The sequence below is a fragment of the Dreissena polymorpha genome, chromosome 1 (assembly GCF_020536995.1).
Source record: "Dreissena polymorpha isolate Duluth1 chromosome 1, UMN_Dpol_1.0, whole genome shotgun sequence".
Taxonomy (NCBI): Eukaryota; Metazoa; Mollusca; class Bivalvia; order Myida; family Dreissenidae; genus Dreissena; species Dreissena polymorpha.
The window spans coordinates 75,251,978-75,373,873 of NC_068355.1; the positions used below are offsets into that span (position 1 = coordinate 75,251,978).

The 121,896-nt window shown below is 35.1% G+C and overlaps 2 protein-coding genes and 1 long non-coding RNA gene across 3 annotated transcripts; 1 reads left to right on the forward strand and 2 right to left on the reverse strand.

The window, feature by feature from the left end:
- Window positions 1-38,026: 38,026 nt before the first annotated feature.
- LOC127835576 (soluble guanylate cyclase gcy-33-like) lies at window positions 38,027-112,153 on the forward strand. Its single transcript, XM_052362015.1, has 12 exons — window positions 38,027-38,151; window positions 39,650-40,200; window positions 65,383-65,538; window positions 72,900-73,108; window positions 75,266-75,395; window positions 81,562-81,708; window positions 84,317-84,463; window positions 88,019-88,181; window positions 90,216-90,325; window positions 92,291-92,380; window positions 109,391-109,503; window positions 110,252-112,153. The coding sequence occupies exons 1-12, from the start codon at window positions 38,064-38,066 to the stop codon at window positions 112,122-112,124; spliced, it is 3,777 nt and encodes a 1,258-aa protein (XP_052217975.1). The 5' UTR covers window positions 38,027-38,063; the 3' UTR covers window positions 112,125-112,153.
- Window positions 69,003-71,591, reverse strand: LOC127835802 (uncharacterized). The gene is made up of 3 exons (XR_008028553.1): window positions 71,347-71,591; window positions 70,850-71,030; window positions 69,003-70,492 (listed from the first exon to the last, which is right to left on the reverse strand). It is a non-coding gene; the product is annotated as an uncharacterized LOC127835802 (long non-coding RNA).
- Window positions 105,066-109,723, reverse strand: LOC127835703 (microfibril-associated glycoprotein 4-like). The gene is made up of 4 exons (XM_052362144.1): window positions 108,685-109,723; window positions 108,197-108,416; window positions 107,210-107,322; window positions 105,066-106,469 (listed from the first exon to the last, which is right to left on the reverse strand). Exons 1-4 carry the CDS (start codon window positions 108,743-108,745, stop codon window positions 105,622-105,624), a joined length of 1,242 nt encoding a protein of 413 aa, XP_052218104.1. The 5' UTR covers window positions 108,746-109,723; the 3' UTR covers window positions 105,066-105,621.
- Window positions 112,154-121,896: the final 9,743 nt, after the last annotated feature.

Genomic DNA, 121,896 nt, shown 5'->3' on the forward strand with positions numbered 1-121,896 from the left:
GTTTCATTGTGAACCCCACAAAGTGATGTGATCTTGCGCCCTGAGACATACAGACGCACATTTCAACATTCAGTAAAGGTTCAGTACTTTTTTAGTCACAGTATGTATGTTTCCCGGAAAAAGCAACTTTTTGGAAAAAAACACTAATTTGCTGGTACAAATAAACATGACCCCTTTATAATCCTTTAAAAATCACACACCGTATCAACCGTTATAATTTAAAGTAAGCTATCATTGGTTGATTTAATGGACCAGCGTTGTTTGTACCGGGTGATTAGTGGGGTTTTGATCTTTGGTAGGCTGATATTTGCTGCATTATCTATCTATCAGGATAATAGTTCTTATTGCAAACATAAACACTGGGGCATCTAATTGAAATGCAACATAATTGAGAGTACAGATTGATTTTTCAACAGTATGATCTCATTGGATGACAATAGTGGAATAGAAGTGTGTGCACTAGTGCAGATCAGTACATTTAAAATGAATGGTTACTACTTTATATACCTCAGGATAACTCAATGTTGAAATAGTGTGGTGTTTAAATGTTCTTTAATAGCTTCAGTTGGTTACATATACGGTAAAATTATGAATGGTGATTCAGCTGAAAATCACAAATAAAATGGTGAATTTTGTGAAGAAATTTGAATTACAAATAGGTTATGTTTTAGAATAACATTTTGTGAGTACGAGATGTCAGGTGGATTCTGCAGCTATGACGGAGAACTCTGCCTTTCATGTAAATCTGGTAGGACATAATATAAACATCTTAATCCCATGATAACTTTCCTTGGACATGGAGGCAGTATTCCTCTCTAAAATAGTGTATTGAATGCACATTTAATTTACTGAACTATTGTTTATGAACTTTTTCTGCATTTTGAAAGTGTAATAATGCACTAAAATATATTAAACACACACACTTTGCATACACATATATTAAGTTTTTTTCAAAAGGAGAGTAATAAACGCAGAAAAAGTATGGTGCTCAGCTAATAACTTTAATTTTAAATTAAATTTGACTTTCTCGCTATATGTCACTCGTTGTTTCATCTACACATGTACACCATTTTGATTTTATAACGTGTCATCTGGTTGGCTGTTCTCATTGTGTTGGCCAATGATATGGCGTTTTAGAACCGAACATTCGATCGACAAAATATGACATCAAATCACAGACATGTAGCGAGATAGTCGAATTTAATTGAATATTAAAGTTATTAGCCGAGCATGAGATCAGTTAGTAGTGTAATCTCGTTGCTTTTACTGTCTTTTAACGAATCCAGTTGGATTTTGTCGGCAACTGCATGGGAACATGTATGTTTTCGATGAAAAAGGTCACGTCTAGTGTTCCACAATCTTTCAGCAATAGGCCTATAGTGCGTTTCATACCTTGTGTATATATAATACCTATACGAGGGTTATTTTTTCAAACTGTGTATTTTTGTCCATATTCGTTGTTGAAAAGACAAACCATACACAATAGGTGTACATTTAACAATCTGGAACCTCAGGGTAAGCTCGGGGGGAGGGGGGGGATAGGGTCCCGGGGGGGGGGGGGGGGCAAATTTATGATACTGCTGCCTGTGGAAGTTCATGACTGTTGATCAATATTTGCTGTTATTTGTTATATCACATTGCAAAATTATTTATCACATGCCAGTAATATCTAAGTTAACTATTTTAACGTTTAAGACTATACTATTATATTTTATGCATTAATATATATATATGCTTGCTTGTTTTACCCCGGAATTAAGGGATAAAAACATTATCAGAGAGCATTCTGTTGTGGTGGTGTCATAGTTAATGAATCACATCGCAAGGGTGTAACAACCCTATATTTAAATTGCCTTTTATATTTTCTCAATAATAGTTCTAAGAACGTGGAAATGGTGAAACGCAATATAATTCTAATTTATTTTAATTTCATCATTAGGTAAAAGCCCACCAGGAAAACGTAAAAAAATTTTTTTTAAAGCCTCTTATGAAAATGCAGGAGCGCAAAAGGAATGTTGCAGGCCGGTACGTCATTAAAAGGTTTCGCCATTTCCACGTGCAAAAGATAAAACAACACCTATCCCACATGATTAAGTGTCCCAATATCACAGATGAATTATTTTATCGTGAGTTTGCACAGAATGTAGACAAAATCTTTAGTATTTTTAAATGAAATATTTAAGTTTGAAGTGTTGCATTTGAATAGTTTCCCAAGTGTACATGTTGAATTGAAGCTAACAATTTCGGATTGTTTTGTTTTTGTCCATGCATTCAAGCAGAATGATCAGTAACATATTTTTCAGATGCGCAAAAGTTCGGGCATTCTAATCTCGCGAAACAAATTATGCAGATCAATTTTTTTTTTATATAATTCAAAGACAATTTTGAAGGAGTCTGACGGACTTCCTTGACACAAAAACAAGGAGTCCGAGTCTCATTTTTAGGAGTCTCAGGCTCCCGGACTCTCGTTAGTGTCGAACGCTGGTTCTATGACGTTTTAACAATATAATGTGAAGTTGGAATAAGACATCAATCTGGGAAGAAAATGTGTTGTTCAACAGTGCATTATATGAAGTTTTGCCTGTAGTATTTATTCATTACACAAATTATAAGTAAAATAGCAATTGCATATAAAAATGCATTATACAAATTGATTTGATATAAAAACTTGATGTTTAATTGTATGTTTTTATAATTGTTCAAACAAATGAAACCTTGTCCAAGGAAAGTGCTAATTTTTTTTAAAGTAAACACATAACATGAAATTGCAGTTTTTGATGAAAAAAATCACCGAAATTATATCCATTTTAGTTCGAGGACTTGGTATTTTGAAATTTTCAATTATAGATGTTTTTTTTGTTTGATATCTTGAACACATCAAATTATTGTAATTCATGTGTAAAAAAATTCTAACATTAACCTCGAAAAATTCAATGAAAAACATATTTACAATAATTTTTTATTAACAATATTATCAAATTATCTTTCATTCATGTTAATATGTTGTTAGAGAAAGGATATGAACCCTAAAACTGAAAACTGCAGTTAAAAAACAAGAGCACCGCCTTGGGGGTGCAGACCGCTCATCTATTTTTCTTTTTAAAGGTGTAGGTACCTATCTCAATTTCAATCACAAAGGATGGAGTGGTGGAGTGGAGAGGGGTGTATAGTGTGGGGGTGTGGTCATTTATTACATTATCTTCAAAAATGCAAAAAAATGCAAAAAAATTAAATATTTTTTTTTGGGGGGGGGGGATTCTTGGGTGGGATGGTTGGACAGTTTCAAAAATAAAATAATAAAAATAAATGTTTGTGTTTTTTTAACCATGATTGAATAAAACCAGTGATGTGTTTGTGAGAAACACAATGCCCCCTATTGTGCCGCTTTGAAATTATTATTATTTTTTATTTTTTTACCTTTGACCTTGAAGAATTACCTTGACCTTGAACTTCCACCACTCAAAATGTGCAGCTTTATGAGAATGCCGCTTTGAAATATTATTTTTTTGACCTTTGACCTTGAAGGATGACCTTGACCTTGAAGGATGACCTTGAACTTCCATCACTCAAAATGTGCAGCTTCATGATAACGCCGCTTTGAAATTATTATTTTTTTAACCTTTGACCTTGAAGGATGACCTTGACCTTGAAGAATGACCTTGACTTTGAACTTCAACCACTCAAAATGTGCAGCTTCATGAGAACGCCACTTTGATTTTTTTTTTTATTGACCGTGAAGGATGACCTTGACCTTGAAGGATGACCTTGACCTTGAACTTCCACCACTCAAAATGTGCAGCTTCATGAGAACGCCGCTTTGAATTTTATCATTATTTTTTTTGACCTTGAAAGATGACCATGACCTTGAACTTCCACCACTCAAAATGTGCAGCTTCATGATAATGCCGCTTTGATTTTTTTCAAAATTTTGTTAGACATTTGACCTTGAAGGATGACAGTGACCTTGAAGGATGACCTTGACCCTGAACCTACACCACTCAAAATGTGCAGCTTCAAGATAACGCGGCTTTGAGTAATTTTTTTTTACCTTTGACCTTGAAGGATGACCTTGACCTTGAAGAATGACCTTGACCTTGAACTTCCACCACTCAAAATGTGCAGCTTCACGATAATGCCGCTTTAATTTTTTTATATTTGTTTTTTGATCTTTGACCTTAAAGGATGACTTTGACCTTAAAGGATGACCTTGAACTTCCACCACTCAAAATGTGCAGCTCATGAAAACGCCGCTTTGAATTTTTTATTTTTTTTACCTTGAAGGATGACCTTGACCTTGAACTTCCACCACTCAAAATGTGCAGCTTGATGAGATACACATGCATGCCAAATATCAAGTTGCTATCTTCAATATTATAAAAGTGATGGCCAATGTTAAAGTTTTCGGACGGACAGACGCCATATATTTGACATTTGACCTTGAAGGATGACCTTCACCTTCATCTTTCACCACTCAAAATATTCAGCTCCATGAGATACACATGCATGCCAAATATCAAGTTGCTATCTTCAATATTGAAAAAGTTATGGCTGATGTTAAAGTTTTCGGACGGACAGACACCATAAATTTGACATTTGACCATGAAGGGTGAATTTGACCTTGACCTTTCACCACTCAAAATGTGCAGCTCCATGAAATACACATGCATGCCAAATATCAAGTTGCTATCTTAAAAAGTGAAAAAGTTATGACCAATGTTAAAGATTTTTTCGAACTGACAGACAGACTGACTGACATACTGACGGACAGTTCAACTGCTATATGCCACCCTACCGGGGGCATAAAGAATATTTTTTTGGGGTGGGGGTGGGGGGGGGGGGGTATAGTGTGCGGGTGTGGTGGTCATTTATTAGATAAGATTAAGGGGGGATTCGGGGAGAGATTTGGAGGGGGCGTGGGGGATGGTTTGGACGGAGTCAATTGTGGTATGTCAGGTACAGGTAAGAGTTGTTTTGTCAAAGTATCAATAGAATCTAATCATAAATAAAGAAGTTATGGCAATTTTAGCAAAATTTAATAATTTGACCTTGAGAGTCAAGGTCATTCAAAGGTCAAGGTAAAATTCAACTTGCCAGGTTCACCCTCATGATAGCATGAAAGTATTTGAAGTTTAAAAGCAATAGCCTTGATACTTTAGAAGTAAAGTGGATCTTAACACAAAATGCAACCATATATTCAAAGTAACTAAGTCAAAAAAGGGCCATAATTCCGTAAAAATGACAACCATAGTTATGCAACTTGTCCTTTACTGTCCCCTTATGATAGTTTGCTAGTGTTCCAAGTATGAAAGCAATATCTATGATACTTTAGGGGTAAAGTGGACCAAACCACAAAACTTAAATCAATTATTAAATTTTGCTGAAAACAACTCTAACCTGACATACCACAATCAATAGACTCCACCCAAACCATCCCCCCACGCCCCCCCCCCCGCTCCGAATCATCCCCCCTCAATCCCCCCCCATTATTTTTTTTAATTAAAGATCATCTAATAAATGACCACCACACCCTAACACTATACCAACCCCCCCCCCCAAAAAAAAAATATTTGTGTATGCCCCGGGTAGGGTGGCACATAGTAGTTGAACTGTCCGTCAGTATGTCAGTCAGTCTGTCCGTCTGTCCGAAAAAAAATTAACATTGGCCATAATTTTTTCACTTTTGAAGATAGCAACTTGATATTTGGCATGCATGTGTATCTCATGAAGCTGCAAATTTTGAGTGGTGGAAGTTCAAGGTCAAGGTCATCCTTCAAGGTAAAAAAAAAATAAAAAAATTCAAAGTGGCGTTCTCATGAAGCTGCACATTTTGAGTGGTGGAAGTTCAGGGTCAAGGTCATCCTTCAAGGTCAAGGTCATCCTTCAAGGTCAAAGGTCAAAAATAATAATTTCAAAGTGGCGTTATCATGAAGCTGCACATTTTGAGTGGTGGAAGTTCAAGGTCAAGGTCATTCTTCAAGGTCAAGGTCATCCTTCAAGGTCAAAGGTAAAAATAAAAAAAATTTCAAAATGGCGTTCTCATGAAGCTGCACATTTTGAGTGGTGTAAGTTCAAGGTCAAGGTCATCCTTCAAGGTAAAAGAAAAATATATAATTTCAAAGCGGCGTTCTCATGAAGCTGCACATTTTGAGTGGTGGAAGTTCAAGGTCAAAGTCATCCTTCAAGGTCAAGGTCATCCTTCAAGGTTAAAGGTAAAAAAATTAATAATTTCAAAGCGGCGTTCTCATGAAGCTGCACATTTTGAGTGGTGGAAGTTCAAGGTCAAGGTCATCCTTTAAGGTCAAAGGTAAAAAAAAAAAAAAAAATCAAAACGGTGCAATAGGTGGCATTGTGTTTCTGACAAACATATCTCTTGTTTTTTTCAAACATGGTTAAAAAACACAAATATTTATTTTTATTATTTTATTTTTTAAATACCGTCCAACCATCCCACGCAAGAATCCTCCCCCCTCCCCCGCGCAAATTTTTTTTTTTTTCATTTTTGGAAGATAATGTAATAAATTACCACACCCCCACACTATACACCCCTCTCCACTCCACCCCTCCCTCCTTTGTGATTGAAATTGAGAAAGGTCCATACACCTTTAAAAAGAAAATAGATGAGCGGTCTGCACCTGCAAGGCGGTGCTCTTGTTTTTACTATTGCATTAACTCTATCTATAATGCCCTCTAGCAGTATTATTTTTTTTAGAAAATTTAGTTGGAACAAAATAAGATAGACCTACAGGTATGAAAGAAACATCTATGAAAACAAAAGCTTATTCTGACGATATATTTATCCGTCATGACCAGTAAATTTCAAAATAATCCTCATTTCTTACTTTGTGCGGCTGCATTACAACTAGGGCAGTAACGATACATTCAAATATTCGAATTACTCGATTACGGCTGTGGGCGAATGGTATTCGTTATTCACCACCTCCCGAACGGAATATTTGGCGAATACAAACAACGTGGTTTTGAGTTTGAAAGTTTAATCATCTTATCTTTCCTTTCAAATGAAGGTTCATAAATAAACCCCTAGATTTAAATGTTCTTCTCCTAATTCAAGCGTTTTTCATCATGTTTACCCCACCCACTATGTTACACAGTGAGATTATCAACAATAATGGCGGGCACCGGTTGAATATTTACTACATTGAATTGAAAAATCTTTTAATGATTGTTTAATGTTTATTTAGGCAAATAGGAGTGCTTTGATGCTTAAACATACACACAAAAGATTGGCAGATGGAATTTCTTTTTTGTTTATCTTTACGCCAATGATTGTGCAACTTTTCAACGAACATGGAGCATTATAAGTAGCAAAGGGAATGCTATTGATATCGTTGACCTGCCTGCCAAATACACGTCGTTTGTCTGGTGCTGTGTTCAAAGTTTAAGCAGTTCTAGTCAGTGTCTTGTTATTTCAAAGTGTTATATTTCATATTTTCAGCATGCAATGATACTCAATTAATCAAATTGACAAATACCCATAGTTTCATGTCAAGTTTTCAGTATTACTTTTGATTATTGAAATTAATATTCATGAATAAATATTCATATTCGCCACCCTGTATTCGTGATACGTATCGTATTCGTTACCAAGTGTATTTGTTACAGCCCTAATTACATCTTTGCATTAATCCACTGTTTAAACACATTTTAAATCGAAAACTGCTTATCCAAAGGTATACTATAAAGCCTCGTCATTTCTGATGATTACCGAGTGAGGCATATGTAAACACAACAATGAACTGTATGACGTCATATGAAATCGAAATATTTTGTCGATGTCGAATGAACAAGAAATATTGTTTTCAATGTTATTTTAATTAATTTTGGTATGAGTGATTTGTTTATGCAATAAGAGCGAACATACACATTTTCACTATGTGTGATTTGTTTATGCAAAAATAGCGAACATACACATTTTCACACTTAGTCATGATCATCTGCGGGCGTTTTCAAAATCCATTCCTGGATTTTTCGAGCACCTGCAGATGATCATGCCCTCGAAAACGTGTGTTATCCCTACTGGTATATTGATACAGTAGATCTTCGTTATTTGGAACATGGTCAATCAAAATTCCTATTTAATTCAAATAGTTTTTAGTCCAAAATTTAGACCTTAATTTGATTAAAATTGTAATGTTAATTCTAGAACTGCTATTTTTTATTAAAACATGAACTATTTCAAGCTAATGTATCCATTCCCATCAGAAGAGTTTGTGCTTATTTATCAGTTGATAATTCTAAGTGCTAATCAGGAACTTTAAGTTCTATTTTTGCAACTATTGTTACCAACAATCATAGTCTATAAACAAGAGCCTTTTTGCAAGATACAGGGAAGTTTCTGCTGAAGTAAATGTTAAAGGATTAGTTGTCTGAATGAAAATGTAAAAGGCTATAAAAAAGACTTTTTATGAACAACAAGACTATTGCCAAGCAATTAAAGTCCCCTTCCTCTCATGAAGCAGTTATATCATTGTCTCCCTTTGTTTTCAAGGGAGGTAATTCTTTTAAGTTTGACTTTAAGATGGTAATTTACTAAAAATTAAAATAATGGAATCCCAATTTCTAGTCACTCGCTTTTGCCAATAACAGAATTGTTTTACGAACGAAATTTGTATTAGTTTCTAAGAACGTTTTTTCATGTAATACGGTCTTAGAAAAATTCACTAAAAATGGTGTAAGCAATTTTCTTGGAAGAAAATGTTAGAAAAAAGTTTCTAAATGAAAAATTGTAAGAATTACGAAATACTATATTACATATCTATTACGTCTGCCCAAATTAAATCAGAGAAGGTTTGGAAAACCTTTACCCCTGTGATTTTGAAATTCTGTATAACAAAGGCTATTTGCGTTGCAAATAGACTAAAAATTGTGTTTAATTCAAAGAGAATCCCATGCATGTCATCAGTTTATGCTTACTGTACAGCAAAAGTGTATTCCTGAATTATTAAATGAAAATAATACTATCTTCTCTACCATTATTATATGTATTATGGTTTTGTTTTAGATAATTTATCTGTAAATAAAATGTGTTCCTTGCTGTAATTTTATTTTGTAACATGAAACAAATAGTGATGTTAAATTATTTTATCGGTAATGAAAATTGTGTTGTGGTTCAATATAAATATCTTAAGGCATATATATATTAACTCAATTTTTTACTAGGCTACCCTTTTTACAATCATTAGTGAACAATTGGCAACTTTTTTTTGTGCAACCTAACCATATTCAAAGGGGTGGAATAAATCGTCTACTGAATGTAATAACTAGGGTAACTGACATTTTGTGAATTGTTCAGGAAAGCATATTTTCAGACATTTTCAAAAATACAGTAAGAGCACTTACGTTATTTTTTGCGCTCAAAATATTTCAGTGTTGAAAATTATGGTAACTGCTCCTTTCTTAATTTTTTATTGTTTTAAAAAAGACAAATCAATTTGGAGTTTTGTTTCGTTTTTCAAGTGTTATTATAATACTAATCAGAAAATTTGAATACGGAAACATGTTTATTATTTTAATAGAACATTTTTTTGCTTCTCCTGAAAATTTAACAAAATGTCAGTTACGCTACTTTTTGCATTCAGAAAATGACATGTGTTTGTTATGTCAATTTCAAAAATTTGATAAAAACATTATTTTTACCAAAAAGGTTGACTTAATATTTTAACTGTTGAACTATGTCACCTTAATAAACACAAAAATGGAAAAAAAGTAAAAATTTATAAAAATGTCAGTTACATAACTTATTACATTAAGTAGGCGAAATGGATATTTTCAATTAAAAACGAAAAATAACACACCACCTAAACAAAGTGTACCCCCCCCCCACCCCCCTCAATAAAAAAGAACCCACCAGAGATTAAAGAACTCACCTGAGATTTATCTTTCAATATAATGTAGATCCCAGTACAAATGCCTATTCAATTTAAAGACTTATTTTCTCATCAAGAGTCATAATATTTTTTGGGTGAAATTAAATATTTATTTAGGCCAGCCAGTACTTTTTTTAATTAAAATGATTTTTGTACCCGCAGACTAATAATTTTTTATGAAACCAACAAAAAATAATTGGAATCTCAACATTTTTTTGTATGCAAAAAAAATAAAAAATTAAAGCCAACTTTAAAGGGATCTTTTCACGCTTTGGTAAATTGACAAAATTGAAAAAAGTTGTTTCAGATTCGCAAATTTTCGTTTTAGTTATGATATTTGTGAGGAAACAGTAATACTGAACATTTACCATGGTCTAATATAGCCATTATATGCATCTTTTGACGATTTTAAAACCTAAAAATTATAAAGCGTTGCAACGCGAAACGATTGAATAATTTGGAGAGTTCTGTTTTTGTCGTTAAATTTTGTGGAACTACGAAGATTGCTTATATAAGGTATAAAATACGACAGGTATGTGTACTTGGCGGAATAGCTCAGTAGGCTAAAGCGTTTTTACTTCAGGACTCCAGGGGTCACTGGTTCGAAACCTGCTCCGGGCAATGTTCTTTTCCTTTTTTTAATTTTATTCTTGATTTTTTACTGGAGCTTTTACGATCCAATGTTTACATTTATCAATATAAAGCATTTAATGAATAAGTTAAAAAATGCCAAAATCTGTGAAAAGGCCCCTTTAAGACTTGAAACCGGTGCCACTGGTTTTAGAATAATTAAAAATGAGGTATGAACCATTATAATAAACCCAGTTTTAATCACTTGTATTGAAATGTCAGCATCCTAAGAGTACAAGTGCTTGAATATACCAAAAGCGACACAATCAGTTTGTTTAAGAATGCTACAATGCTATCACCAGTGAAATCGACTTATTTCCCAATAATTATGCAAGTGTCAAACTACATCTTGATTGGAATCAATTTGTAAGTAAATAGTTTATTATTTCTTTATGATTTTTTTTAATTGATTGTATTAAAATGACTTAAAAAAAAGGAAATTTAGGTACAAGCAATATATGAAAAAATGCTTTTAACAGGTGCCCAAAATACAAAACCCATTTACACCTATCAACTGTTAACCTTCAAATATGCAGTTGTATCTAAATTGAAATTCTCTTGTTCAATATCTCAGGCTCTTGGCATCTGTTGTGAGAAAAAGAACATTTAAAAAACATGGCTCTTTGAACAATTGGTTAGTGATGGAAATAAATGAATTTTGCGAGAAAGAAAAGCAGGAGTATATTAATGGCCTATCAGGAGGATACACAGACTGTAGAAAGTTCATTTTCGATCTTTGCGTCCTGCAAGAGTGCATTTACTCAGGATGGCAGTGTTTTTTATGCCCCGAAGGAGGGCATATAGTGATCGGACCATCCGTCCGTCTGTCCATCCATCTGTCTGTCCGTCCGTCTGTCCTTCCGTCACACTTAGCGTTTAGGTTTCCAAAAATGCTCATAACTTCTATGTCCCTGCACATAGCAACTTGATATTTGAAATGCATGTGTATCTCATGGAGCTGCACATTTTGAGTGGTGAAAGGTCAAGGTCATCCTTCAAGGTCAAAGGTAAAAAAAAAGCGATGCAGTAGGGGGCATTGTGTTTCTGACAAACACATCTCTTGTTCCAAATTATGAACGTTATGACAATTGTTTAATCTCTGGAATAAAATGTTCTTTTAAATGAAGAATGTACTACAAGTAACATTATTGTTGTTTAATACATTTTAGAGCAAAAGCATTTTATTGTGTTGTTGTATTTTGTCTGCGGTATTATTTTTACTGAACTATTAAATTGGTCTTTTAAACCTCAATAGCTAATTTTTTGTTTGTTAAGATAAATTATTTGTTTATTAAAAAAAAAAGATTCCTTGTGTTTCAACCAAATTAAACAATTAAAACAAAAATGATAGCAAAAAAAGTTATTTTGTTCTACACACAAAGACTGACAAATGCACTCGTATGACCCAGCATAAAAAAGAGTTAATTTTGGGCAAATTAAAAAATTGCATAATTTTTTAACCAGTTACAATATTTTAAATATTCAAACTAATTTAAAAACCTGCAATTAAGACCTGTAATCTGATAATGACAATTGTCGGTTGACACGTGACACTGGTCTATGTCCCAAGAAGAGGTTGGACCTTACTGGAAGATAGATAGATGTGTCATCTTTTAATTATCCCCCAACTATAAAATTCATATAAGATTATGATAATCTATAAGACAAGTTTTGTCAGGAAAATGTGGACTGCCAGTTTCTACAAAAGAAGACTAGTCTAAACAGCTTTGTTTGCATGTTAAATGAAGCTGTACAATTGCAGGCCGTTTTAAGAGCTATAGAACTGCACATTGTGTGCCTTGCTTTGGATTCATCTATAAATAATCATGGGCTGTGATCATCTCCTATATTCTTAATTTGAAACTCTTCTATTGACTTTTAATTGACTCTTGTGGGGTTTTGCTTGATTTGATTTTTTAATAGGATAAACCTCAGATTACATCATTCCATTATATTGCTAATCAGAATAATACCTCGTGGTAAGGATTCTTTCTTGTATCTTATTGTTTGAAGAACCAACATAATTTGCAATTCAGTCCATCTTAGGAATATAAAATATACCATTGTATTTATTCAGCATTTAAATTAAATGCCCAGGCTTTTCTATAAGAAGGATGACATGAAGTATATGAAGTTTTATTTTTGCATGATATTAATCAATACAAAAAAGAATTTACTCAAATACATAAAGGCTGTTTATTTGTTGCTTGAAAATTACAACATTGTCAAGAGTCAGAAAAGATATACTTATTATACAACCCATGCTCTTTATAATAATTACACTTCCTCTGTTGAAACCAAAATTAAACTTTCCAATGCTCTGGATTATTTATTGCACAGTAGTAAAATTGCAATCATTTTTTCATGCAATTAGTTTTCTTGGCTTGAATGTGTTTTCATTTTGGCAATAAAAAACAGGGTGCATGCTATGCATGGGAAAATTTGGTACAAATCAAAGACAAGCTCCATTATTTTCTATTCTTGAACCACATTTTTGTCAAGCCCACTTGCATTAGGCTAAACTTATTATCACAATGTTGAGTAAATTAAAAAATTAAGTCCTTGTGCAGGGGTGTGTTTTTTCCGCAGATTTGCATGAATGAGGTTATCCGGTTGTCATTTTTGCAATTCACGTAAATTCTTTTTAAAAAATGGGGGAGGGGGGTACAACAGATTCCGTGGGTGTATTTCTTAAGCCGCCTGAAAAATCCACAGACTGCAAACCATCTCCTCATATATATCAATAGTATATATTTTAACGTAATTTGTCATGATTTCAGATGAAAATTTTCGGACACTTTGCCCCATTTTAATCCAGACCGATTGATGTTACGGGAAAATATGATCCCTGAGCTCAAGCCCAGTCCGCGCAAAAGCTGAGTCTGGAGCTAAACTAGCCGCTACTAAAACTATAATTGTACGTGGTCTCATAAGTGGACAGGGTAGTTCCTGATTAGACTACCAATGGCCTGGCTTGTCTTGATAATATACACTGGTTGCAAATGGCTAAACCCATTTCTGCAATGTGTTTGAAGGGGCTTAACTCTTCCCCGGCGAAATGTTGTTCATGATTTCATGAACACTTCAAGCCAATCAAGAACTGTTCATGAACAGTTCTGAAAAAGTTCCTGAGCTTGGTTCATGAACTTTTGGACATGAACTGTTCTTAAGACATGTTCATGAACTGTTTATGAATTATTGTTGAACATTTCAAAGTTCATGAACAGTTCTTCATCTAACCATAAATACTTAGTGATGAACATTTCATGCACAAGTATTTCTAATGACTTTTCTGAGACAGACTTTAAGGATCCATCATGAATAATTCATGAATTCCTTTGTGCTAGATGTTTCATACATATTTTTGAAAGTAATATTGAAATGTCTAGCATACAAATCTTGTAGATTTGTGAAACCTGTGAAGTTAGTATGAATATGCATAGTACTTTCACCACTGTAATTTAGAGTTCTTGACCTGTTCTAGAGAATTTTAAGAACATTTGTACAAGAACTGTTCAAGAACTGCCTTCAGGAACACTTCAATAACTTTTTAAGGACCTTTCCTGTTCTTGAATTATTCTTAAACTATTCTTGAACACTTTAAGAACTTTTTTGAACAACATGTTTCCTTCTGATGTTCTTAAACAGGTCTACACAATGTTTTTGAACGTATGATGGACTTTTTAAGAATCCAATATGTTATTAAAAGGATCTGTCATTGTTCTTGGAAGACTTAAAAGACAAGTTTAAGAACGTTTTAAGGACATCTTATTTCAAGAACAGTTTAAGATGATATGAAGAACTCAATGTACACTGCATTGCTGTTTTTACAAAGAAAGAATATTGTGTGCACAGGAAGTTGAAACGGAAGGCACATGGTTTATGTTATATTTGAAAATGTAAGTCTTTAATAAATTACCGGCTGAACTGATCAGCCATTGGTTCCATTTCAAGTTCTTTGGCACTGTAAGTGTAACCATTTCAGGGAAACCATTGATTAGTAAATGATTCTTGAACTTAAAATGAGACTATTCATAATCTTTTCAATACATGAATCATGAACATATAGTGCAAAGTTGCATTATGAAATATAAAAAGAGTATTATAAAACCACTTGTATCTCAGTTATTAGTGTAATATTTAAATTATTGTTATATGTTGCTATCAATATGTTAATTAAGTGCTAATACAAGACTTGTTTCTTCTTACCCTGACCTGTTTGTTGAGCTTTAGTAACACTTATGATAACCTTTGCATAAATTGACAAATTCTTGTTCATGAATAGTTCATGAACACTTCATGCCACCTCAGTTCATGAACTCTTGAAGAACTATGGTTCATGAACTATTCACTTACAGTTCGTGAACAGAAAATGAGCCATTGAAAAAAAGAAGGAAAATGTTCATGAACTGTTCATGAACAGCAAAACCCTGAAGAATTTTTCAAGAATTGTGTTGTTCATGAACTGTTCAAGAACACTTCATGCCATTGATGTTCATGATTAGTTCATGAACATTTCATGCCATAATGGTTCAAGAATAGTTCATGAACACTTCATGCCACACGGGTTCAAGAATAGTTCATGAACACTTCATGCCATAAGGGTTCAAGAATAGTTCATGAACACTTCATGCCATTAGGTTTCAAGAATATTTCATGAACACTTCATGCCATTAGTGTTCATGAACAGTTCATGAACTAAAATTTCAAGAACTTTTCACAGACGTGGCTCATTTTCTGTTCACGAACTATTCATGAACAATTCATGAACTCAGTTCATGAACAGTTCATGAACTGTTCACGAATTATTCTTGAACTGCAGAACAACATTTCGCAGGGGTTTCACTGCTGGAACCGAATTTTGAAGGCCTTTGCAAACAGTTTGGATCCAGATGAGACGCCACAGAACGTGGCGTCTCATCAGGATCCAAACTGTTTGCTATTATGATAGTATTCTTTAAAAAAATCGAAGAAAATGCTAATTTGAGAAATTCTGCAGACGACATTTTAGCAGACGACAAATTTCCCAGCATGCAAAGGCTTAAAAGAAATATGATGCTTATCAAGTACTGTCTAGGCCAGTCATGCCTTATCATGTTTTTACATGCCAACTTAGAGCATATGCAGCCGTTGGTCAATTGTTATGGATGTCTGGTATCTTGGGAGCTTAGGTTCAGAGACTAAATGGTTTCATAGCAAATAGGTTAGGAAGCATCAGACAGAAGAAGTGGTTATTGGAGTCTTTGGGTATAGTTATCATCTTCTGTGATAAGAACATGATAATTACATTTATTCTAAAGTAAGAAAATTAAGAAAATGAATGACATGGATGCTGATAAATAAAATGATGCTATGGATACAGATTAAACTGTGTTGCATTCTGAGAAAACAGGACTTAATGCATGTGCGTCAAGTGTCATCCCAGATTTTCCTGTGCAGTCCGCTCAGGCTAATCAGGGACAACACTTTCCGTCTAAATTTGATTTTTGCTACGAAGAGCGGAAAGTGTTGTCCCTAATTAGCCTTTGCAGACTGCACAGGCTAATCTGGGATGACACTTTACGCACATGCATTATGCCCAGTTTTCTCAGAACACGACTCAACTTATTTTCAATAATAAATCTTCAAAGAATATTATTAAAGTTACAACACGTAAGCTAGTAGAGCATGGGGCCCATATTTGCAAACCTTTGCATTGGCAATTTTGGCCAATGGTAACTGGTAGCCATGTAATAACCTTTAATTAACAGTGCAATATTATAAGTTGAATAATTTTCAACATTATGACAATTATGTTTGGCTTATTGTTTATGCCTCTTAACATTAGGAAACACTTGTGAACTGCAGTCCAGACTCTTATTTATATGTCCCCCACCACTACACTTGGGGACTTTTCTAACGCATCACTTTTCAAACTTGAATATCTCAGTTATGAGTATGGATATTGATTTAAAATTTTTACGACCATTTGAATACATTCTATGCAAGCTCACAATAAAATTATTCATCCGTGAGTGACGATTTGATGCTTTAGCATATGTGGGGTAGGTGTGGTTCCATATTTGTGCACGTGAAAATGGTTAATCACGATATAATTTAAGTTTTGAATAACAGATGGACAGACAGACGGACGGACAGTCCGATCACTTTATGCCCTCGTTCTGGGGCATAAAAATATGTTACAATAACACAAACTAGGCATGAACAATTATACATTGAAGACAAATTTAATAAAAAATAGCAAAGACAAATTAGCACTTCGAGCCGATTGTCTTTTTATTAGGATCGGACTAAGTGTTCGTGTGTCGTATGAATAGATATCGGTTTTTACACATTTTATATAATTTCATAAATATTTGACAAAATCGTGCATGCTCTCCATAAACACTCAAAATTACTTTCTTATTCTTACTTGAATCCCTAAAAACGGCATAGTGGAAGAAACCACCTTTCACATTTTGCATACACATCATTTCATTATGGAAGGGGGTTTGTTCCGCTATGGAAGGAGGTTCTTTCCGCATATGCAAAACTAGCGAGGGTGTTTCTTCCGCGTATACAAAATGTGAAAGGGGGTTTCTTCCGCTATGCCATTTTTAGGGAAGAGTGTTTCTTCTGGAGGGGGTTTCTTCCGTACATCCATATGAATATTCAGGAGCGCTATGGTTCAATCGGCATGTTGCAAGCTGGTCAGTTATTAAGACGTGTAAGTCTTTTCTTTTCACATTGTTATTATTTTAGGTTGTTAGAGTTTGTGAATATGACTTTTGAAGTGACGTTTTAAATTTGTTAAGTTTGATATAATTGTTTTGTTTTTCAATTTCAATTAAATTTTCAGGAATCATCAGATATGTGTTCAATTATTCTTGGTCCAAATTTCAACACAATCCATTCAAAAATAAGGGAGCTATATATTGATATGATTAAGAGATGCGTTAGAAAAGTCTCCAAGTGTATAGTGGGGGACATATTCTTTTTGCCCTAGCTAGCCATCTGTTGGTTGGTTGGTTGGTTTGTTTGTTTGTTTGTTTGTTTGCTCAACTTTAACATTTCGCCATAACTTTTGCAATACATGTGTATTGAAGATAGCAACTTGATATTTTGCATGCATGTGTATCTCATGGAGCTTCACATTTTGAGTGGTGAAAGGTCAAGGTCATCCTTCAAGGTCAAATGTCAAATACATAGCTTCAAAGCGGCACAGTAGGGGACATAGTGTTTCTGACAAACACATATCTTGTTTATTATGCAGTTTTAACAATTACTCGCCACAAATAATTATTGTGTTGGACTTTGTATACCACGCACACCGGTTTTGCTAGGTCAAAGGTTAAGGTTACACTAACAGGTCAAAAAATAAATGAGGGCATAATACAATTTGTTATTGCCTAAGCTTAGCACAATATTCAAATTGAAGACAATCTTAACACTTACAGTCACATTAAATGTTAAATTTTCATTCCTTATGGAACTTACCAAATTGAGAAAAAGCTTGATCAGAGTTCGTTTAAATATAATTTTGTTGTTGTAAATATTTGATGATGGTAATATCACAGACTCAGGGCACGCTGGTTTTAATATGACAATGACATTTGTTGCGACCTGTGTTTATCCAAGGGAAACAGTTTATGTTATCATAATAATGGAAATGAATACAATTTCTTCAATTATCTTTTTTCAACATTTTCCATTTTTGTCACCATGATAATTCAGAAATACTTGAACAAAATAAAGTTACAGGCTTCTTGATTTTTATAGATTAAATAGCTAAACATCATACTAGTAATTACCGTAAAATGTTTAGTGATTTTATAAGCACATGTTTAATAGACAGCTGACTTACATTGGGAAAAGGTTCATGATAAACAATCTAGCTGATCTGAAACCCGATACTCATCAAGGTCGGTGATCCAAGGCATTCATTCAGTGTTAAATAGTTATTATTGGAACATTAGAACATAGTAATACAAGTTGTTAATTGCTTTCTATAAGTTTCTTCCCATACAAACTTGTGGAGCTGTCTGTTTTGTTTTATGCAATTTCAGATATTGAGAAATGCTGGCTTACAAGTTATTTGAAATTTGCTGTGAGATTAACGTAAGATTACAAGATATGCAAACTGTTTCACCTCACTTGAATTTAATGATTTCCTCAGTAAGCTATTATAAAACAGCCTGAGCAAGGCTTAGAAGATTGTTTTATTCCATCATGTTGGTTATTGAAATCCAAGCATTATTCTAACAGATTGTTGTGAAAAGATGGAAAAATTACAGGTGAGACATTTCATTGCTTTCATTGCTGTACAATTATGTTCATAATACTGAAATATTAAGGGACTCCATAAGGAGAAACTCTTCTAGTAGTGCTATGCTGCTACAGTCCCAACTTATTTTGCGGTCACCTAAGTTAAGTGGTCACCTCTCATCAGTTTAGATTCTCCAGGACAAAAATCAGTATTTATTTCACCTGATGTTCACTGTCACCTTCCATTAGCACCCACTGGGCAAGTATATTTCATCTGTGTTAAGGGTTGTAAGGAAATAATTGCCAAGTACAAAAAGATTTTATGTCAAAATGTCTATTGTGCTGTTACAGAATCTGTTTGCAGTAAACATCCTTTGATATAATTAATGTGGCCTACTGTGAGAAAACAATTAACAGAGTTTTGATAAGGTATACAGTGTGAACAAGAAAACTTAGTAATTAAAGCTAGTGAGTGTTGTTATGAGCAGGCAATGTTTTGTTATGAGCAGGCAGTAAAACGATTAGTGACCATACATTTTAGTAATGTTTGAAAGTGACAAAGAACTTGAAATTAAATCTTATCAAAAGAAATAGATTTAACTCCTGCATTCTTAGCTATTTGTATGGGACAGAATCCACATATTAACTATCAACCAATATAGACAAGAAAAAACATCATTAAAAGTCAATGTTCAAAAATATATTCAAATATCAAACTTAATGTTAATAAGAATATCAAATAGGAATGTTTTAAATATATTTAATTTATGCAATTCTACACACATTCGTTCAAAATATTTCCGTATTTAAATTTTCGGACAGGGAAAGAATTTATTATTTTTAAGTGTCCGAAAACTTAGACATATTATCGCTACTAACCAGATCTCTTTAAAGCCACACACCTTAAAGCGAAATACATGTTAATTAATACGTATAGATGCAATTTGAAAGTGTGCAAAATTGTCATTAAATCTATAGCCTAGTTAGCAAGTTATTTTTTTATTTTTTTTTATTTTAAAACCGAAAGTAGGATTTCTATACGTAAACGTCCATTTCGACAAACGCAATTATTTTTAAGTTTTAAAGCGCAAAAAAGACGAATTTCTATCTTGTAACCACTCAAAGCATTCTCATTGGCATTGATAAAATTAAATCTATAGCCTAGTTAGCAAGTAATTTTTTTTTTCAAACGGTAACGCTTTTTAAACGAAAGTAGGATTTCTAGACGTATACGTCTATTTCGACAAACGCGATTATTTTTAAGTTTTAAAGCTAAAAAATGATTGATTTCTACCTTGTAACCACCAGATATATTCTAATTGGCATAGATAAAATATGTTTCTTATTTATACTTTAATTTACTATACCAAATAGGGTGTGTGGCTTTAATATGTCACAATAATTCTCTGGTAAATTATTATAGCACTATTATTCCTTGTCTTTCTTTTATCTTAAATGGTCTGTTTGACTGCTTTCATAATCTATACAAAGCTTTGTAATTATAGGTCCTATCGTTCACATTCCCAGTTCACAACTGCATGGGTAAAACAATTTGTTGTCAAAACTGTAACTATTAGCAATTACTCCTAAAAGATATTATTTACATTACAATATAACTCTTTTATTTTCATTAATAAACACTGGATTTCTATCCACAATTAATACCCCCGTCACACTAGGCCACGTTCCCACTACCTTCTAAAAAATAAGACGCAGTGCGAACGTGTACAACGTAGCGAGGACGCAGTAGACACGGCTTTACGCGTGGAATGGTCTTCATGGACATGAAGGATGTGGGTGAACTTTGAACATGTTCAAAACTTACGTGGCGAGGACATGGTCAAATCAGGACGTGGTAAGAACTTGGTAAGGTCGTAGTTATGACGTAGCTCAAACCTTGTAAGAACCTCATTGACGCAATACACGCATAATGAGGACGTGGACGAGTGTGAGTGTGTGACGTTCGTATCATGTTGTCATTAGATTGTCACTACGATCTTGCTACGTCCATCGGGTTCTCACTACGACCCTTCCACGCTAGTGTTGCGACAATGAAACGTCCCTACTGCGATTCAAAAGCCCGCATTAGGTTCTGAGTACGTTCTACCGGTGCTTATCACGTCTAAGGTACGTTTGAAGCAGCCTCTAGCCACGACCATGCCACGTTCTGGTGTTGGAGTATAGAAACTGGATTCATTTCCCTTTCACTTCCATTTCAATATAGAATGGATAACCAAGAACTTCTCCAGCATGCTGCTGTATTGGCTGGAAAACAGGCTCTTCTCGATGAACATGTCGTACTATTGCTTGTAAAAAGGAGAAGGCGGAGAAGAAATAGAAGAAAACCCAGGTCTTGCTGGGTGGGGCCTTGACTGTCAGCAGAAAGAAGGCTGCAATTCGGCAATTATGACCGACTTATGGCAGAGTTAAGAATGGAAGATCAGCAGTCATTCTTCAATTTTTAGCTCACCTGAGCGATAGCTCGGGGTGAGCTATTGTGATCACTCAGCGTCCGTCCGTCCGTAAACAATTTGTAAACATCTTCTTCTACTAAACCATTGAGCCAATTTCAACTAAATTTCATGTGGAGCATCCCTAGGTCATGGGACAAAAGAATTGTTAAAAAAATTTTGATCACATGACCAAGATGGCCGCCATGACCATATATGGTAAAAACCTTAAAAAATCTTCTTGTCAGAAACCGCTCATCAGATTTTCAAAAAATTTCACAGGGATGACCTTTGAAGGCTCCCCTGAAAAAGTTGTTCAAAGAAATTTGATTCGTCAAAAAACATGGCCGCAGGAGCTCGTTGAACTTTGCATGTTTATTCGTTTTTGCCTATTTTGTGAAAACTTTCATTTGAATGATAATTTAAGAATGCATACGCGGCCAACAGGGCACACTCTGAACAATATTACTGAAGCAACTGGTCTGTAATCCTAAATCTATAATTATCAGTCCAATGAAACATCATCCTTTTAGTAAAATACAGTGAATCAGTAAAAATATTTTCAGAATATGAGATTTTTTGTATATTTTGTATGTTAAATATTGTGTTAATGTTTAATTTTGTTAATTATATAAATATAAGCAGGACAGGGGAGGTAATACACTAAAGGGGAAACAAATGCAATAAGTTTAAATTTATTGTTACAGATTTGCCTCCCTTGTAATATATTTAAATTTTACCAAATGTAAGGCTAACTGCATTTTTGTAATGCATACTACTACTACTACTACTACTACTACTACTACTACTACTACTGCTACTACTGCTGCTGCTGCTGCTGCTGCTGCTGCAGCTGCTGCTGCTGCTGCTGCTACTACTACTACTACTACTACTTCTACTACTACTACTACTACTACTACTACTACTACTACTACTACTACTACTACTTCTACTGCTACTACTACTACTACTACTACTACTACAACTACTACTACTACTACTGCTCTACTACTACTACTACTACTACTACTACTACTACTACTACTACTACTACTACTACTACTACTTCTACTACTACTACTACTACTACTACTACTACTTCTACTACTGCTCTACTACTACTACTACTACTACTACTACTACTACTACTACTTCTACTACTACTACTACTACTACTACTACTACTACTACTACTACTACTACTACTACTACTACTACTATTTCTTCTGCTACAACCACCACCACCTACTACTACTACTACTCTATTACTACTACTACTACTACTACTACTACTACTACTACTACTACTACTACTACTACTACTACTACTACTACTACTACTACTACTATTTCTTCTGCCACCACCACCACCACCACCACCACCACCACCACCACCACCACCACCACCACCACCACCACCACCACCACCACCACCACCACCACCACCACCACCACCATTCACAGTGACAAAAAACGTATTCACACAATGGCTGCTACTACAACTTATAGCCCATATAGGGGGGCATGCATGTTTTACAAACAGCCCTTGTTATTTTGAACTCCACCTTCCCAGAATAGTTTAGTTCCTTTGGGTCTCAGGTGAGCGCCTTAGGGCCCATGGCCCTCTTGTCTTAGAATGCCTCCTGAAATGTTTGATGATCTTCTCAACCGAGCTGGTCAAAGATGTCAAAAGCCAGACACCCCTTGCAGGAAAGCGCTGGATCCAGGACTGAAACTTGTGATTACGTTATGACACTTGGCATCTGGCGACAAGTACCTGTCCTTGCAGTGCGCCTTTAGAGTTGCTAGGAACACAATATCTTTGTTTATTCCTGTAGTGTGCCGGGCAATCGTTGACGAATATGATGAAGTAATATCATGCCCAACATCACAAGTCGAATGGCCCACTATTGCGGAAGAGTTTCGGACAAAGTGGAATGTGCCACACGCCTGGCTATCAGTTGCCCAAATAACACTGGATCATTGTTTCACAATAACAAAGGCTTCTTTTCGGTGGTTCTTCTGGCTTTGATGACGCTGATTATAAGTTTGTGTGGACAGATATTGGTGGATACGGGTCCATGTCTGACGCTCAGATATACAACGAGTCCGAATTAAAGGAGTGTTTGGAAAATGGAACAATCGGATTCCCAGATCCAGACCCAATAGCCAACTAGAAATGGCGCGGCAGAGGCCGACGCGTATCCCCATGCGGCATGTTTGACCCAGGGGGCGCCCCATGGTTGGTAATCGGTCCATGCATAGTTGAGATTGACCGTATTTTCATAAGAGAAGTTCAGTATCAATTAGAAGTGAATTGGTGTAGAAATGAAGAAATTATAGTAAAAGACAATTTTGGGTGGTAGTGGCGCCCCAGGGTTGGTAAAGGGGCCATACATAGTTGAGATTGACCTTATTGTCATAAGGTAAATCGGTGTAGAAATGAAGAAATTATAGTAAAAGGCAATTTCGGGTGGGCGTGGCCTATGTGGGCGGGGCGCCCCTGAGGGTTGGTAATGGCGCCATGCATAGTTGAGATTGATTGTATTGTCATAAGAGAGGTTCAGTATCAATTTGAAGTGAATCGGTGTAGAAATGAAGATATTATAGTAAAAGGCAATTTTGGGTGGGCAAGGCCTATATGGGCGGGGCGCCCCAGGGTTGGTAATGGGGCCATGCATAGATGAGATTAACTGTATTGTCATAAGAGAGGTTTAGTATCAATTTGAAGTGAATCGGTGTAGAAATGAAGAAATTATAGTAAAAGGCAATTTTGGGTGGGCGTGGCCTATGTGGGTGTGGCCTATTATTGGCAGGGCGCCCCAGGGTTGGTAATGGGGCGATACATAGTTGAGATTGACGGAATTGTCATAAGAGAAGTTCAGCATCAATTAGAAGTTAATCGGTGTAGAAATGAAGAAATTATAGTAAAAGAAAATTTTGAGTGGTTGTGGCCTATTATGGGCGGGGCGCCCCAGGGTTGGTAATGGGGCCTTACATAGTTGAGATTGACTGTATTGTCATAAGAGATGTTCAGTATCAATTTGAAGTAAATTGGTGTAGAAATGAAGAAATTATAGTAAAAGGCAATTTTTGGTGGGCGTGGCCTATGTGGGCGGGGCGCCCCAGGGTTGGTAATGGCGCCATGCATAGTTGAGATTGACAGTATTGTCATAAAAGAGGTTCAGTATCAATTTGAAGTGAATCGGTGTAGAAATGAAGAAATTATAGTAAAAGGCATTTTGGGTGGGCGTGGCCTATGTGGGCGGGGCGCCCCAGGGTTGGTAATGGGGCCATGCATAGCTGAGATTGACCGTATTGTCATAAGAGAGGTTCAGTATCAATTTGGTTATGTAATTAATATGTACGACTAAATTTGTAAAAATCCTTACACTGTTCATTCATAGGTCATACTGCAGTTAATGTATAATAAAATTGGGTTGTTTCATGAGAAAAGCTGTTCTAGTGATACCTACGTATAATTCCATCTCAGATCAGCCTGTGCATTTAGCACAGGCTTATCCGGAGCACCACTTTCCTCTTTCAGTAAACTTTCGTTGAACCTTCCTGAAATAGGTAATATGGACAGTGGGATCATGGATTAGCCTATCCGGAATGCACAGGATGATCCGGGACGGCAGTTTATTCAGATGTAATTTAAACAGTTTTTCTCAGGAAGCAACGGCCAGTGGACAGTGAATGTCATTTAGCTTTGGTTATGTTTAACTGTTTCATGTGAAAATTCCACCTGAAACAGTTGCACATTATCAAAACTAAATGGCATTCACGGTCAACTGGCCGTTGTTTACAAACAAAATATGAAAACTAAAGAAATACATTAACAGTAGTAACTACAACTAAAACATCATTTGCTTTCTTCAGTAAACAGAATGAAGGATTAGGCCAGTAATCAAAACAATAATATGAACCGTCTTTTTATCATTACATAGCGTCAGCACCAATGATATGGTACATCAAGGGTTATGCAAATATGTATGACACAGTCACAATGCAAAAGAAACTGTTGGTAGTCATCAGTACTAGAATCATTGTCATTAATAAAGTCACTTAAATGAAGCAAAGACGGAGTTGTCTGGTAATTTTCACCCTGTGTGAAACTGGTGCTGCCATTGGTCTATTTGAAATGCCATCCCATGTCATCATTGGCACTGGAGGAATCCCAGGAACAGTACAGCCGGATTGTGTGGGTTGTAGTTGTGTTAATGTACGTTGTTGCTGCTGCGGATACTGCTGAGGAAATTTCTGTGCTAACCAGTTGGCATCCGGGGAGTGCCATACAGAGACACCAGATGTAGGCTAGGAAGGTCATTTGGAAGGTGGTGGCTGCCACGTGGTGACACACGCTTGAGAGAAATCCTGACTAGGCTGGAATGATGGTCTATACTGTGACGGTTCTTGCGGTTGCAGTCACACCACCAGATCATTCTCTGCAATGTACATGTATCTGTAAATTGTGGTGCTAATTTCTTGTTGAAAGCGTTTCTAAAAACTGGGATCAAATTCAAGAATTGCAGACCGAAACCAGTCTACGAATGCTTCCCTCTCTCTGTCTGCGCTTGGCCTTATCCGATCCAATACTTGCTGCTGTAGGATTAGCATCTGATTGCCACTGACCAACAAAGCATCTTCTGTCTCTGAAATTTGCTTCTGGTTTCGGGGCCTTGGTGTAGAGGATGCAACTGGGGGAATTGCTCGAGTGGTAGCTACGGGAGGTTTGAGAGACTGTTCTTGGTTTTCACCAACCATTTCAGCAACGTCATAGTCGGTACAGGGAGTTGATAATGTCTGCTTCAGCTGTAAACACAATATGTAAGGTTATAGCAACACAATAAAATGCATTTACTTTTATGTTCGATTTGCAAGTTCATATCTTTAATACTCGTGCGTAGTAACGCAAACTATGAAAAGGGTGAAATAAAAGATGAAAAAAGTAATAAAAAGTTATGATTGTGATATATGTGTACATTATAAGTGGATTTATGAATGCCATAAACTATCGAATCTATCTATTCATCTATCTGCTATCAATTTTAAGCCAATTTAGTTTAGTTTTAATGTATTCTTAAATTCATCTTACACAGACAATGGGCCTCTTCTGAACCTCTAGGATATAAGGATTGTACCTCTAGGATATAAGGATGCAGGAAAACCAAGTATCTTACAACCCACTCGTCTATCTCTGTTAGTTAGATTTCCAAAGTGCCAGATTTTTTCTTCTTGAGCATGCCGTATCTACTTCTGAGGCTAGTGTACCAGGTCTTAAGAAGGGTAACAGACTTACCCATCTAAGTAGCTTTCTCTTTCCGCATTAACTCTTTCTTAGCAGTTTCTTTGTAAGAAGTCAGCTTCTTATTATAAAGTATCAGGTGTGCCTCCAGCCACTCAACCATAGTCTGTTCCTCTACTGGTGTTAGAGTGGACACTCGTTTTGCCTTCTTTGGTCAGGTACCGACAATGCTAGACACATCTGATTCGGCTCCGCTTTCTGTTGTTTCAATGGGCCCACTGTTACAGATAGGTTCTGGTTCAGGAACAACCTTGAACCCATCACTCGCTGGTGATGGAGTTCTCGGTTAGGCTTTGGTATAGCTGCTTTGCAGCCCCCTTCCCTTGGCATATTTTCTGGTATAAAATACTTTACTTTTGCTCAGAAGAAAGTCGCAGATTAAATGATCAGATCGATCCGAATCGCAGTATTTATATGTAGACATAGAACACGGTGAGAACTGATCAGCGCGTGGTAAGAACGCAGTGCTATCTTTGCGGTCGTAGTAGCAACCTAGTACAAGCCTAGTTGAAGCATGGCAAGAACATGTTGGACGTGGTACCCGCCTGAATACACGCGCAATAAGAACATAGTTGGAACGTGTTGGACGCAGTAAGAACTTAGCGCAAACGTGGTATGAGCGTAGCAGGAACTTGAGAAATAAATGTTTTACAATTTTAACCCCATCCTCGCTACGTCCTACAACATTTTCAGGATGCAGCGCGGTCTTCATAGATGTGGTCAAGTGTGACAGGGCCTTAACTTTCCAAATCTCTTTAATATGTCACAATAATTCTCTGGTAAGGTATTATAGCACTATTCTTCCTTATCTTTCTTTTATCTTTAATTGTCTGTTTGACTGCTTTCAGAATCTATACAATGCTTTGTATTTATTATAGGTATTATAATGAATTTGATGAAATACTAAAGATCCGATCGTTAATTCACATTCCCAGTTCACAACTGCATGGGTAAAACAATTGTTGTCAAAACTAATTAGTATCAATACTTCTTAAAGATTATTCACATAACAATATAACTGTTTTATTTTCATTATTAATAAACACTGAATTTCTGCCCATAACTTTATATTCAAGCAGTGTCGGCTTCATAAAAACCACACAGCTACATAAAAATCTTTGAAAATGTCATTCTCACAGCGAGGATCTTAATAATCGTTTGCTTTGCAGATGTACATTATGGTTGGACAGGGTTTAAATGCTCGTAAAATCCACAGGCTTATGTAATTTTGAATTTTATGGAAAAAAAAATTGATAAAGGTAATTTAATGTCAGACTCCGATCAATAGTCCATGAAACAAGTTAGCTTGATTTTAAGTGTTCCCCTGAAAATATCTGGATAGTTATCATGTTTATTGCACATTGAAAGATTTTATTATGGTACTACCCAATCTTGAACATGTTTCCACAGCATGTATCATTACAGTGCATGTACTTCTAAAAATTATAATGTCAAATAAGTTTAAAACAGAGAAATCATATTGAAAATGAAGTCAAATTAAAATTTAAAGTCTTAGATTATAAGGGATTAGAAGACTTACTAATTAGAAAATAAGGTTTAACAAGTATGTACTCTTGTTGGCACATTATGCCTGCTGCAAAAACGTTAACTTGATTAATTCAACTACAGAACTTTGTCCCTCCCAGTTTATTCAACTTGGTCCCTTTGAGAGTCAGTGCTACTGTATCTCAGAATTGGAAAGATGTGTTACTGGAAGGGTAGAGTCAGTGCTAATGTACCTCAAAATTGAAAGTTGTGATACTAGAATGGTAGATAATATGCTATGAGAAACTATATTAGGCATTAAATGTTTGAACTTAGATAATGAGGGAGAATGAAGCACACAACCTTAATTTGATTATCTGCTATTATAACCGGTTTTTGATTGGTCTTTAATCTAATGACAATCAGAGCATCAGACAAATGATACACTTTTAATGGGTATAATTGTGAGGAGGATTTAAATATTGTTTTCAGACTGGATACCAAGATGAAAATGTCACTGGTAAGGGAACACAAATAATGCTATTAAATACAGATTCATTAGGTTTGAAAAAAGATTCTCATTTAAGAAGTTGGATGATATTACTTTTTAATTTCAATGTAATACAATGTTGTTTACTTTAATGTGTGTTTTGTTCATTGTTGTTGAAGGCAAGTTTATCAAACATGTGAATGCTAAACTATTTCCTCTTTAATTGTCATGTGGTGAAAAGAGGTTACATGTTTATGTATTTGAATGTGATACATTAAATTATAATGTTTAATCTGACCATTAATATAATTATTGTTTGGCAGTTTTTAAGTTTTCAGTTTATTTTTATTAAGGAGTTAAAGCCACCCGAGTTTATATTTCTCACAACAATTCGGTTATCTCAACTGACCAGAATTAATTAGTATTCATCAGATACATTCTAAAGCTTAACACTTCCATACTGATTTTCGCAAAAATTGTGCCAAAAAATGCCAAAAGCATCAAAAATACAAAACCTAATCATGTACATAACGGAATCCTCAAGACTATTATTAACCTGTGGTGTATGCAAGCTTTTGGTCACGTGAGCGCCAATTTCACGTGATTTCTACTTCCGCGCATGTCAAAACAAAGAAGAACTACTAAATAACACAATCAGTTGGTTTGTGTTTGGATCTATATCCATTAATGTCAATACTTCTTACGCTTAAAGACATATTTTAAGTTTTTTCCTGTACACTAGCAAGTTATCTACCCTTATAACATATACAATATCAATACGAAACAAACATGGCTTCGTGTGTAAAAAATACATTACAACTGTACATACACGACACACTATACACAAGCTTAAAATAATCAAGTCAATTACATGTACAAATAAAGATGGCTGTGTCCATGAATTAAACGTTAATGAGCATTTTATATTGACAAGGTAAAATAAATCAAAGCAGACGATAAAACGTGTTTCGGTAGAGATTTAAAGCTGAAATTTAAACTACGTGAAAACAAGCGGTCGATAGTAAAGTTAACATGGGTTATACGAGTATTGAAAATGTAGACATAAAGCAGACGGAGTGTATTTACGAATTTAATCGGAACTATAAAACAAAATAATGAGAACATGATTTAAACCAAATCTTCATGTGTAAGACAGCATATATTTAAACTGGTAATGACATGATTATTCATTCATGCAAATGGCGTTGTAAACAATGATGAAATAGTCATGTGGTTTTACATGTGACCGGCACATGTTTAAATTTAGATCATTTCTGTCCATGGACAGAAATTGAAAAGCCCTATATTTGTACTGAAATTTGGCATTTCTTGACAGATTTTTACCCAATTTTATGCATATCTGACATAAATACCATCAAAGTTTGACTCATAATCATTTTTTTTAACACATAACAAAAATGGGAAAATATACCAATATCAACTCCGCCGGCTTTAAACAGCTGATTGCAGATGACTATACAATTAAACTGCTATATGATATAAAATAGTACAGTATTTATTTTAAGCTTGGTATCATGCTTCTCCTTGTAGTATGTCTAAATTTATGTACTTTAAGTGCATAAATATTTTCATATCATTTAAGTTGTATACAAAAAATGATGGCAATTAAGTAACTATTTTTAAAAACAAAACCCTTCATTTTGATTATCTTAAAATGAGTGATGAATTTCAACATACATCTTCTTTATGATTTACTAGAGCTAAACCTGATAGGGTAATCACGTGATTGTCAAGATGGCGACGTCCATGCCGAGGCAGGTATTTTTTTTTGCCGTTTTAACACAAATTGCTTGTATTTATTTTTTTAAGTGCCGCTCACTTTCCAGCCAGAAAGTTACTGGCGTTTATTTCATAGTAAAATTCACTCTAATTATATCTCGACTTAACTCGCTGTGAAATTTCTTAGCGGGATGACCTAATTAGGACTCCACAAATAATATTTGCGAGGAGTAAAGTCGATATATAGGCAAATTTTAATACGAAATAAACGCTTATCACCCTTTTTACTGATAATGGCTCAGAAAGTGAGCGTCATTTAAAAAATAAACCAAACAATAAAAAAGGGTATAAAACGGCGAAAAAATTACTCTCTCAGAATGGACGTCAACCATCTTGACCATTACGAGATTACCCACTGAGTGTAAACCATGAATAACATCTGAAAAAACAATAACTTTTCAAAATCCTTCTTTTTACTTTGAGCTCACCTCATTACATCATGCTCTTGGGGAGCTGTTGTTTTCCCATTTGAATGTTGTGAGTCAATATTTACCTTCTGAACATTCCAGAGGAAACTAATTTGTGGAACATTTATCCCAATGATATCTCAACTGTGTTAGAAACAGGGTCAGTTAGGGTTAAAAACTAGGTCACTAACTCGAATTCAAGAAAAGGAAGTTCTAGGAATTTCAAGTGCTGTTTTTCGGCGTAAGCTGTATTAAGCCAGCTTTTCACCTTAGCCTGACCTTTGTTAGCGTCCAATAGAATTCAAATAAAACTTCCCGCGGCCAAGTACAGATAAATACACTTCATTGACTGCATTGGCTGATTTAAGAATACGACCAGAACATTGGAAACATGCCCGCGTCTTTGTAACACTGTTTTACTGCGTGTTCAGCATGAAACAATTTTATATCTAATAAAAAGGCTTAATAGATAGAACAGTTTTACACTCAATCTCGACATCAATACAGTTTGTGCGTCCACTTTTTATTTTCAGAAGATTTTCAGCGCGAGAACGTTTGCACTTAAAGGCTATTTTCTCATATTTAGTACTAACTTCCATATTCCTGTCAACATGTTAACATGTTAAAGTATAGAGAGCAGTGGAAGCGAAGACTCACTTAAATGCATTGAATTTCAACTCGCGAGGTATATCGGGTCAATTTGCGGGCACTGTGTGTGAATGTCAGAGTTTACATACAGGTCATCGCTGCATCTCTACCCTATGTGCTGATCGGAGTTCGCGGCCCGGAAAATAATCTTTACATAATAAAGGCACTATAGCGTGAACTAGGTGAACTGGAATTTTCTTTAGACCAGACAGATGTTAAATGAAGATATCCAGCGATATCATATGGTATGTCAATAATAGATTCTTAATGTGTTTTACAACAATACCATGATAAATATTATTTTCAATTAATTTAACAAGAATTATGCCATCATATTGACTAATGAATTAAGCATGAGCGCAATAATTCTCGATACTGTTAAAAATCGAATCAAATAGCAACGCCAGACAAACCACTAAAACAGGTTTGTTCGAAGAACGCGCGTAAAAATATTTAAAATATATACGGATACTTCGCGTGTGGCCGGTTGACTCATATGTTTTAATTTCACTTCCATTCTTCTTTTGGTTTTCTGTTTTGTATCTACAGGTTTATGACAAGCAATAAGTTATAATGTAAAATAAGCCGCGAAAACTCCGCGTATCATCCCGTACTGCGTTTGCTGCAGCTAAGAACTGCACAGAAAAAGACATTCGCTATCTTTGATCTCATTCATTGAAGTCTTTACCTTTCATTAACTGCAACCACAATCAACGCCGTATATCTTTTTTAAAGATATTTCTTGTTAATTTTCCCCTAAAATGTAATACAAGCCCACATCACACATGCAACAACAAAAAAATAAACAAATGCAACTCCTGTTTGTTTTCCAATTTATCATCCAAGCTTTCTCAAGAGGAATCATGCCAGTATTTTAATATTAAATATATCATTTAATTGTGTAATAAGTCAATCAAGACTCATTTGTTTAAACATGTATGATTGCACATTTTATGTTTTCGTTGAGTGTTTATATGTCACACTTCTATGTAGACTGCCATTAATGCTTTCTGCATCAGTAGTAATAGATAGAAAGATATGTTTATTTGTAAATGATTAATCTGGTATCAAGTAAGACTTTTTCACTGCAATTTTTAGCTGATTGATTACCGGGGATGTGTTTTTTAATAATTTTGCAATCTGAATTGTGCTGCATCAGTTTCTCATTATATTTATAAACCATCTTTAGATCTTCTATTAAAATACTACAAATATTATACTGATCAATATGAATACATCGTTGTATTTTATCACCGCTTACAAAATGTAGCTGTATGTATGATGTCATACACTGGATTATTTAAAAATCCTCACGTACAATTAATGTATACATTTTGTTAAATATGCTCATGATTATTTATTCCTAAATTGTTATGAAATACGTTTTACTGTTGAAGGAAGTAAATCACCTCAAATGCATTGATGATTTCATTATGTCTCTGTTACCAGGTATAAGGAAATGGGTGTGTGTGGTTTTATAATTCGTGTACATTAAGCATTATTGCTATGGAATTTCTTAAAAGATCAGAAAATTTTGATTTTCTTAAAAGATCGGAAAGTTAATGTTTAAACGGGAATGTTTGTTCTTCAGTTTAACAAAAAACTTAGATTGTGAGTTTTTTTGTATGATTTTTTATTCTAGTTAAATAGATCTAGTTAAAATGTAATAAATTAACTCAAAAACAGCTATTTGTCTTCTGTATTTAGTTCATGAATGTTTTAATTATTTTAGGCAGTTTTTTTGGTATACAGGAATAGTTTTATTCTAATTGACCATCTTTTCTCCAAAAGCTCATCAATGAGTTATGTATCCAATTTTGTACAGATGTTATTTTGTCATAGTAAAGTTAGGGAATATAAACTGTATTTTGATGGCTTTTATAACGATTTTCATTGTTTCCAAAAATTATACCACTTGCTACATTCTTAGAACTGTTTTCTACCAGTATGCTTGAAAAAAAGGTGACAACATGAAAAAGAGCCAAGGCAAATAACACAACATGTTGCCAAATAAGTGTTTTAAAGCCCTGCAAATGCATTTCATATCCCTTTTTTGTGAAGCCATGTATTTAATTTGGAGGTTAACAAAGGAAAACACTTTCCACTTTCCTGAAAATGTTCATTGAAAGGAGGTCTCTAATCTTAACAAAATCCAGGACTGCGCAGGCTGCACACAACAAATGTTAATACATTTATCAATGATGTAAAATGACTGTTATTGTCTGCTATAAATAGATTCTATTTTGGCAGCAATTTATAATGAATAACAAACATATTCATTCATAGACAAATAAAACTAACTAGAACTTCAAAAAGTGTGTAAATTGTTAACAATGAATTTATATAAAAAATGATGGCAAATAAACAGCATGTGACCATTTAATAGAATGCATATTTTAATTTGTATAACTTTGTTTATCATTCAATGAAATAAAACATCATAGATATTGGTCACTAAGCAAGTTAAAAAAACAAAATTACAAATTCCTATCCTATCTGTTTTGTGTCTTTATTGCTTAATAACTAGAATACTAGTGCGAAGTTATTACATTTATATCTTCTACTATATTTTTTTGTTATGCCCCCCTTCGAAGAAGAGGGGGTATATTGCTTTGCTCATGTTGGTCTGTCGGTCGGTCTGTCGGTCGGTCGGTCTGTCGGTCCGTCCACCAGGTGGTTGTCAGACGATAACTCAAGAACGCTTTGGCCTAGGATCATGAAACTTCATAGGTACATTGATCATGACTTGCAGATGACCCCTATTGATTTTGAGGTCACTAGGTCAAAGGTCAAGGTCACGGTGACCAGAAATAGTAAAATGGTTTTTGAATGATAACACAAGAATGCATACGCCTAGGATCATGAAACTTCATGGGTAGATTGATCATGACTTGCAGATGACCCCTATTGATTTTGAGGTCACTAGGTCAAAGGTCAAGGTCACGGTGACCCAAAATAGTAAAATGGTTTCCAAATGATAACTCAAGAACGCATACGCCTAGGATCATGAAACTTCATAGGTAGATTGATCATGACTCGCAGATGACCCCTATTGATTTTGAGGTCACTAGGTCAAAGGTCAAGGTCAAGGTCACGGTGACCCGAAATAGTAAAATGGTTTTCGGATGATAACTCAAGAAAGCATACGCCTAGGATCATGAAACTTCATAGGTAGATTGATCATGACTTGCAGATGACCCCTATTGATTTTTAGGTCACAAGGTCAAAGGTCAAGGTCATGGTGATCGGAAATAGTAAAATGATTTTCGGATGATAACTCAAGAACGGTTTTGCCTAGGATCATGACACTTCATAGGTACATTGATCGTGACTCGCAAATGACCCCTATTGATTTTCAGGTCACTAGGTCAAAGGTCAAGGTCACAGTGACAAAAATCGTATTAACATAATGGCTGCCACTACAACGGACAGCCCATATGGGGGGCATGCATGTTTAACAAACAGCCCTTGTTAAATTATAAAACATATAAAACAGACACAAAAAATACGAGTGATGAAACTCCAAACTTAGTTAGTGAAGGACCAAAATTTGGTCTCGGGTATATCGCTGTGCAATGTCTAAAAATTAGCCATGGCTTTACACTCTATTTCTCAGGGCTTTGGCTTTTTAAGCATTAACCCATTTATGCCTAGCATCTAGGAACAAGAAATATCTTTAAAGATAAACGGTGTTGATTGTGGTAGGAGTTGGTGAAAGGTAAAGAGTTCAATGAACGAGATCAATGATAGTGAATGTCTTTTTCTGTGCAGTTCTTAGCTGCATCACATGCAGTACGGGATGTTACGCGGAGTTTTTCGCGGCTTATTTTACATTATTACATATTGCTGGTCATAAACCTATAGATACAAAACAGAAAACCAAAAGAAGAATGGAAGTGAAATTAAAACATATGAGTCAACAGGCCACACGCGAAGTATCTGTACATATTTTTAATATTTATACGCGTGTTCTTCGAACAAACCTGTGGTTTGTCGGGCATTGCTATTTGATTCGATTATTAACAGTATCGAGAATCATTGCGCTCATGCTTAATACATTAGTCAATATGGTGGAATAATTCTTGTTAAATTAATCAAAAATAATATTTATCATGGCATTGTTGAAAACACATTAAGAATCTATTATTGACATACCAAAATTATATCGCTGAATATCTTCATTTAACATATTTCTTGTCTTAAGAAAATTCCAGTTCACCTAGTTCATGCGATAGCGTCTATATTATATAACGATTGTTTTACTGGCTGCGAACTGACCCTGATACCTTGCGGGTTGGAATGCGTTAAATGCATTAAAGTGAGGCCACGCTTCCACTGCTGGAACGACGGCTTGTTTAAAACTTAATACTTTTACATGTTAAATGTTTAATTTCGAAAACAATTTAAAATGGTTTGGCCAAAACGAATATCAGGATAGGGAAAAACGATACTTTTATGAACTTAAATATACTTGTACACAGACAGGAATATGAAAGTAATTTCTAAATATAAGAACATAGCCTTTAAGTACAAACGCTCTAGCGCTGGCAATCCTCTGAAAATAAAAGGTGCACGCACAAACTGTATTGATGTCGAGTGTTTAATGTAAAACTGTTCTATCTATCAAGCCTTTTCATTAGAGATAAAATTGTTTTATGCTGAACACGCAGTAAAACAGTGTTACAAAGACGCGTTAATGTTTCCAATGTTCTGGTGGTATGTTCAAATCAGCCAACAGACTAAATGAAGTGTATTCATTCGTGTATAGCTGCAGGAAATTTTATTTGAATTTTATTGGACACTTACAAAGGTCAGGTAAGGTGAAAAGCTGGCTTATACAGCTACGCCGAAAAAGGTCTTGGCAAACAGCGCAGAACCAGATGAGACACCACATGATGGGGTGTCTCATCTGGGTCTACGCTGTTTGATTAAAGGAATTTTTGTAAGAAATATTCAAAATATAGAAATAAATATACTAGACATGCCTAATTTTGGAAATAATTTGATCCAATTTAGAAGGATGGGAGAGTCCACTAGCCATAAATGGTTTAATAATACACGTCAACATGAGAATTGAGAGAAAATTGTCATTTACATAAAAACTCTATTAATTACCCCTTCATTACACATTTGTACATGACACACTCAGATCTATATTATAAATGTCCAGTGAGGTAATTATTTCATATTGTGAACTTTACATTTAGTACTGAAAGTACAGTTTGCTGCTTATAAATAAATTAAATAATAAAGAATGTGTTAAAAAAGGTTTTCTTGTATGGTTGTTAATCATGTCCAATGGTGTAAAATAATGAAATAAAATTATTATCAAGTGAAGGCAACACTGCCCAAGGAAAGCATTTGTCAATGTTATGGGACTTTATTTGACAGTTATTTATTATTTGCTTGAACTTAAATAAGTACATGGTTAATAAATGACTAAGTCATTTTAAAGCCCTATTTTAGTTGATAATAGTTGAGATTATAGCTGTTAAATGAGGATTATTGCACTAATTACTGAGAACAGTTAAGGAAGTTTATTTGAGTCAAATGGATAATGATGAATATCAGTTCTATCTGAAAACCTTGTTCTGTTTGCCTTGTTGCCAACAAATAAAAAGGAAAAGCAGATACAAAATCTTGATCTATCTGGTTATGGTGTATAATGAGAAGTTTTTAAAGGTATGTATGCATTATTTTTTGCAAGTGTACTAGATATGATGTTTATCATTTATTTATCATACTGCAATGCCACTAATGTTAACTTAATAGATTTAACTTTACTATATTAGAGGACAAGAAATAAAGGAGAAGTTATCCTTGACTTAGATAGTAGATCAAGTGAGTGTGATGACAATTGTTTGGCTTGCTGCTTTGGACTGCCTACCGTATTGTCATCTTATAATATGAATCTTTCGATAATGCTATTTGAAGGGATATATTATGAAACATACCCTTGGCGGTTAGGTGGCTGGTACATTGTAACTGCTCTTTTTAGTTGTACAGTTTTTATCACATCTTCACTTAAGTTTCTGGATGTCACATAAAATTGAGGCAAGGTTTGATAACAAGACACTCCACAGCTGGCATTTAAGAGTCTTTTCCCTTTTTAATACCAATAAATGCAAAATTTGCAATTTCTGATCTCAAACTTTTTCATTTTTCATAAAGTCTTCACAGACTTTCTGAAAATGTTTGTTGACATAAAATGGAGGTAAAAAGTACTCTATCTTAGAAAATGCATTTTAGAGGCCACATCTATAACTTATTATTAATATTATGAAATTTGAGTAAGAATGTTAATGTTTACCTTGACTATGCCAAGGTTTGTGTATTTATACAGAGATGAACACTTCATGGCCATCATGGTCCCTTTTGTTAAGATTATTAAAGAAAATTTATTAAACTTAACATTAAGCATAAGACTGCAGTGTGTGTGTGTGTGTGTGTGTGTGTGTCATGGGCTAACCATTGTCATATTGCACTGTGTTGATAGTCCATAATGATGACAACCAATTGCTTGTGTTTTTGTGCCATGTGTACAAAGACCACCAACTGTTTGGGTTTCCATGTCATAGTTTTGTGTATTCCTTATTGATAACCAACAACTGTTTTTGTTTTCATTGCCCATTTTGGGTAATCTTTTTGGTGACCATAAACTGTGTGTGATTTCAGTGCCCAGTGTGGTCGAGTGTGTCAAACAAGAGCGAAGGGAAGATGTATGGGTTACTACTGGAAAGCGTGCAGTTCTACGTCATTAAGAAAGTGGGCGAGGAAATGTGGGAGAAAATACTCGAGCATGCTGGTAATTGCTGTTTGGGAAATGCATGAAGTAGAGGATTAGTAAAAAAACTTGTTAGATCAAATACTTCTTCACATATTAATATATACTCTGTAACTTCATTATATCACGGTTCGTTATATTGGGACATCCAATATAACGTGATTTGGCTGTGGACCCAATTTTTTCCACCTTCTTAAATTTTCTGTGTAATCCTACATGTATAATTCTAGTTTGGTCCAGATTGTTTGCCTTCATAGTGCATCACATTCACGCTTGTGTCCCACTGGCAAAATATCAAAGTTAATTTTCCGTTAATCTCCCAATGGTGGTCCTCTACCAAGATTGTTAAAATCATTCCCCAGTGGTAAACATTGTTCTTATCCTGGAGTGAACTTATTGCTTTTACTTCCCTTCTTATATACAGATATTTGGTATGCATAGCAGCATCTTATTATTATCTTCCAAGTTTGTAAATTTGCCCCGTCCTGGATTTTATCAACAAGATTTGGCTACCAAGAGACTTTGCAGTTTTCCTAATATGTCTATGTTTAAACTTGTTAGCACTCTTAAAGTAATATATATATATATATATATATATATATGTATAATCATGAAACTTGTTAAGAACATGTGTTCTTTAATACATGTATAATATCTTGACTGATTTATTAAATTGTTACACACATCATATAAGTTTTTTAGTCTTTCTTAACAATTCCAGAATACACAATCACACAAGTTAAAAATGAAAAGATGCCTTTTTAATTATATCCACAAACAAAATTGAAGTTTGGCTTTTTTTCTTGATGGAAGTCATGATGCACAAAATCTGCTTTGTATTTGTGCTTTTGTTTCCTAAATCTGTACAAATTCCCAGCAAAATAATACAAAAATTCAATAAACGCTGTTGGTGAAATTTTTAAGTTCAATTCAAGTTGCATTTTTGGATGTTTTTGTCCCCTACCGGTTTCACCGGAGGGGACTTATGGTTTGCACTCCGTCTGTCAGTTTGTCCGTCACACTTTTCTGGATCCTGCGAAAACTTTTAAAGTTCTTAATATTTGTTCCTGAAACTTGAAACATGGATGGCAATATGGACATTTTGCACGTCATTTCATTTTGATCCTACGTCAAAAAATCCGGTTGCTATGGCAACAAATAGACTAGAAATACTGCTGAAAATGGTGTTTTTTTCTGGATCCTGCGATAACTTTAAAAGTTCTTAATATTTTTTCATTAACTTGAAACATGGATTGATGGCAATATGGACATTATGCATGTTATTTCATTTTGTTCCTATGTCGAAAATTATGGTTGCTATGGCAACAAATAAAAATTTAAAAAATCTGACAATGGTGGAATTTCTGACAATGGTGAAGCCGATAGGGGACATATATTGCTTGGCAATAGTCTTGTTTTTTCATCTGATACATTTCTAGAAAAGTCTAAGAGAAAATAATCTTTTTGAATTGTCTTATCATTGCTTATACATTTTATAATACATATTCTATTGTTTCAGGTTACAAAAATATTGTATTCACAACACACAACACATATAAGGATGAAATCATGACACAACTTGCAAAGAGCTGTTGCCATGTCACCAAGACCAAGGATTTCAACCAATGGATGACATACTTTGGAAACTGCTTTGTGGATTTTTGGTCAGGGTATGGGTATGACAAACTGGTACGAGTTTCTGGCAGAAACTATAGAGACTTCCTTCATGAAATAGACAATATACATGAAGTTATAAGATTTAGCTATCCGCGACTTCAAAGTCCCGCCTTCTTAGTTTCAAAAGAAGACAATGAGGGCTGCGTTCTACTGTATCAGTCAAAGAGAAGGGGATTCAAGCACTATGTAATAGGGCAGCTGCAACAAATAGCAAAATTGTTTTACCGTGTAACTGTGAATATTTCTGTGATAGAAGAAACAATTGTTGACAATCAGAGTAACGTTCTGTTCCGTCTGGACTTTGACAATTCAGCATTCCAGTTGCGCGCAGTATCCAGTCACTTCTCAGGGTCTCCACAATTCTCAACAATACATGGTGATACTTTTCTTAAAGTAAGTACATGATAAATTGTTTTTATCTAACTTGAGCACAAAGTACTCAATGTGAGCTAGTGTGATCAGCTTGATGAGTCTTAAGATAGAAATTTAAGGTAAGGCACAATTTTGCAGAATTACCACTCTCTGTCAGTCTTTGTTTTTATGCCCCCAAACGGGGGCATATAGTGATCACACTGTCTGTCTGTTCGTCTGTCTGTCCGTCACACTTTTTTGAAAAATGCTCATAACTTTTAAGTTGCTTCAGATGTAACCTTCATATTTGGTATGCATGTGTATATGTACAAGGCCTTTCCATATGCACACAGATTTTGACCTCTTTGACCTTGACCTTGAACTTAGGGTCTGAGCGTAGGTTTCGAAATCTGCGTTAAGGTTACAAAAAATGCTCATAACTTCTAAGTCGCTTTAGATGTAACTTCATATTTGGTATGCATGTGTATATGTACAAGGCCCTCCCATATGCACACAAATTTTTACCCCTTTAACCATGACCTTAAACTAAGGTTTTAAAATCTGCGTTTAGGTTTTGAAAAATGCTCATAACTTTTATGTCGCTTCAGATGTAACCTTCATATTTGGTTTGCATGTGTATATGGTCAAGGCCTTTCCATACGCACACAAATTTTGACCCCTTTTACCTTGTACTTAGGGTCCACGTTTAGGTTTTGAAATATGCATTTAGGTTTCGAAAAATGCTCATTACTTCTATGTCGCTTCAGATGTAACCTTCATATTTGGTATGCATGTGCATATGGACAAGGCCTTTCCATACGCACACAAATTTTGACCCCTTTGACCTTGACCTTGAACTTAGGGTCTGCGTTTAGGTTTCAAAATCTGCGTGTACACATATAATAGTACGACATTATAATACATGTATAACAATTAATAAAAAATATAAAATGATAACTTGATCTCTAAAAAGAAAATATCCTCTTAAGCATTCGCACCAATGTCAGAGGGGGTAATCACGTGATGGTCATTATGGCGACGTTCATGCCGCGACAGTTATTTTTTGCCGTTTTATACCCTTTATTGCTTTTATTTAATTATGCTTCCCCAAAATTTATTTTGGGGGGAGCATATAGTCGCTGCTTCGTCCGTGTGTCCGTGTGTCCGTGCCTGCACATTTTTTTGTCCGAGCTATTTCTCAGCAACTAATGACCAGAATTCAATGAAACTTTAAGGGAAGCTTCACTACCAAGAGGAGATGTGCATATTATCAGCAGGTTCTGGTCGGATGATTTTTCACAGAGTTATGGCCCTTTGAAATTTTCCATTAACTGTACATATAGTGCAATTCTTGTCCGGGCTATTTCTCAGCAACTTATGACTGGAATTCAATGAAACTTTATGGGAAGCTTCACTACCAAGAGGAGATGTGCATATTATCAGTGGTTTCTGGTTGGATGATTTTTCACAGAGTGATGGCCCTTTGAAATTTTCCATTAACTGCACATATAGTGCAATTCTTGTCTGGTCTATTTCTCAGCAGCTAATGACCGGAATTCAATGAAACTTTATGGGAAGCTTCACTACCAAGAGATGTGCATATTATCAGCAGGTTCTGGTCGGATGATTTTTCACAGAGTTATGGCCCTTTGAAAATTTCCATTAACTGTACATATAGTGCAATTCTTGTCCGGGCTATTTCTCAGCAACTAATGACCGGAATTCAATGAAACTTTATGGGAAGCTTCACTACCAAGAGGAGATGTGCATTTTATCAGCTGGTTCTGGTCTGATGATTTTTTACAGAGTAATGGCCCTTTGAATATTATTATAAAAAAATTCTTGTCCCCCCAACTACTGTGTCCTCAAGACGTTTCCTTTTATCTGAATATATAGTGCAATATTGTGGCAAAAAAACACTTTGGGGAGCATCACCCGTCTTCGACGGTTTCTTGTTTTTAAATGACACTCACTTTCCAGCCATATCAGTAAACATGTGATTAGCGTTTATTTCGTATAAAAATTCACTTTATATCTCGACTTTAAACCCTGCATATTTTCTTAGTGGATGTTAAATTAGGTCATCTCGCTTAGAAATTTCACAGCGAGTAAAGTCGAGATAAAGACCGAAGATGACAACACGAAATAAACGCTAGTAAATTTTTTGCTGATAGAGCTGGAAAGTGAGCGACATTTAAACAATTAATACAATTAACAAAGGGCTTAAAATGGAGTAAGATACCTGCCTCGGCATGAACATTGCCATCTTGACTATCTTTGTAAGAACACTTGTTCTAATTATATCTTGGGCTGCACAGAACAGGTCAGTTCCTTTGTATCTCAGGTGAGCGACTTTGGGCCTTTCAGGCCCTCTTGTTTATTTAATAATTTAATAAAACTTTCTACTTGTATTTCAAAGTCAGGATATACACTGTTTACCTTTTTAAATATATTTCTTGTTTCCATAATGTTTCCTTGCACAGTCTTGTTACAAGCTGCTTCTGCAGGAGTTACAATAGATTGACTTGTAAGGGATATCCTTATCAATGGGAGTCAGTTACAATACATTGACTTGTAAGGGATATCCTTATCAATGGGAGTCAGTTACAATAGATTGACTTGTAAGGGATATCCTTATCAATGGGAGTCAGTTACAATAGATTGACTTGTAAGGGATATCCTTATCAATGGGAGTCAGTTACAATAGATTGACTTGTAAGGGATATCCTTATCAATGGGAGTCAGTTACAATAGATTGACTTGTAAGGGATATCCTTATCAATGGGAGTCAGTTACAATGGATTGACTTGTAAGGGATATCCTTATCAATGGGAGTCAGTTACAATACATTGACTTGTAAGGGATATCCTTATCAATGGGAGTCAGTTACAATAGATTGACTTGTAAGGGATATCCTTATCAATCGGAGTCAGTTACAATAGATTGACTTGTAAGGGATATCCTTATCAATGGGAGTCAGTTACAATAGATTGACTTGTAAGGGATATCCTTATCAATGGGAGTCAGTTACAATATATTGACTTGTAAGGGATATCCTTATCAATGGGAGTCAGTTACAATAGATTGACTTGTAAGGGATATCCTTATCAATGGGAGTCAGTTACAATACATTGACTTGTAAGGGATATCCTTATCAATGGGAGTCAGTTACAATACATTCACTTGTATTAAAGGGATATCCTTATCAATGGGAGTCAGTTACAATAGATTGACTTGTAAGGGATATCCTTATCAATAGGAGTCAGAACACAAATTTCATGGAATGTTAACCTAAAATTGGGTTTGAAGAATTTTTGACATGCTGATATTTGTGCAATGTGTTGCCAGGGAATTTAAGTTGGGCTATCAAATTCCAATACTGGTGCAAACTGATGTGTGTGTTTTTAACATAAATCACATTTCCAAGACAACAAACAAAGCTTTATATGTGCTTGGCATGCCATTCAACAACTCTCAATCTCTACATTTCCGCTATGTAACAAATGATACATTATGAATGTTTTCCATTTATCTAGCTAGTCTGGATCATAGGGATTGGTGTTTATCCATCATTTGATTCCAACAGCACAACTCAATAACAGCAGGACAGGATTTATCTGCTAGTTATATTGCCTGATAAACAAGAACAACAGTATATACTCTCGTAATATATGTCAATGGTGATATAAAAATCGTAAATGTCCAATGACATAGTTAAGATAGTCCACTATACATCAACTATAATGTAATTATATGCATATTTAAGACTTTAGGGTGTCCAAAAACTAGTCCCTGTATTGACTAAAACTGCTGAATGCTATTTAGAATCTGCATTCATAGCATCCGAAGACTTGAATAAAAGAAAACCAAAACTAAACTGTCTTATTTTGATGAAAATATCAATTAAAATGACAGTGTATGTGTGCCAGATTGACAAGAAAAATGTAACATAGTATGTATAGTTGTTAACAGAAGCAATTAAGCCTGCTGTTAAGTAGGTATATTTGAGTTGTTATATCTTTATAAGAGCCACGTTTTGAGAAAACTGGGCTTAAAGCATGTGCGTAAAGTGTCATCCCAGATTAGCCTGACTGTGCACAGGCTAATTAGGGACGGCCTTGACACTAAAATACCATAAAAGCAGAAAGTGTCGTCCTACATTAGCCTGTGCGGACTGCACAGGCTAATCTGGAATGACACTACGCACATGCATTAAGCCCAGTTTTCTCAGAACGCGGCTCATGTGTGCACAACACCTCAACACTGACATGTTCTGTGTACTGTGGTGTTGTTGAGAGCAGAGATGCAAGTATTTCATTGAAATAAATGTCCATTAATTAATCCTTTACCACTTAGATACATTTTTGACACATTTTTAGTCCCATAGAAAGTTAACTTTAATAAAATACCTTTCTTATTCAATTCAAGTTTTAAAGGCTATTTCCAACTCTTATTTACTGATGAGCAGCAAACAGCATAAAACCTGAACAGACTGCGAGTTACTCGCAGGCTGTTCTGGTTTTATGCTGGTTGCAAAAGCCATTTTTTCTTGGCTTCTTATGAGGGAAAAGGTTAATTTAATTAATTTGTTAGCAAAGTGCTTCAACAATCAGTGAAGTAAAGGGACATTCAATGTGACAAAGAACACCTTGGTATTTTTGCACATTTTTATAGATGTTTCCTTAAAGTATGATAGCAGAAAAGTGAATATTTCATGCCAGTTAAACATATAATAACTTACTGAAAACATTAAAGAGCATCTTTTACTTTCAACACTACTACTTTGTTTAATTATACCCCCACAAACGAAGTTTAGGGGGGTATATAGGAGTGAGCTTGTCTGTCGGTCGGTCTGTTGGTCTGTCGGTCTGTCTGTCGGTCCGTATTAAGTGCCCACTCTCTAATTCAAGTTGTTTTCATCCGATCTTCACCAAACTTGGTCAGATGTTGTATCTAGATGATGTCTAGGTCAAGTTTGAATATTGGTCATGCCGGGTCAAAAGCTAGGTCACAGGGTCACTTAGTGCGTTTTAAACATTGAGCATGGTGTCCGCTCTCTAATGCAAGTAGTTTTCATCCGAGCTTCACCAAACTTTGTCAGAAGTTGTATCTAGATGATGTCTAGGCCAAGTTCGAACATGGGTCATGGCAGGTCAAAAACTAGGTCACGGGGTCACTTAGTGCGCTTTAAACATTGAGCATGGTGTCCGCTCTTTTATTCAAGTAGTTTTCATCCGATCTTCACCAAACTTGGTCAGAAGTTGTATCTAGATGATGTCTAGGTCAAGTTTGAATATGGGTCATGCTGGGTCAAAAACTAGGTCACGAGGTCACTTAGTGCGTTTTAAACATTGAGCATGGTGTCTGCTGTTTTTTGTGAAGACAACATGCAAAATATTCTGTGTCCATGCGACATGTGGGGGTATTCATCACGTCTGTGACAAAGCTCTAGTTGTAGTAGTTTTAAGCTGCAGCAAATTTTTTGAGTAACATAAGTGATTTGCAAGGAAACATTTCAAACACGTGCGTAAGTCCTTAGATGGACAAGACTGTCAATGGCTTGAAATTCTGTGGTCTGCCCTCAGTTCATTGTCATGTTTCTAGGCTATTTGTGGTTAATTGGAAAAGTGATTTTCAGTTCCTGAAAAACTCACATGTTTGTTCTTTATACAAACCTGTTCAGTTCTCAGACATCTTTGGTCTGCAATTACCCTTTCTGTTAATTGAATACAATTTCAATCAGATTGGAATTTGTTTGAGCAGAAAATTGCTTCTCATTTGCTATTTAAAATTGGAAAGCTATAAACAAATTCAGAATCAATTTGCTTTCAGTAGATTCATGTACAACACTACATTGTTTAAAATGTTCTTATTATGTTTGGGTGGAATTTTAATGCAATATCATAATCTTAGAAGAAATGCATGGTTGAGCTGGTTGTAGTTTGTAATTTTATATTTTGTTGTTTTAGCTCTATTCTTAATTGTGGGTTTTACTTTGCTTCCTCAATCGTTGAACTAGCATATTATTGTAAATTAGCATTCAAGCTTGTAATGCAGGATGTTTATTTAAGATGTAAAGTCTAATATACAGTCCAGGCTGTGTACATCAGCGGGTAAACGGAAATTTTTAAGTGGCCATTGTAGGCTGAGCTTATGTATACTACTTTTTCGAATTTCAGTCAGCTTTTGAAGAAACAAATAAAAAAGCTTTGCAAACCTTTTTGTAAACTTGTTCAATCAAGCAACCTTAGCCAAATTAGCACACAAACTTGTATTTAATAGGTATTATTGCATAAACTCTATCTATAATGCCCTCTGGCGGGGTGCAGAAACTTGGCAAAAGGAGGGCTTGAACGGGAGAAATCGTGTATTAACAATGCGATTCACGTGCCGTTCAAGCCCTGTTATGTGTTTTTCATATCCAAAATCTGGTCCACGCGCAGTTACTTCCCTATTCCAGCCTTCGACAACTTTCCAAGCATAAATGGGGAACTGAATAAGCACCAGTTTCCTCATGCATGCAGGGATAATGACTATTTCAATCCACTTTTCAAGTTATACCGTCTGCACTCTCTTGACAACAGCTATTGTTTTTTTGGCAATGTCATTGAAGTTAAGGTTATTTACACAACACTTTCAAAAGACTATGCTTTAAATGTAAGTGTTTATGTACCTTCAACCATCCTGCTGTAAATTCCAAAATAATTCCTCATTTCTTACGTTGCGCGGCTGCATTTCAACTTTGCATTAATCCACTTTTTTAAACACATTTTAAATCGAAAACTGCCTATCCGAAGGTAAAGACTCGTCATTTCGGATGATGACAGAGTGAGGCATATGTAAAACACAACCTTGAACTGTATTGAAATAATCGAATTATTTTGTCGAGTTGAATGAGCAAAACATATTGTTTTCAATGTTATTAAAAATTATTTTGGTATGTGTGATTTGTTTATGCAATAATAGCGAAAATACACATTTTCTCAGACATGATCATCTGCGGGCGCTCTCAAAATCCATTCCTGCCCTCGTGCTGCGCACTCGGGCAGGAACAGATTTTTCGAGCGCCCGCAGATGATCATGCCCTCGAAAACGTGTATTATCCCTATAAAATATACTTAATAACACAGATGTTTCAAACCACATACAATCATTGTCACTTTTCTCCAGACTTGAACAGTTTTGCACACTTCACTCTTTCCACATATGTGAGGTTATTGCCTTAAGAGCTCCTTGTTTATCTGTAATTTATTAATCTGATTGCTTGTAAAATTTATGTGTTGGCTAGAAGCTAGAAAGTCCATTTTAAGAATGATGAAAATGTTTTTTTTCCAAATTTAGTTATGTAATTACTGCCTTAAAGCCACACACCTTGAAAGGAAAGACATGTTAATCAATACAATTATATATGCAATTTGAAAATGTGCAAAATTGTAAATAAATCTATTGCCTAATTAGCAAGTAATTTATGTTTTTTTTATAATTTTAAAACCGAAAGAAGGATTTCTATATGTATACGTAAATTTCGACAAACGCAATTATTTCTAAGTTTTAAAGCACAAAAAAGACGGATTTCTACCATGTAACCACCAGATATATTCTAATTGGCATAGATAAAATTAAATATAAAGCCTAGTTAGCAAGTAATTTATATTTTTTCATACTGTAACGCTTTTAAAACCGAAAGTAGGATTATTAGACGTATACGTCCATTTCGACAAACGCGATTATTTTTAAGTTTTAAAGCGCAAAAATACGGATTTCTGCCTTGTAACCACCATATATATTCTAATTGGCATATATAAAATATGTTTCTTATTTATACTTAAATTTACTATGCCACGTATTTCATTTCAAGGTGTGTGGCTTTAATGTTGTGAAGTTCTGATAAGCAATTAGTTAATTAGTGATTTTTTTTAAATAGTGTTCTGATATAATTGTCCCCTACCGGTTTCACCGGAGGGGACTTCTGGTTTGCGCTCTGTGTGTCTGTCAGTCTGTCTGTCAGTCCGTCAGTCTGTCACACTTTTCTGGATCCTGCGATAACTTTAAAAGTTCTTCATATTTTTTCATGAACTTGAAACATGAATAGATGGCAATATGGACATTATGCACATCATTTAATTTTGTTCCTACGTCAAAAATTCTGGTTGCTATGGCAACAAATATTAAAAAAATCAAAAAAATCTGACAATGCTGGAGCCTGTAGGGGACATTTTAATATTGCTTGGCAATAGTCTTGTTTATTTAGAAGATTTCTTCGTAATTATCTCAATAAAACAAACATGGTCAACACTCTCTATTATTTGTTTTCTCAGTTATAGAAAAGGCAGGTTTGTAATCAGATTCTGTAACCATAGAATATGCTGTATGATGCAGAGGTGAGAAACTGCAAGGCAGATCATTGATTGTTGACTTTTCAATTCTCTTAATGACTGCCTTATGATGTTTTGAGATCAAAGTACTGACAGTACTGGTGTGACGATGCTTTTTAGAGGATGGATATAAAAGCATCAAGTTAAGTTTATCTACATTACCACAATCACCACAATTGTGTATGTTGGTATGAAAAAAAAATTTGGTACACAAATTTTGCGAAAAAAAATTTGGGTATGAAAACAAATTTGGGTACGAAAAAATATTTGGGAACCCAAAAATTGGGACCGAAAAAAATTGGGACCGAATTTTTTTTGGGTACGAACAAAAAAAAGGGGATGAAAAAAAAATGGGTACGAAAAAAAAATGGGTACGAAACATTTTAGGTACGGAAAAAAAAATGGGGGAACAGGAAAGTAGTACCTGTGGGGAACTTGACCCACACTCGCACATTTTGGGCCCTTTCCGTCAAACATCAGATAAGTTCCTCGAAGGCAATAGTATGAATACACATTTCGGAAGCCGTAATGCGGTCCTACCTACGGGCGTCAAAATGTAAGCGAAATATGTACACAAGTCTGTCAGGAATTATTGAATTAACGAAGAAAATCGTGTATTGATGTAATTTTTTTTAAAGAAATGTGCAGAAAATATATTAAACAAGAGCTGTGTTTGTGAAACACAATGCCCTCTGCTGCGCAGCTTTGAAGCCATATATTTTACCTTTGACCTTGAAGGATGACCTTGACCTTTCACCACTAAAAATGTGCAGCTCCATGACATACACATGCATGCCGAATATGGAATTGCTATCTTCAATATTGCAAAATTTGACCTTTGACCTTGACCTTGAAGGATGACCTTGACCAATCAATATGTGCAGCTCTATGAGATAAGCATGCACGCCAATATTGAAAAAATTATGGCCAATGTTAAAGTTTTCGGACAGACAGACAGACGCTTTATTTTTGACATTTGACCTTGAAGGATTACCTACACCTTCACCTTTCACAACTGAAAATGTGCAGCTCCATGAGATGCACATGTATGCCAAATATCAAGTTGCTATGTTCAATATTAAAAAAGTTATGGCCATTAAAGTTTTCGGACGGACGGACAGACTGACACACTGACTGACTGACAGTTCAACTGATATAGGCCACCCTACCGGGGCCATAAAAAGCAATGGCGATATTTTTCTCAGCCACATAATTGTTAATAGTTTGATATCACAAAATGAAAGTGAAAGTAGAACTGTCAAAAATGACAACCTGTCAACGTGTTGTTTTTGCTGGCACGAGAGGGCGATTACACTCAATGTGTTCACATTTTGACCATAGGCTTTGTCAATGACCTTTATAGTATGCGTAGCTTTGATATTATTTATTGCGATCATGTAACTGCATGATTGTGTAAATGTTTACAATACACAAAGCATAAATAATGATATAAATATACTGATTGAGATTATAATAATCTGAGAACTATAGCCAGGTCAATTAAGGACTTAAAATACAATTTTGTGTCCTGATTTCATGAAGAAATGACCATGCATGTCCTAGATTTCAAATTCAAGGCCCTGGTGTGACACATTGGTAGCATTACCGTTAAACTGTTACCAGGCTTATGAAATTAGTTTTTATTGAACTATCTAAGGAAATCTAAATCAGGCACTGTTTTTTCTTGTTTTAATACAGTCATAGATCAGTTGTGGCCTCTAAGTAATGACCAATTTTTGCTTACTTGTCACACCCTTAAAACCTTCCACACGTCTATAATAGCAAGTCTGGATTTAGGTGATCTTCAATGGTACATTTAAACTTTAGCTCTGTTTCAAGAGTGCTGGTAAGGTCCAGTCACATATTTAAATCTAGGCCATGTCAAAATCAAAGTGTCAAAGACAAAGGAAAGATGTGTTCATTAATTATTGTCCAGTTGTTTACTACTGCTGTAAGTTTTTATATAATATGACTGATGAACATCATGTGAGAGAAAATTTTAATTATCATTGTATATCAGGTTTAGCAGCCTTTTAGATAACAAAGTATGCTAGTTTTCAATGTCGCTTCTGGGGATCAAACCCATAGGGCTTTTAGGAAGATTCTGAAATTTTCGATCCCTCGAGAGCAACCAAACCCAAAATTAAGTCAAATATTGCCGACTTGGTTTTTTGAGTCGGTTCATGAGGGATAATGGAGCTAAATTGGTCATTGTCGGCTCTGGTACTACTTACATGTACCCCGGGTACTCTTAAGTATACTTACATGTACCCTGGGTACTCTAAGTATACTTACATGTACCCCAGGTACGGTAAATAAACGTAATTGTACTCGGTCCATATTAGACTGTACCCGAGTTGTATTCGCGCCCAAAATCCGATGTCTTAAAACGCGCAACCAATTATCTTAAACACACTTCTCTTCAAAAAACACTGCATCAATATGCTTTTTGAGTATGTGTTTCTGATAATATAGAGGCCATTCTACAGAAAATTGACATAAATGTGCAGGGCTTAACCTAAGGCACGTCCGAACGACATTCACTGCCTGTACCTTGGTCCGGGCTAGCCAATGTCCCAGGAACATGCCCGACCGGTCGTGTGTATTTTGGGCGGGATTATATGTTCTATATCAATAAACTGCGTTTTAAATAAGCTTTTCAAAGATGCAAAAATCTTAATACAGTACGATCAGATGACAATTAAATCCCAGAGTGAGTTCGGAGACATCAAACGGATCGTATCTCAAAATAGATTCGGAACCCCCTGATTGCAATCAAAAAGAGGCTGACAATTCAGAAAATCCCGGCGGTTTTCCTGGTAAAACACGTCAGTACCTATTTTTAAACGGAATGCCGCTACACACAGTTTTTTATTGGTTTCCTCAAAGTGACGTGTTTTCTCAATGAAAATACGTTTGAAACTAAAAGCCGGGATCGCTCAGGATCGTCCGTAATGATGAAGGTATAAAACTTGACATTAACACAAAGTAACTATAAAATTAATAGTTATTTATCAATTTAAAAATAATTGTAATTTGTTGTCATTATGGAAAAATTATTCCATCCTTTAGACGATTAATAAATCCATTTAGAGGAAGATAGAGACTTTATTTAGATTAGAAGTGTTATGACAATATTTTTTACGCAATTCAATTAGCAAAACTAATATTAATGGTCGATCCCGGCTTTTAGTAGAGAGTTAACCCTGTACAATTGTTACAACTACCGTAACACGTTATTTGGCTAAGATTCACTTACAATTTCTTGTAAGACGGTAACCCGGCAATCTATGTAAAAAAGGTTTTAACGTTCATGTCATCGTTTAAGTTTGGCTTTACGGGTGGGCATGGGGGTTCCTCGGATACGAAAAGAAAAGGAAAGGAGGAAAGTAAGAGAAAGTATGATGAAATAAAAAAACAAGAAAATTTCTCCAGAAATGGCGTGAAGATTACAAATAGTTGTCTTAAATAGATGAATATTGAATTCAATAGCATTAGTAAGGCAAGCTAATAAGAATGATTTAATCATAATTGCGCATCTCCAAGCACAAGAAAATACAAGTTGAATGATAAATACAAAGGTTTTTATAATACTTGGGTCAGGGCACATGAAAGATTGGTCAGGGCTAGTAGGTTCTGCATTTACTAGCCTGAATGGGCTAGTTGAAAAAAAGTGTTAAGCCCTGATGTGTATATATATTTATTACAAAAAAATAGTCGACAACGACTGATTTAGGGTTAAATTTCCCGGGTACATTTTAGTATATTTACCGTACCCGGGATACATGTAAGTATACTTAAGAGTACCCGCGGTACATGTACGTAGTACCCGAACTGACGATGAACAATCGAGCGATACTGGAAGGTGCAACATCTCTCACGCCCCCTAGCATCGCCTTTAGCAGTATTCAATTCTCAACAGGAAAGTGCTGGAGTCATTGATCCCGAGGGACAAGAAAAACAATTGATTAATGTTCCAAAATAAATAATTTGATTAATGACAATTCTATTATTTGAGCCAGGTCACAGCAAAAGCGCAGTCAAATCAGTATCCAATTAAATTATTTGTTATTGTCAGAAAAACGCTTTTAAGCAAACAGCTTTCAAGCGACTGCAGGCTGATCTAGATCCAAACTGGCCACAATCGCCTTAATGTCTCTTTTACTGTGACACAGTTCATTTAACTTTAAAATGATAAAAAGTACTAACACTAAGAAAGAGTATACAAACCAGTAAAGAGTTTGAAATCAATGTTGAATTTCAGGGCAGCTTGGTGATCTGCAAATCCCCGATGAAATGTTGATATCGGGTATCATAGTCATTCAATAAGTCGCAAAATGCTCGAATACGATTTATAAAGCACAATGTGACTTAAATTGATAACTAAAAATACCAGTATGCCAGGTTTGCCATGTCAAGCTGTTACGATCCAGAAAGTCCTTCATTCACATCGAGTATATATCCTTCGAATTCTAACTATTGTTGTCATAAGCGGAGATTTAGTGAATAAATAATTCATATATCCTAAATGACAGCTTCTAAATAGCGAAACAAGCCAATTTATGCAGTAAGAAAGTTTTGAATCGAGACTCTCATGGGGGCGGCCATTGTTGAATGTTGAAACACGAACGACAACTCTGCTAGGAGAATGTTATCAATGACGAGCAATCTCCTACGCAGTGGCGAATGCAAAAGGGAAGTAACCTAAACAATCGAGTTATCTCAATCGGACTGGCTCAGTCTTTTAAATAGGTCGCAATTGTGAATTTTTTTTTAGATGGTTATCAAACCTTGGATGATGCTGTTCCAGCATCATCAAAAAATAGCTTTCACAGTAAACAGGGTGCAGAATCAACGGGGGCTTAAGAGGTTTACACACGGGCTACGCAGAATGTAATCACACCGTTAAGAACTTAATTTGTGCAAATATCTGAAGTTATTGAAATACATTCGCAAAAATCTTTAGTGCATAAAAGACAGTTTTTCTTGGAGTTTGTACCAATGTCTTAAGGTATAAAAATAAATCCTTGAATACCTCTGAAATTGGTCACAAAATTTCATGTTCTGTGAAACATAGCAGTGTAGTACCAATCAAATTTTGAACAAGAACACAGGCTTATTAAATAAAGTAATTTTGATGTATTTCACATTGCCATAAGCAGCATAATAACATGCCTTTTATGCACTAGTTGAAATTCTTAAGAAACATTGTTTTAAGGAGTTATTTGAAATAAAGCACCACTTACCGTTGAGTTTAAATCCATTTATGTTAAAAGGTGGAACAACACAAAGTCATGTGATCCTGCACCGTGGTGAAGCATACTGGGGGCTGGCTTCTTAGGGCAGTTAAACATTATACTCAGGTGAAATAAAGACAGATTTTCATGGATTTTCATGAACATTATCCTCAGTGGACTGCCTTGAATTGAACTTTTCAAATGTTTTTTTCCTGCTGTTTTATTCTCTTGTCTCAGGTATCTGACATGTTTTCATCCTAATGGCTGTTAAACTGTTTTGCAAAAGTACTTAAATGACAGCATTGAAATGTAAGTGCTAAGTCATTACATTGAATACCATAGTAATGGTGAAACAACAAAGTTGATATATATTTCAATACCTTTGCTCTCAGCATTATGGGTGTTATTATGCAGTGTGTTTTTTTCACCATTTTTGGAATAATGCCAGGTATCTTTGGATTGGTAAGATTTTTGTCAATTTGACTTAATTTTGGAAAATAGTATTTTTGCTAACAAATATATTAATAATGCAATAGTTTTCAAATTTTTGGATTTTGTGTTTAATTAGGTTTAACTTATAGACCTAGGTGGGTGATGAACAAAATTTAAAGATTTATAAAAAAAATGTTATTTTTGGAAACATTTAACTGGGAAGTTTAGGTTTCATTAATGAATCAAAGAGCTGAAAGCAATTAAGTTGTACGCTATTGCATAATCTTAGATGCAACTCAGTTTTTATGTCCCTGGATCGAAATATCGGGGGTATATTGTAATTTGCCTGTCTGTCTGTCATTGTGTGTGTCCCAAAACTTTAACCTTGGTTAAAGTTTGATAACTTTTTTAATATTGAAGATAGCAACTTGATATATGGCATGCATGTGTATCTCATGGAGCTGCACATTTTGAGTGGTGAAAAGTCAAGGTCAAGGTCATCCTTCAAGGTCAAATGTCAAATATCTTTGTATTTTTCTTTCCTAAAACTTTAACCTTCGTTAAAGTTTGGTCATAACTTTTTGAATATTGAAGATAGCAACTTGATATTTGGCATGCATGTGTATCTCACGGAGCTGCACATTTTTAGTGGTGAAAGGTCAAGGTCAAAGGTCAAATTTATGGCTTCAAAGCAGCGCAATAGGGGGCATTGTGTTTCTGACAAACACATCTCTTGTTTAAATTATGTTATAGCTTTTTGTATCACAAGTTTGAAATGAACACAACCCATTTAAAGTTATAAAGAGTGTGTCTTAAAGCACAGGTCGAGATGCGGGTGCACTGTTTATCCTCATATTTAAGTTATAGAGAAAACTTAGACAAAATAACAACAATATGTCTTTTTTTGGTTGCGTCACTGGCAACCATCTTTAGAATTTTGGTTGCCTTGCTTAAGAATAACAAGCCTAAAATCATGTACATGTTGTGCTATGTGTATCTAATACTTAATTTATTTTCTTTAAATTATTGAGCAACAATTTTGCCGACATGACAGACTTTTAATGCATCAATTGTCTTGTTGTGAGCCGGAATTGAATCATTTCCTAAGGCCTAATTGTCTACAGTCGCCAATTTGTATTCTATGTTTAATTGGATTGAGTTGTTTCAAGCTTTGAAAAAACTAGTTGCCCTGGTTTTTAGCCCAACTTGTGGCACTTGACATTGCAGACAACAGCAAATATTTTGCGCAGTTTTTTAAAACACAGGTTTAACATTGCATACATGTATAGTGAATGGTTATTATCATGCGGCTGTAAAAAAAGTTCTATAAATATACACGATTAAATATATATGCACTGGAATTAAATTGGCACAGCATAAAATTCTTAATGGGTATTAATTTTCACAACTTATTCGCAGTGCTTTCCTCAGGATTTTTTAAGACGCCCCAGGGCCGTCATCAGTGGAGGGGGGAGGTAGGGAGATGAGCCTCCTCTGTATGTTATTTATGACGTTATTTGGATCCGTATGACTCTTTAAGAAAAAAAGCTATAAAGTCATGGATAAGAACATTTATTTCATTGCTGAACACTTTTTCTCACGCATAGGTATGCATAATCCCAACTCGATTGATTCCCCAATGCATCTGTATCAGGCTAACTCGTATCATTTACTGCATACTTTATTATTTTTCCTTTTTATTGACAGATTATCCCGTATATTCCATTTTTAATAGTAAACTCAAGAATTTCATAAACATAAACATTCGCCTTTTTTTCTTAAGTAGCAAATGCATTTCGGCATATCGTCGCTGTCGTTCTCAAACCGCGTAGCTCCAAAATTTTCAATTTTTTTTGTCTTTTCCGAATATATGAAGTCTGGCACGAGTTTTGTGCTATATCTTGTTTCTACGCCAATCAGAGCCCTTGAAAAAGCCCAGTGACGAAATGCTGTAGAATGATTGTTGGCTTTTTTTCTGGCGAAAAGTCGTAGCGACGTCCTTTCACCTATAGGTACGTCATTTCGTTTGGACAAATTTGACAAAAACGTTTTTATATTTGCAGCTACTAGGTTTCCTATCAGGACGAATAGTCGTACCTCATAAAAAAGACAAAACTGTGGTGACAAAATATCGTAGCTACCCTTTCTGAATTTCAGTATGACTTATCAGTATGACTTACGCGTCTACGGCTTATACAGTATTTTGCAGCTTCATTTAAAAAAATGTGACGGATTTTTCTCTCTCCTGAAAAGTTTGCATTTTGTAGCTATGAGGTTTGAGAACGACAGCGACTTTTTTAAGATGTGATGAAATAATGTCCAATCGGGACAAGGTTTTCCAACTGAACACATGTATGTCGCCTGACTTGCTGTTCAATAAATACACTCACACTTTTCACGTGACGTTGTACATGTCTGCATAGTTTTCGCGCGCTTTTTACTGAGATAAAGAAACAGCAGAAATACACGAAGCACTGTTTATTTGAAGCTAGAATTTGTTTATGTTGCGTTTACATTTAAATTCAGAAGCGTGTTTCGGATTACAAATTTATTTATGCCAATTTGAGAATTTGACAAAACATTTAAGTTGTATGTAATGTATTCAACTTTAATTTGTTAAATTCTTTTTGGGTCTAATAAATGATTTAACTGTATTTTGCATGCAATGCACAATTTTCACGTGAATTATACCCGGTTGCCATCACCAGTCTTCTAAATAACTTGCCATGATTTTATCGTTAAAGTGCTAACTTAGGGACCAATTGTGGTAGGTGACAACGACAACAAACTGTCACAAAACCACACACTTATGGCATGTACATCTTTTTTTTACCACATTTATATAGAACCCTTTTCAAACAGTATGTGTGTTCAGAGGCGCTTCACATTTTTCCCACGATCACTAGGTCATAAGTCGTCCGTTAACGTATTGGCGTAGTATGCAGCCTCAGAACATTGGCTTATCCCCAGGGACCTCACGATCTGTAAGCCAGCGTCCTACCATTAGACCACTGTTCCCACTCATTCATCGTCTGCATAATTTTACTGCAGGTAGTGCAGGCCTATGAGTGCTGTAGCTCAATCAAAGTGTGCGCTCTCATGTAAAAAATGTAAACTTTTTTCCATTGATAATGAGGCCTTAAGACGGGCCCAAATTCAAACATAATTTATTTAACAGTGTATTGATATCTAAGGTTCATGAGTTTTTAATTAGATATATAGAAGGAATCAATTGTTTCTTAACAATTAAATATTTGATTACTAAATGTTTTTGTTACTAAAATATGTTGTCAGATTTTATTTTTTTTTAAAGACATTACATTACCTGTGAAATGTTCAGATGAACAAAGTTGCAAAACCGTTATAGTTTTCAGTGCTTCAATTTTTGTCCATGGCTTGCCAATGGACTTACAAACCGCAAACCAAAAATACCAATACATGCGGTTAATTGAAAAATTGCAGTAAAATGCTCGGATGTAGTAGAATGTTGGCAGATGAAATAGGTCAGATTATTAACATGGAATTTTCTAATTCTTGAATAATAAAATAAATGTTTTTCACTTGGACACATTTTTCCAAGAATTTTTTTAGCACCATTTTTGTGAAAAAACAATTCTATTATTAGCAAAAGTGTTTAACTTTTACTATAAAGAGGGGGTAATCACATGACAGTCAAGATGGCAACGTCTATGCCGAGGCAAGTTTTTTGCTTTTATACCCTTTATTACTTGTATTAATTTTTTAAATGCCGCTCACTTTCAAAGCCATATCAGCAAGAAAAAAACTAATGTTTATTTCGTATTCATATTCGCTCTATATCGCTGCCAAATTTCTTAGGGGGGTGACCTTATTACAGCAAATTTTCACTAAGAAAGTAAATCGTGATACATTGGCTATCTCCGGACTCCTCCGTAAGATAGGCAGATTCAAGCAATGACTCGTCTGCTGATCCAGAGTGTAAGATAATGTGTGGGTAAAATTTGTGGAGAGTAAAGTATTATACATAAAGTGTATTTTAATACAAAATAAACGCTAATAACCTTTTTACTGATATGGCTGGAAATTGAGCTTTATTTAACTATAGCAATGAAGGAAATATAACGAGGAAAAATAACTACCTCTGCATGGATGTTTCCATCTTGACTATCATGTGATTACTCCCTCTGTTATAAATATGTTTCGCCCATTTAAGAGACAGGAAGCATGGCGTAGTGGTAGCAGGTCCTTTTAACGATCAAGACATTTTGAGTTTGAATACTGACGTCATACTTAATTTTTTTTTTTTTTCTTACTACAAAATTTATAAAAATTTTAGTAGTCTATTAAAAAACATTAGAGATTTGTAAACAATCATATGTAATGACATTTGAAAACAAAGCGCCGAAGGCACTGAAGTTGTTCGCTATTGCATAATATTAGACATAACTCAGTTTTCAATATTATGTTATAGTTTTTTATGTCCCCCACCACTATAGTGGGGGACATATTGTTTTTGCTCTGTCTGTTGGTTGGTTGGTTTGTTGGTTTGTTTTCCCCATCTTTAACATTTTGCCATAACTTTTGCAATATTGAAGATAGCAACTTCATATTTGGTATGCATGTGTATCTCATGGAGCTGCACATTTTGAGTGGTGAAAGGTCAAGGTCATCCTTCAAGGTCAAAGGTCAAATATACAGCATCAAAGCAGCGCAGAAGGGGACATAGTGTTTCTGACAAACACATTTTTTGTTTATATCTCAAGTTTGAAATGAACTCAACCCATTCAAATTTATAAAGAGTGTTTCTTAAAGCACAGGGCGAGATGTGGGTGCACTGTTTATCCTCATAAGGAGGAAATGTCAAAAGTGTTATTCTTTACAAATTAAAGTGAGTATGCACGATTTTGTCAAATGTTTATGAATTAATATAAAATGTGTAAAAAACTTACTATCCTCCGCCATAGGCGGTGGGATATTGTTTTGCCGTTGTCCGTTTTTCCGTCCTTCCATCCATCTTTACGTCCGTCCGGAGCCATGCCAGTGCTTTGGCGGATTTCATTGAAACTTGGTATGAGTATATATATGGATAAGAGGATGATGCACACCAAATGGCATTGTACACCATCTGTTAACAACGGAGTTATGGCCCTTTGTATCTTGAAAAATGATTTTTTTGTGTGTCCGGAGCCATATCTTGGAAGTGCTTTGGCGGATTTCATTGAAACTTGGTATGAGTATATATGTGGATCAGAGGATGATTAATGCCAAATGGCATTGTACACCATCTGTTAATAATGGAGTTAAAGCCCTTTGTATCTTGAAAAAATGCTTTTTCGAGTGTCAAATATAACACTTTTGTGTGCAGAAGCATATTGGCGTGGGATATCAATTAAACAAATTTGCTTGTTAAACATATATTTCAATAAAAATTAAAATAAAAGTTAAGAAGAACATGTGTCAAAAAATGCGAAATAAGCCAGATATTTAATTCTGAATTTGAAAATGTTGTTACAGTCGAATTAGCCAGCATGTATATCATGCATGTACGATGTGAATCTAAATTTAGTTTTACGGATCATTTTTAGCTCATCTATTTTTTGAAAAAAAATTATGAGCTATTGTCATCACCTTGGCGTCGGCGTCGGCGTCGGCGTCTGCGTCGGCGTCGGCGTCCGGTTAAGTTTTGCGTTTAGGTCCACTTTTCTCAGAAAGTATCAATGCTATTGCATTCAAACTTGGTACACTTACTTACTATCATGAGGGGACTGGGCAGGCAAAGTTAGATAACTCTGGCGTGCATTTTGACTGAATTATGTGCCCTTTTTATACTTAGAAAATTGAAAATTTTGGTTAAGTTTTGCGTTTAGGTCCACTTTTTTCAGAAAGTATCAATGCTATTGCATTCAAACTTGGTACACTTACTTACTATCATGAGGGGACTGGGCACGCAAAGTTAGATAACTCTGGCTTTCATTTTGACAGAATTATGTGCCCTTTTTATACTTAGAAAATTGAAAATTTTGGTTAAGTTTTGTGTTAAGGTCCATTTTATTCCTTAAGTATCAAAGCTATTGCTTTCATACTTGCAACACTTACTAACTACCGTAAGGGGACTGTGCAGGCAAAGTTATGTAACTCTGACTGGCATTTGGACGGAATTATGGGCCCTTTATACTTAGAAAATTGAAAGTTTGGTTAAGTTGTGTGTTTTGGTCCACTTTACCCCTAAAGTATCATAGATATTGCTATCATACTTGGAACACTTGCAAACTATCATAAGGGTACAGTAAAAGGACAAGTTGCATAACTCTGGATGTCATTTTTACGGAATTATGGCCCTTTTTTGACTTAGTAACTTTGAATATATGGTTAAATTTTGTGTTTCGATCCACTTTACTTCTTAAGTATCAAGGCTATTGCTTTCAAACTTCAAATACTTTCATGCTATCATGAGGTTACTGTACCTGGCAAGTTGAATTTTACCTTGACCTTTGAATGACCTTGACTCTCAAGGTCAAATTATTAAATTTCTCTAAAATTGCCATAACTTCTTTATTTATGATTAGATTTGATTGATACTTTGACAAAACTACTCTTACCTGACATACCACAATAGACTCCACCCAAACCATCGCCCGTGCCCCCCCCCCCCACAACCCCCCCCCCTATTTTTTTTTTTTTTTTTTTTTTTTTTTTTTTTTAAGATCATCTCACAAATGACCACCACACCCTCACACTATACCCCCCCCCACCCCACCCCCTCCCCAATTTTTTTTTTAAACGGTTAAAAAACAAAACTATTTATTTTGATTATTTTATGTTTGAAATACCGTCCAACCATCGCACCCAAGAATCCCCCCCCCCACCCCCCCTCCCCCCACCCGAATCCCCCCCCCCTATTTTTTTTTTTTTTTTTTTAAGATCATCTCACAAATTACCACCACACCCTCACACTATACCCCCCCACCTCGCCCCCCCCCATTTTTTTTTATGAAACGGTTAAAAAACACAAATATTTATTTTTATTATTTTATGTTTGAAATACCGTCCAACCATCGCACCCAAGAATCCCCCCCCCCCACCCCCCCCCACCCCCCCACCCCCCCCCCCCCCCCCCGATTTTTTTTTCCTTTTTTTCGCATTTTTGGAAGAAAATGTAATAAATGTCCACACCCCCACACAATGCACCGCTCTTCACTCCACCCCTCCCTCCTTTGTGATTGAAAATGAGAGTCCCTTCACCTTTAAAAAGAAAATAGATGAGCGGTCTGCACCCGCAAGGCGGTGCTCTTGTTAATTCCTGCAACGATATCTATTCATAGATGCACAAACACTAACTCTGAGCCTAATATAAAGACGAATGCTTCAGTTATTGTAGGAAAATATGTACGAAATATCTTCGTCACCATCAGCTCAGTGCGCTAATTTATCTTTGCTGCATTTTATGAAATTCGTCTTCAATGTATAATTGTTTTGCCTATTTTGTGGTATTGTAACATATTTTTATGAATATATTACAACTTAGCACATATAAAAATTGTATTATTTCACTTTAACATATCAGTATGTGTCTACATAACACCAACCAACCAAAATAAATATACTATATTCATTAAATTGGCTGATATAAGCATGATCGATCCCCCAGAACATTGGCAACATCACTTTGTCTTTGTAATAATTAGGCTGTAACACTAATCAGTGTAGGGAAATGCGGACTACTGTCTGCATGCTCATTTTGTCCTAGTAACAATTATGCATTACTGGTAACCTGCGCAAGTGCACAGTCTGGGCTGGAGCTATGCTTGCTGCATATATGCCATGATCAATTTTCGCATGACACGGATGTAACAGGGTTATTAGAATGTGTGCAAAGAAAACTGCGTCTTAATCAAATATTAAATGTTTCCATGACAAAGAGATAAATTCATGATAAGCTTCTATGGACGCATGATGTTATTCCACGTAGTAAAATTTGAATCTACAAAAACTATTGTGTGGTTTAATATATGTACACTTCATCATAAACATTGCATGCTGTGGATATGTGACTTTCAAGTAAAAAAAGAACATTACAATACTTAAACCTTGGTATTTAGCACACCTGAACACAATTTGCTAATGGTGAGCTTTTGTGATCGCCTTTTGTGCGCCGTGTGAAGTCTACATTTGCCTTGTTAACACTCTAGAGGCCACATTTATTGTCTGATCTAAATGAATTTTGGTCAGAGAATTTCTCTTAATGATATCTTGGATGAGTTCAAAAATGGTCTCGGATGCTTGAAAAACATGGCCATCAGGGGGCAAGGCCATTTTAGCTCACCTGAGCACAATGTGCTCATGGTGAGCTTTTGTGACCACCTTTTGTCCATGTTGTTCGACGTCAACATTTGCCTTGTTGACACTCTAGAGGCAACATTGATTTTCCAATCGTCATGAAATTTGGCCTAAAGATTCGTCTCAATGTTATATGGGATGAGTTTGAAAATGGTTACAGTTGCTTGAAAAACATGGCCGCCAGGGGGCGGTGCATTTTTCCTTATATGGTTATAGTAAAACCTTGTTAATGCTCTAGAGGTCACATTAATTATCTGAACCTAATGAAGCTTGGTAAAAAGATTTGTCCCAATGATATCTTGGATGAGTTTGAAAAGGGTTCCAGTTGCTTAAAAAACATGGCCACCAAGGGGCGGGGCATTTTTCCTTATATGGCTATATATGACTATAGTGAAACCTTGTTAACACTCTAGAGGCCACATTTTTTGTCCCATCTTTGTGAAACTATGTTAGAAGATTTGTCCTGATGATACCTTTGACGAGTTTGAAATGGTTCCGGTTTGTTGAAAAACATGGCCACCATTGTGCAGCCCTTTTTTACTTATAAGGCTATAGTCAAACCTTTTTTACACCCTAGAGGCCAAACTTATGGTCGGATCTTCATGAAACTTGGTCAGCACATATGTTTCAATGACATCTTGGACAAGTTTGAAAACGGGTCTGGTATGTTTAAAAAACATGGCCACCAGGGGACCATATATTTTCCTTATATGACTATATGTATGCCTTGTATGGCTATGGTTAAAGCTTGTTAAAACTCTAGAGGCCACATTAATTGTCCAATCTTTATGAAACTTGGTCAGAAGATTTGTTGCAATCATATCTTGAAAGAATTCAAAAATGGTTTTGGTTGGTTGAAAAGCATTGCCGAAGGGCAGTTTTTCTTATATTGCTATGGTAAAAACTTGTAAACACTATAAAAGTCACATGTATCGTCCAATCTTAATGAAACTTGGTCAAAACATTTGTTCAAATGATATCTTGATTGAGTTCGAAAATGGTTGCAGTTGCTTGAAAAACATGGCCCCAAGAGGGCGGGTCATTTTCCTTATCTGGCCATTATCAAATTACTATTGTAAAATTTTCGTAACTCTTTAAGAGGCCATATTGATTGTCTGATCTTAATGAAAGTTGGTCAGAAGATTTGTCATAATGATATCTTGGACAAGTTTGAAAATGGTTTCTGTTGGATAAGTAAACATAGCAGCCCGGGGATGGGGCATTTTTCCTCATATGGCTATAGTAAAAACTTGTTAACACTCTGATTGTCATATTTATTGTCCAATCTTCATTACACTTGTTCAGAACATTTGTTTTAATGATATCTTTGATCAATTCAAAAATGGTTCCTAATTTGGCTATAGTAAAACCTTGTTAGCACTCTAAAAGTTACATTTATCACTCACTCTTCATTAAACTTTTTCAGAATATTTGTTCTAATGGTATCTTGGGGCTGCACTGAGCAGGTCAGTTCCTTTGTATCTCAGGTGAGCGACTTTGGACCTTTCAGCATATAGTCGCCGCTTCGTCTGTCTGTGTGTGTGTCTGTTTGTCCGTCCGTGCACAATTTTTGTCCGGGCTCAGAGCTCCAGATAAGGTTTTGTGAAAATCTTAACGTTACTACCAGTTTTTCAAAAAGAATTCTTAACTCTGAAATTGTATTCTTAACGTTACTACTAAGTTTTGGAAAATAATTCTTAACTTTTCTAAATGACCCAAAAATAAATCATAATGGTTATTTTCATGCAAAAAATCAAAATAAACATACGAGCAATTTTATTCATACGAGTTCAACAGTGTCTATTCAGTATTATACAATTTTATTTTTCAAATACCTTCATATGCCCAAACTGTGCTTAGATTGCATGCCTTCGATGATTTTTTACATATTTCACAATTAAAACGGGTCTCCCCTTCAACATTGTCAACGATTAGCCACGGGAATTGTCCCTTCCACTCATTCAATGTTTTTTTTGTTTACGTTTGGACCCGTCATGTCGCATTTTTTTTTTTATAGCTTTTCCGACTGTGTCGGCAACTGAACATACAACATTGTATCAGATCTTTTCTATAATGTCTTTCTTAACATTCAGCTTCGGCTCACTTTGCGTACAATATGTTAAAAGCGTGTTTTTACACGCTTTGCAGTTATTTAGGACGCTCTCTGGGCGCTGCCATTGTTTTTTGACAGATAGACTGTACACGCCGCTTTTATTGGAAAAAATGGGAAGCTTCACTACCAAGAGGAGATGTGCATATTGTCAGCGGGTTTTGGTCGGATGATTTTTCACAGAGTTATGGCCCTTTGAAATTTTCTATAAAAATATTATTGTCCCCCCAACTACTGTGCCCTCAAGACGTTTCTTTTTATCTGAATATATAGTGCAATATTGTGACAAAAAAACCTTTGGGGAGCATCACCCTTCTCCGACGGTTTCTTGTCTAACTTTATTTAAAGTCTGGATACAAGCCCAATATATTTTTATGACCCCGGTAGGGTGGCATATAGCAGTTGAACTGTCCGTCAATCTGTCCGTCCATCCGAAAACTTTAACATTGGCCATAACTTTTGCAATATTGAAGATAGCAACTTGATGTTTGGCATGCATGTGTATCTCATGAAGCTGCACATTTTGAGTGGTGAAAAGTCAAGGTCATTCTTCAAGGTCAAAAGTAAAAAATACAATCCAAGGGAAGTAATAAGCTTAAAAAGGGAGATAATTTCTAAACCTGCCAAATGATCTATTGAAATTTAATTTCAAAGTGGCGCAACAGGGGGCATTGTGTTTTTGACAAACACATGTCTTGTTTTAAAGGATTTTTTTATTTTATTTTTATGGTTTGTGGCAATTGTTTGATTGCAGGTCTTTCCATTCTGTATAGTCTTCAACAGTGGCCTTGTGATAAAGCAGGTGGGAAAGAGCCTTGCAGCTCTCCTGAAGGGAGACAATATGGAGAACTCCTATCTGCATGAGAAATTCCATATACGTAGACCTCTCATTCCATGTCTTTGGTCCAAGGTAAGTCACACTACAGTACCTTGCACATATTAATGTGTTATTTTATGCCCACCCATTTGATATACGTATATGAAATTTCATTTCTGGCTCCTTACATTTGTCTTGTATGATCGGATTTTGAATTGTATGTTCATCTGTTCATGAGAATGTGTTTGCATTCAAATCCATTATTGCTAGCTCAAAGTTTAAGATCACTGTCAAAACACTTTTCTGATATTTACAAAATAAAATCATGACTTACTAATAAAATCATCATGCAAGAAAGGATATTGAAATCAAGAATACAGTGGACATGTTAAGTTTTAGCATTCAATCCATTATTGCTAGCTCAAAGTTTAAGATCACTGTCAAAACACTTTTCTGATATTTACAAAATAAAATCATGACTTACTAATAAAATCATCATGCAAGAAAGGATATTGAAATCAAGAATACAGTGGACATGTTAAGTTTTAGCATTTTCCAAATTTAGGTATAAAATATTATTTCCAGCCTAAAACTTGCATGATAGAATTTTGAAATTAATGGGTACAGATGATCATAATATTGTGGTGTAGTCTTTGATACACAATATAACATAAACATAGACAAAGTCCATGTCTGTTTTCATAAGGATTTATTTCTGTTGATTTATTTCTAATATATCATGTTCGAACAATATTCTGAACTATAAGTTGAATTCGGCATAATTGCCAATGGCCACCCCGCTACAACAACAAGTTTTATGCTTTCTACAACAACAAGTTGTATGCTTTCTATCCGGCTGAAGACTTCTCTATACTAACAATATATAGAACAAAACCTTTGATTGTTACATGTGCACTTCTGATTGGTCATTGGTGTTCATCTCCATACCTGCTAATTGTTGATTGGCTGAATCGCTAAATGTACTGATTCAATCATGCAGGAAACGTGTAGAAAACATTATTTACATTTGTCCGATGTTATAGATGGCTGACCTAGATTATAATGCTTGAGTCATCTAAATTGCACTTATAATTAGCACTTTTGGCCAGTTAGACAGACGTTATAGATTGTTGGACTTGATTCTAATTATACTACTGCAATTATTCTAACCACTATCACATATTTTATCTGTTTTGACACTGCCTGACCTTTAAATAGATGTAAAGAAATGCCTTTTTTTGCAAAATATTTAAAGCACATTTCTATTATTATGCCCCCCTTCGAAGAAGAGGGGGTATATTGTTTTGCTCATGTCGGTCGGTCGGTCCGTCCACCGAATGGTTTCTGGATGATAACTCAAGAACACTTATGCCTAGGATGATGAAACTTCATAGGTACATTGATCATGACTCGCAGATGACCCCTTTTGATTTTCAGGTCACTTGGTCAAAGGTCAAGGTCACGGTGACTAGAACCAGTAAAATGGTTTCCGAATGATAACTCAAGAACGCTTACACCTAGGATCATGAAACTTCATAGGTACATTGATCATGACTCCCAGATGACCCCTATTGATTTTCAGGTAACTAGGTCAAAGGTCAAGGTCACGGTGACTAGAACCAGTAAAATGGTTTCCGGATTATAACTCAATAACACTTAACCTAGGATCATGAAACTTCATAGGTACATTGATGATGACTCGCAGATGACCCCTATTGATTTTGAGGTCACTAGGTCAAAGGTCAAGGTCACGGTGACTCAACACAGTGAAATGGTTACCGGATGATAACTCAAGAAAGCTTACGCCTAGGATCATGAAACTTCATAGGTACATTGGTCATGACTCGCAGATGACCCCTATTGATTTTCAGGTCACTAGGTCAAAGGTCAAGGTCATGGTGACTTGACACAGTAAAATGGTTTCTGGATGATAACTCAAGAAAGCTTACACCTAGGATCATGAAACTTCATAGGTACATTGATCATGACTGGCCGATGACCCCTATTGATTTTCAGGTCACAAGGTCAAAGGTCAAGATCACAGTGACAAAAAACGTATTCACACAATGGCTGTCACTACAACTGACAGCCCATATGGGGGGCATGCATGTTTTACAAACATCCCTTGTTTTATTTTTATTTTTTTTTAAATAATTAGACATATATTAATATTTTCCAAAATTCAAGTATTCTATTATTAATATTTTTCAATGAACGATTTATTAATAATTACCAATTTATATATTAAAATTTTTATATAGTTGTAATATTCATCAATAATATTCATAACTTTACAATATCAATACAATGTGTCTTGTGCAACAATCCTGTCACTTGTTATTTAAAAGTTGATGTATGTGTGCAGATTATATCTAGATTATGCATGATAGTATATTGAATGATATGTTGACCAATTTCTGTATTTATTGTGATAGTTTCTATGTTCTCCTCACACAATGTCTGGCAAACAAAACTCATTTTCGTGTTTAGTGCTATGTTGCAGAAGTATTTTTTTCCAATGGAGTCCTTTCTAGTTTTGTGTGATACAGGAATTGACAAAGTAAATCTACTAGGGCATGAAAAAATTGCACTTTAAGGCAGATGCCATGTAGGACAAGTTTCAGGGATTTTCCATTCATTCCCATGTGCTTTGTAATTGCCCTATTCGAAAGTAGGGTTTATTACATAAGCTGCATATTTTTCTTTTATTTAATATGTCACTTTTTATTTGTGTTTATGATTCAATAACCAGAATTAAACAATATTGTTTCATATTTTTGTTTGAGATTTTGAGATCAATGTTTAAAAATGTCATTTTTTTTTCTTTGTGCTGTCCTGGATGACCAGCGAGAATATTCAGCTGGGCCCTACACAAAAATCACTTGTCAGGATGTGCTGATATGGGAAATTACGTGGGCATAATCATGATGATCCCCTTCTCGAAAAAGTGCACTAAATGCGCATTTAATGCGCATTAAATGCGCTTTTAATGCGCATTAAAGCGCATGTTATTGGCACCGTATTTTTTGCTGAAAAAAATATGGTGCCAATAACATGCGCTTTAAAGCGCATTTAACTAAACAAGTGCATTTTTCTGTTCAAATAATACACTTTTTGAGTGTATAAATGCACTTTTGTGTGTATTTTAAAGTGTACTTTAGTGTTTTTAAGTGAATTGATACGCTTAAGTGTATTTAAGTGTATTAATTTGCTTACCGTTTTTTTTTGTTCCCCAAAAAGTACACTTGAAGCGTATTTTAAGCGTTTTAATTTACTTAGGAAAACATGAAAAAATACACTTAAATACGCTCTTGTGTATTTTTTGAAAAAAATACGCTCTAGTGTATTTTTTGAAAAATTTGGGGAAAAAAATACGCTCAAGTGTATTTTTTTTTAAATACGCTCTAGTGTATTTTTTGAAGAAAAAAAAACGCTCAAGTGTATTTTTAGTGTATAAAGTGCACTTAAGTGTATCTTTGAAAATGTCTATTAAAAAAACATTCATTTGGATATGAAAAGTGGCCGGTTTAAATATGATCTGAGAAAACAACAGCAAATAAACTTTGAAATAAACACATTTATTCACATAAATCATTTTAAAATAAACAAGTAGTTAAGGCCATTCTATGGGTGCTTAAAAGCTTTTCCGCTTTCCTCTGCAACTGCTTCCCCCTGTCCCTATACTTTTTGGTTTACATTGTTCCATACAAAGAATGCATTGAAAAAAAACATGTCAATATACAATTTTTTCAAACAATATCACAATAAATAACAATGGCAAATAAAATATGTTGAAAGACAAAGACATACATGTAGGCTTACCAAATTGTCAAATAGCAAAATAGTTTTTTTTAAATCTTTCTCAATCCTCACATGGTTTTTAATATTGTTAAAGATTTTTTCTTGCCAAACTTGTAATGTGGCGCACAAATTATGTAAGTTTTTCGAGTTTATATGAAAAAACCTAAAATGACATCAAAGATAATTCGTTCTTATTATTAAATATATAAGCACTATGGACATGAAAGCACATTTGAGATCTACATAACTTTCCAAACTTGGAAATATATACAACCATTTACAACTATTTACTCACAAGTTATCTCAGTTTTAACTATAAAGGGGACATATCAACAGCTAGAACAGTATTTTATAGTCTGAAATAGATTTATTTATTAAAAATAACGTTATAAATAATTTCTAAACACAAACACTTTCAGAGGGTAAGAGAGACATTTGGAGGCCGTGGGAAAATCTTAGGAGTGACACAAATTCAAATAAACTTGTAATGTGGCGCAAAAATTATGTAAGTTTCTTGAGTTTATATATCTAAAAAAAATACATTAAAGATAATTCATTCTAATTATTAAATTTATAAGCATATGGACAATGAAACGCACACTCGCTAGGTTTTGGCAAACAATAACCTGCTCAGTAAGTTTTTGTGGGTTTTTGGCAAGGTGGTTTCCTGTGGGTTTAAACACTTTTTTGTATTAAAGTATGTTAAAGTCTTTTACAATTTTGTGCTGATATGTTTCAGTAAAAAAAGTAATAGCCCCATGCAGTTTTAAGGGAAAAAAACACAATGTGCAGGAAAATCATCTTTATAACACAAACAAATATGAACATAAGAATTGTACACTTCATTATAAAATGAGGCATTTGTGGAAGATTGTATGGAAAAAACGATTAACCGCAGTGTTCCGCAGTGGGTCAATATATTTAGATCGCAGCTGCTGCAGAGAACTAGGTCACAGCTGTTGGGGGTACCTGAACCGCAGTGGCCGGAGGAACCTGGACTTCAGCATTTGGAGAGACCTTGACCGAATATGGTGGTGGGACCAGTAGTCCAGTACAGCAGCCATTTGAGAACACGACCGCAACTGCCAGGGGGACCTGGATGGCAGCCAGTGCCTAGACCTGATCTTGGCAGCTGGAGGGACCTGGAAAGCAGCAGGCGAGACCGGAAAAGCAGGGGCTGGAGTGACATCTACCACTGATGTTGCTTGTGTCCTTCTCTTCTTAAGGATCTTGAATGCGTATTGATCTGCAAAAGATAAACATGATATCACACACTATCAAAAGGGCGAGGCATTCTTCATACTTGTTAAATTGTAAGGTTTTTGTTTCACTTAACTATGAAATATTGCTGTAATGGTAATCTTGTTGCGATTATAATTAGAAATTTAAATCAATGCAAGTTTGTTTGCTTGTTGTTTTTGTTTGTTTATTTTTGCAATTTTTTAATCCTGTGATCACATGTGACTAAACTCTTATCATCAAAGAAATAGCGTTTTGTAGACAATACAGTTTGAAAATGAACTAAGATGCGTGGTCTCATTTGGCTGTCTGGACTGGCTGGAAGTGTGATGCATTTTAAATGCAATAACCTGTATAGTTTTACCTCTCAACAAATCCAGCTTTTCTTAGTCAAGCACAGCCCACTCTCCTGCTTCACTCTAGTTGGCCAACTCTTGAAGGGTAAAAACCTGGTGTTAAAGTCCATACATCAGTCAGTATCCCCCTGTTTCTTCCTTTTTTAGCAGGTGATAATGCACATTCTTTCCTTGGGGCAAGAGTTTTACCTTTAAAATCAAAATATAAAAGTTCTCATTGAAATATGAGGGAAAGAAGTCCATTCAGTAATGACCAGACTTAGCTATAAATAAAGTTTAAGATGACAATAACCATAAAACACAGCCATAATAATTCACTGTACACAACATTAACACTTTTTAATTTGTATATTTATCTATTTTTGTTTCAATTGGTGTTAGTTTTCCTTAAAATTACAATGCATTTACTTATCCTTATACCAGAGACAATACATAAACATGATAATGATCATAATTAATTCAATGAACTTAATTAAAAAAGGGATGCAGAAATAAAAATACAAACCTGTTACAACTGTTCTTCAGTATCCAGCCACTTTGGACCTCCTTTGATTTACTACATTGTAGTAAATACACTTTGTTTTCATCACACAATACTTCATGCTGACAGTATTTCAAGACATTTGACACTACAAGTACAATTTAAAATCTTAATTTGCTAAATCATGTCTAAAAATGTAGCTCATTATCAGTTGCTGACACCTGCTTGTTTAAACAAATTTACTTCCTGTGCCCTAAACCAATCAAAAGTGGCTTGTTTTCAAAACAAAAACTATCAACCAATCAAAAGTATGCAGATGATATGCACCCCTTTGTTAGGCAGTGCTGCATCACTGATAAGAGATTAGTGTTTATGATGCATATTTGATTTAATTGGGGGAGAGCTGATCTTTTATCTGTTGTGTCAGCTTGAGTTATATCTACTGATAAAGGCAAATTTCAACACCAAAATATTTATGGAATAATACACATCACTGATAACAATTCTTCTCTTTGTGACCTTAAATTGAATATCATTACTGAGAAATGACAATCTGTTTATTGTTTATGAAATCACAAATTACAATACATGCACATAACCCTTAGCATATTATATTTATTTGTGAATATTTCAATTTGACATACTGAAAGGTGTTAGAAAATTATAATTCTATTATAAATATTATTTTAATTGCCTTTAAAAAATGTGTTTAGTAGACAATGTGGTAGATATTAATTTTATTTGGGTTAAATATCAGTATAAGAAATTTGAGAAAATATAATTTAAATATTAAAAATATTGAAAGTGTCAAAAATATTATGTGGGCTTGCCAGAAGCCCACATAATATTTTTGACACGTTCAATATTTTTAATAAGTGACCCACAGCCTGATTTAGTTGAACTTGTGCTTTTTAAAGCTGTTAAGCATTGTTGTTAAAAAATTTATTATGAATAGTATTATTTTCTTGATGTTTTCAAATAATCAATAAACATTTGATAATGTCATACATAACACTTGTATTTGTGTTTTTTTTGTAAATACTACAAAATTTTTACTACTAATATATAATGTATGAAAAGTATAAAATATGTTCAGACCCAGAAAAGATACACTTATTAATACACTTAAATACGCTTAAATTGAAAAGACACACTGTCTTGGAAAAGATATAGTTAAAAATACACTTCCATTGAAAAGACGCACTCAATCATATAAAAGTACAGAAAAAATACACTTGGCAATTCAAAAGATTATGAAAAAACGCGCTCTAATTTCGAAAAATACACTTTAATGCACTTAAGTGTACTTTTAAAACGAAAGACGCAGAAAAAATACACTTTTTGGGAGAAAGCGCAGAAAAAATGCACTTCTTAAAGTGTATTTTGTTAAAAAGCGTATTTTATTTCGAGAAGGGTCATGATGAATCATGTCAAACATGATATTACAAAAATTGTCATGATTGTTTTTTGCTTAACATTTTTCTAGAATGTGATTATTCCATAGAGGCCCAAACAGGCTTTGATTGCATCATTATTTTTTCAAAACTGTTTGAAATGTGTATTTCTTGCTCTTCCAGTTATTACAATTTCAACGGGTAGTGTTTGAGCTGGAGTACATTTTCAACAGGAATGATGTCACAGACATTGATCTTTACAAAAACTGCACCTGGGACAGTGGGGCATCTGGGCCGGCCCAGAAAGGGAGTCACAGTCAGCTGACATTGCTGCGTGGTCAGATGAAGTACATCAAGGAGTGGGACATGATCGCCTTTCTGGGAAACCCAATGTAAGTTTTATACACCACACATACTGAATAATGGTTTTAACTCATGTTTCCCTCTTGTATGCTTTGCTCTTTAAACATTTGTCTTTGAGTATGCGCCCAAATATTTTGTATCCATGAATTATTATTGAGATATTCCCTCTTTTTTAATATAGAATAAGCATGAACAATTAAGTGTTGCATGGGTGGCACGATTTACCCAAATACACCCCCATATACACCCCCAAGTATACCCCCAAATACACCCAAAATACACCCATATACACCCAAATACACTCAAAATACCCAATTACTTATAATTTTGACCCTTACCCTTAACCCTAACCCTATCTTAATAAAAAATATGGACAAACATGCCATAATGAGTCAAAATTATGAGTATTTGGGTGTTTTGGGGGTGTGTTCGGGTGTATTTGGGTGAATCGTGCTGCCCGCAATGCATTCTTTAAGATTTCTTGAGATGTTGTTAGTGGTTTAAATTGTCATAGTGCTTTTTTTGGTCAATAGCTATCCAGACCTAGAGTCACCGAGGAGTGTGTCAATATGACATGTGTGAACTTGCAGGAAGCTAAAAAATATTCATTTTTATGACATCAAATTCATACATGTAAATATTGAGATAAGTACAGTGCATTTGAATGTTATTAACCATTTATAACTTTGTCCCAAGACATTTTCGCAATTAGTTTTAATCGTGCTTTAGTGCATCAACACTTGTCTAATGATTTCAAAATATCATGCTGCTTGATTTGTACATATCTCAACTGGTCTGAATGTATCAATGCGGGGAAGATATAAAGTAGACAGATGTCTTGTAATTTGATTCTAGGGTATAAATACAGGAAAGAAAGTGAAGTATAAATGATAAGGATTGATGACTTGTTGAGTAAAGCTGAATTTCCCAGGTTTTGACATTTATTGAATTTTATCAACAGCTCATATAATTTTGTAAAATTCCCCCATGTAGGCTGGTATGAATACATACTAGTTTTGCATTTGCCAAATTGAAAATTAAAAGGAGGTAGCAGTGTTGTTTCAAGACGATGCTGATAAAATGGTGAGCGTGAAGCTATCATATCTCATATAGAATATATAAGTCCCACTCTCAACTCTCCAAATCAATTGTGTGCTGCGATGATGTCCTTCAATTTAAGCCTGATTGCTAACTCAGGGGCTGTTTTCTTTTATTTTATAATAAACATGTTCATAATTATGTTCATATGTTTTTATGTGTTCATATAGCATGATGTACACTTATGTATTAATTTTTTATATAATGTAATAGTTGCAGCTTTTCTCTTTTATTTGCTATAATGATGCACTTATGAAAAATCATGTTTTATATTGACAAAACAAAAATTAAAAAGTATGGGGTTTTACATAAGCCAGCTTTCCGGCACAACTAGCTATATCGGTACTTTCTCCTTAAATGTTTTATATTTCATTCCACTTCCTCATAGCATTATGTATATATGGTTGATGAGTTTGAAAATTCTGTTGGTTGTTTAAAAACATGGCAGCTAGTTATTGCTTTAATTTCCTGGTGAATGCTATACCTGCCTTAGAACTGTTTAGTTTCTTTGGGCCTTTGGGCTTGTGGCCCTCTAGTTATATATCCAATTATGACAGCTGTATTTACTAGCCTTAAATGAATGTTTCGTTTGTATTTAAATGTTCCAAATTGTACAATTTACAGAAATCATCATGCACATGTGGATGTATCTTGCTGTCGAAGCACATGAGCAAATTACCAGCAGAAATTTTGGATTCGTTAATGGGTTCATAAACGTAATCTTTCTTAGATTGTATTCGTTTTTGTTGGTGTGTCAATGATTCTTGTGTATGTATGGTCTCAGACTTTGTCTAACAATTAATTTCATACTTTCTTCTTTATGGCTCAACAAACTGTCAATCAAATGTCATTGTAATGATCACCCTTTGCATGTTGGGAAATTTGTCATCTGCTAAAATGTCGTCTGCTGAATTTCTAAAATTAGCAGTTACTTTTTGATTTTTTTCAAAGAATACTATTATAATAGCAAAGAGTTTGGATCCTGATGAGACGCCACGTTCTGTGGCGTCTCATCTGGATCCAAACTGATTGCAAAGGCCTTCAAAATTCAGTTCCTTTGCTGGATGCTAGTTTTCTCTCCTGTGTAGGATGAGCAATCTTCAGGATCTACAGAAGGGCGGTCTCTTCATCAATGACCTCAACATGTTTGACAACAGCCGCGACATGGTGGTCCGAGGCTGTCTACACGCCTCCAAGCTGGAACACTCCATTGAAGAGGTGCATGTGATATAGAAACAAGAAATACCTTTTATATAATAAGATATTCAGCGTATATTCTGATTTTGAAAATTAAGGTTGAACATTTACATTTAGAGATAATTTCATTCAAACCAGAGTTTTATTTTTTACTTTTTTTTTCAGTTGTGTGTTGATTATCCACCGCATGAAATGTTTGTTATACATGGAACTGCAAAAAATGTATACAAATTGTAATTATTGTTTTTAAGGTTTTTTGGGATTTTCAGTATGTAGTCTTCTGATCACTTTCTCTGACAAACAATACCGCTGCTTTAGCAGCATTATAAACCGAATGTCAAAATTTCATAAGAAAATAATACATTAATAACAAATAGGTAAGTACAAATCTTTTCGTGCATATGTTCAGTCCATTTACATCGTTGAAAAAACATTTTCAAACAAGATCTCTGTTCTCGTTTACAATCGATACACTCGATAATCATCGCATGACGTCACAAAAGGGAGAAAGCGGCAATAACTGAAAGGGTCTATATACATAGGACATATGCATACGACATATTGCATAAAACTATAACAAACGCGTTTGCATAATCTGTGCCGCCTGATTGGGAAAAACACTTAATTTTCGGATTTATATTTTGACTAATGGCATCGCAGTATTTTTCAAATTTGTCCCACGGTTTAGTTTATTACACCATATCACTGTATCGTCAAAACATAAACCCGAACATTAAATTGATTCATGTTTGTTAATCGCTGATTTACATATACTTACTTTGTATATAATCATTGACTGTTTTAACGCATGTGTATTATTATTATTACACTGTAACTCCAATATAGTGCGGTCCGTTATAATGCTGTGTCCAATATAACGCGGGGGGTGCTTGGATCCCGTTTTTTCTCCAACCTTCCATTTCTGATTCAAATCCATGTTATGCAACTTCCATGTATTTTGAGAAAATTCAAAGAAGCTGGCGATCACAGCTTGATTGCTTTATCCTTGGCTTGGACCCTGTCATCCGCGTTATATTGGAGTAACAGTGTATTTACATTCATAAATAATTTATTTGACAAACATAGATCTATCTCTGAATGTCCGTAAATTTCTGATAATGCAAGTTATAGTAAAGCGTTTCTGATAGTTTTAACCTTTGCCGGAACATAGCAATTATATTTGAAACTGTCATACCTCAGTATTTTACAAAATTATGATAATTTGGAAAAGATTTTTAATTTCATGAATTTGCATGCACAGAGGACGCTAAGGTTTAACCTACCTAACAGGGGGGAACTTATACAAATGTACATTGCTTCAGTCAGAAGTCAACAATTGTATTTTATCTGCACTGGATGCTGGCTGGTCTGATTTTCTGACGAAAACATCTCTGTACATAGTAGAAAAGAACGATAAAGCGCAGTCGATAATAATGTTATAGTATATAATGTAAAGCCACCACCAAAAGGATCGTGACCGCAAAAATGGTAAATCATGCGTCTTCTATGAAGTGTTTTTGATATGAAAACACATCTCTCGTATAGAAAATATGCCTAACCCGGGTTTGGCATCACATTTTATTGCATTTTTCGTTCACTTTAATTTTGTATTGTTTTCCAAACAGCGTACACGTATTTGCGTATGCCCAGCTACGCCCCTGTCTACGAGCATTTTATGTATCTTACATAAGATTCTATAAAATAAGATTAAGTGCCTAGAAATTCCACAGAGTTGGTACACTTTATACACTAGAAAAGTCAGTCAGATTATCATGGTTCGTATTTGCCCAATTTTTTTGCCCAAAATTACAGCCTCTTACAGGATGCTTCCCAATCTCATACAGCAAAAAAGGCTATTTACCAATGGCAAAAAGAAACATTTTTCCCTACAATATGCAAAACTTTTACATTAAACTCAATAATTGGTTTTAACCAGGTTTTCCGAAGGAAAAAACTGGTTATTAGATTGGCGAATGCGGACGGGCTGGCGGGCAGGCGGAACAAGCTTGTCCGGGCCATAACTATGTCGTTCATTGTCAGATTTTAAAATTATTTGGCACATTTGTTCACCATCATTGGACGGTGTGTCGCGCGAAATAATTACGTCGATATCTCCAAGGTCAAGGTCACACTTTGAGTTCAAAGGTCAAAAATGGCCATAAATGAGCTTGTCCTGGCCATAACTATGTCATTCATTGTGAGATTTTAAAATCATTTGGCACATTTGTTCACCATCATGGGACGGTGTGTCACACGAAAGAATCACGTCAATATCTCCAATGTCAAGGTCGCCACTACTAAAAATAGATTTTTTTTTAAGAACAAACTTACAAAGGGGGTTAATTTTGTTTGTTCATTTCAAAAGTTCATTTTGAGTTTTCTCCCTTTATCAGTTTTTCTTTTCACAATGAAAACCTGGTTTTGTGACAATTTTGTCCCTTGTTTGAGTTTATTATACAGTAATTTATTTCGCTAGCACTTTATAATATAAATTTTAGAAAGCAGTTTAACATGCACTAATAAACAATTAGTATTCTTTTATTTTTAAATCATATTTATAATGCTTAATTTTCCCCCAGTTTCATGGTCTATAGCGCTTTTTTCCCAATCAAAAAGGCACAGGCTGTAAAATGTAAAGCAAACAAAATTCATTGGTGACACATAAGCATAGATGCATAGAGAACAATCAGAGGAAATGTCCATGTAGTTCCTTTCTCTCATTTCATGGATTAAAGACCCAACAATTGGAATTTGGCCTAGATATTGTACAAATAAATAGTCAGACCAAGTTTCATCATGATAGAGTCATAAATGAGGCCTTATAGAGTGGTTATAATGTTTTCCTAAGATTTGTTTATGATATTTCAATTTGAATGAAGTCTTAATCTATACTGAACATTTTTCTCACTTATGAAATACAGACATTGCTTGTTGTAAACTAAAACCTTGTAGTTAATCTGAATGAATCCGTCTGGCATTTTTATGTCCCGCAGTTCTTTACTGGGGGACATATTGTTTTTGCCCTGTCTGTTCGTTGTTGGTTTGTTTGTTTGCATCAAACATTAACATTGGCCATAACTTTTGCAATATTGAAGATAGCAACTTGATATTTGGCCTGCATGTGTATCTCATGGAGCTGCACATTTTGAGTGGTGAAAGGTCAAGGTCAACCTTCAAGGTCAAAGGTCAAATAAATAGGGGGGGGGTGGACATAGTGTTTCACAAACACATCTTGTTGAAATGGGTACTGCTTTGACCCAATCAATGTCAATTACAAAATTGAAGTATTGTACATTTTTACCAGAAAAAAAAAGATTCGCGGTAATCAAAATCCTTCATTAAAATGTCAGACAGAATGACAAGAATTTTTATACTCTATACCCATTTGTAAACATTTGAATGCAATGTTCATGAACTATTTATCCAGTCACAATGGTACACCTTGTTGAAATGTTTTCAAAATGAAAAAGTTTATACAATAAAATCATACATTATGGATGGAAATCTGCAACACTTTCATAGGTGGTCCCATCTTTTTCCATGCATGTTTTGTTGATTTATTGTTGTTTCTGTAAATGCGTTGTATAAATACCAGGCTAAGCTTCTTTGATATAGACATCCTTAGCTTAATTAGAAATGTGTAGCATACTAGACAGGGATTTAAATTACCTTGTGAACTTTGGTAGCCACCTGGGCCCAGTCGGAGGAAATCATGTGATAGTCATGATGCTGATGTCCATTCCGAGACAGGAATTTTTCCAGTTTAATACCCTTTATTACTTGTTTTATATTTTGTAATGCTGCTCATTTTATCAAGCCATATCAGCAAGAAAGTTACAACTGTTTATTTTGTACGAAAATTCGCTTTATATCTCAACTACTCGCTAAGAAATATCTAGCGGGATAACCTAGTTAAAGCGCCACTTAGATAATTCGCAGCAAATTTTAATAAGAAATAAACACTCATCACTTTCTTACTGATATGACTGGGAATTGAGCTGCATTTAATAATTGAACAAAAGTAATTGGTATAAAACAGCGAAAAATCCTTTTCCTACACGGACATCGCCATCTTGACTATCAGGTATTTCCGCCATTTGTGGACTGATAACTTGAAATTTCTGTTCCCCCAGACTCAAAAAATTCAACATCCAAATAATGTAATAGGGAACTTTTATGAAAAAAATCTTCTGATGTAATGTGAGTCAATTGTGTATCATGCTGGCCAAATTAAATTTTCAATATAATTCAATCAAAGCGTTTTAATTTTGAATAAAAAACTATTCAAAAGGAGATATTTGAAAGATGAACATTAAAAGAATGTGCATATCTATATGTGAGGTTGGTAAAAATAGAAATCCTATAAAAGTAGCTCAAAATTCCCCTAGAAATAATAATTTATTGGCATGCAAACAAGTAATATTTTGTCAGTATGTTCTTTGGTTTTGTTCTACCGGCTGTTTCTACTGGTTTCAGTAAAGAATAGTTCAACCATGCACCAGTATGTTTAAATTATGTGAAAATGATTAATAGATCATAGTCATCTATAAAATAACAAACAATATGAGTCATGTTCTGAGAAAACTGGGCATTATGCATGTGCGTAAAGTGTCATCCCAGATTAGCCTGTGCAGTCTGCCTAAATTGGATTTTTGCTAAGAAGAGCTTCATTTAAACGAAAAATGTCATAAAAGCGCACATGCTAATCACGGACGACACTGTACTCACATGCATTCAGCCCTGTTTTCCATGTGCGCGACTCATTTATAATTAATTTAAAAAAATATACAATTGAAATAAATATGACCGTGTTACCTTTGTTTTTAGTTTTCAGTGCTGCATAATAGAACCTGTTTTGATTTAATCAAATTATCATAGTTTTTTCAAATATTTGGAGATCGTTCAGGATCGATGACAAAAATATATAAAAATGAGGCAATAATATACAAAGTTTATTACATGGTTTAAATCCTTAAACATAATAATATTGTGTCAAATCTGCACAACTTTGTACATAAATAAACCACTAACATTTCAATTAAGAAAATATTTTTGCATATTTTTTTGTAGCACTGTTCAGTTTCTTAAAATTTGTATGTCAAAAAAATCGGGAGATGAATTGAGTTCTTTTGATTCTTATCTTTGGCATCCTGACAGACTCAGATTTTTTAGTTTAAAGTTATTTCACTTATTTCATGGTTATTAGTTTTGTTCTTATGCCCTTGTGAAAAAAGCATGACTGAGCTGGCATCATTGTGGCTATGCATATTCTAGGAAGTCCTATAGTAAGCTTCCATACCTGGAGAATGTTTCTATAATCTCTGGAAAGTCAGCTATAATTCTTAGACACTGTTCATAAAAAAAAGAAAACAAACTAATGGGAATCTAATTGGTAAACATTTGTAAGTCTTTGCCCATATCTATAATCAAAACAGTTAAAATTGCCAAGATAATGTCAAATGTTTTGTGCATTTTGCTTATTATTGATTTTAGTTTACATTATCTCAAAGCTTAGTTAGTGTCACTTGTCAACACAGCAACAATATTGTAATACTCTATATCTCACCTCCTACAAAAATGACCTAATCCGATTGGCTTAGAGCAGTCACGTGCCAATGGTGTATTTTCCATAAACCCCGAGTAATTTCCATACACCCTGAGTAATCGAGTAGTCGTTTGAGATATAATCTTTACTCAGTCAGTAACTGATGGTACTAACTGTGTAACCAATAATATTATAGATACAGTCATTAAATAGTATGTATTATTGGTACAGTCTTTAAAAAGTATGATACATCGATACGTATCGAAATGTTATTTCCTGTTTTTGCTCCCGTCTGTCACTATCATATCTCTCTTTTTGAATGAAGCAAAGACTCGTCTGATATAAGATTTCCTATTGATGCGTAATGAAAATTTTTGCCCTTATCAATATCAGACAGCTGATCTGGTTACCTTGAATTAACTATATTTATATTAGTTTCTAAGTGACTTGAGCAGTCTATTGGTATGCTTAGAATTAGACACATTTTACGTGCTTGAAATATCCCATCATTTCGGTGTCAAGACAATTATTTGAATTATATAGATAATGTAGGTTAAAAATAGAGGAAGAGATTTACTCTAAACTGATTTATGTGCAAAAAAAGTTATGCAAATTTCTCACAAATGCTGCTTGCATTTTCAGCAACGTGAGAAGTGTAAGAAGATCTCAGAGAACATGGAGAAGATAGAGGAGTGGAAGCAGCGCAGTGACAGCCTCCTTTACTCCATGATCCCCCAGTCAGTGGCAGGCATGCTCAAGGCAGGGGCTGACCCCATATCAACATGCGAGGTGATGTGGTATCCAATGAGGAGTAGTGTGTTAGTGTGTGGCAAAGGAGAGGGTGTGGGGGGGGGGGGGGGGGGCCCGGGCGCATAAAAAGTGAATGAAAGTCATACAATTATATGTTCTTCCTTCAATGATTTTGTTTAAATCAGATGGAGCTATCTATCATGTTTTTCTTGCAACTGAAATTACAAATTTATAAATTATGCACATTTCATTTTTCATAATTATATAACTATTAAAATGTGCAGTGACATAATGAATCCTTGTTTATGCTCATGTGGTCATTTTAAACTTTTTTTTATTTCCCCATTAGTTTAATAGCCAAACATTTAATCTATGAAAAATTGTTCATTGGCTAATTAAGATGTGAAGAAATAAAAACTGTTTTGATTCTAAAATAGTGTGAGGCATTATTGATGTGAGAGAGGTATATTGTGCCTTGCTGTGCCCCAGTATCAGCAATCACAACTTAAAGAACATGCAGGCTCTGTTATGCATACATTAATAATTGGTTATGACACATTGAAAAGTTAAATTTATTGTTAGAAAAAGTCCGTATTTGTTTTGCAGCTTTGTAAAGTGAGTTTTGTTGAGTTGGTCGGCGTGTCAGACACTGTTATATCTCACATCTTCAGTATCTAATGCCTTACTTATAGGTCTCTCTTATGACAAGGAGAAGGTAGTCTCTGGGATTCAAAGAGCTTCCACAATTATCTGTAGAGGCAGTCAGTTAACATCTAATTTGCTAACCATGTCTTTGGTCAAAATTGAAAGCTTATCAAAGATGAATGAAATTAACAAATGTAAAACAAGATACTTCTTCAGATAGGTAGTAATTAACTCTTTCAGTGCGGGAACCGAATTTTGAAGGCCTTTGCAAACAGTTTGGATCCAGATAAGACGCCACAGAACGTGGCGTCTCATCAGGATCCAAACTGTTTGCTATTCTGATAGTATTCTTTGAAAAAAATCGAAGAAACTGCTAATTTTAGAAATTCAGCAGACGACATTTTAGCAGACGACAAATTTCCCAGCATGCAAAGGGTTAATACACACACAATCTGTCAATTATCTAGAGAAGTCAGATAAATGCTTTGTAGCCACCCTGCAGGTTCTGGTTCAGTAGCTGTTTCTAATGTCCTGAAATATGGACTCAGTGAACTGTTTACTCCAAACATTGCTCAATCCATTAGATCCATTATTTTGTGGAAGGTGATAAATATGTTGAGTATTAAGCTGATCAATGGTAAGAGTTGTGTCATTGCTGACCGTCAATCACAGTCATTCGCCTATGTGTATTCAAAATGTTTATGTTGTGCTTGTTTGATGGATGTGTGGCTAGATGATTTCAAGATGGATGGATACCATCTCTTACCTCTGGCCATGATTCAGTGAAACAGTATCAATCAGTAGGATTCTAAAAGGTACTGGAAAAAAAGTTATTTCCGTTGTCCAACAAATATCTGTGGTTCTAAGTCAAAGTTTCTTGGAACAAGTACTGGTTTGGGTTGCTAGTTACGAAGTGGAAGATCATATGTTTTAAATTTGATATATTTACCCTTTACCACTTAGATATATATTTTGACACATTTGTAGTAATTTAGAAAGTTAAATTTAATTAAAGACCTCTCTTACTAGGTTCAAGTTTTAAAGGCTTCATATCCAACCTTAGAAACTGATGAGCAGCAAACAGCATGAAACCTGAACAGACTGCAAGTTACTTGCAGGCTGTTCTGGTTTTATGCTGTTTGCACATAGCCATTTTAACTGTGCTTCGGAGCGGGAAAGGGTTAAACAATTGCAAAAGTATTATCAAATGCCTTTTTTCCATTCCAAATCTTCATCAATAAATCAATAGTCCTGACTCACCAATAGCACAAACATCAAGTATTATTTGTAATTTAAATCCAAAAATTGCATTTTCTTAAACAAGACCTGTATATTAAATACCTAACCCAACCCAGTTAAAATTTCAATTTTGCTCCATCTACCCAACCTATAGAGTATGTGTGACCTATTTTAGCCTATTTTAGCCTTATTTATCTGTACCTAGCTAGTTGTGAATTTCGAAGATGGTGGATATAACAGACTTGTCGTCTTTTTGTTGTCTATACACTTATTTTGATGTAACCTCAAGTTTGAATTTGACTAAACTGCATCTAATCAATCAGTTGCAAGTCCATGGCAGTTCAGGCTCTTCTTCATTTTCCATAAAAACATTTTACTGACATCCTTTTAATACCATCTGGAAGGATTTGAATTTTCCCTTTACTTTATTCTGTCAATGAATTAAGAACATTTCCTCCAATTCTTATTACACTATAAAAAGTTTTGCATGTAGGCTTTATGAAGGACACTTTTGATAAGTAGCATAATAGCTATTATAAATCTTGAAAATGTTCCTACATCATTATTAGGCAATTCACCCAACTCACATAGTTCTAGTAAGTTAGTACAATAATATGAGCCTGGTGTATCTACTTTAAGGTGGTATATTATTAACAATTTCCCCTCATGTGTCTGTTGTATTTGACAATGTGACGATCATGTTCAGCTACACGGTGGGCTTTGGTGACAAGTTCCCTTCATGTGTCTGTTGTTGTTTTGGCAGGTATTTGACAATGTGACGATCATGTTCAGCTACATGGTGGGCTTTGGTGAGGTGTGCTCCCAGGCCACGCCCATGGAGATCGTGAAGATCATCAACCGGGTGTACATCTTGTTTGACAGAATCATTGACAAGTACAAAGTGTTCAAGGTAGGTTCCATATTGACGCACATCCTACAGAATTATTGACAAGTACAACGTGTTCATGGTAGGTTCCATATTGACACATATCCTACAGAATCATTGACAAGTACAACGTGTTCATGGTAGGTTCCATATTGACACATATCCTACAGAATCATTGATAAGTACAAAGTGTTAAAGGTAGGTTCCATATTGACACATATCCTACAGAATCATTGACAAGTACAAAGTGTTCAAGGTAGGTTTATTTGACAGAATCATTGACAGGTACAACATGTTCAAGGTAGGTTCCATATTGACAAACATCCTACAGAATCATTGACAGGTACAACATGTTCAAGGTAGGTTCCTGATTGACACACATCCTACAGAATCATTGACAAGTACAACGTCTTTAAGGTAGGATCCATATTGACAAACATCCTACAGAATCATTGACAGCACGTGTTCAAGGTTGGTTCCTTATTGAAACACATCCTACAGAATCAATGACAGTACAATGTGGTCAAGGTAAGTTGCATATTGACACACATCCTACAGAATCATACGACAAGTACAATGTGTTCATGGTAGGTTTGTTTGACAGAATCATTGACAAGTTCAACATGTTCAAGGAAGCTTCCGTAATATGATACTCATCAACACATATAAAGATCAAAACATAAATTAAAGAAGCATATCAATCATATAAAAATAACAAAGCATTTATGAGTTCTGTCTGTCTGGGAGTCTGTCTGTCTGTTACACTTCTCTGGATCCTGCGATAACTTTAAAAGTTCTTCATATTTTTTCATGAAACTTGAAACATGGATAGATGGCAATATGGGCATTTTGCACGTCATTTCATTTTGTTCGTACGTCAAAAATTCTGGTTGCTATGGCAACAAATAAAAAACAAATTCTGACAGTGGTGGAGCCCGTAGGGGACATGTATTGCTTGGCAATAATCTTTTTATACCCCCATTACTATTGGTAATGGGGGCTATTAAAAAGTCACTTTGTCAGTCTGTCGGTCGGTCTGTTGGACTGTCCCGAAATTTCATCCGATCTTCACCAAACTTGGTCACAAGTTGTATCTAGAGGATGTCTAGGTCAAGTTGGAATATGGGTCATGCCGGGTCAAAAACTAGGTCACAGGGTCACTTAGTGCATTTTAAACCGAAAGTTTGTCAGGACCATAACTATGTCATTTATCATTAGATTTTAAAATGACTTGGTACATTTGTTCACCATCATTGCGCGGTGTGTCTTGCCAAAAAAGTATGTCGATATCTCCAAGGTCAAGTTCACACTTGGAGGTTAAAGGTCAAATGCTTGTCCGAGCTATAACTTTGTCATTTATTGTGAGATTTTAAAATCATTTGTCAAATGTCAAAATTGTTCACCATTATTGGACTGTGTGTTGCGCAAAAGAATTACATCAATATCTCCAAGGTCAAGGTCACACTTTGAGTTCAAAGATCAAAAATGGCCATAAATGAGCTTGTCCGGGCCATAAGTATGTCTTTCATTGTGAGATTTTAAAATCATTTGGTTCATTCGTTCACCATAATTGGACGGTGTGTCGAGGGAAGGAATAACGTCGATATCTCCAAGGTCAAGGTCATACTTTAAGTTCAAAGGTAAAAAATGGCCATAAATGAGCTTGTCCGAGCCATAACTATGTTGTTTTTTCATTGTGAGATTTAAAAATCAATTGGCCATTTGTTCACCATCATTGGACGGTGTGTCGCGCGAAAGAATTACGTCGATATCTCCAAGGTCAACGCCACACTTTGAGTTCAAAGGTCAAAAATGGCAATAAATGACCTTGTCCAGGCCAAAACTATGTCGTTCATCGTGAGATTTTAAAATCATTTGGCACATTTGTTCACCATCATTGGACAGTGTGTCATGCAAAAGAATTACGTCTATATCTGCAACGTCACGGTCACACTGTGAGTTCAAAAGTCAAAAAATGGCCATAAATGATCTTATCCGGGCAATAATTATGTCATTCATTGTGAGATTTTAAAATTACTCGGTACATTTGTTCACAAACATTGGACGATCTGTCATGCGAAAGAATTACGTCAAAAATGTCAAGGTCACACTTGGAGTTCAAAAGTCACAGATTGTCATAAATGAGCTCGTCCGGGCCATAACTATGTCGTTCATTGTGAGATTTTAAAATCACTCTGTACATTAATTTTGTTCACAGTCATTGGACCGCAGGTCATGCGAAAGAATTCAAGAGTTCAAAGGTCAAAATGGCCATAAATGATAATGGCATTATAATTCTTAAAAATCGCCATAAATTAGATTCTCTTGTTTTGTTAAGACAGCATGCAAAATAGTCTGTGTCAATGCGGCATGTGGGGGTATACATCACGTATGTGACAAAGCTCTTGTTTTATTTAAAACAGTTATGTCTACCCGTAAGGTAATGAATGTTTTAAACAGAATTTTGTGTGCTTGCAATATTTACTGATGCAGGACACATTTAGCGATTGTCCGACCATCCGTACTAGGTTTCCCAAAATTGACATGTTACATGTCATACTAATAATGATTTCTACAAAGCCTGATTACTTGCTTGAATACAATCGTTATGAACACTATCATCACTGCATCATTCTACCTTGACATAGAGACCTTCTTGTGGACTTATGCAACAGTTCAGTCAGACTTGCTGACATTTCGAGATAAACTGACATGATTATTTCTGAAAATAAACATATTGAATGAAAATCACATAAACCATTTGATAATTTGAAGTAAAAGCTTTGGTAAAAACAACATTTTTTGATAAAAAATAAAATTATTTACAATCAGGAATTAATCTCCACTCCTTACTTAACCAGTAATTGGAATTAACTGAATTTTAAAAAACATGGTTTAGCTGTATTTTTCTGTTTTCACATTTAAAAATTTCATTAAATATTTGGTCAAAGTATGTTCAGGACAAGTAGTATAAATGAGTAATTGATTTCTTTCTGTTTTTTGCATTAACACAAATATTTGTATGGGTTTAATTTATTGTGGGCTATGAAAGATGCATTTTGTCTTTAAAAAGGATTATGTTTGCTTGAGTTGTCATGGAAAATGTAGAAAATTATGGCTCCATGGACGGGGCGGGGAGGGGGGTTGCCGTCCTGCTTTCTCTTGTGGTGTGTTTTTACTGCCTAAAATTATGTCATTAAGGAAATAATCTGTTCTATTTGTGTACTTTATGACATTTTATAATAAATGCCTTTTTTCAATAAACAAATTGTGTTTGTTGTTTCATTTTTGACATACGCATTTGACTCTTGCCACCCAGGACCATACATGAAATGGCATTTAGATAAACACATGTAATATATAGTTGAGATTCAACAAACATGGTTTGGCAAATACCGGTAAATCTTGGGACTTGTTAGAATAATTGAAAGTGTTGGTGATTGCAATTATTTCCAAGGTAAATGAACATATTTAATAAGTGACACATGTCTTAGAAGTAACTTAAGCTGTTTCCTCACAATCACCCCAGGAACAGACCTGGAGGACACAACTGATATCATGAATTGTGTTCACTGTCAGGTGGAGACTCTGGGTGATGCTGTGTACATGGTGGCGGGGGGCGTGCCAGACAGGAGCCCACACCACGCCATCAATGTGGCCGCTCTCTCCATGGAGCTCAAACATGAGGCTGAGAACCTCAATGAGCCCTGGCAGCAGCAGTACCAGCTCAACTCACGAATAGGTAGGCAGATTGTGGCCATGCAGTGTATAGTACCAGCTCAACTCACGAATAGGTAGGCTCATTGTGGCCATGCAGTATATAGTACCAGCTCAACTCACGAATAGGTAGGCACATTGTGGCTATGCAGTGTATAGTACCAGCTCAAAAACATTTGAAAAACATGGCCACCAGTGGGCGGGTCAGTTTTCCTTATTTGGCTATTGAGAAACCTTGTAAACACTCTAGAGGCCTCATTTCTTGTCCGATCTTCATGAAACTTGGACAGAAGATTTGTCCCAATGATACCTCGATTGAGTTCAAAACATGGTCATGCTGGATCAAAAACTAGGTCACTAGGTCAAAAAAATGAGAAAAACCTCGTTAACACTGTAGAAGTCACATTTCATGCCCAATATTCATGTAAATTTGTCAAAATGATTGTCTTAATGATATGCTGGTTTAGTTCAAAAGTGGTTCTGGTCCGTTGATAAACATGGCCGCCAGTTGGCGGGGCAGTTTTCCTTATTTGGCTATAGAGAAACCTTGTAAACGCTCTAGAGGCCACATTTCTTGTCCTATCTTCATGAAACTTGGTCAGAAAATTTGTCCCAATGATACCTCCATCGAGTTCGAAACTGGGTCATGCTGGGTCAAAAACTAGGTCACTAGGTCAAAAAATTAAAACCTTGTAAACACTGTAGAAGTCACATTTTATGCCCAATCTTCATGTAACTTTGTCAAAATGTTTGTCTTGATGATATGTTGGTTGAGTTCAAAAGTGGTTCTGGTCCGTTAAAAAACATGGTCGCCAGTGGGCAGGGCAGTATTCCTTATTTGGCTGTAGAGAAAGCTTGTTAACACTCTAGAGGCCACATTTCAAGGTCCAAATCTTACAAAAACCTTGTAAACACATGTAGAATTAGCATTACTTGCAAATGTTTGTATTGCAAAAAAAAACATTCAAATGGACATTACTCAATCAGAATTAATCATATGCTCACACTGCAAAAGTAAACAGAAGAGAACCAATCTAATATGCTCTACCGGTAAGCAATAAACAAGGCCTTGTAGAAAAAGGTGAGCGAACTAGGGCCATCTTGGCCCTTTTGTTTTAAGAAAGCATAAGATACACATGGCCCTACTTGAACATGGTCCTGGACTGGTTAGTCTTAAGCCAAAATACTAAAGATGGTTGCCAGTACAGGCAACCAAGTATAAAACGTAAGTTTCCATCCCTGTAACACGCAGTGGACTATTTTCATTAGGCAATAATGTCAGGTTAAGTATCTCTGTAACACGCAGTGGACTATTTTCATTAGGCAATAATGTCAGGTTAAGTATCTCTGTAACACGCAGTGGACTATTTTCATTAGGCAATAATGTCAGGTTAAGTATCTCTGTAACACGCAGTGGACTATTTTCATTAGGCAATAATGTTAGGTTAAGTATCTCTGTAACACGCAGTGGACTATTTTCATTAGGCAATAATGTCAGGTTAAGTATCTCTGTAACACGCAGTGGACTATTTTCATTAGGTTAAGTATACTCTTCCTAGCCAATTATTCTTTCTTTGTGTGACCAACATAATGCACTACTTTTAATTATGTAAACTATATCTCCGCAAACTATTTCTTGGCGCGGGTTGCATGTAATTCTCGATTTTTTAGTCATTTGGGGAATGGTAGTGGTCTGCATACCAATTTTCAAAACACTGATATTAACCTTACTTGTTCTTTCGAACAACTAAAAAATGAAATGGTATAAATTAGCATTTTCCTGGACAACTAATCATTAATGCGCTTCAAATATTTATTACTCTAGATTAAACTCACAGATTAAAAAATGAAATGGTATAAATTAGCATTTTCATGGACAAATAATCATTAACGCGCTTCAGATATTAATTACTCTAGATGAAACTCACAGATTAAAAAAACAATTCGTCTTTAAGTCTTTTCTTTATGATTTTTAAATTATTGTTTGTTGTATTATTAGTCGCAAAATTGTCAAGTTTACAATACATGTATGTACTGATTTATGAATATCTGTGTGCAGGCATCCACTCTGGCAGTGTGGTGGGTGGGGTAGTTGGACGACGTATGCCTCAGTACTGTCTCTTTGGAGACACTGTGAACACGGCTTCCAGAATGCAGACCTACAGTCTGGTAATTAAACAAATAGTTTTAGCTCACCTGAGCATAATGTGCCACGGTGAGCATTTGTAATCACCTTTTGTTCTTTGTCTATAATGTCAATCTTTACTTCACGAACACTCTAACAGGAACATGTATTTCCTAATCTTCATGAAACTTCGTCAAAATATTGTCCCTTGAATTCTCCTTCAAGTTGCAAACTGGGTCATTTAGGGTCAAAACCTATGTTACTTGGTAAAATTAAAGACAAAGTTTGTGAAAACTATATAACTTATACTTTGTTCCTAATTATCCTGAATTTGCTCAGAACATTTGTTTGTTATGATATCTTGGCGGAGTGAAAACATTTTTTCATTAGTTGAAAAACATGGCCACCAGGGGCAGGGTTTAAAATTGTTATCTTTCATGAAAAGCTGACAGGCTTTGGGCAATTTCCCTATACTGAAACCTTAAGAACACAATTAAGTAATATTTTTTGTCCTATCTGCATGAAACTTTTCTCAAATCATTTGTTCCAACATTTACTCATACCAGTCTAAAAATGGTACCCTAAACATTACAAAAGCAGAACTAAGAAGATTTAGTTTTGTGGATCTCAGGTGTAAATTAAATTTAAGTACCAATTCAATTCCACTCATGAAGAGTTGCACAGGAAAGTCTGAGAATGTTGAAAAAGAATTGGTTTAATCCATGCACACGTGATGTAGTAAGAAAATCAGAAAAATGTTTTGTTCTGGCAGCTCACAATCTTTATATTGCCGTATCTAGTGTACATCCTAAATATATATCTTTTTTTCTTGGGATGTTTTGCTTTATGGATAAACAAGCTCTAGGTTAAAATGAATATCAGGGGAAAATACATCTTGCATTAAGAGACCACAAAAGGGAGTAACCAAAAGAGATCTCTTAATAAAATGGTCTTTAAAAAAAGACGAATTCAGACTAAAGTAAATTCATTGTCAGTTTCAAATTCATAGACCGATTCTGTGACACAACTATCTTGTTTAAAATTTTAATTACAATGTATATAAAATAATCCAGATATTAGTGTATTTAATTAGTGTATAGTGTATTTAAACATATGCTATTTTATAAATAGTATAATAAATCTAACTAAACACTATTGCCGTTTGGGGATAAATTTGTTTTAAGAATTTCGTAAACACAAACGTACGTCGTTCGCCATTTTTTGGAAAAGTACAGGAAGTGTGTATATCGGAACTACACGGCCTTTCGCGGAAAGCCGAGACAAATGTATTCATTGTTTCAAAGTTGATGCTAAGTAATTATGATTGCAAATAATTGGCACTGAACATGCGTAAACCACATGTCGTGTTCAATATCAACGCATCGGGTAGTTCACTTAACCCTTAACTCCACTTTTGTTCTCAGTAAATCAATCGAAAGGCGGAGTTATGCACGTTCTGTTACGCGATTGGTTAAGCTTGTTGAGTTAGAAAAACGAAGCCCTTTTCAATCAGTGAGAAAATATTGTATCATGGCTTCTTGACAGGAAGCGGCTTTCCTTTGATTACATCAAACTGACAGTAAATCAGGGATCAAGTTTGTCCCTTAATGATCAACAGATTTTCAATTGTACCACAACGTGGTCGCTAAATCCAATATTTGGACATCAAAATACTCTGAAATCAGCGGTTGCTGGTTGGGTAAGACAAAAGTCGCACTATACAAGATCAAAATAGATTGAAAACGCTCCGGTGGAATTCAAAGTGGTCTCATTAGACACAGGTTGCTTAAGTCAAATGGTCGCATACACAAGATTGACTTTATGTTTATTTCTGGGGTTTGTTTGTTGATTGTTTTCGAAACATTTTGTTTTAAAAGGACATTGTCCGGTACACAAGTATTTTTTTTGATAACTACTTTCAACCTGTTATTTAAAATATGATGATGTTAAATGAATTAGAGCAGTTTCTCTTTGTGATGTTCACTCTTTCCCGCTGATATGATTTTCAGCCCGGCCGTATCCACATAAGTGAGACATGTCGGGCATGTCTGAAGGGCTCCAAGCTGGTCACCATCCTCAGAGGTACAGTCAATGTCAAGGTGAGTGGTATAAAACAGTGCCCCCGGGCGGCACAGTGGGCGACTGCTAATGGGATGCTCATTTATAAGAATTGTATCCAAATGCGTAAGTCGTCAGGCCTATGTTTTTGCAGAGCTCTTCGGTAATCTCTATTTCTGGAAAGGTGTTTTTACATGGAAATGTTAAACATGAGAATATTGCTTAACTGAGTAGGATTTACTAGGTTTAAAGTGTAACATATAATAAAGCTTTGTCTTTCATTTTAAGGTATCTTACCTTAGAAAAGAATTTCCTTAAAAGCTTCAAGAATAGCAGCCCAGATATTAAACAGAAAGGTATATTTCTAGGTCACAATAAATGTATAAACCATAAAAGTCCTTGACAACTTACATAATTTCTAAACAAATGTCAACATTTAATGCAGTTAAGTTTATGAATTAAATTTAATACATTAAAACTTCAATATCAAAATTTTACAGTGTGTAATGTAACTTGCAGAATGGTATTGATTACTGATGGTGCAAACTTTTAGTTCCACATTTTAAAGTATTTTTAAGTGAAAGATATTTTTGAAATTAGTAAGATATGTGTTGGACTTTATTTTTGAGAAAGATACTTTACCGTTGAACATTCACCACAGAGTACTAGATAAGCATTTGATATACTGCAGTATAAACCTAATATTATTGAACTTCAATTTAAAAAACGATGCTAATAATGAGTTTGCTGTTTGGTGTCTTAAACATCTAATATGGCATAAAAGATGTGGAGACTGAATATTTTGTACCTAATAACTTTCATGGGCATTGTTCTATAGCAGTGTATCATAATTGGCACTTATTGAATTGACACAGGTTTCCCTAAAATGATACAAAATAAAAACTATGAATACCTTTTAATTGGATCATTAGTATTATCTTTTTTTTCATCTGCATAAGGTATGCATGATACCATTGTCTTATAATAATTGTCACACATACAGAATGAAAAAATTATCTTAAATTGGTACACATGCGTTATGAAACAATTGTCTATCATTGGTTCGCATGTTTAGTGAAACTATTGTCAATAATCCGTATACACATGCCTAGTGAAACTATTGTCTATAATCGGTACACATGCCTAGTAACACTATTGTCTATAATCGGTACACATTATTCATGAAATCATTGTAGATAATCGGTTCACATGCCTTATGAAACCCTTGTCTATCATTTTTGCACTTGTCTTTAACAGGTACACATGCCAATTTAACCAAATAAAGCAAAGTTAATGGTCCGCTAGCTTCTAGCATTCATCTGCATGGCTTTATGACTGTTCTGATTTGTGAATGGATTACTGGTAATGCAAAGTGGCAGTATTTTAACAACATTCAACTATTGAAAAATTCATTAATTAAAGAGGAAAATGTGTTGATTTGTTTTTGTTAGGAAAATTGAAGTAACATAAGATAATTGTTTCTGTAAAAAAAGAGTGTGTCCAAAAGATCAAGAGTGTCCAAAAACTTAGAGAACTTCGAGTAGTAGAAGCATTTTCAGTTGTAATTCAGTTCAAACATTAAAGATAATCATTATGTTTAATATATGGAAATTGCAAATCAGTTAAATTTTGTAAAAGTTGCAACTTTAGCTCAAAGAAACATGCAAATCAAAATCTGTTTGAACCATGACAAATTAAATTCAGTGTAATACATGAATATTGCATCTGTAAGTAAAGTGTGAGAAAAAACTATACAATTTTTGAGGTGTAGCATCTCAAGTCAAATATTGGCTCATCAATCATTTCGACAGTTGGCTTTCTGAGCCTTTCAAATCACCTGTGTTATCTTTAAGCTGTCTACCAATCTTAAGTGCCTTGTCTTCATGCATTTATCAAAGCAACTGGAGATGAGAATTGTATTTAACATTTCAATTAAATAGTGTCTATGATCAAACCATTTATCCCACCTCCTCTGGTGATTTAATTTTTTTGGGGTAGAAGTTGAAATGATGGTTTGCAGTATATTGACATCAGCAGAAGCATTAAATTGTGTTGTTTCAATACAGGATGCACATTAAAAAGCAGTTAAATGTCCACAATTGATTATTTTCATGGCATCCATTAGTCTTTTTGATCCAGATTTTCTTTAGATGTCTTGCCAATTAAGTCATATATCAATTATAACACTTGAGATGTAATCTCAACAATGCACAACAGCTATGTTTCTGTGAAAAAGATTATTAATCTATCTTCATAAATCAAACCATTTTGACATGTTCTCTAGTGAAAAAACATGGCTGCCAGTGGGCAGGGCATTTTTCTCTATATGTATATAATGAAAACATGTGAACACAGTAGAAGTCACATTTTTTGCCCAATTTTCATGCTCAGAACATTTTGTTTCCTTGAAACGAGAGTTGAGTTCAAAAATGGTTCCTGTCAGTTGAATAACATGGCTGATTTTTAGGTCAAAGGTCAAGGTCACGATGACCCGAAATAGTAAAATGGTTTCCGGATGATAACTCAAGAACGCTTATGCCTAGGATCATGAAACTAATTAGATACATTGATCATGACTCGCAGATGACCCCTATTGATTTTCAGGTCACTAGGTCAAAGGTCAAGGTCATGGTGATCCAAAGCAGTAAAATGGTTTCCGGATGATAACTCAAGAACGCTTATGCCTAGGATCATGAAACTTCATAGCTACATTGATCATGACTCGCAGATAACCCCTATTGATTTTCAGATCACTAGGTCAAAGGTCAAGGTCACAATAACCCGAAATAGTAAAATGGTTTCCGGATGATAACTCAAGAACGCTTAGGCCTAGGATCATGAAACTTCATAGGTACATTGATCATGATTCGAAGATGACCCCTATTGATTTTCAGGTCACTAGGTCAAAGGTCAAGGTCAGGGTGACCTGAAATAGTAAAATGGTTTCTGGATGATAACTCAAGCACGCTTATGCCTAAGATCATGAAACTTCATAGGTACAATGATCATGACTCGCAGATGACCCCTATTGATTTTCAGGTCACTAGGTCAAGGTCACGGTGACCTGAAATAGTAAAATGGTTTCTGGATGATAACTCAAGAACGCTAATGCCTAGGTTCATGAAACTTCATAGGTATATTGATCATGACTCGCAGATGACCCCTATTGATTATCAGGTCACTTAGTCAAAGGTCAAGGTCACAGTGCCAAATAACGTATTCAGACAATTGCTGTCAAGGTCACGTGACTCAACTTAGAAAAATGGTTTTTGGATGATAACTCAAGAATGCTTACGCCTAGGATCATGAAACTTCATAGGTATATTGATCATGACTTGTAGATGACCCCTATTGATTTTCAGGTCACTAGGTCAAAGGTCAAGGTCACGGTGACTCGAAATAGTTAAATGGTTTCCAGATGATGAGCGCTTATGCCTAGGATCATGAAACTTCATAGGTACATTGATCATGACTCGAAGATGACCCTATTGATTTTCAGGTCACTAGGTCAAAGGTCAAGGTCGGGGTGACCTGAAATAGTAAAATCGTTTCTGGATGATAACTCAAGAACGCTTATGCCTAGGATCATGAAACTTCATAGGTACAATGATCATGACTCGCAGATGACCCCTATTGATTTTCAGGTCACTAGGTCAAAGGTCAAGGTCACAGTGCCAAATAACATATTCACACAATGGCTGTCAAGGTCACGGTGACTCAACGTAGAAAAATGGTTTCTAGATGATACGTCAAGAATGCTTACGCCTAGGATCATGAAACTTCATAGGTATATAGATCATGACTCGCAGATAAAATAATGATGAAACTTGACAAGGATGTTTGTCTGGACAATATCTAGGTCAAGTTTGACATTTGGTAAAGATTGAATCTCAGGTGAGCTAAATAGGGCCATCTTGGCCCACTTGTTTCATAGAATGAACTGAGCGATTTAACATTTTATGTGCGACATACTGCACTATTAAGGGTAATAAATAACATGTCAATAAACAAACTAATAAAGCAATAAATCAGTACCTTTGTTGTTACAAAGAGGGTGTACCTCAGGTGTACCTGATGATTGGCGCTGTTGTTTAGTTTTAATCTCGAAAACTTAACAACCGATCTTCAGGGAGTGGGTGCTATTATCAAAGGTGTAATTGACACATTTATCTAACCAGCGAAAATCAGTTGAGACATTGGAGTGTTACTTTGATGTTTTGTTAACCAATATCCTACACTAATTGCTAGCAAAAATAAAGTGTTTATACATAATAATCACAAAGGGGGCGCGTTTATTTCACCCCCAATAGGTATAATATGAGCCGACACCTAAAATGTGATTACCGGTATTTGTGAAAAGTTCCAAGTTCATTGAGCAATCGTAAACACATTGATATTAGTTTTACCAGAATACTGCACCCCATTATCATTCTGTTTCTGCGTCGGCATCGATCCGCCGAATCACGCTGTGTCTTGACACGCGGCGATTTGCCTAGTAGAAATATGTACACATTTGATTGTATACTGTAACAAATGTTAAATAATTTTCAAATTAACGAATCAAAGAATTTCAAATTAATGAATATAAAAAACTGATACAGATAATACCCTGATATTCTTATTTATATGCGATTGTTTTAACATTATGTCAGCTTCTCTGCATACTTCATACAGTTACCATAGAATGTCTTCTGTCAAAACAATGATTTTGTAGGTCAGTAACCATATCAAAGAAATTTACACAGTTTAATCTCGGAAACGAGACTTGCTTTAAACATTGAAAAAACAAATGATATCTATTTGCATAAGTGTTGCTAAAATACACAGACGACACAAATATAAATAATGTTGACCATTTGAATAAAATCAAATGTTGGTTTATTTTTAAAATGATTACTTTGACTTCGTCCAGATTTTCAGAAAATGACTTGTGTACATGTGCTTCTAAATTTAAATTTACACATTGCTTCAGGTGATGTACGTGTGTTTAGTGGGAATACTGCCGTCCTGATTGGGCTGCTATTTAAGTTGTTTATTGGTCGTTGCAGACAAGTATGAACTGTACACGACACTTGTGTGCAGTCAGTATACAATACAATAATTGTTTACTAATGAAGGAACTGAAACAGCGTAATGGTAAAGATACAGCGTGTTTGAGTTATATTTTATTAAGAGGAAATGTCAATGCCAAGTAATTCGCAAGATACCACGGTAATTTAGTTCAAATTCACAAGGAAACTTTTAATGGAAATTAAAATTAATGATCTCAATATTGTACCTGCTATAAAATGTTTATTTACAAATAATAAATATGGACAAAGAAGTTCATATAATACGATAATTACAAACAGTTATGAGTTTTCCATGGCTACAAACTGTTAATTGCCTTATTAAACACGCAATTATCACTCCTCCAGGTGCGGTATCCTACAGCTAGGTGTGAACACGGTTTTGTTTTATACACTGCGTTTAAAAAGACAGAAAAAACTGTAACGGTGTGAAATACATGTTGAAATTTGAAAATAACAATGCTAACAATCCCATATTGTTCTCCATACAAATTAATTTTATTTTTCGGGGAGGGGATTGGCTTTGATAGCTTATGTCTGAAGGTAGTTAATCTACATTTAATAAACTTTATGATTTAGAACTTGTAATCAGTTTCTATCCAAGGTAAATTATAGTTAATAAGAGTGTTCTCGGAGTGACTCGGCGTCACATCACCAACAATTTCCTCGGCATTGTGCCGAGGCGTGTCTCGGCAAACAGACGCGGCGACTCGGCAACAAACGCGGCAACACGAAGAACAGATGGTTGATGCCGAGTCGACAAAAACTTGTTGTCATACTCCGCGGATCGCGGAATTTATTGGTTTTGCCTGAGCTGTACTGTACCTTGTTGATAAAAAAAGAATTTTCCGTCAATAAAATGCAATTACTTTACCACTTTACCCCTTAGCAGCCAAACTGGGGGCACTATTATTTTGATCACTCCTTCATTTTAATACGATAGGGGCGCGTTTATTTGGGCAGGAGCGTTTATTAGGATAAGGACGGTATAATAACTTAATATTGTTATAAGTAGTTTACGTCACTAACGATGCCACCACTACTATCTGAAGCAAGTTTTATTGAAGAAATTTATTAAACTTATTTCATTAATAAACATCAATTACAAAATTATTTAAAAAAATGAAATCATTTAATGATTTAAACATGATTTAAACTAAACAGTGTTACCCAACATTTGCTCATGTAGGCAGTGAAAGTTTTTTGTCCTTGCCATCAACATCCGTGCCATGGCAGTGAGGGTTTCCAGAAACAGGTGGTCTTGTTACCAAGGCAAGCAACAGTATCAGCCACAAGCTAGTGGACAAAGTCATTTTCTTGACCATATGGACACTGTTGTTTTGTGCATATTCTGCATAAACATGTTTGTTATTGCACTAGTTTAACAATTGTTTAAAAAAATATATATTAAGTTAATTTTGTTTAAACAAGGGCTGTTTGTAAAACATGCATGCCCCCCATATCCGTTGTAGTGGCAGCCATTGTGTGAATATGTTTTTTGTCACTGTGACCTTGACCTTTGACCTAGTGACCTGAAAATCAATAGGGGTCATCTATGAGTCACGACCAATGTACCTATGAAGTGTCATGATCCTAGGCAAAAGAGTTCTTGAGTTATCATCCGAAAATCATTTTAATATTTCGGGTCACCGTGACCTTGACCTTTCACCTTGTGACCTCAAAATCAATAGGGGTCATCTGTGAGTCATGATCAATCTACCTATGAAGTTTCATGATCCTAGGCATATGCGTTCATGAGTTATCATCCGAAAACCATTTTACTATTTCGGGTCACCATGACCTTGACCTTCGACCTAGTGACCTCAAAATCAATAGGGGTCATCTGCAAGTCATGATCAATCTACCCATGAAGTTTCATGATCCTAGGCGTATGCATTCTTGAGTTATCATCCGGAAAACATTTTACTATTTCGGGTCACCGTGACCTTGACCTTTGACCTAGTGACTTCAAAATCAATAGGGGTCATCTGCGAGTCATGATCAATCTACCCATGAAGTTTCATGACCCTAGGCGTATGCGTTCTTGAGTTATCATCCGGAAACCATTTTACTATTTCGGGTCACCGTGACCTTGACCTTTGACCTAGTGACCTCAAAATCAATAGGGGTCATCTGCAAGTCATGATCAATGTACCTATGAAGTTTCATGATCCTAGGCCCAAGTGTTCTTGAGTTATCATCTGACAACCACCTGGTGGACGGACCGACATACCGACAGACCGACCGACAGACCGACCGACAGACCGACCGACATGAGCAAAGCAATATAACCCCTCTTCTTCGAAGGGGGGCATAAAAATTAAAACAGAATGAACAAAGAAAAACAACATAATTGTGAGCAATATGACACTTATGTAATGTTAGCTGCCCAACCAAAAATAAACTAATGACACACGAAAATGAACATTGTGTAGTCCTTATAACTTTTAACTTGTATGCTTTAATGCAGGACAAATACATACAAACAAAGCATACATTCACACAATTTTAAAGATATTTTTTTTTAAGAAACTGATGTTATCAGCGCAAGTGATCTCAAATTACTTTCATTCCTTTAGAGTACATGTATGAGATGTATGACATGTTTAAAATATACTATACTTCAAACATTTTTACTACTATTAAAAAAGATGTTTCTGTTTACTGGTTTATAACCTGTTACGGCTAAAGGTTATCCGGTTAATGTGTTTTTGACCTTTTGCATCCCTAACTACATTTTAGCAGACAATATTTAAATAGACAATGTCTACCAATGACAAGGAAATGAAACATGACTCGTTAAACTTGTCAAAGATGTCAATGATTCAAAAGATAGATAGCACATAAATGGTTACAGCATTAGAGCGTAAAACACAGATAAACACATGAAACTCACACCTATAATTATTCTCATAAAACAATAGATTTTTACTCTTAAATTGTGAAATACCCCAGTTATTATTTGTTTATGTTGTAATTACTCTGATTGAGAAGACGAAAACCATTTTATATGTATATTCCGCTGTTTTAATGATTTAAGAAAAAAAAGTATATTTTATACTGAATTATCTGTATATAAAGCCCACAAGTTATTAGTTTTGTGTGACATATTTTCTGATCTATGTAAATACATCAAAAAAAGCTTTTGATATATGAAATACACTACTAAATAATAATGCTTAATTAATAACTTGCACTACCGAATTGATATAACATATCTTTTCCTGCCATTGATTGTGGCTATTTGTATTTATTTTCTTAAATGACATTTGTATGATATTAATTGTTATGTTGTTATACACCTATTTACATGACAGAAAATTTTGTGAATATTTAAGTATGAAGACGATGTACTGTTGTATAAGTTTGAATAAAAAATGTCTGTCTGGCTATCTGTATAACCCAGATCCCGTGTTATATTGGATTCCATGTTATAACAGAGCGTGTTATATTGGATTCCATGTTATAACAGAGCGTGTTATATTGGATTCCATGTTATAACAGAGCGTGTTATATTGGATTCCATGTTATAACAGAGCGTGTTGTATTGGATTCCATGTTATAACAGAGCGTGTTATATTGGATTCCATGTTAGAACAGAGCGTGTTATATTGGATTCCACGTTATAATAGAGCGTGTTATATTGTATTTAGAGTGTACATGGTTTGTCCAATGCCTTTTTTATTGCTTCTCCTACCAGATAGTAAACGTGTGGTGTTTACTTGACTTTTATTTTCTTTTGATAATGAATGACAAATCAATTAGGATATGACACATTGTTCATCTGATTATTTGATGAAGCAATTCAGTGATGAATTTCAATTTAGGTATGAACAGAAATAGTTGAGAAGAATTTTGTGGCAAATGAGGCATTTTTTAAACAAATAAATACAAAGCTAATAATGTACTGTACACACAGATAGTTATTTACGAAGACACCCACAAAATTACCGGCAAAGTAACACTTTGCATTGGAAAATGTTTAATGAAATATTGGTAACAATATTCATTTACTTATTTTTTTTTTATGGCAGTTAAATGTGTGTTGGTAATAGTGTGTTATATAAAATCAATTGTCAGAAAATGATAGACTCATTTTTTTCTACATAAGTTGAAATACCTTTACATTTTAATTTGTAAAATAATTAATGATACTCATTGCTTATTTTAGACTAAAATTCCAAGTTGAAATCAGAATGGTTGCTTTTGAACAACTTATGTTAGCAGAGAATTTGGCTTTTGAGCAAAGAAATTTTGTTGCAAGTACCGTCAAGATGTAGAGTGAATGTTAAAACGATATAAACTGTTACCACTTTCTTGTTCATTTGGCTAGATATTGAGCAGCATTTTAACAATCAATAAATAATTAAGGGTATAAAAAGGTGAAAAGTACCTGTCTCGGCATGGACGTCACCGTCTTGATTGTCATGTGATTACCCCCTCTGACATCTAGGTTTAATTGGAATCTTGCTTACATAGTCAAATCTTTGAAAACCTTTGTTAACTCTCTACATGCCACATGAATGACTCAATCTTGATGACACTTGGTCGGAATGTTTATCTTGATAATATTCTCACCATCTTTGAATTTTGGAAAAAAACTATGTTACCAGGTAAAGTCTTCCACGCTTGAAGTAAATTGAATTCATGACCTTCTTGTTACCATTCCACATAAATGCTGCTGGCACAAACAACCCATGCTACCACTCTTAGATACTTACCTAGTTGTTAAACCTTGCTTTTATCTTGACCTTACTTGGACTAGTAGTAATTGATCATCAGTGAAAGATAATAATTATAGATATAAACATTTTGTCAGTCACAAAGATCTTCTCCTTCAACTCTTATTTTACCATTCCTTATAAACGGATATCTCCTTATCTCCCTTGATCATATATAAACTAAGACTGATTGAAATAGGAAATTTGGGGTTAACCAGTTGAATTGTTTCATCTAGTAGCAGCATTAAAAGAGAGCATATAAAACACTGACTCTTGTTGCGATTGGAATTAGACGTCAGCTGCACTCTGGGAAAACTCCGCTTATTAACCCTTTGCATGCTGGGAAATTTGTCGTCTGCTAAAATGTCATCTGCTGAATTTCTAAAATTAGCATTTTCTTCGATTTTTTTCAAAGAATACTATCAGAAAAGCAAACAGTTTGGATCCTGATGGGACGCCACGTTCTGTGGCGTCTCATCTGGATCCAAACTGTTTGCAAAGGCCTTTTAAATCCGGTTCCAGCGCTAAAAGGGTTAAGCACATGCGAAAGTATTGCCCCAGTTTAGCCTGCGCAGTCTCCACATGGTAATCAGGTATCACACTTTCTGCTTTACAGGAATTTTTAGTTTAAAATTCCTTCTTAATAAAAATCCAGTGTAGACGAAAATTGTCATCCGTGATAAGCCTGTGTGGACTGCAAAGGCTTATGTCGAACGATACTTTAAGTCCCCTTATGCACGGGCGTTAATCATGCGCGCCACCTCTTTTTTGAGATGCATTAATAAATGAGCCAATGCTACTTCCGAGGTGGCGCTCAGGCCCGGATGTTTTGAAATTTAACGGATAATTTTACAGGGTGATTATGTTTAATATGTTTTTCAACACATTTCGGAATATTTTAAAACATCGGCCAATGTAGTGCGATTCAGTGATAATAAATTCATCTAAATATGTACTGAAACATGAAATCAAAACCCATTTGGAAATGTGATGACCTTTATAAGTTGTGGCATGGTAGAATTCGTAAAAGCAAATCGATGTCTTTTGTCTGTGTGACAAGCAAATTCCCCGCCCAATAAATCGCTCATTAAATAAAACGATTGCTTTGAACCTGGAAAGTGCATGCATGCACAAAAACATCGGCTTCTAGCCGATCTCATAGATAAATTTGCATTTTTCAAAAAGAGATGGAGCCAATGCAAAGGAGGTGGCGCTAATGAAAGGAGGTGGCGCCAATGCACATTGATAGCTATTTTAAAGTGAAACAAAGTATATTTTGGTTTTTATTACGTTTACAGGACAGATATTATTTTTTGTAAGTTGACTACTTCAGCACATTTGAGTCGCGTGCGTTTTTAATTAGAAAAAGTAATTTTCTAATAATGTATTGATGGATTTAAACGTTTTTCTTTGTAAGATAACAAAATTTGACATATATAATACAAAATGTTAACGGAAAAAGACCGAGCTGTTTTCATTTTTTTGGAGTTGATAGTGGGAATAAACCATAAATGAGCCTCATTATGATTCGTTGACCTTGCCCTTTCAGTTAATTAAGCATTTGGATTAACGGCCACATTAATAGTTTCAAGAAGAAGTGTTATCTTATACGTATTTTGTGAATTATCATACTGTATACAAATATTGATGTCCATGAATTATTTTGATAATGTTGACCATTTATAAGTTATTGGTTTTATTACAAATGTTTGGTATGCATTGTACAATAGGTTTTATTCATGTTGGTGACTTCTATATTGAGTTGATCACTTATATATTTAAAAAACTACATCTTATTTATTACAGATTTTGTTTATGTTCTGTAAAGATTTTGGCCTACGTATGAACGTTGAAAAATAAATTAAATATAACAAATAACAATATCTATCAAATCTACGTCATGTGAAATTGCGATACGACTGTTAATTGATACATCCTGCATTGGCGCCACCTCCTTTCATTAGCGCCACCTCCTAAGCATTGGCTCCATCTCTTTTGGAAAATTGCAAAATTATCTACTATGTCGGCAAGAAGCCAATATTTTTATGCATGTAGCATCTAATTTGTGTTGTACGCAATCGTTTGATGCCGTTAGCCATTTAATTGGATGGGCATTTCTCGTCACACATGAAAAACTCATCGACATGCTTTTTAAAACTCCACCATGCCACAATTTATAAAGGTTCTCACGTTTGTAAATGGGTAGAGAATGTATGTGTCTGTACATTTTTGGATGGATCAATCTTCGCTGAATCGCACTACATTGCCCGATTTTAAAAAATAATGCGAAATATGTTGAAAAAACATATAAAACCTAATCACCCTGTAATATTATCCATGAAATTTCAAAACATCCAGGCCTGAGCGCCACCTCGGAAGTTGCATTGGCTCATTTATTAATGCATCTCAAAAAAGAGGTGGCGCGCGTGATTAACGGCCGTGCTTATGAGGATATATATGGGCAGAATCGTAAGAAAACGTGTTTTTATTGAGGTATCACTGAAAATCCGGTTGAAATCGGTTTAAAACAAACAATATAGCGATTTTTATTTTGGGGCGGAGTACTGTAAAGTACAAAAACGACCAAATTAACATTTATGATTCGACACGTAAATTCAAACCGAAACAAAAAAAATTGCGTATATAGGCAAATTTAGCAGAGAGAAGGTAAGAAAAAATGCAAATACATCTGTTACACATGGAAACTGAGTTGCAACGCTACCTTTTGCCAAATCTATGTATTTATCTTCCATATTCTAATAATGTTTAGCGTAAGCTAAATATGGATATAATTTGCATAACTCGCGACGCTGCAATGATTTTAGTTATTGCATGTATTTATGATCATTTATATATTATTTTATTAATTCAAAACCGATTTTGACCAGGTTTTCGATGTCAACCTCGATAAAAATATATTTCAATGAATTTATGTAAAGTTTATTTCTCGCTATGTGATTTATTTGCAAAACAACGATCTATTCCTTGAACGGGGACTTTAAAGCAGGTGCATTAAACCAGGTTTTTCCAAAGCAATGCTCAATTACATTTTACTATGCTTGAGTGACAATTTCTGTTGTATTAATATTTTATTGTCAAGTAAGAGAATAAAGTTCTTTGTTTGTAGAAAAATTAGAGAGTATTATGTCAATATATATAAAAAACAGCATTCACATTTTTTTCAGATTACTTTCCTGGTAAGCAAATGATATCTCATTATAAAATAAAGACAAAACAAAATAGAAAAGAAGACTTGAAAAGAAAGAAATTAAAGAAAATCAACTAACATGTTTAGCTACAGATGCAGTGAATCCCAACACAGTCTATGCTTTTTTATCACAGCTATTCACATAAACTAAACATCAAAATATTTTGAATTGTTTTGAAGTGTAATATCCCACATTTTAGCACTATAAATGGTAATGTTAACACCAAATCACTTATTTTCAATCATACATTTCCTCATAAATACACTAACAAAACTGCAGAAAGTTAAGTTATAAAGTCATCTTCATCATCATACTCCTCCAAGTTTTCAAAATCTGTTGTTACCTTTGTTGAGACTGGTGTGACTGGTGGGTTTGCTGTAACTGTACCAGAAATATCAGTGCTAGATTCTTTATCTTTAGTTTTATCAGCCTTGTTCTTAGCTCTAAACTTTTTGTCAATTAAGCGATCTAGCTTTACTTGAACAACAGGTTTTATCTTAATTTCTGTTCTTTTCATGGAGTAGGCATAGGTATTCTTCCACTGATACCAGATGATACCCTGATAAATGCCATCTGGGGCAAGGTCCACTGTGCTATTTTCAATATAGAGGCCGTTGAGGGAAGAAAAGCCACATGCCTTGTACCACCATCCCGCCTGGTCCTTTTGGGCGCAGCTTAGGTGCCACTGGTCGTTGTCTTGGTCCACAGTGCTGAAGGGCATGTTGTTATGGTACTTGCTCAGTGCATCTCCAGCTGTGCCAGTGTATCCACCGATGTGCAGCGCATACTGGAGCTGCTCGCTGTCTACCTGGAAGCTGTCGTACTCTGCATATGACTGTTTCCCCTCCCAGTCCCACATCTCAATACGCAACGTGTAGTTGTTGCTGTTTGACAGACGGTACAAGTGCTCGTTCCCGATCCAGTATTCTGTGTTGACGTTCCCAAAGCCGAATGCGTAATCCTCCCAATTGCGTGTGAAGTTCACTGAACCGTTCATGCGACGTTGCAGCACAGTCCACCCGCCGTTGGCCGTTGTCATGTCACACCACAAATTTAGAAGCTGTCGGTTGGGTAGACGTATTGGGTACACCCCTGAAATAAGTATTCCATTCTGGTACAACTCGTTGCAGTCTGAAATGTAAAATGTTATTATGTGACCAGCTGGTAAATTACTTCTTTACGACTTCTTCTAAGATAATATACCTCCATGTATTATTGCTGGTGCGATAAAAACTTCTGTTTTTGACTAAACATCTTAATCATACATACATGTATATGTAGATAGTTCTGTATCTTAGATAAATATAAAATACTAGTATGACATAATCAGTTTTGATAAAGTAAAAAAAATTATATTGGGATTACTTGGTTAATCATAATCTACAATGTTTCTCAAAATAAAAATGTCAAATAAGTATGGAACGTAAGATTTAGTTACAATTACTTAGATAAGATATAAAAAAAGAAAAATATCAAAAGGGCATTATGCGCAACTAATAGAGGATAGTTTTTCATGATTTTATTTGCATTCTTAAATTGCTTTTTGTTTCTCATTGGTGCTTCTATTTTATAACATAAATTGTGTATGCTATTTACTGCTATTTATTCTACTGTGACACTCAATACAGTAAAACAGAGAACTTGATGGTCAGTGTTATTCTCTGCACTCTGGTCATGCACGCATTCTGTTCATATTGATCTTAGGTGTTCAATATTCTCTTTAAATGTTCTTTTCTCTTCCAAAAGCAAAGAAAACAACTTCAAATAAAAGATATGCAATTCATTTTTCATTCCCAATTATCCATACATTCCCGAGTTATTTGCCCTAGAATAGAGCTGACAAAGCAGGGGGAGATAAACGTCTATGCTACCTCTGACTAGGGGTATGTCCCTTAGTGAAGGAATGGACTGTGCACTGTCTCTAGTGGGGAGCTTCAAGCCTTCAATACTTCGGAGCATCTGGTGTTGGAACTTGTTCACTATGCTGAAACAAAAACAGCAACTTTGTGAATGAATTTAAAAATTACTGTCTTTATCCTAATAAACGCTCCCGCCTTAATATACATGCCCTTATCGTATATTAAAATGAAGGAGTGATCAAAATAATAGCGCTCCCATTTCTCGGCTGCTAAGGGGTAAAGTAATTGCATTATATTGACGGAATTTTTTTTTATCAACAAGGTTATTGGCAAAAACTTTATAGAAATAAAACTTTAATAATAATAATAACATATATATTTGGAACAGATTGATTTAAGTTACAGTTCTCACTACGGTCATATGGACAACGGCCCTTTCATTTCACATGATAATAGGGTGTAGTATTCTTATAAAACTATTTGTGATATGTTTAGGATTGCTCAACTTTTCGCAAATACCGGTTAACACATTTTAGGTGTTGGCTCATATTATACCTAACGGAGGGTGAAATAAACGCGCCCTCTTTGTGATTTGCATCGCGCCCGGGCGCATTTATTAGGATAAAGACGGTATGTTATGCAAGACGTACTGTGTAACAACCAAAAACATCCTTCAGACACTCGATCATTTTTTGTCATTTGTGATCATAATTATTACAAAGAGTAGTTGTTGTCCTGAAACTAGTCTATTGCCGTTCCTGTATTAAGTCATCAATATCTTCTTCTTGTCTGGTGATCTGGTACTGGTCTTAATGAAATGTGTAGTTCATTCATTATGTGGTACAGCAGACTGGATTTCCTGGCTTCAATCATGCAATCTAGCAATCCTTTATCATGCAGTATCATTAAACCAGTCTGCGGACAGAGTAATAGGTTTCTTGAAACTATTTCAAATCAATGGCACTTGCCACAGCCAATGCAAAGGTCAAGGTTGCCTACTTGTAAAGATTCTGGTATTGCTCTTTGAGCTGTCTGGATTCATCGTTGAAGTCTAGCTGAAGCCTCTCTAGGACCATGCACTGGTGCTCATTCTGCAGTTCAGGGGACAGGGACCGGTACTGCATAGTGCTGCAGAGGCTTGGTGGCTGCTGAGAACAGACCTCCATGGACAGGAGAGTCAGGACAAGGGAGATAATCTGTCGCAAGGGCATTTCTGACACTGGAAATTTAACTAAGACAGTGTTCATCTGTGCATTTTAGTTGCTAGAAATTCATTCTGTATAATGTATACATGTATATGTGTATAATTGCACTGGAAATTAATCATAGATGAAGTTTACCAAAAAAAAAAATTGTTTATTAAGCAATTCAGTAAATGGCAATTGGTAATACTGTACATTCCTAATTTAAGTAATTTTACAAATACAAATTTTAGTTTCTTGAACGAATATAATGCAGTATTTTTTATATCCTAAACAGTGACTTACCTTTTAAAAATAATTGAGTTGTACAAGTCCAACATATTGTATTAACTCCAAAAATCAGCATATTCTATCTTGATTGTGAAATAGAAAATCTGCTAAAACTGCTAAAACATACAAAACTCAATATAAACAACATTTCAAGTTGAAGTGTAATGCTTAAGTGCAGACTTCAAGGGATGTAGATTTAGATCTGAATGACTGCCTCTTGTCATGCCTTGCCAGCCCTGTAATTGACCATATGCCACCAATTCCTGGATGGTGTGGTTTTGGCTGATACAGGCATGGAGGCAAATTTATTGGCTTCAAGAATACAATCATGCAGACTCAAAATTGAGAGCCTGGCTTCCATTTTACACATTGAAAATGCAACCTTTGATTGGGAAACTAAGATAAACTCATACATGAGCCCTGTGGATTGCATCTGTAGACAAAGAAAATTGTTATTGTTAAATTACTTTTAATGTCCCCATGGGTTTAATTTCTATGAATCCAAACTCAAAATAAGTGTTAAATGACTGCAAAAGGAATGGACAGAAAAAATACTTTTACAAAAAAAATGCATTATGAATTTTATAAAGCAAGCATTTAAATATATCACAGATACCAAGTCTAATATTCTGTCATTGCTTCAATTGCATCATACAAATAAGTTTTACATGAATAATCAAATGTCCCAGCCATAGCTTAATGTTCTGTGTTGACTTTGCAGGGTAAAGGTGACATGCGCACTTACTGGCTGGCTGGCTGGGAGGGGGAGGAAAGCACAAAACGCTTCATAGAGGAGGTGCGGATAGAGCGTAATGAACATGTCCGCCAATTCAGGTAACATTTTAGCATTTTCAGGGATCTTTGTTAGTACATGTACGTAAGAAGGCTGCAAATGAGAAGTGAAAGTAATATTGCTCAATGTTTTTTTATTTAAAGGTATACTAAATATTTAAATTCTATTCTTGTCCATGTATTAATTCAATTGCAAATTATTTGATAAAACTTTTCAATAAGCTTATTAGCTCGGCTGATTTCGGAGAAACCCGAGATATTGTCATAGCCAGCTCGTCCGTGTCGTGTCGTCCGTCGGCGTCGTGCTAAAACCTTGACATTTTGCTCTAAAATCAAAGTGCTTCCACCTACAATTTTAAAACTTCATATGTAGATGCACCTTGATGAGCTCTACATGCCACACCCATTTTTGGGTCTCTAGGTCAAAGGTCAAGGTCACTGTGACCTCTAAAAAAAAAAAAAAAAAAATTCTGACAAGCTTTCGCAGCCGAGCGTGGCACCCGTTATGCGGTGCTCTTGTTTTAATAATTATGTTTGCATGTGTACACTGGGCAGTTCCTGGTAGTTGGATTTCAGGGTTTATGTTGGTGTGAAAAAGTAGAAGGTATTACAAAAAGTTGATTTTGAAAAATAAGTTTCGTTACTAAATTGTTTTTATTAATAGTTAGCAGATAAAACTGTCCAGCAACAAATTAGATATTTGTTCTCTGAATAACAATGTCAGTGATGACAGCTACTGGTATGTATATTCTATTAACAAATACTAACATTTATACTGGATTGTTTGCAGTTCCTATGAGAATGCATTGGACCTACATGGAATGCATGCCTCAACAAGCTATACCCAGCTTGCTGCTAACTTCTCCAGAATTAGACAGGACAGCTCTAAGACAGGCTCACATGTCCAACTGCCTTCGCTTGATAGTAAGCAGGGAGAGATCAGCACTAAGGAAGGGCTGTTGTCACGGCCATCATCAAGATGCAGTTTAGGCAATACGGAGTTGTCCATGGGGGAGATAGCCAGTGGCAAGAGTCTGACCTGCAGCACTATGGAGTTTTTTTCCAGTCCACCAAAGCCGACATTCACAATCACTTCACCTGAATGTGAGTCTCCTAAGAAATTAAGTTTTCCCGCCTTGAATGGATCTGAAAACGAAATGTGTATTAACAATGCAATGATCAGCCATCCACAGAATACCAGTGCAAAAGCAGATAATAGAATTGAAGTGACTGAAGTAAAACTGGACATTAAAGATGTTTGGAGGACATTAGACAGTGGATTATGTTGTATAAATGAAGACAGAAAGTCAGAATCTCTTTCTAACATGTCAGAACTTAATCCTCAAAATTCATGTTACGTTCAGAGTAAAGCATTTAAAATCAATGAAAGGGATGATGACTTAGAAAATGCAAATATAAATAGTGTCCCAAAGTCTGACTACAGTACCGAGATATCTTCACCTGTCTCTAATACACTGTTTGTATGTGCAAAGGGCACTGTGGAGCCTACAGGCCATATAAACATGAGTCAAAAAGGTAGATTTTCATTGTCAAGGTTTAAACTGAAACTCCCAGATATGTCCCATCTTCACAAATTGTTCAACTTCTGCCATTTTTTAAAACAAACAAACCCTATTACAGGCTCAAAACCCATTGAAGCCAAAACTGTAGATGACCTATTACTTGACAACACCAATCTCTCCGAGTCGAAGAATGAAAGGACTGTAGACAACAACTCATTTGTGGCAGCAGATAGCAGACTTAGGGCTTCTAATCTCAATATTTATTCTAATCAAAGTGGAACTGATTCAAAGGATGATGTAGCTGGCGGTGAACTGGATATAGTGAAGAAAGATGAGGGCCATGTCCAGAACAAAATTTTAAAAAGACAACCACTTAACTGTGAGTCTGTGAGTGATACCAATCAGCCTTTGACAATGGAGCATTTAAGACTGGATGATGGAAATAAATCATTGGATCAGGCTGGGAAAGATTGGCTCAGTTCCACACCTTCCACCAATGGGAATCCGGCTGAGAAAGAATCGCCCAGTCTCAAACCTAATTCCACCAATGGTAATCTGGCTGAGAAAGATTGGCCCAGTCTCAAACCTTCCACCAATGGGAACCTGAATAAACCTTACAACAACAACCACAAACTTCAGGGACATATTATTCAGGGAAGTGCACAAATGGATTTTAGGAAAGAAAAAGGTCATACAAAATCTGAATCCGCTAGAGAAATCCTGCCTGAGCCACACATATGTAGATATCCATTTTCTGCAATGAATACGAAGTTTCATGGCGATTTGAAAACAAATAGAGACTCAAAACTATTCCTCAAAACAAAATGCATTATACCATATTCATTAAAAAGCATTGTAAAACATGAAATGTCACAGGAAGAGTGTATAGGCCAAAATGATACAATTATTCACAATAACCAGTCTAAAAAAGCGTGTGCATGCAGTTGTTGTTGTCACCAAGTGCCAAATAATAGTATAAATGATACTTTATTGCAGAAACAAATCAACAGCAAGGAATGTCTGGAAATACCTCTCACAGTTGGTCAGCATGGCTCTCAGGTTGTCAATGGTCAGGTAGAGAATGCATTCTCTGAGGAGACCTGCCAGAAAGTAGTCTTTAGTTTATCTGATGAGGAATAAAGCTGCTGAACTGATTTGCAATTTTAGAATATGTATTATTTATTACTGATACATAGACATATGAGTCGCGTTCTGAGAAAACTGGGCATAATGCATGTGCGTAAGTGTCGTCCCAGATTAGCCTGTGCAGTCCGCACAGGCTAATTAGGGACGACACTTTCCGCTTAAATGGATATTTTTCGTTTAAAGGAAGTCCCTTTTATCCAAAAATCTAGTTTAAGTGGAAAGTGTCGTCCCTGATTAGCCTGTGCGGACTGCACAGGCTAATCTGGGACAACACTTTAAGCACATGCATTAAGCCCAGTTTCCTCAGAATGCAACTCGTATATTCCCAAATGAAAGCTCCTAGGGTTTAATGTTTCATCAGAAATGGGCGTTTAATATGATCTCTACATCTGTTTTCTGTTTTACATACACATATATGTTAAACATAAAATTTGAAACTAAATTGAAGGCATTTAAGTTTGCTGGGATTTTGGGGGGCATTCAAAAGGGGAATATGTGGGTATATTAAGGATTTGAATCCTTGTATGTTCTTGTTTTGAAAATCCTCTATTTTGTTGAAATATTATCATGATCTCTAAAATAAAATTGTGTCAATATGAATTAGAACGCAATTTCCACTGTGGGAGTTTACTTAAGATCTTATCGAGAGACACAAAGAACTGGTTATACCCATGCCCAGGACTCCTTGTATAGTGCCTGGATGCCCCAGGAACCCTGCACTATATGTGAAGAATAAGTATAATTCAGCTGGGACATATTCATTAAACTTTCTTTATGTCAAGCATAAATAACTTGAAAAATCAGGATCTTGTGAAAACTCAATAAGAACTTAATAAGCTTGGTTGATGAATTTCAGTATGTGGTACTAAGAGAGGAATGTGGTGAATATCCACTAAAATACCTGATGTATATTGATTGGCACAAGTATTCAAATGGGCAGCTGTGCCTTTTTAAATTCAACTGTAATTTGTATGAGTGTTAAGAATTGTTATGGGCTAAAACTTGTGCAGGTTTTGATGCCAGAATGAAATATACATTTTTAGCTCCACTGGCCAGAGGCCAGCGGGGCTTATGTCATGGTCCTGTGTCCGTTGTGTGTGCGTGCGTGCGTGTGTGCGTTAACTTTTTCTTTAAACATCTTCTTCTCCTAAACTACAAGTCCAATTCTGATAAAACTTCGCACAAATGTTCCTGGGGTGAACCTCTTTCAAATTTGTTCAAATTATGCCCCTGGGGTCAAATTTGACCCCGCCCCGGGGATCAATAAATTGAACATTATGCTTATATGAAGCCTATTTTGTGCAAACTTTAAAAATCATATTGTCCATAACCATTGGGCCTAGTGCTACCACATGAGGTATGTAGTGAAATCTAATAGTCCTCTACCAAATTTGTTCAAATTATGCCCCTGGGGTCAAATTTGAACATATGCTTATATAAAGCTTATTTTGTGCAAACTTTAAAAATCTTTATGTCCATAACCGTAGGGCCTAGAGCTACTAAATTCGGTATGTAGTGTCATCAAATAGTTCTCTACTTAGTTTGTTCAAATTATGCCCCTGGGGTCAAATTTGACCCTGCCCTGGGGGTCACAAAAATGAACTTACGCTTAAATAAGGCCTATTTTGTAAAAACTTTAAAAGTCTTTCTGTCCATAACCGTATGGCATAGGGCTACCAAATTTGGTATGTAGTGAAATCTAATAGTCCCTTACCAAATTTGTTAAAATTATGCCCCTGGAGTCAAATTTGACCCTGCCCTGGGGGTCATAAAAATGAACATATGCTTATATAAAGCCTATTTTGTGCAAACTTTAACAATCTAATTGTCCATAACCGTAGGACCTAGGGCTACCAAATTCGGTATGTAGTGACATCTAATAGTTCTCTACTTAGTTTGTTCAAATTATGCCCCTGGGGTCAAATTTGACCCTGGCCCGGGGGTCACAAAAATGAGCATACGCTTAAATAAGGCCTATTTTGTGCAAACTTTAAAAATCTTATTGTCCATAACCGTATGGCATAGGGCTACCAAATTTGGTATGTATTGACATCTAATAGTCCTTTACCAAATTTGTTCAAATTATGCTCCTGGGGTCAAATTTGACCCTGCCCAGGGGTCACAAAAATGAACTTATGCTTATGTAAAGCCTATTTTGTGCAAACTGTAAAAATCTTTCTGTCCATCACAATAGGGTCTAGGGCTAACAAATTCGGTATGTAGTGACATCTTATAGTTTACTTCTTAGTTTGTTCAAATTATGCCCCTGGGATCAAATTTGACCCTGCCACGGGGGTCACAAAAATAAACATACGCTTAAATAAGGCCTATTTTGTGCAAACTTTAAAAATCTTTCTGTCCATAACCGTATGGCATAGGGCTACCAAATTTGGTATGTAGTGACATCTAATAGTCCTTTACCAAATTTGTTCAAATTATGTCCCTGGGGTCAAATTTGACCCTGCCCTGGGGTTCACAAAAATGAACATATGCTTATATAAAGCCTATTTTGTGCAAACTTTTAAAATCTTTCTGTCCATAACCGTTGGGCCTAGGTCTACCAAATTTGGTATGTAGTGACATCTAATAGTTCTTTATGTAGTTTGTTCAAATTATGCCCCTGGGGTCAAATTTGACCCTGCCTCGGGGGTCACAAAAATGAGCATATGCTTAAATAAGGCCTATTTTGTGCAAACTTAAAAAATCTTATTGTCCATAACTGTATGGCCTAGGGCTACCAAATTTGGTATGTGGTGACATCTTATAGTCCTCTACCAAATTTGTTCAAATTTTTGTGCAAACTTTAAAAATCTTCCTGTTCATAACCATTGGGCCTAGGGCTACTAAATTTGGTATGTTGTGACATGTTATAGTTCTCTACCAAGTTTGTTCAAATTATGCCACTGGGGCAAAATTCATATATAAAAATGCTCACCCTTCCAACTTTAAGCGCCCAGTGGGACGAGGGATAGAAAGAGAAAGTCACATGCTTGAGTACATTTCAACCCATGCACATTGCATGCTTTTTTCGCATAAAAAACAGTGGAGCGATACAGGGTCATCATGGCCCTCCTTTTTCAGCTCACCTACTGAGCATGAAGTGCTCAAGGTAAGCTACTGTGATCACCCTATGGCCAGCATCTGCGTCATGCAGTGTGTGTGGTGTGCATCATTAAAGTATAACTCTTACCAATTGAGAGGACACAATTCTGATGAAACTTGGTCAGAATATTAATTTTGATATTTTCTAGGTCAAAGTCAAATGTGGGTCACATGCATTCAACAACAAGGTCACCAGGTGAAAAAAGAAGAAAAAAAATATTACTACTAAAAAGCTCTTGTTTAAACTCTCGTCATAAATGAAGCTGATGTAACATCATGTTATATATAAGACAACTCTTATCGATATTGAATAGGATTAATCCAGTAACTCCCTTTGAATGCAATTTTATAGTACGCTCTCTGTTTTTGTTTTAACTGATACACAATGTTTGAAATGATTGTGTATGAAAAACAATTCATGCCATAAATTAAAGGCATAGATATATTGTACTGTGTTTTGTGGCCAATCATATTTTACATGTAACAAAGATTTTGATTTTCATCATATCAATAATATTTTTAAAACAAAGAAAATAATATATGAAAATCACAAAAAAATCTTGGACAAGATTTTACATAAGTTATAATTTTTGTTGAACAAGAGGTCCAACAGTTTTGGAAATGATGCTGAGCCTCAGGATATTTTTTAGCTCACCTGAGCACAACGTGCTCATGGTGAGCTTTTGTGATCGCTTTTTGTCCGTCGTCTGTTGTGCGGCGTCAACATTTGCCTTGTTAACTCTCTAGAGGCCACATTTATTGTTTAATCTTCATGAAATTTGGTCAGCAGATTGGTTTCAATGATATCTTGGATGAGTTCGAAAAAGGTTACGTTTGCTTGAAAAACATGGCTGCCAATTAAGGGGCGGGGCATTTTTCCCTATATGGCTATAGTAAAATCTTGTTAACACTCTAGAGGCCACATTTATTGTCTGTTCTTCATAAAACTTGGTCAGAGAAGATTTATCCCAATAATATCTTGGACAAGTTCAAAAATGATGCCGGTTGGTTAAAAAAACATGGCTGCCAGGGGGCGGGGCATTTTTCCTAATATGGCTATAGTAAAACCTTGTTAACACTCTAGAGGCCACATTTATTTTCAGATCTTCATGAAACTTGCTCAGAAGATTTGTACCACTGATATCTTGGATGAGTTAAAAAATGGTAACCTTTGCTTGAAAAAACATGGCTGCCAAGGGGCGGGGCATTTTTCCTTATATGGCTATATTAAAATCTTGTTAACACTCTAGAGGCCACATTTATTGTCCTATCTTCATGAAACTTGGTCAGAAGATTCATCCCAATAATATCTTGGATGAGTTCGAAGATGATGCCTGTTTGTTAAAAAACATGGCCACCAGGGGGCGGGGCAGTTTTCCTTATATGGCTATAGTAAAACCTTGTTAATACTCTAGAGGCCACATTTATTGTCCAATCTTCATGAAACTTGGTCAGAAGATTTACCCCAATTATATCTTGGACAAATTCGAAAATGATGCCGGTTGGCTGAAAAACATGCCCACCATGGAGCGGGGCATTTTTCCTTATATGGCTATAGTAAAACCTTGTTAACACTCTAGAGGCCACATTTGTTTTCTGATCTTCATGAAACTTGCTCAGAAGACTTGTCCCACTGATATCTTGGTTGAGTTCAAAAATGGTAACCTTTGCTTGAAAAACATGGCTGCCAAGGGGCGGGGATTTTTTCCTTATATGGCTATATATGGCTATAGTAAAATATTGTTAACACTCTATAGATCACATTTATTGTCGTATCTTCATGAAAATTGGTCAGAAGATTCATCCCAATAATATCTTGGACAAGTTTGAAAATGATGCCGGTTGGTTGAAAAACATGGCCGCCAGGGGGGCGGGGCATTTTTCCTTAAATGGCAAAACCTTGTTAACACTCTAGAGGCCACATTTATTTTCTGATCTTTATGAAACTTGCTCAGAAGATTTGCTCAGAAGATTTGTCCCACTTATATCTTGGATGAGTTCAAAAATGGTAACCTTTGCTTGAAAAACATGGCTGCCAAGGGGAGGGGCATTTTTTCTTATATGGCGATATATAGCTAAAGTAAAACCTTGTTAACACTCTAGAGGCCACATTTATTGTCCTATCTTCATGAAACTTGGTCAGAAGATTCATACCAATAATATCTTGGACGAGTTTTAAAATGATGCTGGCTGGTTGAAAAACATGGCCGCCAGGGGCCGGGGCATTTTTCCTTATATGGCTATAGTAAAACCTTAACCTTATTTATCGAAACCCTCTATAAACGAAAAAATGTTGAAAATAACACCCTTTTTAAAAATACACATCACGCTTTAAACGAAGAGGAAAAACAACTGTGCGACGGATTGCTTAATGAATATGAATGTGGATTAGCCCTAAAAGATATGCAAAATAACAAAAGCCCAGGATCTGATGGCATCACAATCGAATTTTATAAAATATTCTGGAATGATATAAAAACACATCTAATTAATTCACTAAACTATTCATTTAACAACGAAAACTTAACTACGCTACAAAAACAAGGTATTATATCACTTATTCCAAAACCTGGAAAAAACTTAGAATCCTTATCAAACTGGCGCCCGATTAGTTTACTAAACAATAATTATAAAATTGCAACTAAAAGTATAGCAAACAGAATAAAAAAAATATTACCAGCAATCATTTCAAGATCTCAATCTGGTTTCATAAAAGGACGTTACATTGGTGAAAACGTTCGTCTTATCCAAGAATGCATAAACTATTTCAACAATTCAAATAATCCTGGTCTAATATTCTTTGCAGACTTCGAAAAGGCATTCGATTCGCTTGATCATTCATTTATGTTCTCTTGCTTAGAAAATATGAACTTTGGTGAAAGTCTCATTCAATGGGTCAAACTATTCTATACCGATATTAACAGTTTAATCATTAACAATGGCTTCTTTTCAAACAGTTTTAACATCGAACGAGGGGTTCGACAAGGATGTCCACTCTCATCATCGCTATTTATTATCTGCATCGAGTATCTATCACATCACATCCAATCAAATAAACACATAAAAGGCATATCACTAGAACCTGACGAAGAAATCAAACAGTCCCTATTTGCTGACGATGCAACTTATTTTTTAAACGACACTTACGATTCTTTCCATAACCTAATAGAATCGCTAACCCTTTACGGAATGACATCGGGTCTGAAACTAAACAAAAGTAAATGTACTGTGCTACGAGTAGGTAAATTAAAACAAAATAATGTCCAATATAAAAAAGAAATGAAATTTAATTGGACATCCGATGAAGCCACAACGTTAGGAATTACTTTCACAAATAATGAAAAAGATACAGTTCTTAAAAACATACTACCTAAATTACAGAATTTTAAAAACTGCTTAAAATCATGGCATCACCGTAAACTTACACTATTCGGAAAAAACACAGTATTGAAAACGTTTGCACTTCCTAAATTAATTTATGTATTAACAGTCCTCCCAAATCCACCAAATGATATTATAAACGATATAAAATCAGCAATATTTAATTTCATATGGGACGGTAAGCCTGATAAAATAAAACGAACTCAGTTAATTCAATCTGTAGAAAATGGAGGTATCCAATTAACGAACATTGACTCATTCTTGAATGCAATCAAATGCAGCTGGGTTAAAAGATACCTAGATAATGCCAATACAAGTAAATGGAAATTATTCTATCAGAAAATTCTAAAAAAATATGGTGACTCCTTACTCTTTGAATGTAACATCAGCAATACTATCTTACATGAAATTGCAAACGAAAACATATTTCTGTCTGATGTTCTATCAGCATGGAGTGATGTCACTCATAACCTAGAAACCCAAACAAGCAGCAAAACTATTCTATGGAACAATAAAGACATAACTTCAAACAATAAGACGTTTTTCTATAAAGATTGGTTTGAACGAAGCATTAAATATGTCGACCAATTATATGACTACAGAATTAAGGATTTCTACTCTTTTAATGATATATGCTACATATACGGAATACCTTCAAATAATTTTTTGAAGTACTACACATTAATCAAAAGCATACCCATACATATTAAATCTGAAATCAATACAAATAATACACCATGTACTCAAACAACATTCGTAGAAAATATACTTGGAAGAAAAAACAAAACAAATAAAATATTTTACACACTACAAATTAAAAACCCTACAGGAAACTCAAAAACCCAAAATAAATGGCAAGTCCTTTTCGGAGTACATGAACTTAATTGGAAACACATATTTACCATGCCATATAAAGCAACTATTGAAAGCACTCTGAGAAATTTTCAATATAAATACATCCATAGAATTATAGCTACAAATAAATATCTCTTTAAATGCAAATTATCTAACTCAAATCTGTGTGACTTCTGCAGTGAAAACATCGAAACTATAGAACACCTGTTTTGGGAGTGCAAACACATCCAGCCTATTTGGAATCAATTAACATCTTTTCTTGAACAACAGCAACTAAACGTTAAACTATCTTTCTTAAATGTAAGTTTCGGAATTTACTCATTGAAATCAAAAGATTGTAATAATATTGTGAATTTTATTCTTATAATGATGAAATTGTTCATCTTTAACATGAAGTTCAAAAAACAAGTACCAAATTTTAATTGTTTTATCCATAGTCTCAAACTTAAAGTCCAGATTGAGAAAGAAATAGCCCTCAGTAATGACACATTACAAAACTTTGAACAAAAATGGAATCGGATTAAATTCTCATGATGTTTGTCCACTTATATACATTTCACTCTAATGTAAGTTTATCTTTCTAAAATATTTTTGTATGTTTTTTTTTTCAATCTTATAAGATCATTTTGAATATACAACGAAACACACAAGTCCAGTATGCTTTCTTCCGACTTTATACAACTCATCATTTTTCAAAACAATTCTTCTATTATTTTTTTCTTTTCTCTTTAAAAAAAATACATATTAGCATATCTTGTATAACATGTCTGAACTTTATTGCTTTGTACAATCACTATGTTGTATATATTCATGTATACATTGTATGTATTATATTGAATAAAAAAAAACAAAAAACCTTAACACCTCAAGAGGCCACATTTATTTTCTGATAATCATGAAACTTGGTCAGAAGATTTGTCCCAATGATATCTTGGATGAGTTTGAAAATGGTTTTGGTTGCTTTAAAAACATGGCCACCAGGGGCGGGCATTTTTCCTTATATGGCTTTATATGGCTATAGTAAAACCTTGTTAACACTCTAGAGGCCACATTTTTTGTCCAATCTTCATGAAATTTGGTCAGAAGATTGGTCTTAATGATATCTTGGATGAGTTTGAAAATAATTATGTTTGGTTGAAAAAAATGGCTTCCAAGGGGGGGGGGGGGTGGCATTTTTCCTTATATGGCTTTAGTAAAATCTTGTTAACACCACTCTAGAGGCCACATTTACTGTCGGATCTTCATGAAACTTGGTCAGAAGATCCATCCCGATATCTTGGATGAGTTAAAAAATGATGCCAGTTGGTTGAAAAACATGGCTGCCAGGGGGTGGAGCATTTTCCTTATATGGCTATAGTAAAACCTTGTTAACACTCTAGAGGCCACATTTATTTACTGATCTTTGTGAAACTTGGTCAGAAAATTTGTCCCAATAATATCTTGTTATCTCAGGTGAGCGACTTTGGGCATTTCAGACCCACTTGTATATGAAATGTCCATGGTTCAATGTCTTTCCCTTGGTTTGTTAAACTAGGTGTTTTTTTACTCCGGTAAGGTGGCATAAAGCAGTCGCACTTTTTGTTGGTCTGACCATCCAGCATTCTGTTTTCCCGAGATTTTAAAGCAATGCTGTAAGATATTGTGCTGATTTTTAGTATGTGAAACTACCTACATGACCTACAGTTGAAGTGTAAAATAAGTTGGTCTGTTGATTTTTTACCAAGATAAGGGCCATTTACTATTCTAAATTTTTGTCAATGGAAGTAATAAGCTTTAAAGGGAAATAATTGTTTATTTATTATTTGGCAGGTACAAGGTAATTTTTTACAAGGGACGTAATATCTTTTTAAGGGATATAATCCAAGGTAAGTGCTGCTATTAATAGAAAGTAAAAGGCATGGAGATTTAAGGTGGATATAGAAATTTTCTCTATAATAACCAATTTCCAGATGTTTTTTATTAAATTATTTTAGATATTGAGCCGATTTATTGTCTTCATACATCAGGGTGCAGAATCAACTGGGTTTTCAGGGGTTTACACACTGGCTGGACAGAATGTAAACGAAGTTATTGAAATTCATTGCAAAAATATTTACTGGTAGTACGTAAGACAGTTTTTCTTGCAGTTTGTGCTGATATCTTAAGGTATGAGTAAATCCTTGAATAGGTCTGAAATCGGTGATAAAATTTCACGTTGCATGAAGCATAATCTTATAAATGAATGCAGTACACATAGAATTTTTTAACAAGAACACATGCTTGTTTTATGAAGTAATTCTGATAAATTATTATTCGAAAAAGAAGCACCACTTACCCATACATGCCATAATTTTTCAGACCAATTCCGGGACATTGAGTTAAAGTGTCCGGGACTTTTGCCGATTTTCCGGGACATGTATAAAATGTAGCGATATTTATAGACATATGC

What these genes read in the sequence shown, in the direction of transcription:
- LOC127835576 (XM_052362015.1), top strand. Translation starts at nt 38,064, where the DNA reads ATGTATGGGTTACTACTGGAAAGCGTGCAGTTCTACGTCATTAAGAAA. An exon ending in GAATGCAGACCTACAGTCTG is followed by an intron (nt 90,326 to 92,290) that starts GTAATTAAACAA and finishes TATGATTTTCAG; the next exon opens with CCCGGCCGTATCCACATAAG. An exon ending in GAACATGTCCGCCAATTCAG is followed by an intron (nt 109,504 to 110,251) that starts GTAACATTTTAG and finishes GATTGTTTGCAG; the next exon opens with TTCCTATGAGAATGCATTGG.
- LOC127835703 (XM_052362144.1), bottom strand. Translation starts at nt 108,745, where the DNA reads ATGCTGATTTTTGGAGTTAATACAATATGTTGGACTTGTACAACTCAA. An exon ending in CAATACCAGAATCTTTACAA is followed by an intron (nt 107,323 to 108,196) that starts GTAGGCAACCTT and finishes TTTTTGTTTCAG; the next exon opens with CATAGTGAACAAGTTCCAAC. An exon ending in GGACATACCCCTAGTCAGAG is followed by an intron (nt 106,470 to 107,209) that starts GTAGCATAGACG and finishes TTTACATTTCAG; the next exon opens with ACTGCAACGAGTTGTACCAG.